Here is a 138,737-nt window from a genome sequence, read left to right as displayed (position 1 = left end):
CCCCTGGCTTCCTCTGCCCTTTCTGGGTCTCCATTAACATAGTCTGAGAGCACTTTCCTCAACTGGACCGTTAAGACCACCAAAACATCCTCTCTCCAGAATTCCTTCAGCTTTCTGTTTGCTGCTCTCTTGCCATCAGGTGTTTAGACCTTGACCCTCACCCTCTTCCCCAGCTGGGGTCACGTTACACACTGTCTCTTCCCCCTGGGCTGGCTCCTCCCCCCACCGCCTGTCTGTCTCCACGGCAGCCGGGCCCCCCCTGCAGGGCTGTGGTTTGAATTTCAGCCCCAGGGTATGGAGTGTGCGTGTTTCTTGTGCGTGTGTATGGTGTGTGTGTGTTTGGGGAGTTGTTGGGGGTGTGTGTATGTTGTGTGTGTGTGTGTATACTAGGAGGGGTGTATGGTGGGTGGGTGGTGTGGTGTGTGGTGTGTGTGTGTGTGTGTGTTGGGGATGTTGGGGGTATGTGCATGTTGGGCGTGTGGCACGTGTTGTGTATGGTGTATGTGTGTGTCTGTGCAGTGTGTGTAGTGTGTATGTGTGTGGTGTGTGTGTAGGTCTGTTGGGGAGGTGTTGGTGTATATATGGGGTGTGTTGTATGGTGTGTCTGTGTGTCTGTGCAGTGTGTGTGGTGTGTGTGTATGTGTGTAGGTCTGTTGGGGGTGTTGGGGGTGCTGTGTGTGTGTGTTTTGTGTGTGTGTATAGGTCTGTTGGGGGGTGTTGGGGGTGTTGTGTTTGTGTGCGTGTGTGTGTGTGTAGGTCTGTTGGGGGTGTTGTGTGTGTGTGCGTGTAAGTCTGTTGGGGGGTGTTGGGGGTGCTGTGTGTGTGTGTGTGCATGCGTGTGTGTAGGTCTGTTGGGGGGTGTTGGGGGTGTTGTGTTTGTGTGCGTGTGTGTGTGTGTAGGTCTGTTGGGGGGTGTTGGAGGTGCTGTGTGTGTATGCGGGTGTGCGTGTGTGTGTAGGTCTGTTGGGGGTGTTCGGGGTGTTGTGTGTGTGTGTGTGTATGTGTAGGTCTGTTGGGGGGTGTTGGGGGTGGTGTGTGTGTGTGCGCGGGTATATGCGTGTGTGTGTGTGTAGGTCTGTTGGGGGGTGTTGGGGGTGTGTGTGCGGGTGTGTGCGCGTGTGCAGGGTGGTTTGGGGTTTGCGCACCAGCTGCTGCGCCTCGCTCCTCCGGCCGACGAACTGCGGATCCGGAACCGGACAGACTTGTCATCTCCCGGGCTGCTCGGCTCGCCAAGGCCTCTCTCGCGGGCCTTCACCCCGTTCGTTTAATCCGCGGGGGAGCCCCGTGAGGCCTTCGGACGTGCGCAGGACCAAACAAGCTTCCAGGTGTCCTGTTGGTCCGGCTCAGAGAAGGCGCCCCGCACCTGGGTGGACACCAGGGGGCGCCATCGCTCCGGAAAGATCAAGGGCTCCCTTGGGACAAAGGCCGCCGAGGCTGGACAGAAGGCAGGCGAGAAAGGCAGGGGCATGGAGGTGCCCTGTGGAGCACGTGCGGATTGGGGCACGGACCCCAGGCTTGAGTGCTCAGCGTGAGATGGGGGCCCCGGCCGAGCCTTGAGTCCTGCGCGCGGAGCCCGGGGAGGGACAACAGGACTCCCTCTCCCGGCTTGGTGCTCAGGTCAGTTGGTCTGTGGGCTCAGTTCGCACGTGCTTCCGGACCCCGGAGGTCCGGTACTGGTGTGAATTCTGAGCGTGCGCAGAGACGCCAGACCGGGCGACCGGCGGCAGCAGCCTCCTGGAGGCACACGGCCCGGAAGAGACTGCTGCAGGACGGCTGCCCCAGCTGCTCAGGATCTACCTCCTTTTCCCGCCGTGAAGTAGGGGTGTGCAAGTTTGTGAGCTCAAGCACCCCAACAGTAAAAACTTGGGTGTTATTTATTTGTGCATTAAATACAAGCACTTCCGTATTCACAAAACTGTAAGAGCCTGGGTGGCTCAGTCGGTTAAGCCTTTGACTCTTGATTTCAGCTCAAGCCATGATCTCACGGTTTGTGAGTTCCAGCCCCATGTGAGGCTCTGCACTGACAGTGCTGAGCCTGCTTGGGATTCTCTCTCTCTCTGCCCCTCACCTGTTCGCTTTCTCTCTAAAATAAATAAACATAATAAATAAATAAATAAATAAATAAATACAATTGTAAGGTTGTGTGTGTGTATAGATATAGATGTAGATATAGATACAAATATAAATATAGATATAGATATAGATATATACACTTTCCTCCCAGGCCCTGTGCTAGGCCCACATTCCCATATACAGTGCACGAGCCCAAAGATTGGACCTAAACTCAAGGAAAAGGTTTATAGATCATTTTTTGAGGCTGGAGATGGGGTGACATCTAGCAGGATGTTTCGAAAGCTATTATCTTGAGATGAGGGGTTTCAGGTGGCTCTTTTTAGTTGCATTTTTTGGTTGTACTTGCGTTGTATGCAACGCAGAGGTAGTGTGCATACGTATGTATCTATGAGTGTATATATATGCGTGTATGTATATGTGTGTACGTATGTGTACGTGTATACACACACACAAATGTTCACAGCAGCGGTATTCATAATAACCAAAAAGTAGAAACGACCTAAATGCCCGTCAGCTGGTGAACGGCTAAGTAAAAATGGCATCTTCATACGTTGGAGTATTATTCATCTGTAAATGAAGCAGTGACTCACGCTAACAGTATAAATGAAGCTGAAAAAATGTCAGGCCAAGTAAAAGAAGCCAGACACAAAAGGTCACGTGTTGGATGGTTCCACTTACATGAAAAGTCCAGAAGGAGCACACCCCTGTAGGAACAGAAGGTACGTTCTGAGTGGTTGGCTAGGGGCTGAAGTGGGAGCGTGAGGGGAAGCAGGGAGTGCCGATCTCTTTTCGGGGCTGGGAAAACCGTCTCAAATTGGTTGTGATGATGGTTCACAGCTCTGAATGTCTGGAAAACCACTGAATTATAAACTTTATTTTTTGAATTGTATACTATAAATGGGTAAAGTGGGCACCTGGTGGCTCAGTCGGTTGAGCGTCCAACTCTTGATCTCGGCTCAGGTCATGATCCCAGGGTTGTGGAATCGAGCCCCACATCAGGTTCCACACTGGGTGTAGAGCCTCTTTGAGATTCTCTCGCTCTCTCCTGTCCCTCTCCCCCACTCACTCTCTCTCTCTCAAAATAAAAAATAAAATAACATAAAAAATGAAATAAATGGGTGAAGTATATGGTATGTGAACTCGATCTCAATAAATTTGTTATTTAAAGAACAATAAAGTGGGGTGCCTGTGTGGCTCGGTCGTCTGAGGGTCCAATTCTTGACTTTGGGTCAAGTCGTGATCTCACAGTTCATGAGTTCAAGCCCCATGTCGGGCTCTGCACTGGGCATAGAGCCTGCTTGGGATTCTCTCTCCCTCTCTCTCTGCACCTCCCCTGCTCATGTATGCTATCTCTCTCGAAATAAGTAAATAAGCTGGGGCACCCAGGTGGGTCAGTTTGTTAAGCATCCAACTTTGGCTCAGGTCATGATCTCACTGTCCGTGAGCCCCGAGTCGGGCTCTGTGCCGACAGCTCAGAGCCTGGAGCCTGTTTCTGATTCTGTGTCTCCCTCTCTCTCTCTCTCTCTCTCTCTGCCCCTCCCCCACTTGTGCTCTGTCTCTCTTGCTCTCAAAAATAAATAGACATAAAAAATTTTTTAATAAATAAATACGCTTTTTAAAAAAGATTCTAAAAAACAAGATTATTTCAAAAGGGAGAAGAATTTCAAGAACCTCAAGAAAGAAAACTCTTATAATAAATCGGGCACTCAGAACGCAGCCCCATGCTTGGCTAGACCGCTGGCAGGAGTGGTGTTTCCTAAGCTGCGCACTGAGCTGGGTGGACCAGCCCAGGTGCCAGGCGGCCTGGCCCCCTTCCCTGGCCCCACCCCCACCAGCTGGGAGGCTTGGACGGTGATAATCTCAGCATCCTCCTCCAGAAAAAGGGAGCAATCCTAGTCGTACCTGGTGGGGTGGCTGCGAGGACGCACGGCCTGATGTCTGGGCCTGGCCAGCGGGAGGGCTATGGTTCCTATGAGACAGCGCACACCCGCTCCGCCTCCTGGGTGCCAGGCTTCCCAGATTGTGAACAAAACCACAATCTCAATGACAGTGATACTCGAATTACCTCGGCCTGCAGCCTCGGGCCACCCCTTCGTAGTCACTCCCAATTTCAGGGAAATCCCAGAGGCACACACTTTCTTCTCTTTTCCTCCAGGCTGACCGTCAATGGCTTCCAAGCCCAAAGGGGACATTGGCCACTGCCACACTGTCAATACCAACCCCCCCCCCCCCCAGAGATGCTGTTCTGCTGGGCACACGTGATCTCCGGGCGCCTGTGTCTAGAGCTGGGGTGGGAGGCAACACGTGTCCCTAAGTGGTGCTGCTGGGCCAAATCCGCGGTCTCCAGGAGCTGCTGCGGGGAGCTGCTCTGGCCTCTGGACCTTGAACTCAATCCACATGCATGGAGGAAGGGCAGAGGTGAAGGGTGGCAGATGACTCCAGGCCATCTCCTCCCTCCTCATCACACTGTGTCTGTCCTTTTCTCTTATCCTTACAGGCCACCCAACACCTCTGCACTCCCCCAAAACTCTTCCTCCTTCAGCCAAGCACAAAGATCTTTGTGTTTGTCAACTTCTACTAATAGATGACCAGAGAGGTCATCAGCTCCCAGGTCCATAAAAGTAATCCCATTTGGGCAGAGCCAGAATGCTCTGTGATGGCAAGTTCTTCCTGGGCAAGCATGGGGCCGTTCTTGTTTTGATGTTCCCAGTATCTAATCGAGTTACTGGCGTGTCCTAGATGCTCCACTGAAGTTTGTGGAAGGCCAAGGGCAAGCTGAAGGCTACTACTCCCTGCAGATTGGAGGTTGGCTAACTCTCACGGGTGAGTCCCCGGGAGTGACTCTGGGGGGCTGCTCACAGAAGGGCCAGGGGCCATGAGCAGGCCACATTCTGTTATCATCAAGTCAAACTGGAGAGGCTGGCCCGGGGGTGCTGGCTTTTGTCCCCTGGGATGGTCTCCGAAACAAAGAGTACTCAGGGCAGCTCTCATCCAAGGAGAGATTCCTCCAGGAAGTGCCCTTTCTCAGCTCTGGGCTTCCTCCCTGCACATCTCTGCTCAAAAGCAACAGAAGTGGCTGTTCAATCTCTGACGCTGCCACCATCAAAGTTTTAAGACTTCCTTTATGACCCTACAAAGCCCATTCTCCCTGGCTTACTGCTTCCATCTGTCCTCTGGCAATGTTCCCACTCCGTGGTCTTTTCCTGTGACGGGAAAGTCTCTCTGACCCTTTGCAGTTAAGACAACCATCTTAGGATATGTGTGGTTAAACAAATATCTTGGCTCCTCTGAGCCCCAGTTTCTTATCTGCAAAGTGGGGATAATATCTAATTCAGAGGCCTCTGGAGAAGATTGGTTTTGCCCTAATAATGTCTTAGCTGTTGGCACAGTTAATACTTAATAAATGGTGAGAAGAACAATAAAATGTGCATAGGCTTCTTTGGCAAAGTGCATCGAATACAGGGGTGAATTTGAAGCTATAGTCTTTCTCTTTTTCTAAGTTTTCATGTACTTACTTTTTTAGTAATTTCTGCACCCCACATGGGGCTCGATCTCATGACACTGAGATCAAGAGCTTCATGCTCTTCCGACTGAGCCAGCCAGGTGCCATGAAGCTATAGTCTTTCCTAGGTTGTAATTATTCCAAGCAAACATGCTTCGCAGAAACAGAATTTTAAAGAAGATACCTGACATCATTCAGGCAGAGGGGTGTTAGTTCATCTAATACAGAAGCAAATGCTATCAACCCTATCTTCCAGGAACATCCTGACCACACCTGGCCAGTCTTCTACTCCCAGCCTGTTCAAGCCACCTGCATCGCATGCTGGACAATCAGCAGAGAATCCTAGTGAGCCTCCACGCTCCCGGTCTCCCTCCCTCTCTTCTCCGTGCGCAAGCCCGAGTAACCAGTCCCACCCCAGGACTTTGCACCTGCCGTTTGCTCAGTCTGGACGGAATACCATGTCCCCAGGTATTCTCATGGGGCATTCGCTTATTCAGATCTCTGCTCAAATGCCAACTGATCATCTTATCGGCAATACCTTTCCACGTTAGTGCCCCACGCACTGGTTACCCTCTTACCCTGCTTTGTTTTGCCTCTGACGTTTATATTACGTGCGTCTTTGTTTAGTGCTTGCCTTTCCCACTAGAATGTAAATTTCATAGGGCAGGATTTTGTCTTGTTTATACCGAAAGTCCAGTGTCTAGACTATAAAACACGGTAAGTGCTCAATAAATATTTGTCAAATGAATAAATCATCATGTTTACAGCCAAGTCCTGGATAACTGCTCGGTTACGAGCAAGTTTAAAAAACACATAAGTTGATGGAAGTGGCTTTTGCCAGTTCTGAAAATACAATCTGTCTTTTAAAATGTACCTCCCATACAAACTACAATGAGCCATTGCCTCCCACCTGTCAGCATGGCTAAAAGCAACAACACACTAGAAACAAGTGTTAGCTAGAATGTGGAGTAAAAGGAATTCTCCTGCGCTGATGGTGGGCGTGCAAACTGGTGCAGCCACTGTGGGAAACAGTATGGAGGGTCCTCAAAAAGTTAAAAATAGAACTACCTTATGATCCAGCAATTGCACTACTGGGTATTTATCCAAAGAATACAAGAACACTAATTCAAAGGGATACATGCACCCCTATGTTTATAGCAGCATTATTTACAATAGCTAAGATATGGAAGCAGCTCATGTCCATCGATAGCTGAAGGGATAAAGGAGATGTGGAACAGGGGCACCTGGGTGGCTCAGTTAGGCGCCCGACTTCGGCTCACATCACGATCTCGGTTTGTGAGTTCGAGCCCCACGTCAGGCTCTGTGCTGACAGCTCAGAGCCTGGAGCCTGTTTCTGATTCTGTGTCTCCCTCTCTCTGTCTCTCCCCCACTCATGCTCTGTCTCTGTCTCTCTCTCTCTCTCTCTCAAAAATAAACAAACATTAGAAACATTTTTTTAAAAAGATGTGGAATATATGTATACATATATGTGAATATTATTCAGCCATAAGAAAGAATGATATCTTGCCATTTGTAATGACATGGATGGAGCTTAGAGAGTATAATGCTAAGTGAAATAAGTCGGTCAGAGAAAAACAAATAACATATGATTTCACTTATATGTGGAATTTAAGACACAAAAAAACAAGCAAAGGAAAAAACTGAGAGAGAGACAAATCAAGAAACGGACTCTTAATTATAGGGAACAAACTGATAGTTATCAGAGGTGAGGGGATGGGGGGTGGGTTAAACGGGTGATGGGGATTAAGGAGTGCCCTTGTAATGAGCACCGGGTGACGTATGGAAGTGTTGAATTACTATATTGTACACTTGAAGCTAATATAACACTGTATATTAACTAACTGGAGTTAAAATAAAAACTGTAAATAAATAAAATGTATCTCCTGTTTAAAAAAAAAAAAACCCTGCAAAGCCCTGTGAACGGGAAGAACAGCCCAGGTGTCTCAAGAAGGTGTCTGAGGGCTTTCCCAAGTACTCAAAGAAACCGCTGGGGTATGGCTTACTCTCAGAAAAGGGAACTCAGGGAGCACCTGGGGGGCTCATTCAGTTGAGTGTCTGACTTCATGATCTCAGGGTTGGAGAGTTCAAGCCCCGTGTTGGGCTCTGTGCTGACAGCTCAGAGCCTGGAGCCTCCTGCTTCGGATTCCGTCTCCCTCTCTCTCTGCCCCTCCCCTGCTTGTGCTCTGTGTCTCTCTCAAAAATAAATAAACATTTTAAAAGTTAAGAAGAAAGAAAGAAAGAAAGAAAGAAAGAAAGAAAGAAAGAAAAAGAAAAGGGAAGTCAGGGCCATGAAGAAGAAAATCAGATGCTCCGGAGACACAGCAGGAAGCCGGATCCACTGAGTCATTCCTGGACCCCTGCCCTCCGGGAAGGCCCTCGGGGCACCACCAAGACCACCTTCCCTGCCTGAAGTGCAGCGTTCTGAAGGTGAGTTCAAAGCCCCTTTGGTGCTAAAGCCACAGCCAAACGTTGTGTTTGAAGGGGGAGTGGAAAGAGAAGCAAATAATTGGGTCTGTAAGTTTCATTTTTTAAAAAATCAATAGAGTGGTGGCTATATTTGTCAAAATTCATTGAACTATCGAACATCTCCAATGAGTGAGCACACTTATATGTAAATTGTACCTCGGTACAGTTGAGTGGAAAATGACCAAAAAAGAGGTAACCAGAAGGAGGGGAGAGACAGGTGACAGCCATGCTCTCAGCCCAGGGGAAGCTGCCCGCGGAGGTAAGAAGTGAGGGCCTGCAGGAGAAGCAAAAGCGGCGAACCGGCCACCGCGCAGCTATACCCTGCTTTTTACAGAATGTAAACTTTTAGGAGGTAATCTTTGTTGCTGACCCTCACGCTTGTACATTTCTTCACGTTCCAGACGAAACACTGTCCAGTAAGTTCTACCACCACCGAAACTCGAAGGGTCTTCAGTTAAGCGAGGATAGAACGACTGTACAATTTGTTCCAAACATGGTAACACTTAAGGTTACCCAATAATGCTCGACTACCTTCAGTCATTCTTTATTAAAAAGAAAAAAAAAAAAAGTCTGGCGGGGTCTTTAATATCCTTGCTAGTTTGGTCTTCAGGAAAGAAAAAGCTGGCAAGGAGGAAACCACAGCCCACTGGTGCCCTCTGGTGGGAAAGTGGGAGGACTGCATGGGATTGCCAAAGTTGGAGGAGCGATGCCCAGACTACAGCTCAGGGGGTCTGCTAAAAGGGGCGGGCTGGGCCCTACCCCCAGTTTCTAAAGGGGAAGGTCCCAGGTGGGTCCTGGGAATGCGCATGTCTAACAAGTTCCCAGGTGCCACTGCCTCTGGGGCTGCTGTTCCCGGGGCCGCACGGAGAATCACTGCGTTAGGTTTGTCTACCCCAACACCTTGCTTTTCTCATACTAGACCGCGAGGAAATTAATTAAAACAAGCATTTTCCTACAACGCAACAGAAGTTTATGGGTGACTTTTTTGTAGGTTCCAAATTTTTGCAGCGGGGTTGTAACTTTTGGATTTGTTTTTAGCAAAACCAAAAGACCTAAGGCACGTCAGTTGTTGGAGAATGGTTACCGCAGTGTCCTTCCAAGAGACATAGGCGAGCCCACTTTTGCAAAGTTGGACTGTGCACTTCAGAGCTTGGGCCCTTCTTTGTCTTTTTAATTGCCTTCCATCAAAGGCCACGCCAGGAGGGTTGTGCCCGGACCCTGCAGTGGGGGCTCCCCAAACACAGGCTTGAGTCAAAGACGAGCCACCTGTCCCTCTAGGCTGGTGCTCTCATCCTCTGCCTGGGGGCTCCAGAGCCCTCTTCTCTTGCCACCCCAGGCCGTTGCTCTCATCTTCTCCCCCTGCTCCTCCAAGAGCTCTTGAGACCTGGGCCTGGCCCCTGCCCTGTTTGTCTGCTAATGGGTCAGGTCTGGGGCTGCAGATGAGGAGACCGTCAGCTCCCTCTGGCTTTGCAGAAAGAACTCCGGACACCTCACGGACCAGGGGAAAAATGGGCTGTGGGAATGGGGTGGGGTTGAAGCAGCATTTCCAATGCCATGGGGACTTTCTCTGCATCAACTTTGTCTCTAAGGGTCGGCCAGTTTCTCTCAGACCTGCTAGAACCATGAGATTGGCAGTTCCCACACCTCTCACCTCCCAGCATTACCATCAGAGACGAACTGGGGGCTTGGGGGGGGGGGCAATCTGAAGGGAAAAATCCCAGGGATGGACCCCATCTGGTCTAGCTGGGGTCAAGGACCCACCTCAGGCCCACTGACCATGGCCAGAGTCCAGGGGTCTTGTGATGCGGGCATCCCATCCCCACGAGGACCACTTGCATTCGGTTGCTGTGGGGCCGGATTCACCCTCCCAGCGGGGGCTGGGCAGACAAAGTGCGTGTCCCAGCAGCTGGGTGGGCCTGGGGTATAATTCCCCCGGCTCCCCAGGGTTGGTGCTTGCCATGGTCAGGCTGCCGTCAGCGGCTGGCTCTCCCTCTGGCTGCGGCAGACATAAGCCATCTGAGCTCTGCACATGGCTGCCTGCCCCTTCCTGCACAGCAGGTGGGGGCGCTTGAGAAGGGCAGTGCCTACTGTTGAGTGCTCCATACCACATGACCAGAGGGAAGGTGCTGGGGGAAAGGGGACCGTCCCCCTGGAGGACGGAGCCACCAGAGGGCCTCAAGGTGGCCAGATGATGGAACTGCCTCCAATCCCCCACCTTCTCCCTGGGAGACCATGGACACTCTCTCTCCTTCCACGGAGACTGGGGAGATAAGGGTCCTGCTCTGGCTGATGCCCAAGAAGTGGGCTTCCTGCTGACAAGGGCCGGGCCCTGACCAGGGTGGGGAAGACCTCTGGGCCTACAGGAGGCTGGTCTGTAAAAGTGCATTCACCCGCCGGGGGCCCTGCCTAGGCTGCACCAGCCCCAGGCTGACACCCTGTTCTCGATCCCAGCAGCGAGCTTTCCTTCCCAGAAGCTTGGGGGTTCCTGCCCCCTCCCCAGACAGAAGCAGTCCTGAGGGTAGAGCACTGGGTGACTTTGCCAAGCAGCCCTGGGCTTGGGGCCCGGCTCTCCCAACCAGCCGAAAGCCTCCCTAAGCACATGGTTCCCGTCCACAGATACCTTGCTGGGGTCCAGTGACCCACAAGACAACCCCCTAGGAGAGCACATCAAGAGGCCAGGGCTGACCTTGCCCACTGCCCACATGCCCCTCATGGGTCCTGGAAAACCCACACTCTCCCCACAGGCCAGGTTGGGCCACTGCTAAGCCTGGCCCCGCCTGTCCCCCAGGTGCCCCGGGTGACTACGAGATCTGCTTGGAAGGGCTCTGGACTTGCCCCAGCGCAGCACCCACGAACTGAAATAACTCACAGGCCCTCACCAAGCCCTGTGTCTCAAATGCCATGGGCTGCTCTTGGAGATGGGTGGTGGTGGTTACAGAGAGTGCCAGACTCTCCCATCATTTCCAGATTTGCTCAGCAACCTAACCATGTCTGGGAGGCAAAGTAATGGCCCCTTAAAGAAGCCCACATCCTAATTCCGGAACCTGGGAGTATTTTGCCTTACGAGGCAAAGGAGACTTTGCAGATGTCATCACACCTCAAGGGTACAGACCTTGAAATGGGGAAATGATTCTGGATTATGTGGTGTGCCCAGTGTCCTCGCAAGGGGCCTTAAAAATGGAGGAGTGAGGGAGACGGGTCCCTCAGAGGGAGACATGAGCACAGAAGAAAAGCACAGAGATGCACTCTGCGGGCTTTGAAGGTAGAAGAAGGGGGTCACGAGTCAAGGAGAATGTGGGCACCTCTAGAAGCTGGAAAAAGTCAGGAAACAGATATTCCCCTGCAGCTTCCAGAAGGGAAGGCTCCCACGCCAACACTTTTGATTTGTTGGTCTTCTTAACCTACCGAACTGTATGGTAAATTTGTGTGGTTTTAAGCCACAAAGTTTCAGTAACTCGTTCCAGCAGCACTAGAAAACTAATATGCCGTGACAGCCTGGCTGCTCAAGAGAGAAAATTTCAGAGCTGCGGCAGGGTTTTTAACTTTTTGTAACAGCTTTGTGGAGATGTAATTCACATATCATGCGATTCTCCATTTGAAGTGCGCAGGTCACCAAAGAATTTTAAGGGTTTGTTGGTGTTGCTGTTGTTGTTGTTGTTTACAACCTCTGAAGTAACCATCATTAACCAACTCCAAGGGGTGCCTGGCTGGCTCAGTCCGTAGAGCACGAAACTGGCCATCTCGGGGTTGTGAGTTCGAGCCCCACGCTAGGTGTAGAGATTAATTAAAAACAAAATCTTTTTTAGAACACACTGACAACATTCCAAGTACATCTCAGGGGCCTGTGCAAAATATTTTGCATCTTATCAGTGGTTATGAAACAAACGACTGATATCAAGTAGCTCATCCTCGTCCGGTTGTGCTTCCTGACGCAGAGGTTCAACGTGAGGTGAGAGGAAGTGAACTTGGTCTTGGCTTACCAGTTGGCAGCAGAAGCCCTCTTGGGAGAGGAGCAGAAAAACGCCTTGACATGTTGGGGGAAAGGCGAGCTTGGAGAACACGGAGGGGACAAACATTCGGTCATCAGGGCTGGCTGAGCTGTTCCGTCGGGGACAAGGAGGGAGAGAATGAAGAGAGAGGGCCAGAGAAGCTGGGGCCAGAGGGCCGGCCATGCCAGCAAAGGAGGAGGAGGGACACTGACACCATCTGCATCAAAGGGTCCGTTTGTAGTTGTTTTTGCTAAGATGGAAATCCTCCTCCTCGTGGGTGGGCATTTGGGGGATGGGAGGATAAAGGACTGAGCCGCACGCTTTGATCCTGGCCTGCAGAGCAGGGTCCATGCTCATCGCTCATCGGTGACTTGGGGAAAGCACTAGGTGCTGCAGAGTCCCATGCAGGACTGCTCAGGGCGCCCAAAGGACCCCAGGGGGCCAAGAGACAACCCCCACCTGACACGGACGTGTCAAGCTCATGTGTACTTGTACATAGGTGGGGAAGAGTTTATCAAGTTCTTGCTGTGTCACACAGCTCTTTGCCTTACTTGAGCCAATAATTAGTGTTCGCTGCAAAAAATGTGGTATCTTGTTTTTTTAAGTTTTATTTATTTATTTTGAGAGAGAAAGAGCATGAGCAGGGGAGGGGCAGAGAGACTGGGAGGGAGAGAGAGAATCCCAAGCAGGCTCTGCGCTGTCAGCACAGACCCGATGTGGGACTCGAACTCATGAAGCCCTGAGATCATGACCTGAGCTGAAATCAGAAGTCAGAGGCTTAACCTACTGAGCCACCCAGGCGCCCCCAAAATACGATGTTTTAAATCAAGAAGTGACCAGCATCCTCCCAGCTCCCCTCCAAGCCCCCATGCTGTGGATGGATGTTGGGGTCCCTGCCCCCTATTATATATTCTCCTCTGTGTGATCCCCGAGACTCTTAAGCGCCAGGTATGATCTGGGCTGACCCCCGCTGTTCAGGGAGTTTGGAAAGCATCTAGTCCTGCAGCAACCTGCGGGCGGCATGACCCGCTGGCTGGATTGGGCACAGAGGGCAGGAACTGAGTCTGCAGTTCTGGGCGCTCTGCTCTTGGTTGAGCCATGAGGCCCCTTCCCCACCCCGCCCCCAGGCAGGCCCCTGTCTGGGGCACATATATGACCACACCCCTGCGGGGGTGGGGTGAGGTGGCCCAGAAGGCCCTGAGTTGTTCTGAGGCCAATCTTCCAGAAGCCCTACAACTAAGGTCCTCTGTTCCTTTCAGGGATTCTCCAAGGGGTTGGTCAGATTTTTTTCTTTTAACCTTTGAAACAGGAGGGCTGATTACAGCCACTTTGCCCAGGTCATTGTCAGGTTCCCTCGTCTGAGATCAGAGCGCTCTTGTCCTGCCCCTCTCTTTAATGTAAACTCAGGCCTGGGGCAGGCATCCTTTCCCATTCTCCTAAGGTGGGCAGGGGCTGCTGTCAATGAATCCACAGAGGTTTTCCTGGCAGCTTCTTAAGAATAAAAGGAACAAAATATAAACTTGGGCTCTAACAGCGTACCCTGACATTCCTATAATTCTAAGTTTAATTTTCAAGCAAAGACAGTAGTTACTCTAAACTGCAATGTGTGTTTATTAAATTATATGCCTGTATGCTATTTGGGTAATTTAAAACATCAGCAGCACAGTCATATATTTTGTACTTAAACTAGGACAAACGATATTTTATCATACATTAAAAATAAATTTAGAATTTCAGCTCTATGCAGTGATTTTTGTCCGTCATGCTCGTCCCTGCATTCCCAGCATCGAGAAAAGTTCCTGTCACATAGTAAGCACTCAATACATATTTGTGGAAGGAGTGAAATAACTAGTTAATTGATCAATTTTTACAGATTTTAAAAATACATTAAAATATCTTTGGTGTTACACCTCACACCTTCATTGCAATGCTAAAGAATAGAATGCAGTCATTTCCACATTCTTTTATAAAATTTTTTTTTCAACGTTTATTTATTTTTGGGACAGAGAGAGACAGAGCATGAACGGGGGAGGGGCAGAGAGACAGGGAGACACAGAATCGGAAACAGGCTCCAGGCTCTGAGCCATCAGCCCAGAGCCTGACGCGGGGCTCGAACTCACGGACCGCGAGATCGTGACCTGGCTGAAGTCGGACGCTTAACCGACTGCGCCACCCAGGCGCCCCTCCACATTCTTTTAAAGATATTTCATCTATCAATCGTGCCTTCCTTTAAGTGTATTTAATGTTTTATTAGAACAAAGGGGCACCTGGATGGCTCAGTAGGTTAAGCATCCGATTTCAGCTCAGGTCATGATCTCATGCTTGGTGAGTTCAAGGCCTGCGTCAGGCTCTTTGCTGACAGCTCAGAGTCTGGAGCCTGCTTCAGATTCTGTGTCTCCCTCTCTCTCTGCTCCTCCCCTGCTCATGCTCTCTCTCTCTCAAAAATAAACATTAGAGGGGCGTCTGGGTGGCTCAGTCAGTTAAGAGTCCGACTTCAGCTCAGGTCACGATCTCGCGGTCCGTGAGTTCGAGCCCCGCGTCGGGCTCTGGGCTGATGGCTCAGAGCCTGGAGCCTGCTTCCGACTCTGTGTCTCCCTCTCTCTCTGCCCCTCCCCCGTTCATGCTCTGTCTCTCTCTGTCTCAAAAGTAAATAAACGTTAAAAAAAATTTTAAAAAAATAAAAATTAAAAAAAATAAACATTAGAAAGGAAGGAAGGAAGAAAGAAAATTGGAGGAGTGCCTGGGTGGCTCAGTCAGTTGAACATCTGACTCTTGATTTCGGCTCAGGTCTTGATCCCAGAGTTGTGGGATCGAGCCCCTGCTTCCTGAGCCTCAGTGTGGAGCCTGCTTAAGATTCTCTCTCCCTTTGCCCCTCTCCCCAGCTTGTGCTCTCTCTCTCTCTAAAAAAAAAAAAAAAAGAAAGAAAGAAAAATGATTAGAGATCCCCATGGCATTACATTTATCTCCCCTGAAATGAAGGCATAATATATTTTCACTAATAACCCTGAAACTTTTGAACTGATGGAAATTCGCGGGGAAAGACCAGAGCAAACCATATTGGCTCCAAGAAACCCATGATGTAATAAAAATTCAGAAAACCACAAGTTAACCCCTGATTTTACCACTTAGTATCTCTGTGACATCAAGAAAGTTCACTAAACCCAGGACTTCTCATTTGCAAAATTAATATAACAGCTCATCCTCTCACTTCATGCAGTTGCCATGAACATCAAATGGAATCACACATGGGAGCATTTTGTAAAACACCACTCAAAATTAAGCGATCCTAAAAAATAGGTATGGGTGCCTGATTACACACACCAAAAATGAGTATCTTAATTTTTAAAAAGTCAATCGGATAAACAAATTTGCTCAGACAGTTGTCATTTGTATTTCCTAAACCCCACTGCTTATATACATAAAGTTATGTAAACATATATATGTATGCATTGGCTTTGATCAGTGCTTAAAGAGAGCTCTCTGACCTTAAGATTATAAAATATTTTGGGGCGCCTGGGTGGCGCAGTCGGTTGGGCATCCGACTTCAGCCAGGTCACGATCTCGCGGTCCGGGAGTTCGAGCCCCGCGTCGGGCTCTGGGCTGATGGCTCAGAGCCTGGAGCCTGTTTCCGATTCTGTGTCTCCCTCTCTCTCTGCCCCTCCCCCGTTCATGCTCTGTCTCTCTCTGTCCCCAAAATAAATAAGCGTTGAAAAAAAAAAATTAAAAAAAAAAAAAAAGATTATAAAATATTTTACCTGTATTTTTCTTTTTTGATAGATTTATTTTTATATTTAATTAACCTATCTGCCATTTATTTCAGCATTTAAGATAAACAGCAGGTAATCTAAATAACTCATTTCCCCCCAATGATGAGCCAGTTGCCTCAAGGCCATTTATTGGCTAACCTGTACTTTCCACACTGATCTTTTTTTTTTTCTTCCAGACTGGTATTAATTGCCTTTTTTTTAAGCTACTAAATTCCCATTTGAACTTGAAGTCAGATCTGGACTCTGTTTTAATCTGTTCATCCGTCTATGTCTATGCCAGCATGACACCATTTTGATTACCATAGGCTCAACAGAGTAGTTAAATATCTGATAGAGGGTAACTCTCAAGACATCACGCTGGGTGAAAGAAGCTGGACACAGAAGAGAACATTGTGGAAGATTCCACGTCGATGAAATCCTAGAACAGGTGAAACGAATCTACCGTGACAGAAAATCAGTGGTTGCCTCCATCAGGCCCAGTGTTGGGCGGGGGACTAGGGAGGGTAACCTTAAAGGGGCATATAGGAACCTTCTGTGGCGATGTTCTATATTTTGACTGGGTTGGTGGTTACAAGAGTACATACATTTGTCAAAACTTATCTAATTGTAACTTAAAATGCATTATATTGTATGTAAATTATACCTCATCTAAAAATTTCTAATAAGGCAAGTTTCCTCGTTTCGTCGCTGTTCCCAAAAATTGCTTTTCTCTGCTTATACAATTATTCTTCCAGATGAATTTTAGAACACCTTTATAAAGTTAAAAAAAATTCATCAGACTTGTGATAGGAATTGTGTCCAACGTATTTATTAATTTGGGGTACAAGTGACATTTCTAGATTAAGACCTTCCATCCACAAAGAGGATGTATCTCTTCATTTGTCCAAGCCTTCTTTGATACACTTTTGTCATTTTGGTAAAGCTTTGTCATGTATGGCACATGTAGGCCATGCACATTTTTATGAAGTTATTTTAGGATATATTTTATATGTGGTTGCTATTGTCAAAGGGTTATTTTAAAAATTGTATTTCCCAACTCATTTCTGACATATGAAAAGGCTCTTGATTTTTATGTATTTACCTTGTTTCTGGATACATTATAGAAGTTTCTCATTGTTTTTTTTAAGTTTATTTATTTATTTTGAGAGAGACAGAGAGACAGCATGAGTGGAGGAGGAGCAGAGAGAGAGGGAGACAGAGAGGATCTCAAGCAGGCTCCACGGTGTCAGTGCAGAGCCCCATGTGGGGCTCAATACCACAAACTATGAGATCATGACCTGAGCCGAGATCAAAAGTCAGACACTTGGGGCACCTACGTGGCTCAGCCAGTCAAGCATCTGACTTCAGATCAGGTCATGATCTCATGGTTTGTGAGTTCAAGCACCCACATTGGGCTCTGTGCTGACAGCTCAGATCCTGGAGCTTCTTCGGATTCTGTGTCTCCCTCTCTGTCTCTCCCCTGCTCACACTCTGTGCCCCTCTCCCCGCCCCCCCCCCCAAAATAAATAAACGTTAAAAAAAAAAAGTAAGTCAGACGCTCAACCGAGCCACCCAGGTGCCCCAGTTTCTTATTCTTTTCATATTCTGTTAAGTTGATTTTATTTTTTAGGTGGATAATCATATCATCTGGACATATGATGGTTTGTCTTTTATTTTCCAATTTATCCTCAACTTTTCTTTTTTAACCAAATTTAATCATCTGAAACATCTAGAGGTTTTGAATAGTTGCTATGATAATGGGCATTTCTGTTTATTCTTGATGTAATGAAAGTGGCTTCTGTTTTTCCTTGGAGTACAGTGTTTGCTGTTGGTTTCTGATAAATACTTTCAACCATGCTAAGGACTCACACTCCTGTTTTTAGAGTTCCCAGCATTTTGGTCAGAAATGGGTGTTGAATTATATCCAGTGTCTTTTCAGCATTTACTTAAGTCAGTGGCTCAATACTGGCTTCACATTAGAATCACCTGGAATCTTTAAAAATACTGTTGTCTGTGTGCCCTCTTGCCTAGATTCTGACTTAATTGGTCCAGAGTGGAGCCTAGGATCAGCATTTTCAGCTCTTCTCGCAATTATTCCATCTATCCACAGGTGAGAACGGTCGATCTAGAGCTTTGCTTCTCAACCTTTATTATTTTTTTTAATGTTTATTTATTTTTGAGAGAGAGATCAGGGGAGGGGCAGAGAGAGAGGGAGACACAGAATCCGAAGCAGGCTCCAGGCTCTGAGCCGTCAGCACAGAGCCCGATGCGGGGTTCGAATCCACGAACCATGAGATCATGACCCGGGCCAAAGTGGGCCGCCCAACCGACTAAGCCACCCAGGCGCCCCCAATTTTTTTTTCCTAATATTTACTTTGATAGAGACAGCATATGCGTGTGAGCAGGGGAGGGGTGGAGAGAAAGAGAGAGAGAGAGAGAAGGAGAGAGAGAAAGAATCTCAAGCAGGCTTCAAGCATCAGGACGGAACATGACATGGGGCTTGATCTCAAGAGCGTGAGATCATGACCTGAAACAAAATGAACAGACATTTAACTGACTGAGCCACCCAGGGACCCCTGCTTCTCATACTTTAATGTGCATAAAAATTGCCAGATAATTGGGGCGCCTGGGTGGCGCAGTCGGTTAAGCGTCCGACTTCAGCCAGGTCACGATCTCGCGGTCCGTGAGTTCGAGCCCCGTGTCGGGCTCTGGGCTGATGGCTCAGAGCCTGGAGCCTGTTTCCGATTCTGTGTCTCCCTCTCTCTCTGCCCCTCCCCCGTTCATGCTCTGTCTCTCTCTGTCCCAAAAATAAATAAAAACGTTGAAAAAAAATGAAAAAAAAATATTAAAAAAAAATTGCCAGATAATCTTGATAAAATGCAGATTGAGATTCAGGAGGTCTGGAACTTGAGATTTTGCGTTTCTTGTACTAAAAGTGGCATCCTTAAACCACCAGCATGGGCATCATCCAGGAGCTTTCTAGAAATGCACACACTCAGCCCATCCCAGACATACCAGATCAGAACCTGCATCTTTAATGGAGCTTCAGGTAAGTCTTGCATGTATTAAAGTTTGAGAGGCACTGAAGATAATTATGTATAAGTTTTTTTTTTTATCCTATTAATGTAATAAACTACAAGACCAAATTTCCCAAAATTTTAACTACTATTGCACTCCTGTGGTAAAACTGGCTTGGTATGCTGATGAATCAGATTTTCTAATATTTTATTTAATATTTTATATCAATATTCAAAAGAGAGATTGATCCGTATTATCTTTTTGTGCTGATTTGTCAGGTTTGGGTATCAGGGGCTGCCTCAAGGGTTATTCTTCCATATTCATGCCTCATTATATGTACTTTTTCTTTGTAAAACTTGCCAGAAGGTTTCATCATTTGTTGATCTTTTCAAGGAATGAGCTTCTTTTTCCCCCCCTTTAATATATGTTGACTTCCCATATATCCCAAAGTCTATTTTTGAGAAATTCTTTTTTAACCCTTTGACACTATTTTATTTTTTTTAATTTATTTTTTAAAGTGTATTTATTTTGAGAGGGAGAGTGTGTGCGTGCAGCGTATGAGAGTGGAGGAGGGACTCAGAGAGGAGGAGAGAGAGAGAGAATCCCAAACAGGCTCCGTGCTGTCAGCACAGAGCCCCACTCGGCACTCAATCTCACAAACCATGAGACCACAACCTGAGCCAAGGTCAAGAGTCGGCCACTTAACCAACCGAGCCACCCAGGTGCCCTCATTTCACGCTATTTTAATTGTTGTAGCTCTGGGCAGTATTTTTGTATCTCTTACCAAGAGATTTTGGTAAATCCATTGAGCATTCTTAAACCTCCCTTTTGTCTCTAACTTGGTCACTCCCTCCAGGAGTCTGGTAGAACGTCAGGAGATGTGACATCACTTCGGAAAGGGTTCACTGTGTACCACTCTGTTGGCTGGCAGATGCTTGCCGTGTAGGTATGTGGGCCTCCAATCTGTCAGGCCCGAAACACATTCACCTTAATAAATGTCTTTACCACATGCTGAGAAGTCCTGAAAAGGAGCCTGGGACTCTGGGACCAACCCAGCCAAGAACACTCTGTTCCTTCTTCCATCTTCATAATGAAACGCTGACTGCTTGCTAAAAGATGCACAATTTATTTTAAATATATGAATAGGATGATTGTTTAAAAAGAGCTCCAGCTGGTTAAATTCAGGCCCCTGCAATAAAACTCCCCTCCGGCACATTCTCTGGCTTTGGGCCCCACGGGCTGCAGGTTCTCTCAACTAAACTGGAGACTGTGGTCTTGCGTGTTCAGGTTTTCCGGTGGTGTATTTGATGTTCTGAGTCAGGGCAGCAGGAACCGCACTGGCTCCAAAGGACTCCCTCCATGATTTCAGTGATCCACTTGTAGACCACTCTTGCCAGTTAGGAAAAATGTCGTTTGGTAAAATATGTTCAGTGAACCATTGGGCAAAAAAACAAAAAAACAAAACAAAAAACAGGTGGCTGCTTTCTTTTGCTGTGATCCGGCAGGTTCTGTCTCTCCCATCCTTTGTGTTCAAAGGACTGACTTCTTGAGGTCCACCTTCCAGGGACGGAAGGGCCTTCCTGAGCTTCAAGCCATCCCAGGTATCAAGTTTACCAGGGCTTTACCAGGCCTTCTTCAGCAGGTTCTCAGGTTCAGTTAACAGACTCAGCCTGGCATCCAAGTCAGTCTTGCCAAAGCCCCAAGGCTGCCTGGTCTCTTCTCTTTGTCTCAGTCACCCTGTGAGGTCTTTTTCCCTTGGCTTCCAACATCCTCTTCTCTGTATCAGGAGGCACCTGGGTCCTGTTAGCATGAGGATGGAAAGTGCCCAGAGGTGGCTTGGGGTGTCACAGGGTTGTCAGGACTGTATGTCAAAGAGTCTAGGTTAGGAGCAGGTAGGGCTGTGCCGACACTACTTCTAACGCAGAGGGAGAGAAGACACAGGATAGGGTACCAGGGTGGGGCACCGGGGTGAGGGAGAGCCAGGGAGAGTGGGGGAGCATCGCTGAGCTCTGTCTCTAATGATCTGTGTTGGGAGAGAGGAGGGATCAATGGTCCTGGGTTGGCTGTCTTCGTGAAATGTAGGACCTAATTAGGTGGAACAGAGGAGTTAGGCATACGAATGTACATGGGGTGCATGTGGAATGGAAGGTTAGTAGAGGGAAGAAGAGGAAGATGGGGTTGAAGTACTGGTTGCAGTTCAGGTGGGAAGAACCTTCAATGCTGAGCCAAGGCGAATGGACTTAATTATCAGGCACTGGGGAACAGGAGTAACTTAAGAAGTCTATTTGGGCAACAGCTTGCAGGATGTCTGGAGCCATGAACTCTGCTCTTCACACTCTGCTTATCCTTGAGCTTGAGAACAATGTATCAGGCAGGTTCCTGATGAGTTGTGCTGGGTAACAAATGAACTCAGAAACCCAAGTGGCTTACAGCAGCAATCAACTATTTCACATTCATAGATCTGCAGGTTGGCTGGAACAGCTCTACTTCAGGCTCTGGGTTCCATTTAGTGTCCCTCCGTGTTTCTCATTCTGGGGCCTATGGCCACCTGAAGTATGTTCTTCCCATGGTGAACAGCAGGAAGTGCAAGAGAGGTGGGTAGCATCACACATGCTCTTTGGAACTGGAATGTCTGTCATTTCTGCTCAGATTCCAATTGAATTATCTGAGCAGGTCCCTTTGCCCAGCCCAACATTCACAGAGCAGAGAAATTCACTTTGCTTACTCCAGTGGAAAGCAACTCAGCATCTCAAAGCAAGAGCATGGATGTGAGATTGGAAACAATGATTTGATTACCACCAACACCAAGTAACTTCTTCAACAACTTTAGCTCCTGGTTCATGAGTGTCCACGTGACATAACAGGAGTGCTGAATAAGGTCTGGGGTCCTGGGCTGTAACCCCAACTCTGCAAAGCATTTAGTATTAAAGACCCTCAGTGTCCCCCTCTTCCACATAAAAGTTTTTTCTGCCTGCTTTTCAAGATCTCCTCCAGCTCCAGCCATCATGAGTCTTCGATGCTCAGATGGTTCCAACTGCCATAAGCATGATGGATTTGCTAGGGGTGGAGACCAGAGGCTGGAGACCATGAGATGAGCATGTAAGAGCGCAGGCCTGGAGTGGAAAGAGGGGAGTGAGTTTGCAAAGTGTCAGCAAAAAGAAGAAAGCTGGGTGTTAAGGAGATTCTGGTGTTGGTAAGCAAGGTTACACATTTGATTCCTGTTCCATGGGCCAGTTTTCCACACTCTGCCTGACAGGTCCAATGATTCCTAACCAGGATTATGTGATATGTGGAAGGTTTGTAGAGAGCAAGCAGGCCCGAGAGATCACTTCTATGCATTCTGAGATGAAGAAGAATCAGAATACAAACATAAGTTCTGTGACCTTTTCATCATTCCACCAACCTTCCATCTAGATTCCAATTCATAGGTCAGGAGCTATTTTGAAACCAATAGTGGCCTTCATACCTCTAATCTGTCAGAGTTGTGAAACTGAACAGCTCTCAGTGGGTGAAATTCAGCAAATGAATGTTGGAGGTCTCTGGTTGCAAACAAGGGAGTCTGTGAGTCTGGACAGAAGGAAGTATGTAGGAAGGCTATCAGATAACTCAGAAGGCTGATGGAAAAGCAAAAGAAACAAGCTCGAAAACAGCAGGGGACAGGGTGGCACTGCACCTGCAATGAGCCAACATTGATTCTTTTCTTTTCTGTCCTGTGTCCCTCTACTTGTCCTTGTATCTCAGAGTCCCAAGAGAGTCTGATGGATGGAGCATAGGTCCTATGACCCAAGGAGTCATGGGCAGTCTGAGTTCTGTGATGGGATATGAAGACCTCTTTGGTTTCCCCAGCAATCAGGTTGAGAACTTTCTGATTTACTGCTTCCCAAAGACTGCACCCAGTGGGACAGGGGTGTTCTCCCCCAAAGAGATCAAGGGAAATGGATATTGGATGGCCATAAACAAGTGCCCATGACAAATGTATGGAAAAGCACTGAAAAATGTACCATTGCAGTGGTAGAAAGACAACAATTCATAGAATTGCTTTCAGCCATGATGTTTGGAGAGGACTAAGACCCACAAGGGGATGCCAGTGTGGATATCCTAAGCCCCAGACCAGGCAATCCCATGGCATTCCTTTCTATGACTTTCTCTGGAATGGCCAAAATTGCTAAGGTTTGTTATCCCAAAAAATGTCATTTAACGCCTCTCCTATCTTCTACTTTACAGTAAAAATAGCTAATATTTACAGGGCAGTTACTATGTGCTGGGCACTCTTCCAATAATTAACATAAATCATCTCATATAATCCCCACAACAATCCTTATTAGGTGATTACTATACTTATCCCCATTTTATAGACGAGAAAACCAAGGCATAGATGCTAGCTCACTAGGCTGGTAAAAATTAGAATCAGGATCTAAACCCGGGTAGTCTTGGTTGGAATCATTTAATCCTTCCATGAACAATCCTTCAAAGAGGATGCCCTGGGTACAAGCTTGCCAGAGGGACTTAGGACAAAGAGAGGTCTTAATCAGGGGAAACTGGGGCTATTTTGCAGGTGCCTGCAACAGGAAGTAATCATGAGGCCCAAGGAGGAGAAAGAGACTGGGTGGGAGAAGGCAGTTCTTAAAATTCATAAAATAAAACACAAGGATGGAAAGCTTTAAAAACCCTGGAGGATTTCTCTGAAGTGTTGAACTGTGTGGAGAGTCGAAATGGCTGCTAATATCCTCGCGTTCCTACTTCTGCTCCTACCTGGCGAGGGACTTGCATTTCCTGCGGGTTCCCGGGATGGTTTCTATTCCATTCCGAACTCGTCTGTCACGCGGACTGGCCCGTGTGTGCAGCCAGGTGTGGAGCCTGAGCACAGCTGGCTCTAATTTGAGGGGCCTTCTGCCATTTGAAGATGACCTCACTCCATTCCCTTGACTTTTTAATATGCAATTCACGCCATTTTTCAAAAATTGGGGTAATGATTTATTGGCTTCTTTTCTTGCATTATCCTGCAGTGTGAGGTTTTTTGTTGCGTGTAAGGGCTTGATAACTGTTCTTGATAGGAGGATTGTAAATGTATCTACTACAGGAGTGATCACTTTATTTCCACCATACTCCCTATATTTTAGTCCTGGCCAAGGAACTCCTTCCCATCATCCTGTGTCTCCCACCTCTACCTTTGACAGGTGAATGTAGAACAAAGGGGTGATGGTTAAGTGGCTTTGGCATGAACAGCTCTGTACCTTGCCTCTGACATTTAGCTGTATGACTCTGGGCAAAACAGGGGACTATACCACATGGTCTATCCCAGCAGCAGCAGGAAATACCCGCTCCCTCGGTCCCTTCTGTCCCTCCTAAGGCAGTGGTACTCTGTACTACCCTGACCACAGCTGATGGGCCAGGGTAGGCATCTGACCTATGAATGTCTGGCATGAAAGGCAAGTGGAAACAAATTAGGCCAATCATATTCCCTTTCAGAAACCTAAATTGGGAGAGGCACCTGGGTGACTCAGTAGGTTGAGCGTCCAACTTGGGCTCAAGTCATGATCTCTAGGTTGGTGAGTTCAAGCCCATGTGGGGGCTCTGTGCTGACAGCTCAGGGCCTGGAGCCCGTTTCGGATTCTGTATCTCCCTCTCTCTGCCTTCCCTGCTCATACTCTGTCTCTCAAAAATGAATGAACATTAAAATAAAAATAAAAAGGAAAAAAAAAGAAACCTAAACTGGGATAAAGAAGCAGCTTTAATCACAGCAGCTGGGTCTCAGTGGGCAGTGGTGAAACCTGGCAGGGAAGCCCCAGATCATCTTTTAATTTCCATTTTTGAAAGAGGGAGAGAGACAGAGCGTGAGTGGGGGAAGGGCAGAGAGAGAGGGAGACACAGAATCGGAAGCAGGCTCCAGGCTCTAAGCTGTCTCTAAGCTACGAGCCTGATGCGGGGCTCGTACTCACAGACCGTGAGACCATGAGCTGAGCTGAAGTTGGATGCTTAACTAACTGAGCCACCCAGGTGCCCCTTAGATCTTTTTTTTTTTTTTAATGTTTAATTTATTTTGGGGAGGGAGCAACAGAGCTCAAGCAGGGGAGGGGTAGAGAGAGAGAGGGAGACACAGAATCCGGAGCAGGCTCCAGGCTCTGAGCTGTCAGCATAGAGCCTCACACGGGGCTTGAACTCACCAACCAGGAGATCATGACCTGAGCTTAAGTTGGACGCTTAACCGACTGAGCCACCCGGGTGCCCCTTAGACCATCTTTTTATCAGATGACAGAATACCTGGTCCTAGAGCTACCTTAAATCCATGGCTCATCTCCAGGGTGCGGGGACACAACGGTCTCTGTGTTAGAATGTTGGGGGGCACCTCTCCGTCTGATTATAAATGAAAACAGGAGGCTGCAGCCATGTTTGCCCGGGAGGGGAGGGGATGGAGGAGGCAGCCCGCTCATGTCGGTGGGGAAAGAAACCTTTACACAGCTCTCCTCCCCTCATGGGGGCTTGTGGGGAAGGGATAAAGAAAATCAGGGAAGAAAGAGACGCCTCTGATAGTTCTTCAGTCCCCTTCCAACATGTGTGCTCAGCAGATACTCTGTTTAGCAGAGTATTATTGGGGTAGGGGCTGCCTGGGGAGGCCCGGACCCCAGTGAGAGAGGAAATTAAACTTCTCGGCATGATGGGGAGGAGGAGTTTGGAGGAGGCACAGAAAAGACCCCCAAAATGGAATCAGGGCGTGTTGGGAGCGCCTCCCCAAATGTCCAGGAGGCTGCAGGCTGTCAAGAGAGGTATACAGGGGAAGTTCCTGATGATGGACACCTAGAAGACTTTTAAGACAATAAAAATATTGCGTCAAACAGTTTGCATTCCTGTGAGGTAAACACCTTTTACCATCCAGCACATTCAGTAAAATAGCACAAAATATCCATTAGGAAAATACCCCAGAAGACAGAGTGCCTGGGGGTTTGTGGATCCCTCAATGAACACCCACTGCTTGAGGCCCTGGGGTGAGCCTCTTGTTTCTACAACCAGAAGAGTCTGCTACAGGACACTTCCTGCAGCAGGTCACAAGGACTGGAGTGTGGGGTGCACGGAGTGCCCAACACGGTGCCGGGCGCGGGGAGGGGTGCAGCCCACAGCATCACACAGAAGCTAATCGGCACCCACCCCCAAGTGCCACTGGGTGGAACACGCAGCAAAGATGGAAACAGAGACAGGACTTCCTGTTGGGCTGACAGCCACAGCCTTGTTGATCCAAGGGCTGAGGGGACACAGGCATTTTTCAGGAGAAAATGAAATGGCCCGGAGGCAGCTTCATCAGGTGATAAATGCCTTGAAGGGACCACAGTATCTCCTGAAAGACAAATGAGCTCTGGATTTTGTGTGGCCCAAGCTTCCCAGTCCCACCAGCCCTCATCACAGGCATGGAAGTAACCTGTGCTACCATGGGGACAACCCCCATTTACTCCCAAGGACCCTCTCCCTTTGCACAGTTCCCTTCGGCCGTTTTCTGGGAGGCCACAAGGGAAGTCACACATGAGCTCCTGGACAACCCCATTCAGCTCCTGCAGGGTGTGTGACGGCCTCCCCACTTGTGCCTACCACCGGCATCTCTCAGCATGGCCGTCGATGCCCCGTACATCTCGAGGGCCCAAAGCTCTGAGCCACTGTTCAGAGCTGAGTGTTGAAGCTCATGCTCTTTGACCTCAGCTCTCAGGACAACTAAGATGAAAGGCTGTCAAGGCAGGGCATAAGGGAGCAAGCTTTCATACTGCTAGTGAGTTTGGTCCAAGGATCACAACATAAACTCATTTCCCTACAAGAGAAACGTACTGTTCACGTATTCGGTCATCGAAAACAAAAACAAAAGCAAACAAACCCCCACGTGTTCCAAGGACTTGGACATTTTCACATTGAACTTGGCATCTCCAATCTAACTTTTGTGAGGGGCACTCTGGGTCTCTTGTAATAATCTGTGTCCTGTCTGGGACACAAACTGTTATCTGTTCACTAGATGATTTCCACCTCATCTGGACTTCACTTCCCAGCCTCCTTTGCAGTTAGGTGTGGCCATGTGACAGTTCAGATCAAAGGAATGTGGGCAGAAGTGACCTGTGCCACTTCCAGGCTGGCCCATGGAAATCTCCCACGTGTGATCCTCTGTGCTCTTCACCCCCCCCCCCCAAGTCAGCTTCATGAGGACAAGCATGGCGACCCTGGAAGTGACATGTTGAAGACAGCAAGGCCATAAGATGGCAGGGTCCTGGGCCCAAGAGTCAGTGCCTAGAGGAGAGCCAGCCTGCCAAGCACAACACCCACTTTGGACTTTCCATCATGTTTGAGCCCCATATATCATGTTTCTTTGTTACAGCAGCTAGCATTCCCTTAAGTAAAGCCAACTGGAAGATCTATGTGACCATTAGGGAAAATGTTGTCCTGTTCTGAAACTTGGAAACTTAGATGTGTTTGTGGTATCTGCTTCCTTTCTTAAAGCTGCACAAACGAACTTGATTTTGTCAAATACTAAAAATCAATATATGGTGCTAAACGCATGGAGAGGAACAGCAAGACCTGCTTCAACAGCTTAGGATAAAAAGGGAGTCATGTCTCTACTGAATTTCTAGTTACATGTCTACAGCTTTTATCAGCAGGAAGTTCAGTATGTCCATCTTGAGGCCTCCCCAACACATATCTGACACCAGGCAGAGAATCACTGCCGTCTTTGCCTCTGATGCTACCACCCACGGTCACTGCTAACAAAGGGTCCCCAAATCTGCAGGATGCTATGGACCGCTGCAGTGATGCCCCTGCTTATCCTGACCCTCGTCTGAGCTCCAAGGCCTCAGTTTGTTTGGGGCATCTTCATGAGCTTGGGACTCTGCCCAAACCGCCATGCCAGCAGGGTGGCTGAGTGGGGGACTGCCAGCCTCAGCCCACACTGTGCACGGAGCAGCACGGCCCTGTCAGCATAGCAACCTTGGCCAGAGTCCGCTAGATGACCCCACGGGCCTGCCTAGCTTCGAATCTCAGGGAGAAGGGGCTCGGGTCTCAGTTCTTTCCTCCCCGGAGGCTCTTGGTTTGCGTGTGCCAGAACTCTGCACGCCAGGGAGGCCAGCACCTGCTAAGCCTGTTCTTCACTGACCCCCACCTGGAGAATGAGAGCCCACTCTCCTTCCATTGCAAAACAAAGGGGCCACCCAGTGACTCTCAACAGATCCAGATCGACTCTAAGATGTCCTTCTGTTTCGGCTTGTTCAAAAAAGCAGCTGGGAGCTTTTTCTTCTCTATTAAAAAAAAAAAATTGCTGCTTATTACATTGAGTTGAAGGGAATAGATGATGAGCCCCTGGGAAGATATTAATTTCTATTTTGTTACAAAAACATCCAAGCAGACTGCTGAGAATCTGATCCCCTCATTTTGCTTGTAAAACATGTTTTATATTAGTTCATGCTTTTTTCCAGAGTATATTAATTTGCATTCACTCCTTCTTAGAATTTGGCTAATGGCTTATTAATTTTTTTAAGACTGTCTATAAAGGAACTTTCCCTTCAAATAACCATAGTATTAAATCCTCTAAAGAACCAGCCCGAAAAGAACTTGTGAGCCCAGCATAGCCAGTCTCCCCGCTCTGTGCCCGCATTTGTCACCTGTGACTGGGGTGACTTCACCCAGCCGGTGGTATCTGATCCCCAAATGCTCTGTCCTGAGGGCAGGCAAAACCAAGAACTTGTCCTTTTCTCACTCAAGATGAAATTCAATTTCTTCTTAAAATTAAAAACAAGATAAGACAGAGGAGAAGGAGGACCCTTAAGCAGTGTAGGACCACATGGATTTATGAAGAAGGGGTGTAAGGCCCACGACAGGGTGCACTTGCCTCAAGTTGTGTGCCTCCCTCTCCCTGGCCGCAGGGTCTGCTGGGCGCTTTCCTGATTTTGAGCATTCTCTATTCCACCCCAAGTACTTCTGATACTGATTAGGGCGAGAACTCCCGTCAGGATCCACGGCCAGTGGGTGGCCACAGGGCTAACTGAACCCCCTTCCCCAAGCCCACTTGCCCCAGGCATCTGATGGGAAGGAAGAGCGGACTGCCTGGAGAAGCCAGGCCCCTTCCTCCATCCTGTCCCACTTTGCCCCACTCTGCAGAAGGGTCATTTCCTTCCACGTGCTATTGATTAAGTTTATCAATTCTCTCTCTTCTTCCTCCATTTTGTTTAAATTTATTACTTCCTTTTTCTCCTTTCTCTTGGTTTGTAACTTAAAGGGAACAAAGTTCATCAGGTATGGACTTGATTTATTGTTTCTCTTTTTTTCTCTCCATAATATAAGCCCTGGGAGCAATAAATCTCCTCTAAGTACTGCATTGGCAGCATCCCAGAAATTGAGATATGTCACTTCCATGGTTTTGTTCTTTAAATATTCTGTAGAGTCCTAAATGTCTTCCCTAACGAAAGGTTTATTTAAGAAAGGATCTGCTCTGCTGAACACAATAAGAAACAGCTGAAAAAGAGGTTCAGCTAGAGGAAGGGAAAGGCAGGAGACAGAATGATCATTTGTTGATAATGTGATTTTATTCCTAAAATTACCAGATGAAAAATTCTTAGGACTAATAATAGTTTACTTAAAGTGAATGGATACCAAATAATTCACAAATCAATTCCTTTCCTCTATACTAATAATCAGAAGGCAAAAGGGTGGGGGAACAGTAAAAGTACATACACTATAGCAACTGTAATAATATACCCTAAAATTAGTTTAACAATAAATGTGCAGAAACTATATAAAAACTGAGAGTTACAAAACAAGAAAGTAAAAATGCATGCCATGTTCATGGTAAAACTCAATGATTTGAATCTTTTCAAGTTGACTGTATAATGTCAATCAAAATATCAATGGAAATTTTTAGGAAAAGTGCCCAAATGATTCTGAAGCACATCTGGAAAACTAAAGAGACACAACTCCCACCAGGTCTCCTCCTGGGGAGGAGGAGGTCTGGGCTGGGAGAGTTGGGCATAAATGGCAGGGGTGGGAGGCAGGTAGGGACAGGGCAGTGGCCACTACCAGGCCTTACAATCCCTGAGCTTTGAAAGTGGTCCCAGTTGTTGACTCCCAGACGTGACTTCAGGCATTTCCCACTGAGGAAGACGCATTTCCAAAAATATTTACTGGGCATCAGGCTGCAAAGGGAGCAAGCATACTCTTGGTGAAATTGGCTGTTTTGTTGTGTAGCGCTCTGACTCTTCTGTTCGTGTTGGAGGGCCATGTATCTTCTAAGAGCCATAAAAAGAAACCTTCAGTGGCAGATAAACTTTAGAGTGTCATTCAGTGACAAAGATAAGGAAGTTTCTCGATGACAATGTTGAAGTATAAGTGGAGTATTATTTGCCCATATAAATTATGGCTAGGCCGGGTTAATTTTTCCAAAGGTTATATATGGATGAGAAAAAGGGTGTTAGCATTTTTATGAGATCATGGAATGTCAGGACTGACTAATGTTTCTGAATAAGTATCTCATGCATGGAACTTAATCCTCTCCCAGCTCCCTCGTAGAGGAAAGCCCAAACGGTCGGACAGCCACCTATGATCTGCCATTCCTGCGTTAGAGCACTTGCTAAAAAACTTACTTTGCAATGTGGAGGCCATGGACTCATTCTTCAGGGCAGAGAATGACTGATCACCACCCTCCTGTCTCTCTGGGATGCTTGACCAGTGAGAAGTGCACATGCCTGTAGCCATACTTATTGATTTCATAGGATCATAGTCACTCTGCAGGCCCCATACCCAGAGGCCCTGCTGTAGAGGTAGATTAATTATAGATTCGTGTTTGATGATACTCCTTGGGGCTTACAATAAGGCTTCTTCCAACTCTCCAAAAATGTGCAAGAAGGGGAGAAAAGATTGCCCTCCAAGAGTGATCAAAAAGAGGCTTGAAGAATACCCAGTTAGGACTCCACCTGACCTATGTCTGACCACCACCCTCCCCCACAGAAAGAATGGCTTATATTTGTGTTGGGCTTCTGTGTGGACATGATTCCCATTCTCTCGGTATATACCTAGGAGTGAAATTGCTGGGTCAAATGGTAACTCTATGTTGAACTTCTTGAGGAACGACCAGACCATTTTCCAAAGTGGCTGCACCATTTTACATTACTACTAGCAATGTATGAGGGCTCCAATTTCTCCACATTCTTACCAACACTGTTTTTTCGGTCTTTTTGATTATAACAATTTTAGTGGGTGTGGAGTGGTATCTCACTGTGGTTTTGATGTGCATTTCCCTGGTAAACGATGTTGAGCATCTTTTCACATGTATTGGCCTTTGTATATCTCTTTGAAAAATATCTATTTGGATCCTTTGCCCATTTTTTCATCGGTGAGAGGCTATTTTCCCCCCTCCTGACACCAGATACATGGTATCTTTCCCAGCTTCACTTCTTCAACTCTCCAGCGCCAACTGGGTGTCCAACAATTAATCCTATTCTAACACTGCCTGGAGTTAGCACCAGACTCCACAGGTTTAAGAGCTCAGTCCCACAAGAGTGCCTCCACTTCAGAAGCCACCTGCAAGTATTAGGTCCCCAGGTTACCTACACGTCTGTCCAACTTGGCTAAAAGTCAGGGGTTCCCACCCATCCCAGGTTCAATAATTTGCTAGGACAACTCATAAAGGTCAGAAAAACTCCAATGAGTCCTGAGCATAGACGCCTCGGTCCTCATGGAGTTGGGCTGTGCCACCCTCCTGACATATGGATGCGTTGGCCTACTCAGAAGCTCTCCAAACCCTGTCATTTAGGGGTTCTCGTGGAGGTTTCATTATGTAGGCATGACGGTGCCATTGGTGATTATCACAATCTCTAGCCCCTCTCCCCTCCCTCGAGGTTGGGGGGTAGGGTTGAAAGTTCCAAGCTTCTAAACAAGGCTTGGACTTTCTGGGAACCAGTCCCTGTCCTAAAGATACCAAGAGGTGGGCCCCTCTTCCAGTTTCCTCCCTTGCTTCCCCCCTTCTCCCTCCTCCCTCTCTCACACACCCCCCCCCTTTGGGCCTCCTTTCTATGACTCCATTTTCTCTGCTGCCACCAGGGGCCAGGGTCTCCTGTGGGGAGCCCAGCCGGTACCCAGGTCTCCCTTCAGGGCTGGGGTGAGCCTCCGGGAGAGCCAGGAGGGGAGAGATAGGAGAGGGTTGGGGCAGAGGGAGCAGCGAGCCCACCGAGTTTGGGGGGGCAGTAATCAGACGGGGGGGGGCAGTAATCAGGCAGGGGGAGGGGAGGAGCAGGGAGGAGACCTCAGGGCCCCCCCCCACAACTATGGAAGAGCAGCTGCTGGGGCCTCCCCCTCCAGGTGGGGGCTGGGGGCGCCTGGGATTGGTGGGTGGGGAGCCTGGGGACCCTGATGAGCCTCCTAGTGGCAGAGACCCTGGTGCGGGGAGGGAGGGGGTCCCGGGAGGTCGAGGGAAGCAAGACATCAGGGACTTTCTGCAGCAGATAATGACCATAACCGACCAGAGCCTGGACGAGGCCCAGGCCAAGAAACACGCCCTCACCTGCCACCACGTGAAGCCTGCTCTTTAGTGTCCTGTGTGGAACCAAGGAGAAAACCGGCCTCGGCATTCGAAGCTCCCAGAGGAGCCGGTGGGCCCACAGTGGATGCGCCCAGACAACATGCTTCTGGCATGGGTGTGGCTGGGCCTGAGAAAGGAGGGGGCTCAGCAGCAGCAGTGTCCCCCTACAACTCCATCCAACACTTGGGCTATGGCAGCAAACCTGCTCAGATCTGCCACATCTGCCATTGGGAGCTGGAGAAACGTGAGCGGCGGGCATGAATCGAGTTCACAACCCCACGTCACGAACCTGCTGAGGGAACAGAGCCGCACTCGGCCTGTGGCACCCAAGGAGATGGAGCACGTGTCATCCATGGAAAGTTCCACGCCATCCAGATGCGACTCAGAGCACCCGTGAGGCTGTCATGGCCCCGCGTTCCTACTTCTTGGATGGATGGCAGAAGAAAAGGCTGCAACTTGAGCACACAGGCTACCGAGGTCTCAGTGAGTATTTCTACTGGCATCTGAGTAACCCAGAGCCTAGTGACGAGGCTGAGGAGGAGCTTGCCAAGAAGTGTGGAGGTGTCTCGGGTCTCCAACTGGTTTGGCAGCAAACGGATTGGGTATGAGAAAAATACTGGAAAGTTCCAAGAGGAGGCCAACACCTATGCTGTCAAGACCCCCACGTCAGTCACCCAGGGGGTCCACAGCCACACCAGCTCCCAGATACCCCCCTCCTCCGCAGGCTCTGGTGGCTCTTTCAATCTCTCAAGATCCAGAGACATGTTTTCCGGGGATGCCTGGGCTCAACGGAGATTTCTACTCTGCTTCCCAGTGGAATCTCTCCAGCACTCAGTGGGGTCAGGGGGCTACAGGGATAACCTTGGGGGAGGCCAGATGTACAGTCCTCAGCAAGTAAGGGCAAACGGTGGCTGGCAGGAGGCTGTAAGCCCATCCTCAGTGATGTCCCCAACAGAGGGACCGGGGAGCATTCACTCTGACACCTCCAACTGATCTTGCCCTCAGGGCCACAGGGGTGGGGGCTCACAAAATGACTTTTGAAGAGGACACAGGCGTCCAGAGGACAAACCCCAGACACAGGAGAAGCACAAGACAGAGAAGGGAGAATGGGGTCATCCCTTCCCCAATCAGACTCTCTCAGTGCTGGGGGTGCTGTGCTACGTGGCAGGGAGAATGGGCTCCCCTAAGGGGAGAGTGGGGTCTGTTGTCTCCTTTTTTCAAGTCTTTTTCTCTTTCTCTCACAAATACCCAGAATCCCATTGTTCAGATCCCTTTCCCTTCTTCCTGTCCCCCAACCCCAAACCATATTCCATTTCTCTCTCCCTCTCTCTCCCTGTCTCTCTCCCCCCCCCCCCCACTCTCCCTCCCCAACCTTATCTGCCTATCTGCTCTGGGATCTGTGGAGAAGCCAGCCCTGCCTGACCAGAGATGCCAAAACTGCAGACACACCTTCTGGACAGAGGACATGGGCCACAAACCCTGTGTCTCCCCACCCCCTACCCCTCCAGATGGCTTTATTACCTCATATGCAGCTCATCTTAAACCAACAGAATCGCTCGTGGACTAGGGGAAAAAAAAGATACCTAGAGGTGGATGAAGAGTCACCCCATTAGAACAAAAGAGGCTCCTGTCACACTTATCACTCAGGAAATCCCAAGGGTTTTAGGAGCTCTGTGCCAGGAACTAAAAACAAGGACCAAATATCTTTCGTGTTATACCACAATTATTTGCCTTTTTGTTATTGAGTTATGAGTTCTGTACACAATCTAGATATCAGTTCCTTATCAGATGTATAATTTCTCCCATTCAGTAGGCTGTCTTTTAACTTTCTTGTTGGTGTCTTTAGCGCAAAAGATTCAATTTTGATGAAGTCCAATTTATCTGTTTTTTGTCTTAGTTTCTTACGCTTTTGGTACCATATCTAAGATGCCATTACCACATCCGAGGTGACAAGATTTATCCTTATTTTCTTCTAAGAATTTTATGGTTTTAGCCCTTATATTTAGGTCTAAGATTCACATGGGGCTAATCTATCTAGTGTGAGACACATACACAACTTCAATTTTTTTGCAGGTGGATATCCAGTTGTCCCAGTGCCGTTTGTTAAAAACCCTATTCTGGGAGAACCCCTCTACTTGCTAGACGGGATGCTGCCTGATTCATGAATCACTTAATAAAGCCAATTAAGATCTTCAAAACAAACCAACGAACACGAACACACACACACACACACACACACACACATACACACACACACACACACACACACACACACACAGCGCCACACTATTCTTTCCCCCATGGATTGTCTTGGCACCCTTGTTAAAAATCAGTTTGACTACAAATGTGAGGTTTATTCCTGGACTCTGAAATCTATTCCATTGATCAATGTGTCTATCTTTGTGCCACTACCACATTGTCTTAATCACGTTTTTTTCTTTCTTTTTTAGTAAATTCTGAAATTATAAAGTCCTCCAAATTTCTTCTTTTTCAAGATATTTTTGGTGTTCTTGGCCTCTTGAGTTCCCTACAAATTTTAGGATCAGTTTGTCAATTTCTGCAAAGCAGCCAGCTGGAATTCTGACAGAGACCACATTGAGTCTATCAATCAATTTGGGGAGTATTACCAGTTTAATAATATTAAGCCTTTTGATTCATAAACATAGGATGTCTTTCCATTTATTTGGGATTTTTAAATTTAACATTTTGCGGCTTTAAGACTGTAAGTTTTACACTTCCATTGTCAAAGTTATTCATTTCATTCCTTTTGGTGTTACTGCAAATGAAAATTTTTTTTTAATGTTTGTTTATTTTTGAGAGAGATAGAGAGACAGAGTGTGAGCAGGTGAGGGGAAAAGAGAGAGGGAGACACAGAATCCGAAGCAAGTTCCAGGCTCTGAGTTGTCAGCACAGAGCCTGACGTGGGGCTCAGACTCACAAACTGTGAGATCATGACCTGAGCTGAAGTCGGAGGCTTAACCAACTGAACCACCCTGAAACTGTTTTCTTAATTTCATTTTTAGATTATGCATTATAAGTATATAGAAATTCAACTGATATTTTATATTAATCTTGTATCCTGCAACCTTGTTGAATTTTTTAGTTCTAATAATTCTTTTTAAAAAACACTGTATACTAAAATGACAGAAGTTAGGAACTCTTCCTCAAACCACTTCATTCCAAAAGTTCAGAGAACTAATCTCACATTAAAAAAAAAAAAAAAAAAAGAGGAACACAAAGTATCAATGTAAAAGTCCCACCCAAAGTATCTGTAAGAAAAAAAAGATAAGCAGAACATCCATACAGACTAGTAAGTGAAACTATACCAAATATTCCAAGTCAAGAAAAAAAACATTACAAAAGTCAGAGTTAGAAAAACTCAGAAGTGAGAGCACAGCACTTAGGATAGATTTAGAAATAAAAGAAACAATAATTTCAGATATGAAGTCTAAATTGGAAGAAATACAAGAGCAAATCAGATGATGCCTCATGAGACATAAAATGTGAAAAGTAGGAATTTTTTAAATCGAAAAAGAAAAGCACACATAAAGGAGTTCAAGAGAAAATGACAAATACTGGAAGTATGCAAAGAAGTCCCTGAAAATGAAACTCATAACAAGGGAACATAATACTAAAAACAATAAAAATTAAATTAAAAATTAAAAATAAAGAGCATGGCAGAGATTTGATATTACATTGCATTAGTCAGGATCCACTTAGAAGAAAGAAACCACAAAGGGGGACACCTGGGTGGCTCAGCCGGTTGGGTGTCTGACTTCAGCTCAGGTCATGATCTCGTGGTTCGTGAGTTTGGGTCCTGAGTTGGGCTCTGTGCTGACAGCTCTGAGCCTGGAGCCTCCTTCGGATTCTGTGTCTCCCTCTCTCTCTGTGCTCCTCCCCTGCTCACACTCTGTCTCTCTCTCTCTCTCTCAAAAATGAATGAACATTAAAAAAAAATTAAAAAAGAAAGAAAAAAGAAATCACAAAGGAATCTGAGTAGGGAAAGTTTTATATAAAGGATTACTAACTGTAACAGGAGGCTGGAATAATGGAGGAATGACCAGTAAAGATTAAAAGGAACTTTAAAGAACATGGAAGTAGTAAAGCCTCTACACCTAGGGCTGAGACAGAGGAACCAAGAAAAGGGCCTCCTTCCTCAGGGTTGGTACCAAGACCCTGGTAGGAGACACAGCTGTGACTCACTGGATGGTGGCCTGAAACCACCCAAGGGGATGCCAAGGGAAGCTTTCCAGGGGTGGCGCCCTGTAATGCTGACCACCAGGCTCTGCTGGAGCTAGCTCCGGGAGCTGCAGACACCGCATGAGCCCGGTGCAAGAGGCACCCTAGAGTCAAGAAGAGAAACCCCTTCCTCCTCCAGTGCCCCTACAGCGCCCTCTACTGACAAAGTCCAACACTGGGCCAAGTCACAAAGGGGAACTAGCTATCCGGTTTAGCTCCATTATTGCAGAGCGGACAGTGAAGATGGCTTTGGAAGCTGAGACACTATAGATTAATAACTGGTGCCTATATATTAAAAAAGAATACAATATGCCTGAGAAAACTGACTCAGAATGAGCAACACCAAGACATATTTTAGTAAATTTACTGGATATTAAGAGGTAGAGGGGATCCTTTAATCATGGAAGTGAAAAAGTGACTCACAAAGGAAAGAAAATTAGAGTATCATCAGACTTTTCAACAGCACTTCTTTGTATGAGAAAAAAAAATGGTGTGACCTATCTAAGGCAAAAGTCTGAGCCAAGGATCTCATATTCAAGAAAACTGACCTTCAAGTATAAAAGGTACGAACTGTAATCAATGTACAAGAACTCAGGGAATATTGTTCCCGTGAGCATTTCCTGAAGAATTTACTAGAGAACAAGCCTCAGACTGCCAAAATTACTAGCTATATCAGCAGAAGAACTAGCAGAGAGCATTAAATACATAATTACTTGTAGAACCAAAACTATATGATATTTAAAAGAGAGGATATGGTATATGAAAGCTATACGCTCTATTGATGTAAATACAGAACAGCTAGGGGTGCCTGGGTGGCTCAGTTGTTTAAGTGACCCGACTCCCGATTTCCTCTCAGGTCATGATCCCAGGGTTGTAGGATCAAGCGCATCAGGCTCCATGCTGAGCATGGAGCCTACTTGGGATCTTTCTCTCTCTGCCCCTTCCCCACTTGCACTCTCTCTCTCTCTCTCTCTCTCTCTCTCTCTCTCTCTCTCTCTCAGAATAAATAAATGAATATTTTATTTAAAAATACAGGGGGGTGCCGGGGTGGCTCAGTTGGTTAAGCGTCCGACTTCAGCTCAGGTCATGATCTCATAGTTTGTGAACTCAAGCCCCATGTTGGGTCTGTGCTGACAGCTCAGAACCTGGAGCCTGCTTTGGATTCTATGTTTCCCTCTCTCTCTGTCCCTCCCACACTTGCACTCCATCTCCCTCCCTCTCTTTCTCTTTCTTTCTCTCAAAAATAATTTAAAAAAATTTTTAATACAGAACAGCTATAAAAATTAGGGTTGAGAACCGTTTTTTCTTTAATATGGAACACTTCACAAATTTTGTATGTCACCCTTGCACAGGGGCCATGCTAATCTTCTCTGTATCATTCCAATTTTAGCATATGTGCTGCAAGAATGAGCACGAGAACTTTCAAACTCTTCTCAGTTATCATTCTGGTGGTAGCAGCATTAGTATTGATATTCCCTGTTGTGTGTGTAATGTAGCCTAAAACAAGTGAGTAATTATGAGCTATTTTAACTATCATCCCCCGTGTCCTAAAAATCAAGATTCTCAGTGTGGAAGAAAGAAGAGACAGCTGTAATTTTTTCAAAGATTAAATAAAAAAAAATCTATAGTCCTGAAACTTAATTGGAAAAACAGTATGAACTTATGACGTTTTCAATCTATCATTTTATCTATATCGAATAGCTCTGTCCATTGAAAAGGCCTGGAAACAAGGACCAATTCATAGCAGCTAGTATCCCTGGAGTCCACACTGTGGTCATAAAATGCCATTTCCCACTGAAAGTCAGAGCTGCATGGAGAAATGACTGACTGCAGGTCAGAAGAGGAAATACAAACGAAGTCTAGAACATCTTGACATAAACGACAGCACACACGCCATCACAGACAGGCTCATGGAGCCCAGGGTAGCGTCAAAAGAACACCGAAGCCAACTCACAAGGGTTCCCACTGGCCAAAGACAGGACAATTTGAGCTTCGAACATAGTACCAATGGCAACAAACTGAAACTCACCAGGTTTATTTAAATCCATGAACTCATAATGATAATGAAAAAGTGAACTGGTCACCTCCAGAGGATAAGGAACCAGTTTATTATTTTGCAAACTGATAAACACAAGGAATAAAGGCATTTATCCTGCCTCTTCTACATGAGCTATACCACTGGGTAACCTCGTGGTAGATGAAAGGAAGCATCTGTTTATAAAGAATTCCAGCAAATAAATGAAAAAGAAATGATGGAATTAAAATATCATCATTTTGTAGTGGTGGCAGCTGTGGTTCTTCTCATTACCTCATGTAAAACACTGGAACAGTCTCATCAACGTTGCCATCATCTGTTTAACTTTCTCAAGGTATTTTCTCAAAGCCTATTTACTTATAAATTGTGTGGAATGACAAAATTACTAAGCAATAAAATGTGAATCATACCACAATGAAAACGATATATGCCACCATTTTGGACCCCCAGGGAATTAAGGATCTAGGGACTGAGCATCCATAGCTATGAACACCACCAAAGGAGAGACAGCCTGACATTATGTGGCCCCTGATGAAGGAACACATCACCACCTAGAGTCTTGCCAGAAGACAGAAGCTGAGTCTGATCAAGCTTCTCAATCCAGCTGACAATGCGTGCGGCACAGGCAAAGGGGAACGGAGCATGCTGAAATGTCCCATGCGTGGGCGGCAAACAAACCCTACACTGTGGGAAATGCTACAGTCAGATGGCCTGGATTCAACAGACAAAATGAAAGGAAAAAGATGAGAGGGGACTCGAAACATGAAAAGGAGGTAAATAAAGATACATTTTTAAAAGTGGGCAAGACAGAGCCATCATTTCCAAAGATGCACACTTGGACGCTAAGACCATAAACATAAGGAAGTGATTACTACAGAAGCCAGGCAGTGGTTACTCCTGGCGGGGGGTATGACTGTGACTTGGACAGGGAACATGAAGGCGTTTCTGGGGTGGCTGCAACATTCCACCTCTTGGGTTACAAAAGCATTTGGGGTGTTTGCCTTATACTTCATGAAGCTCTTTGTTTTGTGTATTTTTCTGTATCTCTATTCCAAAACAAATGTTGTAAGTACAAAGATTTAAAAAGGAATATTAAAAAATTGATGCACGTGTCACATAACACCACGGTACAAAATCGTGCGCTTTGAGAAATGTTGAGCTTTTCCATAAGCTCGGGTAATGAGAGGCACTAAAAGCCACCTTGCCACAGGAAAGTCTCTCTCAAAGATCTCTGTGCCCATCTGGACTGGGTGGACTTCATGGTGGGGGTAGGGAAGAGTACAGCAGGAAAGTGACGTCCGTACTGGACAGCCTGAGCAGCTGTCCAGTGAACGCAGTGTAGATGGGGTGGGGCAGGGAGGGAGGGCTCCCACCTAAATACATCCTAAGCCGTGCCTAGCAGATGCAGCTGAAACCCAAGACCCTGTCTCAACCACAGCATCTCCTAAGCGGCCCCCCGGGCTCCTGCAGACCTGACCAGGCCAGTGGGGACGGCCAGAGATGCCACTACCAGCTTACAATCTTGAGGCACGTGGAGACCCGCAGAACAGGGACTCGGAGGCATGGACCACTATTGTGGTAGAAACCTCCTAGGATATCTGTCCAGCTGTCATCCCCGTTTATGCAAGAACTGCATCCCCATCCCAGTAGACATGCCTGAACTATATGATCCTGTCCTCCCCATCACAGCTGATTTGACCAGAGAGGAACGCCCCGTGCTGGAGGAAGTAGACCCCTGTGGTTTTACTGTCCAGCATTTATTTCCCCTCCCACTCGCAGCAGCACCTCAGTTCTTTTCAGACACCTCCTGTCTCCCATGTGGTCAGGGGATGGGATGATCTTATCTCTAGTTTAAGTTTAAATAAAATATCCCTATATCCAAGTGTTCAAGGAGCAGTTAGGAGTCCAGGCACAAGCCAATCAGTGAATGTCATTCCCTTGGCCCTGTGATTGGTTGAGGGATAGGCACTGAAGCTGGTCCAGTTAGAATGAACCTTATAACTCCTGTAGGAAATGATGAAATCCCCCCAGTCCCTCACTTCTGTGTCACATGCAGTGAGGATGAAAGGTCCAAGACTGCCGCAGCTTCTGTTGATCTTGAGGGAAGGTGCCTGAGAATAAAGCCAGAACTCAAAAGTATGCAGAGCCATGGACATTCCAGAGAAATGGAGCAAGATTTCTGACGGCACTTTGAGCCTCCGGGACCAGTTCAGTCATTCCTCTGGATTTTATTACATGAACCATTATTCCTCCCTTTCTTTTTTTTTTTTTTTTTTTTTTTTTGAGAAAGACAGCATGAGAGTGGGGGAGAGGGAGCATGGGGTAGAGAGAGAGCGGGGGAGACAGAATCTAAGACTCCACACTCAGCACAGAGCTCAACTTGGAGCTCGATCCCACGACCCTGGGGTCATAACCTGAGCTGAAGTCAGGAGTTGGATGCTTGGGGCGCCTGGGTGGCTCAGTTAAGTATCCCACTTCGGCTCAGGTCATGATCTTGCGGTTCGTGAGTTCAAGCCCCGTGTCGGTCTCTGTGCTGACAGCTCAGAGCCTGGAGCCTACTTCGGATTCTGTGTCTCCCTCTTTCTCTGCCCCTTGTCAGATGCTCAATGCCACCCACGCGCAAACTGGCCTGGTTTGCAACAGATTTTCTGCACTTTGTAATGGTGTGTATGTTAGGAATGTTATGGCTGGAAGTAACAGAAAATGCTACTAACATTTGACTTAAACAAATATAGGTAGGGGCGCCTGGGTGGCGCAGTCGGTTAAGCGTCCGACTTCAGCCAGGTCACGATCTCGCGGTCCGGGAGTTCGAGCCCCGCGTCAGGCTCTGGGCTGATGGCTCAGAGCCTGGAGCCTGTTTCCGATTCTGTGTCTCCCTCTCTCTCTGCCCCTCCCCCGTTCATGCTCTGTCTCTCTCTGTCCCAAAAATAAATAAACGTTGAAAAAAAAAAATTAAAAAAAAAAAAAAACAAATATAGGTATACTATTGCACAAAACAAGAAGTCCAAAAGATGGTGTCTAGGACTATTCATATAGCTCAGCAATGCCATGCACACACATGAATGCATGTAAAAGTCATGGCCTCTGAATAAGGCCTGGATTGTACCAATATCAATTTCCTAGTTTAGATACTGTGCTAAAGTTATGGGAGATGCCAGCACTGGGGGCAACTGGGTGAAAGGTACATGGGGTCTCTACTTTTTGCAACTACTTCTACAGCGGTATTTGTAATTATCTCAAAATTAAATGTTTTTCAAAAGAAGACATGTAAGTGCATAGATAATTCTGCGTAAGGTTTCAGGGCTTCCTATCTCCCGGAGGCTCATCTAGCTCCTGGAGCAGCATTCACAAGTCCCCTGCCCTTCATAATCCCACTCTCCACAATCGTCACCAGGCCACCCCTATTATGCTGCTTCAATTTCTCAGTGAGACTAAGAACAAGACAGCTCAAAGAGAGTGCCTGGCATACACGACAGTGTATTCAACTACCTTTCTGGAGGTTGGGGTGGACATCTGTGCACGCGTGTGTGCATATACACACCCTTACTCTGGCAACAACCTGGGACTCACAGTGCCACAATGACAGGAAAAGTGCCTTCCGCCTAAGGGCTCCTGGATGTCTCCTACCAGACAGAATTCATTTACCACTCTGGGACCTACAGTCTTGGCCTTTAAAAGTCATCATCTTGTTCCAAACCCACCCATACACTTTCAGACAAATCATTCACTTTGGATAGGAAAGTAACCATCTTGTCTGTCTAAGGTCCCCCTGAACCCATTGACGCCAACACCCCCAGGACCCAGGATCTGACTGTCAAAAATAACACTGTTAAGGTTCAGGTTTCAACACCATGTCTTCAGCACCCTGGTGCACTGCTGCACTCTGCTGGTGACTTCTAGGTAGTACTTAGAAATCCTAAAAAAGCAATGGCCCCAGTGGAGAAATGAAATAAGGGACAAGAACAAGAAAGTCACAAAAGAAGAAATGCAATGGGATAATCAGCATATAAAAAATATTTACCTTCACTGGTAATTAAAGAAATTCAAACTATAACGTCAAAGAGATACTATTCCCCCTTAATCAGATTGGCTATAATGGAAAACAATGGCAAGGTCTAGTGCTGTTCGGGGCTTGTCCCACGAGGCACACACAGGAAGTCCTCAACACCAGCAGGGCACCCTCTGAAACCACCAGGGCTCGGGCACCCTGGCACCCTGTGGTGAAGCTCTGGCTCGCACAGCTGGACATAAGTAAGTCAGCAAGGCCTTTTGGGGGAGTTTGGTTCTATGTACCAATGACCTTAAAAATTCCAACTACTCTCTCAAACATTTCACCTCTAGGAATTTCTCCTAAAGAAGTCATCAGACAATTGAGTGAAGAAATTATAACCAGAGGAGCCAGTCTTCATATTGCCATGTTCTCAGACAAGATGCCCTCATTCTTCTCCCAGAAGTGAACCAGGCAACCATTTCAAATTTAAACACTGCTCACCCAACCCACCCCCCCCCACACACACACAAAACTAGAACCAAGCCTGTGGTTCCTTTGAAGCCGACCCCCAAGAGGCTGTTGCGTGAAACCTTTCCCCACACTCACAGTAATGGGGCCGGTTTTTACCTCTTTTACTCCTTTACTGTCTATCTCTGCACGAGAACAAAAGCTCTGTGAAGTCAGATGTATCCTCTGGTTCCTTCACAGCTCTCAGAACGTGCCTGACACACTATAGACAAACAATACTTGTCAAATGAATGAATCTACAGGCATCAGGCACGGTCTGGAAGCAAGACGGTGAATAAAGGGGACTCGCTGCTCTTTAACAATGGCAAGTGCCACCCACGCTGGAATTGTGTTGAGTTTAGGGAATTCTTTTCTTTAACAGAGATCTAGGAAGGCAGTTCTACAGACCTGCTGAGAGCAGAGACCGCACCATTTTCTAGCTGTATGACCTCAGGTCGTGTCACCTCTCTGACCTTCAGTTTCATCATCTTAATAAAAAGACAATGATGCATGCTTCAAAAAGTTAATGTCAGAATTGAATTATGTGATCCATGCAAAGTGCCAAACCAAGTGCCCTGAACAGAAAAGTTATTCAATAAATGTTATTTGTTAGTAGTCTTCCTTACTGCTGAGAATTTGTATTTTTCCTTGAGAGATGCGGAGAGAACAGCCAAGAAGATCGAGGCCTCAGCACTGTACTCAGGTAGGCAAGGCCAAGTTCTCTGCAGAGGGGTGAAGAAAAAGAGGGGATCATTGAATGTCCGAGGAAGAGGTCCCCAAGGAGAGCATTACCACGCGGATGAAGGCAGGCTAGGAGTTCCGTGGGGTAGGAGGGAGCTGAGGCCCAAGGGAGCCAAATCAGCATGGAGGAACTGACCCAGGCGGATATGAGACAACACCCCACCACCCCGAAATGCTAGGTGAAGGGGACAATCGTCAAAGACAAAGGGCTAGTATCTGTTACATGCCTATAAAACTCTACATGAATAGGGAGATTTTTCACATAAATACTGCATGACCAATTGTCCAATGGCTATACAAATTGATGCGTTTACATCATGGACAAAACTAGGGCCTAGCACTATTCTTGGTGGTATCTCTTCCAATTAGCTAATGCTGAGTAACAAGCCACTCCCCAGCCAGAAGCCTAAACAATAGCAGCATTTACAGACAGTACTCGATATATGATAATTCAACTTATGATTCTTTTGATTTTACAATGGTGCAAAAACAATACACTCTCGGTGGAAGCCATATTCCAAATTTTTGATTTGGATCTTTACCCACGGCTAGTGATGTGCACTATGATCCTCTCATAATGCTGAGTGGCGGCAGAGAGCTGCAGGTCCCAGTCAGCCACCCAATCAGAAGAGCTAAGGGGCGCCTGGGTGGCTCAGTTGGTTGGGTGACCAACTTCAGCTCAGGTCATGATCTCATGGTCTGTGGGTTCGAGCCCCCTATCAGACTCTGTGCTGACAGCTCAGAGCCTGGAGCCTGCTTCGGATTCTGTGTCTCCCTCTGTCTCTGCCCTTCCCCACCCCTTGTGTTCGGTCTATCAAAAATAAACAAACATTAAAAAAAATTAAAAAAAAAAAAAAAAGAAGAGCCAACAACTGATATATACAACCATTATGTTTGTCATTTTCACTACAGTATTTAATGAATTACATGACATAGTCAACACTTTATTATAAAATAGGCTTTGTGTCAGATGACTTTGCCCAACTACAGTTAACGTGAGTGTTCTGAGCACGTTCAAGGTACACTAGGCTAAGCTATGATGTTTGGTAGGTTAGGTTTTTTTTTTTTAATGTTTGTTTTTGAGAGAGAGAGAGACAGAGTGTGAGCAGGGGAGGAACACAGAGTGAGGGAGACACAGAATCCGAAGCAGGCTCCAGGCTCTGAGCTGTCAGCACACAGCCCGATACGGGGCTCGAACTCACCAACTGTGAGATCATGACCTGAGCCGATGTCGGACATTGAACCGACTGAGCCACCCAGGCGCCCCAGTAGGTCAGGTGTTTTAAATGAATTTTCAATTTATATTTTCAACTTACAATGGGTTTATCAGGACATAACCTCAATGTAAGTCAAGAAAGATCTGTACCGTGTTTTCCTCACCAGTCTGCCATCTGTGAGGGCTTGGCAGGGAGAGCCGGTCTCTGCTCCAGTTGACACGAGCCTCGAAAGTTAGGCACTGGAATTACCTGAAGACTTGCTCATTCCTAGGTAGCACCTGTACTATGCAGATGCCTTGGAGTCTCGCTCTCTCCCTTCTTCCCTCCCTCCTCCTGCCCCTGCCCCTAGGGGTGATCTCCCAGCAGGGCAGCATCAGCAAAGCCAAGGATTCCAAGGCATGCATCCCAAGAAAGAGCTAGGGGGAAGCTGTATTGCCTTTTCTCATCTAGCCTCAAAAGACACTCGGCCATCACTTCTGCCACAGTCTATTCAACAGCAATGTGTCACTGAGACGGACCCATTTTCAAGAGGAGGAAAATCAGGCTCCACCTTTCGTGGGAGGAGTAGCAAAGACTTTGTAGACATACTTTAAAACCACCACAACATGGAAAGATGTTTACAACACATTAAGAGAAAACAAATTACAGAAGAACAGGAACAGCCTGGGAGAGCAAGAGCCCCTTTGCCGTCTATGTACACCCAGTCCTGGGGCCTGAAGCTGACCTCCCCCAGCCTCCCAGAGGTACAGCCACGCCTTAATTTCAGGTGCCGTCTGAGTGTCAGGTCTGGATATATAAATCCCAGCTCTGCCACATGGGAACTCAGAGCTCTTTCCTCAGTAGTAAAACCAGAGTAAAACCAGTAGAACCAGAGTAGTAAAACCAGTAGTGCTCACCTTACAGTTCCTGTGAGGATCCAGTGAGCTACCCGTGAGGAGCGCTCACCTCAGCACCCAGAACACAGGCGCCAGCTGCCCCACCTGGACAAGCCTAGACTGACGCAGGCCTGTGCGCTGGGAGCCAAGATCCTGCTGAACGTTTTGGGGCAGCGACAGGATGCCATTCTACGTTCCACTAGCTCCCCGTGACAGTGCAGCGTGCCTCCACCTTCCGGGGCTCCAGGTAACCACAGCAGCCGCCTCCACCCACACCTGCCCGAGACCGTGCCTCTGCCAGTTCCTGTGGCACAAGCACCGTGAGCTGGGGAAGGCCTCTCTCTGAGCCCCACGGAGGCATGAGAAGGGAGCACAGCCCCTGCTCCGAAGAAGCTCGTGGTCTAGTTGGGGGGGGGGGGGGAGGGACAAATCAATCACAAAGGACTATAATGCAGGAAATAGGTGGGAACACCAAAAAAGGAGTAGGGTACCAAATGGTGCAACTGGGGATTACCCCTGGCAATGGGAGCTTTCGTGGATGAGCGTTTGCCAGGTGGAGAGGGGCAGGGGAGGGAGGAAACCCAGACAGAGCAAACAGCACAAAGGTAAAGAGGTCCAACGGTGCAGACGGGCATGGCGCTTTCTGAGCCACAGAAGTTCAGGAAGACTGGAACATACTGGGTGAGGAGGGGAGGGACACGTGACAGGGTCTGGGTCCACAGCGTGAGGGGGCTTCTCAAGACCAGACAGAAACTTGGACTTTATGGAGGGGATGCCATGTAGTCTGCAACAGGGACTACTTACTTGAAAGATGACGAGGGAGGTGGCGAGAGGCTGCACTGATGGCAGGAGAAACTGCTGCCACAAACAGGGAAGGATGGAGAGGCTGAAATTTATGTTCTCCCCAAATCTGTGTTGAAGCCCTAACCCTAATGTGACTGTACTCAGGGATAGACTTTAAAGAGGTAATTAAGGTTAAATGAAGTCATAAAAGTGGGGCCCTAATCCAATATGACTCGTGTCCTTATAAGAAGAGACAGAGACAACAGGGATATACAATGCACAGAGGAGAGGCCACATGAGGCCACAGTGAGAAGGGGCCCATCTGCAAGCTGAGGAGAGAGGCCTCAGGAGACGCCAAGTTTGCCAACACCTCGATCTTCGACTTCCAGCCTCCAGAACTGTGAGGGAATACATTTCTGTTCTTTTAGCCCCCGGTCTGTGGCATTCTGTTATGTCAGCCCTACAAAATAGTACACTTGGCAAATGGTAGGCACCATTTATGGCCTACCTGAGTAGAGCCGGAAAACAGCACGTACAGATGCCCACTTGGCCGCTGACCACACAGGTTGGCAGAACGAGTGGAAGTAGATTGGGGTGTTAGGCAATAGACATGGAACCATGGGAATGAGTCACAGAACTGATGGAGAACGTACAGAAGTAAAATAAGAAGGCCACCATGGAACCCTAGCAAACGCCTACAACTAAAACCAAAGGAAGAGATGCCCTTGAAAAACATTTAGAACAGGCAGGAAAACACAAGACAAATCTAGAGACAGGCCATGAACACTAAGAGAACACTTAAATAAGTGAGCTCAACAGTGTCAACTGTAACATAGAGATGAAGGCAGATAAAGACTGAAGTGATCAGGGAGCTGGAGATCAATGGTCTCCTTGACAAGAAATTCATCAGCAGGTGGTTCGCAGTAGGCATCACGTGGCAAACAAATGTAGGTGTGAGGAAGGAAGTAGAGACAGGGTAGGCAACTCTCCAGCCTGACTGTCAAATAGAAAAAAGGTGGTGGCTGGGGACATCAGGTTCAGGGAGAGTCTCTGAAAGTATACAATTCCTCATCACACACAGCCATTAAGATGAAAGGCGACAGAGGCAGAAAACTCCAGGGACAAGAGAGGCGGATCGATACAGCACAGGTGGACGAATTACACTCACATGGAAGGAGGGCCATCCTTTCCACTGCGGTAAGAACAAAGGATGTAAGGCTGGAAGGTGGGGAGACCCTAGTGTTTTCTTTCCACTACAAAGCCGGAAAATACAGTCACCCGCTGATAGTGACGGGTGATGGAACAAGCTGCTTCAAGAGAATGGTGAAACTCGAACAGCTGTAGGCCATGAGCGTGTGCTGCCTAAGGACAGATGCTGGGATGGCCCAACAGCTCTGAGGACTCAGTTACATTTAGAAACAATCGTGCAGTGGCACCACCTTGCAGTTGTGGGACTTCTCCAGCAGCAATAGGAGGTGCTACATGAGTTCTCAATCTCTTCAGATTTTCCTGTGTTTCTCTGCCCGTGCTAAGATTTCTTCAGGGGCATCCCTCTCTTCCTTTAGTTTTTTTTTTTTTTAACATTTTTAAAAGTTCTTAATTTATTATTTATTTTTGAGAAAGACAGCATATGTGAGCAGGGGCAGGGCAGAGAGAGAGGGAGAATCTCAAGCAGACTCCGTGCTGTCAGTGCAGAGACCAATGTGGGTAGGGCTCGAATTCACGGAAACCGTGAGATCATGACCTGAGCCAAAATCAAGAGCTGGACGCTTAAATGACTGAGCCACCTGGGAGCCCCTCTCTCTTCCTTTAGAGTCTAGCTGGGGGTGTTGCTAGGGTTCTGTGGTGACCTTCTTATTTACTTACATACCCTCTCCATAAGTCCTATGATTCACTCCCATGGCTCCATCCCAGTTCTTATGACTCGATAGTCTGGGAAGGTAACTAGATGAATGCATAGTGGGGTCTGGTTAGGGAAAAGCAGTATAAAGACAGGCATAAATGACCCCAAGAAGAGTTAGGCTGCACCCTATCTTTCCTTTCCCCATCACTTACCTCCTTGTGGGTTTCAACCTTAACTAAGAACAGTTCTTATCCCTAAAAGACCCAACATTCCCTTTTGATAATAAACAGTTACCACCCACCTTTACTGTCCTGAGGTCAAGTCATACACAACCTGCCTAACAAACATAAAGTTTAAAAGATCCTTTTTAAGGTCCCCAGGATAACGTAAAGGAGACGCAAAGTTAAATTTCTAGTAAAAAAAATAGATTTCAATCTGTAAATCTCAAGCATAACTACAAGAAAAGACTTAATGAAGTAGTCAGATGCTCATAGCTGTATACAGAATCCCCAGGAAGATACCGGTATAATCACAGAATGACCAAAGTATGCTATGCTCAAAATTCAAAATACATGAGTATGCGACAGTCCTTCAGGTCCAGTAAAAATCAATCAATTTTCAAAAAAATGTTTGAAATCTCAGGCTGTTAGAATACGACTCTAATTCTAACAACCAGAAGGTGGTTTGGTTTCCAGCAACCAGCACATCAGAGAAGACAGCAAATACGTCGTACATCACAAGCTGTTGATCATCTTAGTTCTTTGGTCATCACCCCATTTTCTAAGGCTCAGAAGCACAGGGTGAAAAAGAAATCTACCACCAGTGGTGGTCATCTCAGACTTACAACATATGAACAGCCTATACTGGGGGCTTTGACCACCTCCCTACTGCTTCCCAAGTAGGAACCAGAATGTGTCTCGTTTGGACAGTAAAGACCAGAGGACTTCAGGAAGCAAACAGCTGAGGCTTAAAGAAGGTGGTTAGAGGCACTGCTGCCAAGCTGATTCCACTTAATGCTGCAGCGTCTCCGGCCTAAGATGTTGCCCTGTTGATGACGACACTCCTTCTAACACCATACGTTAAAACCTTCTGGTTATTTCAGTCCGAAGCCCAAGCCTTCACAGCATGGCAAGTGGGAAACCCAACGGAGCAGTGAACATCCTAGCTCTTCCCACCATGCCTGAAGACCCACCACCATTCTCCCTGTGTCCTTGCAAAGTGGCTAAGTGGGTTTGGGAAGCAGAGGCTGTGGTGTGTGGGGTGTCACTTAAAACAAGATGAGCCCTCGGAGGAACAAGGAGGACAAGGATGCCAAGGGTCTGTCTAGGGAGCAGACAAATTTTAGTACATGTGCCGCTGACACAAGCACTGGGGAGCAGACGCTAAATTGGAATGTACCAGAGAGAAGATGGCGGGATGTACGACTCAGATCTAGGAGTCTGTCTGCCACTTACATCAGGGTACTTCGAGTCTCTGAGTCGCCATTTTCTCATATGGAAAGTGAGGATGACTGTGGTAATACTTACTTACTTACCCTTTACCGGCAGGAGGAGACTGAGCGGAAAGTATTCAATGGCTTATTGTACATGGAGACACTTTACAGAGCACTTGACAAATGTGTTCTAAGTGCTGCCGTTACCATCTTTAAGTAAGCAAACAGCAGACTTGTGAAGATGAACCTAGAGCTCCTTAGGGCCCTGGGGCAAACATTTCACACAAGTCAAGCCAGCTTCCTGGTCTACTTGCCAGTGGGAAAGATAAGGATGAAAGACCACCTGCCAAGAGCAATGTGCCTGTTTCAGGTCGAAAGAATATCTGTAAAAACCTAAGAGGCTGGAAGTTGTTTCTGAGAAATAGATAATGTTTCCAAAGATTTCCTCAAAATGTGTTCCACTAGCTATTACCAAGAATTTGGAGAGATCAACGTGGGAATAGGTTTCCTCACTCAGGCCTCTTCTGAGACCTTAAAAATGAATTTCCAGTGTGGATGTGGGATAGAGGATGTGCCGTATTTATTTAATAACAGAACCCCTTTTCCACAGAGCATCTGTCAGGGGTTTCATGGAACATACTTTGAGAATTAAACTCTCCAGTCGGGCACAAGGTTAGATGGGCACACAGACCAGCTGAAAAGGGAAACGAGAATACTTCGCTGACATTCAATCCAACAGTCAACACCTGCTGGACAGTTTGGAAAAAGGAGAAACCCATTTTTTCACCATGGTACTGAAACAGTGTCACATTTTCCCTGAACCACCCTAATTCCAGACCCTCAAGATCCACCAGCCATGCAACCCCGCACTCCACAGTCACATACGTTCAATCTACACTTTTATTTTTTGTTCTAAAATGTGCTTTTACTCTCAATGAACTTGAGTAAGTCAGTCCAGGACCACCACCTCCCCTTTAAAAACAACAACAACAACTACAACACACGCACACATACACACATGCCACCCTCCAACCAGGTGAAAAATCCCCGGCGATTAGTCTGTAACAAATATTGACACGAAGGGGAAAAAAAGCATGTTGAAGTGTATTAGAATCAGAACCTGTACAAAAAAAAAAAAAAAAATTAAAATATAACCTGAAACAGTCAAGTTCAGAAAGGCCAGTCAAGTCCTTTTCTCTTGCCAGGAGAATGCCGTCATCAGAGGGCCCTGGGTCATCAGCCAAGGAGGGGCAGAAAGAGAGAAACAGAAGCAGCAACAGGTCCTTCACCAGACAGAGGGGCCTGGGCACTGCCATCCCCAGCACGGACACAGCCGGGAGGGATTAAAGATCTCGGGAGGGGAAGTGTCGGCGGACAGTCCCGGGCGGCAGCTGGGGCCTTCGCACCGAAAACCAGTCTGAGTGGTCAGGGGCAGCAGGAAGCGCGGCCAGCAGAGAACACCAACCCGGAAGAAACTTCTGCCACCCAGCAGACCCACAGCGCCCTCCACTGGTGCTCAGATTCCAGAGGTTAGTGCTCCCAATGGATGAGAGATTGGAGCTGGGCTTAAGAGGCTGAAAACCCGCAGGTTTAGTAAACATAGCCCAGCATCACATCCCTCCGTGGCCTGATCGGAGCTGCCAACAAGGGATAAGGCAGGAGAGGGGAAACAAAGCATTTGATACCTGGCTAGAGATCACCTGCACCAGTGTGGGAACTGTGGTACATGGGCTGGAGAAGGCACACCCCCCTCCTCACGCAGAGGGGGGCCTCCTCCGCAGTCATCCCTGTGGGCCGGCTAAAGCTGCCTCCGGCTTATGACCAGCCTGACAAAATGACATGGAGCAAAAGAAAAACTGGGAGGGAGACAAGCCCTTACACAGAGACGAGAACCTCCTGGAGGAAAGCTGGGCAGTGTCTGACCCTGTTGGGATGGCATCAGTGGAGCCCCTGAGTCTGAAGGAACTGGGGGAGGAGGGAGTGGGTGAGGGAAGGATTAACGGTTCTTCTGGAACGGTACCAACAGGGTGGGAGGCGCTGGTGAGGGGACGGGCAGGTCTGGAACTCACTGAAGGTAGAGAGGGGAGGAAATAGGCCCTTGGTGTCCCCTCCCCACCTGACCCAGGCCTGGTGAGTGCCAGCTGCCCCAGCCGGCCCTAGTGGCGGCTGGAGACCAGACCTTTCACTTTGGACATCTTCTTGGTGGGCTGCCTCTGCTCAGCGTGAGGGGGACACTCCCGTTCAGCCAACTGCTGCTCCATCTCCTGAGCCGAGGAGGAGGCGGTGGCTTTGAGTGTCTTCTTAATGTTGGTAACCTGGAGGGAGACACAGGATTAAGGTGCTCAGCCTCTAAGTGCCAGAAACTCACTGAAACCTGTTCTCGCTGTACTGGGGGCCACCCAGGGAAGAAACCAGAATCCTCTGCAAGAAAATCTGAGATTATCTTCAGAAACCCAGATGAGGAGAAACAAGCAGGGGCCACTCATAGAAGATACGAGGAAATGAATCACGCAAAAAAAGGAACTAACGCTTTCTTGGTTGAAAAGAGGGAATACGGGGCGCCTGGGCAGCTCAGTCAGTTAAGCATCCGACTCTTGATTTTGGCTCAGGTCATGATCATGCGGACAGCATGGAGCCTGCTTGGGATTCTCTCTCTCCTGTCTTTCTGCCCCTCCCCCTGCTCGCTGCTCGCTCTCTCCAAATGAACAAACTTAAAAAAGAGAGAACGAGAGAGGATAAGCCAGTGGAAGTGGACCATCTGACAAAGAGGTACAACACACCAGGTTAAAACGGCCTTAGAAACAAAAAGGAGGTCCCAAGAATCCAATAGTCAGCTCACCACTGGCTCATGTATGAAACTAAAAATACTTTCATAGGAACTTTGGGAATACAGCTCCATGAGCCTTCTGGAATAAACAACTAGTGGATGAAATTTAGCCAACCAAGTGACAAATGACGAAAACACAGCAAAAGGACTGACAGACAAGATTACGCTAGGTTTCAGCATACCTTTCTTCACTTAACAAAGGAGGGCTCAAAAATATTTAAGTAACTTCTGAACATTTTCCACATCGGAATACATGTCCTTGGTAACATCTGCGTATTGTTATTACCAATGTGCTACAATTTTTAAATTAGTTCCCAGTTTGCTTTGCACTTAGGTATAGCGCTGCTATGAACAGTCTCCTATGTTTACCTGTTCGTACTTGTGTGACCAGCTTTGGAGGGCATATTCCTAGAAGTGAGCTTTCCAGATCAAAGGGTTGGCACATTTTACATTTTAACAACTATCGTTATCTTGTGGAAACTGATTGCACCACCCTGTACTTCTACCAACTGTGTCCTCCTGTGTCTGTTTATATACACATTCCCCAACAGCTGTTCTGAAAGATCTTTTATGGGGCGCCTGGGTGGCTTGGTCGGTTAAGCGTCCGACTTCGGCTCAGGTCATGATCTCATGGTCTGTGAGTTCGAGCCCCGCGTCAGGCTCTGTGCTGACAGCTCAGAGCCTGGAGCCTGTTTCAGATCCTGTGTCTCCCTCTCTCTCTGCCCCTCCCCTGTTCGTGCTCTGTCTCTATCTGTCTCAAAATAAATAAACGTTAAAAAAAAATAAAAAGATCTTTTATGCTTTTGCCCTTCAGCCAGATGAGAGGAATAAAAATGGAGGAAAAAGCATTGGAAGGAAGAAGAGAAAGTAAAGATGTTTCCCCAGTTTGACGGCCCCCATGTTTTCTGGAAGCAGGCCTGGCTTGCTATAAAGAAGGGAATTGTCGGGGTCAAAAGTTCTCAGCAGTTAGACTACCAGGAGCTGGAATAAGAGGCAGTTCAACCCAAGAAACGAAACAACGCTGTGACTGAGGCCAACACCAGGCTCTTGCAGATCTATCATCTGCAGAATGAGCCTTGACTAGATTAAAGCTCATCATTTATTTTGGTTTTGTTGTTGTTTTGTGATGAAGGAACAGCCACGCCCTAAACTGATGTCACCTTGATCAACATTATAACCTTTCTGAAAGGAGGGTGAACAGAGGGCTGTGGGCTGGGACACTGAAGACACAGGGCAGCCTAAGTCAAGTGTGGCTTCGTCCTGTGTCCAGTCAGTCCAAGACATGCCATCTCGAACCCCAGGCGGCACACCTCCCAGGGCGTCACTGCCTGCTTTGGGATCTCTTGTTCAGGGAGAGTTACTTGGGGATAGAGTAGAGAAGAATCTGAAGCAAATGGATGGCCTGCCACTTTTATCTTGTAAAAGAGATATTTAGGTTTTGCTTGTTTTATTTCAAGGCGTATTTTGGCTGCCAAGGTAGGTCCACCAATTAAACCTGTTGTGGCCGTGTGGAACAATCAGGACAAGTCCACTTCCTCTTTCACAGAGCCACCCTTCAAGTGATGGCAAACATCCCAATGACTTGTCTTTTTTGGCCTAAATGTCCCTGGCCCCTTCCAATTTTCTTTGAGTAGCTAGTTGGCAGGCCATCACATCTCATTTACCAGATGACCTAGAGTTTGTCAAGCCCTACAAACCATGGGCCTCAGAAACTTTCAAATGGGACTGTACCCGCTAACAAGACTACAGCCTAACTCCATCAGAGACCTTAAATATTCAAGCCAAAGGAGGGAGAAGAGCCTCCTGGGGGAGGGAAACTTTTGGCTGTGGGGCAAAGGTGGACGAGAGGAAGCAGAGTCACAGCTGGGAAGGTCAAAGATGAGGAGAGCGGGGAGTGGTGAGAATGAGCCTCCAGGAGGAAGCAGGGGGGGGGGGGGCACCCTGTACTCTGGCAGCCGCCAGACTCAAGATCCATCACTAACTTAACCCCCTGGGATTCTCTACAGAATGGAAAGCAGCTTACTTTGCCCAGTTACGGTTTATCACCTACATGCCTGGAACACAGCCTATTTTGTGAATGTAGCAAGAGCTATACGCTGACATTCCACAGAACATCAGACATAAGCACATTCAAATGTAAAGAAAGATACATTCCAAAATCAAATATAAATGAAAAGGGTGTTTCGTGTTGTTTCACTAATCATTACCTCCCCTCCAGATTGTTGGCTGCGAGATAAGGAAATAGCTCACAATGTTAATGTTCTATCTCCCCCAGGTATGCTGGAATTGTAACCAATATGTATCACTTCTGTGAAAGGCAGAAAGGAGAGAAGATTCCTAAGCAGTTTATGATGGGACTGACTTCATTAATAGGGAAGGCTCTCAAAACTAATATTCACCAGAAAAAAGCTGATGTTATAAGATTTGGGGGGAAAAAAACATCAAGTTTTTCCCTCTGAGAACAAGCAATCTAATTTAAGGACAAATAAAAGATCAACTTAGTTGAAAAAAATGCCAAAAAGAAGTTGGGTTAAGGGTAACAGAAGCATAAGTACAAGCAGAATATGACAGAATTACACATTCATTCTAATAGATTTGTTTTCAAGTCAACAAACTGGGATGCCTGGGTGGCTCAGCGTCCGACTTTTGATTTCGGCTCAGGTCATGATCTCATGGCTCCTGGGATTGAGCCCTATCGGGCTCTGCACTGACAGCATGGAGCCTGCTTGGGATTCTCTCTCTCCCTCTCTCTGTCCCTCCTCTGCTCATTCTTGGATGTGCATGCTCGCTCCCTCTCTCTCTCAAAATAAAAACAAACAAACAAACAAAAAACAGCTAGCCTTCCATGTGCCTTAAACTGGGGAATGATCAGTAAGTATCCTACACAGATTATGCATTTACTGAATGGAAAACTGACAAGGCTCTGGGTTTTGACCACGTTCCTTCTCTCCTCATACTGGTCTGTTCCAGGTTTTCTAAAAGACTGTTAAGTCAGTAGACTGTTTTAATTGGTGGTGGAAGTGGCCTTGGTATTTTTCTCAAATTTCTTTCTCTCAAAATTTAATTAAATTATCACCGCCACCTGGTGGCAGCATCATGCTCTGCCAGCAGGAGTAACCTCAGCTGTGGTTTTCCAACAAATCCATGTGCGAAGGTCCTTTTTTTTTTTTAATGTTTATTTATCTTGAGACAAAAACAGAGAACATGAGTGGGAGAGAGCAGGGGGGAGAGGGGGGAGAATCCCAAGCAGGCTCCATGCTGCCAGTGCACATCCTGATGCGGGCTACATCTTTGCAAACCGTAAGATCGTAACCTGAGCCGGAATCAAGAGCCAGACGATTCACCTACCTAGCCACCCAGGCCCCCTCTCTTTTTTGTTTTAATATCTGTAACTTAAGGAACCCACACTGTTCTCAAGTATTGGTCATGGCCCAACATTAGTCAGTGCCTTCTTTCATCAGATGCCATTTGTCACAGAAATAAACTTGAACCACTCAAAATTCTAAAATTAATATTCATTTTTGCCAGTGACCACACTCCAAGCCCACCACCTACCACACTATGAGCAACAGTCTGGGCACAATGGGGCAGCCAGCTACTAACCAGGTTACAATATGGTTTGCTTCACACAGGCACCCCAAGTCAGGTGGGCACGGTTCACCTCCAAACCTCATGTTTCCACGCTTTGATTTACAGAGAAGTATCAAGGATAGGAGAGAGTGCTCAGCCCTTCCTACTTTGCTGAGACATCAATCTCAGCTCAGAGAAGAAGGTCACCATATTTAAGAGGGGAATTATACAGATTAGAGAAACAGCAGGCTTTCTATCCTAATTGTATATGTTGTTGGTAGTGCTAAATTAAATGTAGTTCATACTTCTATGGCTAGAAGTAGGGTTAAAAATTAATGTACTGAACCAATTCACAGACTTGGTAGTATGTACCTACAAGCATGTAGGGGGCTGTGTGTATCCAAAATAAATTTGTTCTAGTTCATGAAAAGTCTAGTTCAGCAGTCCACCGACACACAGGGTGTACCAGAAATATTCAGTACAACAAACATTTCAGCACCTACTACGGGTCAGGCATGTGACAAAGAGATGGTCTTACATAGACAAGAGAGGTTTTATTTTCAAGGAATACATATAACAGAGTAAGGGAAATCTTCAAATTCCACGAGTCCCCCTTTGAAACCTGACTGAGACTGGGTGGCTCAGTTGGTTAAGCATTCGACTTCGGCTCAGGTTCATGATCTCACACTTTGTGGGTTCAAGCCCCATGTCAGGCTCTGCACTGACAGTACACAGCTTGCTTGGGATTCTCTCCCTCTCCTTCTCTCTCTGCCCCTCACCCACTCACACTTTCTCTCTCTCAAAATAAATAAATAAACTTAAATAAAAAAAAAAAAGGAGCGCCTGGGGGGGGGGGGTGCTCAGTCAGTTAAGGGTCCGACTTCTGCTCAGGTCATGATCTCACAGTCCTATGAGTTCGAGACCCACATCATGCTATGTGCTAACAGCTCAGAGCCTGGATCCTACTTCGATCTGTGTCTCCCTCTCTCTCTGCCCCTCCTCTGTCTATGCTCTCTCTCTCTCTCTCTCTCAAAAATAATGAAAGAAAAGAAAAGAAAAAAAAAGAAAAGAAAGAAAGAAAAGAAAAGAAAGAAAAGAAAGAAAGAAAGAAAGAAAGAAAGAAAGAAAGAAAAAGCACATCTACATATTTCTTATGTTTCTTAAGGTATAACTCTGGGTCCCATTCCGCCATACTCTTGGCCACCTGATTTATAAAACCCATTAATAACATTAACACTTCAAGCTCCATCGCACTAGAAAAGGACTTTCAATGCTAAAATTTTTCTTATGGGCTCCAAATTCTGAGGTCTCCCTACAGGTGTCCCGGCCACAGGCACACAAACTCCCATTAATCCAAAGGCTAGAGCCTATGTCTTTCGGACAGGTTAAAAGTGTCTGGAACAACCAGTGTCACTAAAACCACAATCACACACTTTTAACTTCACTTGTTTTTCACCTGCCAAATGTTTTCCCTTTCTTCCTTTTTCAATATGAAATCTATCATGCATGTCAAAAGGTTATCACACGTATAGTTTAAAGAATAAAATGGACGCTGTGAGCCTATCACACGGCTTTAAGAAGCAGAACAGAACCAGGGCCTTGAAGCTCCATGCGCCCCTGCCCCCTGCCCCCCTCCTCCATCCCGCCAGCTAACCACCATCCTCTCACCCATCTCGAAGACCTATCCCCAAACTCGTTTCTTTTACTCCACAGCTGCAGAATGCATGTGTACTGCGGAAGGACAGCATTCTCCACTCTCCAAGCCTGCTCACCCTCTGGTAACCAGGAATCAGAAAGGAGACAGACAGCATCAAAAGCAGGGACCATGTCATACTCATCTCTACCCCACTAGCCCAGTGCCTATCTGTTGGTGACTGTTTCACCTACGCCAAGAATCGCAAGATGAAGGAGCAAACGGATACCCTGGAGCAAGTAACAAATGTTCTCTTCCTTACCTCGGCTTCTACCTGCTGCTGAGTTCGGCTGTGGTTCTCCTTGTACTGGTTGGCTCTCAGAACTTGCTGCTCGATGCCCAGCAGAACTGCTTCGCAGCCATCACACCTACAAAGGAGATAATGGGCTCTGAGCCACAGAAAGGTCTGGGAGCTCTCCACCAGCCTCCAAAATCTCCCTCCCTAACCCCTTATGGGGACTTCCTTTAACACCCTGTCTGCCAAGGAGGGCTCTTGTGCTTCACTCCTTCCAAGACCAGTGTTTCTGAATACGAAACAACAGGGCACCTGGAGACAAACACGGAGGATGTGGGATGGTTTCCTAGAACACAGCTTGAATTCAACCTTTGTCTCCAAAGGGAAAGGTTTACAGAATGTGCCCTTAAAGAGATTAGGACAGCCCTTACAGGTAGAAACAGATTCACCGCTTTTCTCAAAGGAAATAATGATTTTCTAAAAGCCTCCCATTTTAAAGATGGCCCCTCTCCTCAGAAGTTTGTTACTTCCTAATTGCCATCCCCCTTATTTCAGTTCCCCAACTTTTTATTTTGAAAATGTTAAAACCTAAAAAAAAAAAGTTGAAGAACAGTACAATACCCATTTACCCTCTACCTAAAAGTCAACAGGTGCAAACATTCCGCCATATTTGGGGTACTGTTCTACCTAACAATTTTGTTTTAAATCTAACTCAGCGCTTTAACATAAGCTTTAAGAACCTGGACTGGCAGGGGCACCTGGGTGGCTCAGTCGGTTAAGCGTCCGACTTCGGCTCAGGTCATGATCTCGCGGTCTGTGGGTTCGAGCCCCGTGTCGGGCTCTGTGCTGACAGCTCAGAGCCTGGAGCCTGTTTCAGATTCTATGTCTCCCTCTTCCTCTGACCCTCCCCTGTTCATGCTCTCTCTCTCTCTCTGTGTCTCAAAAATAAATAGAATGTTAAAAAAATAAATAAATAAAAAAAAAAGAACCTGGACTGGCAAACATCTTGGGATGGGGTTAGGATGGCACCTCTAGGTGGAAACACAGTGAAGCCAGACTATGGATGTGAGAACGGTGTCAGCCATCTCAAAGATGGAGTAAGAGCCAACACCGGTAGGGCTAGAGGCCTGGATTGTACTCCAGCTAGAGCACTTCCACACAAGGGGCGTTTTCTAAGTTTTTTTTTCCCCATTTACTCTGATTGAAGACTTTTACAGTATTTTGAAAGTTCCTGCCTGTGTCAGGAAGGTGTTTGGGGTCATACCTGGGACAGAACCTGGGGTAAAGGGTGGACAACACATACCCTGGAGTCCAATAGTAGCTGAAGGAGGGAAACTTGGGGGCTCTGAATGTGGGGTGGGGGTGGGAAGTCAAAGCTGAGCCATTCATGCCTGGAAGTTTCAGTCTGTTTTAAAGAAGACAATTCAGGGGTGCCTGGATGGCTCAGTCGGTAAGCATCCAACTTCAGCTCAGGTCACGATCTCACAGTTCATGAGTTCGAGCCCCATGTTAGGCTCTGTGCTGACAGTGTGGAGCCTGGAGCCTGCTTCGGATTCTGTGTCTTCCTCTCTCTCTGACCCTCTCTGGCTCGTGCTCTGTCTCTGTCTCTCTCTCTCTCATAAATAAATAAACATTAAAAAAAAATTTTTTTTTTTAATGAACAAAAAATAAAAAATAAAGAGGACAATTTCCCTACCCCTGCACAAAGCTTGAGTGCTCTGCTTCATGATCTCCAACAACACCACGTGCCTGCTTGGGGACATGCTCTCCTGACCTCCAACTACGCCCTAATCCTGCCCTCCTTCAAACTCAGCTAGAACCTCTTCTCAACTCGTCCCATGTAGTTTTGTAAGCTCCAAATCATTTCAATAACTCCATAACAAATCCTTCTAGAACATGCAAAGCTATTGCAAACATCAAATCCTATTAACATAGAGAACATGCAAAAACAAAATAAAATACAGAACATGCAAATGCCCCCCTTCTTTTTACATACCAGAAGTTATCAAACAGTCTATGTGTACATCTTGTGTTCCAACTTAGAATAACCCTATTCCTTGTCTTCATGATCCCTCACAATGTTTTGCCAACACTAGCCCAAGGTTACTGATGCTGAACATGGGTTCTCTTATCCAAGGAACCTGAACAACACTAACTTCCTGAGCTTCATCAAGCTCAGAGGCTGAGTTTGCAAAGCACTGGATCCACGTCAGAAGCCAGGTCTCAGAGGCTCCAGCTGCCAAGACTACCATTCAATAGTCCCCCACTGCACAGGACAACCAAGGCCCTAGGAGGCCTGCAGTGACTCCTGCTGCCACACAGCTTTAGTCACAAATGCAGCCCAACCCCCTGGCTTACTGTCCCAAGGCTCCAGCTCCCAGGCGGCCCCAGCTGACACTGGAAGACATTTCGCCAAGCAGAGGCACGAATGGCACACCCCTGCTTCTTTCAGCCTCACCATTCATGCAAGGTCTTGACAATATTATTGATATCCTTCTTTCGGATGTCCCGGCCAATGCAAAAATCCACTTCCAGCAGCTGGTTTCTCGGTCCAGCTTGCCCTGGATGATGTCAGTATAGACAGCCTCAATGATGAGGTCTTCCAGTTCCCGGAGATTCCGCATCTCCAGGTCCTTCAGCAGCACGGAGTAGGGGATACACTGTAGATAAAGCCATGTGATATTTACAAAAACTGCTGACAAGCACTAAAGAAAATGCAGGTGTACACCTGCCTCGGGGCTTTGGGAAATGCAGTCTGGTTGTAATTATTAACATCTATGGCAATAAGACATGGATAAACTGAGCGTGAGACCTATAGGATCCAAACAAGCCCCAGAGCCTCTAGGAATGCATTCTCCTAGATTCTCTACCCCTGGACTTCACCCCGACTTTAGCTTCATGTTGTGAAGCACTCTTAGAAAGGTCCAAGACAAGAAAGGGAAATATCGGTGGGTGCCACTCTGCCACCTTCTGGAAGCTTGCAGACTTGACATAAAATGCCAGATCATCAAAAAACTCCAAACAATTTCAGACACTGGAGAGAACTGGCTGCCTGCCCAGGAAAGCACAAGCAAAAAACATTTGCAAGCTAACATATCCACCTACAGGTAGCCAGTGGGTACTACATCTGTTTTCTCAGACTTGCACCAATGTCAGTGCCCCAACAACAGTCCCTTACTGGGGTACACCAACATCTTGCCTTTCTCCAAGACAACTGTGTATCTAAATATCCACTTTTGTGGACACATCACTACTAGTATGGAAATTAACACAGCAATCAAATCTGCAAAATCAGACAGGAGGAAGAGGTATATAAAAAAGAGAGTAACAGCAACCACTGCTAGGGAGATTTTTAATAACTAAAGGTATAGATGGGTTTATAATGACAGGTTGCAGAAATAGGAAAAAAAAGTTACTCCTAAAATTTGCTACACTTGGGAAGTCCATGATCAGGACAAAAAGAAAGATCAGGTCCTCATTTCCTAACAAAACAGCCATCCACCGAAATGCCAGGCTGAGAATCAGAAATTTGTGACTAGACCAGGGAAAATGATCTCAGCAACTGAAATGGCAATGCAAGAACAAATCTACATCTCAAGCTCAATCACAAAGGGGAAATGTAAAGGGCAAACCTCTTCTGATGGCAAAACACTACAAAAACTTTGACAGTTATGCCAAGGTTGGGCAGAGAGCCAAATCAACTATAAATTAATGGAATCTGGATCTTCTTTGTTAACGGCTATGAGAAGCTGGCTGCAAGGCCTTTTCTAAATTGAGTGGGGCAGAGACCTCAGAGAGATGATGAAGTAGTTTTCTTACAGAAAGTTAGGGTCTAAAGATAGCATAAAACGCAAAAATCCCAGCTTAGTATAATTAACCTGACAATCCCCAGAAGAAGGCCACATATTAAAAACCTAGTCTCAAGCAAGTCCAACAAAGCCAGTTTTTCCTCCAGCCACTGGCACAATTCCTGTGCACTGAGCAACAGATGGAAGTGGTTAACCTGCCTTGAGATGTCCTGCTGTTTGAAAAACCACGTCTCCCTTTAGTACAGCAAAATGCTCACACGGAGTGAGTCACCACAGCATGCCAGAACTGAGACCCACTGATTCACCATGTCTCCTGGGCATACTTTTCCTGAATGAAACGGTGAGTAGTTGTCTAATTGTTATCTTTTCTTCTTTTGTCCTTGCCAAGAAAATTTTATGCATTTATGACATGACTACTGTGCACAGCTGGCAGCTCGCACACTGATGCCAGTGCGACACCCGCCTAAGCGTGAGGAGCAAGACAGGAAGGAGTTCAGGACTGTACCTTCATTCTCGACGCCAAGCTCACGATGGTAAGGTGCTTCTCAGCTTGTTCTGCTGAGCTGTGCTCAATTCTGGCAGGCTCTCCTTGTTGGCTGCTCAGGTCCCACCACCACAAAAATCAAGACACAAAATAAAATTAGAATTTCTTTACCGAACAAGCTTACCAACTCCCCACATGAAATCTACTATTGATTCACTGCATGACTCTGCACTTATTCATGAGACAAAGTTCCACGAGCACCTCCGTCGTCTTTGAAAGACCATGTGCTCCTGAAAAAGCCAGGCATGAATGCACAAAATTGACAGGACAATCATCTTAATCTACCTGTGCCCTTTGTGACATTCAACCAAGCTCAACATGTCTTCACTGGGAATCTGTTATGCGCAATGCACTGTCCTAAGTGATTCAGAGACGTCAAGGATAAATTAGATGGGCTTTGTCAGGGCTGCTGCACTATACAACCCCAGGGATAATAACCACCAGACTCGTGCAACTCAATGGCCTTGGACTTGTCCTCGGTCTTACAATCAAGTATTTCAACAGCTACAAGTCCAAGACAGAAATACTAGAAGAAAGGTACAAACCACCAGAAGAGAACCAGAGAGTGAGGAGGAGGAGGAGAGGCAGAAAGGGAGAGAGAGGGAGGCAAGGGAGAAAAGGAAAGAAACAGAAAGGAAGAGAGCAAGTGAGTACAATCACATTGAGGAGGTACAGGAAAGGAAAACAGATGGAATTTGAGATGAGCTCTGAAGACTGGGAAAAATTTTAGTAATAACAATAATAATAATAACAGCAGCAAAGGCAGCAGCAAAGACCATGTGTACACACACACATGCAGTTAATCCTTCACAACGACCTCGCAAGATAGATCCCAAATGCCTTCAATTCCTTATCTGTAATCCTGGATTCCAAAAAGGTGAATCCAAACTGATTTTTTTTCTTGAGCATGGTGCTGAAATTCATCTGGTGGCAATTCCTGACCTGAATTGATGCAGGCTTTTAATCCTACTTGTTGTAAGTATCCATTTGTTTAGCTGAAAAACTGAATGTGTTTTGACTACAGGTGCTGTCCACGTCTTGAAGCGTGTTACATAAAAAGGTATATGTGTATCATATTACCTCTTTAGAGTCCCCAAAATTCTAAATTCTGAAATCTAGCCCAAGGAGTGCATGTTCAATTGGATTTTTCCCCAATCTTTCAAATTATTAGTAATCCAATCTAATTTTACCCCAAGTTGAGATAAAAATATTGACTAGAAGGCGCCCAAGACATCATCCTTGCCCTCTTTCCCTCTCCCTCCCCCAACTTCCCATTCCTGCTCACCAGTGCACCTCACAAGTCCACAAAGCTTCAGCCCTGAAATTCCTTGGAAACCAAATAGAGTGACATAAGTAAGAAAAGTCTTTGGAAGATCTTAACCAACTCACCTATGTAATCTGGGTATGTTCCATAGGCAAACAGGTTCAGCAACTGCAAATATGCAGCATTAGCTCCTTCTGCAAGCTGAGGAAGAAAAAAAAAAAGTTCACAGACGTCTACCAGTCACTGCAGGGTTCAAGCAAAGGGTGATGATCGTGTGCCTCAGTTGACTGTTTCACTAGATGGTCCCTGAGGTTCCTTCCAACTCTGATTCTTTGGAAAAAAATAAAATTTAATTTTAAATTTAATTCTTCTCTCTTAGCAATACATGTTTTACGCACTGCACAGCATGCCCAAGTAACTACTTCTGTCTGTCCATCTCTCTCTCCCTCTCTCCACATACACACCACACACACACACACACACACACACACACACACACAGTAGTTAGTGCTGGAAGCAGTGCAGGTTTTCTCAGGATTTCCTTGCCATTAAAACAAAGAGTGGAGCAGCCTTGTCTACATACCAGGTTGGCGGGTACAACACTAGCCACTATCAGTCCAACCTGAACAAGGTGTAGGGCAGGTTCCGAGGTTCGGGACCACACAAGTAGAAGGAGCGCTAGGAAAGATTAGCACAGCATAAAATGTAACACAAGAGCCCAGGCGGGACAGGAAACCACAATATCAGGCAGCTTCAAATAAAAACGTTCACTAAAATTACTTATTCCTCACTAAATGGCAAAGAGTCATCTGTGGAAGTAAAACAGAGATACTAATCTGTCTGGAACTGCTCTGCTCTGTTGTTGGTTAACTGGGTGTTTCTTTTACTTACAAATGTGTACCTGTTACTCCATAAACTCCATATACCAAACTCCATAAAGTAGTACCCAAGGAGTATTCTGTGGACACTGACAGTAATACTACTTAATTTGACCTATCTTTTTATCGGGACACCTGGGTGGCTCAGTCAGTTAAGTGTCCGACGTTGGCTCAGGTCATGATCTCTCAGTTCTTGAGTTCAAGCCCCGCGTCGGGCTCTGTACTGATGACAGCTCAGAACCTGAAGCCTGCTTCAGATTCTGTGTCTCCATTCTCTCTGTTCCTCCCCAACTTGCTCTCTCTCTCAAAAATAAACATTAAAAAAAATTAAAAAGAAAATAAACTATCTTTTTATTTTATTTTATTTTATTTTATAAGTTTATTTTGAGAGAGAAAGTGCGAGCAGGGGAGGAAGAGAGACAGGGAGAGAAAGAATCCCAAGCAGGCTCCACACTGTCAGCACAGAGCCTGATGTGGGGCTCAAACTCACAAAACCGTGAGATCATGACCTGAGCTGAAATCAAGAGTCGGTCGCCTAACCAACTGAGCCACTAAGGCGCCCCTAACCATCTTTAAAAAAAAAAAAAAAGTTCCAAGAACTACATCCATAATTTCAGATCACTGAAAAACTATTAGTGTTCCCAGCTCACATACAGAAAAACAAACAACAAAAAACCAAAACTGTGGGGAGATAGAGGTGATTTGCTCAGCACCCGCATGAGAACTCTCACATCCTAATAACCTAGTCTACCCTATCAGGGTTATCAAGAACCTCTTGAGGTCCTGAATCAGAGGAGGAAGAGGTCATCAAACCTAGCCCCTACTTTTCAGACAGATGATTACAAAACTAACCCTAAAAGACTATTTTCTCTAGAGTAGATACCCCAAAACTGCTCCCACTGGCCTAAATCAATGTCTTTCTCACTTTAATTTCCATCCATCTCCTCTTAGCCAATCTTCCTTAGTTACGAAACCACCACTTGACGTATTCATTTAGGCTTTTCATGAACCTGAAGGAACATATTACCCCTTTGTCATCTCTTCTGTTGAAAAAATGATGAGCTATCAAACCATAAAAAGACACGGAAATTTAAGTGCATATCACTAAGTAAAAGAAGCCAATCTGAAACAGCTACATACTGTATGATTTCAACTCTATGACATTCTGGAAAAGTCAAAACTAGGAAGACAGTAGAAAGATCAATGGTTGCCAGGAATTAAGAGGGGAGGGAGGGATGAAGAGGCAGAAAAAGAGGATTTTTAGGGCAGAGAAATTACGCTGCATGACACTGTAACGGTGGACACATGTCATTACACATTTCTCCAAATCCACAGAATGTACAACATCAAAAGTGAACCCTAGGGGCGCCTGGGTGGCGCAGTCGGTTAAGCGTCCGACTTCAGCCAGGTCACGATCTCGCGGTCCGTGAGTTCGAGCCCCGCGTCAGGCTCTGGGCTGATGGCTCAGAGCCTGGAGCCTGCTTCCGATTCTGTGTCTCCCTCTCTCTCTGCCCCTCCCCCGTTCATGCTCTGTCTGTCTCTGTCCCAAAATAAATAAATGTTGAAAAAAAAAAATTTTTTTTTAAAAAGTGAACCCTAATGTAAACTACGGTGTTTGGTGATAATGTGTCACTATAGGTTCCACACTGGCTGGGGATATTGGTAATGGAGGAAGCTATGCATGTATGAGGGCAGGGATATATTGAAAATCTCTATACTTTCCTCTCAATTTTGTTGTGAATCTAAAACTGCTCTAAAAATAAAATCTATTAAAAAAAAAAAAAACAACCTAGCTTTAAAAATTTTTCTTCACAGGATTCCTTTTACATCACTGGTAAATTAAAATTTGACTATAAGCCAACTGTGTGTCAAGCTATATATTAAGTGCTAAGGAAACAATGAGGAGCACAAGACCTTACCCTTACTGAGTTCATAGTCCAGCAAGCAAGGCTGACATTAAATAAAATTCAATTCACAATTAAAAAATAAAAGCGGCTCTTTCGGTCTCCGGCTGCCATAGGGAGACAAGATGATGCAGGTCCATACATCAGCAATGGACAGCCATGGGGAACCGCTCCAGTTTCCTAATCAAGAGGAACAGCAGATGTGCGGCAGTGAGTCCCCACTGACGGCCCACACCTCTCCTACGAGGGGCTGATTCACCACAAGGCTGTGGACACGGAGCCAGCAACTGCCAGCCAAGGTGTCCTAGTGGTCATGAAGTGAAGAACCAGTCGGCAAGAACCCGCTACCTCCTATATGTGGACCACCATCGACAAGAATGCCGCCCTCAGCAGCATGGTGCACACAGCAAGGCGCATGCAATCACAAGAACGAGCACCACACAGATCTGTGTACGGCGGCCATCCGTAGAGCCAGTGGCCGTCCACAGAGCCAGTGGCCATTGGCAGCGCCAACACCATCCTAGGCAGCCAGAGGGAAGTTGTGATGGTGAAGAGCAAGCTCACAGCTCACCCGCCCTCCAAGAGCTTCTGAGCACAACCCCCAAAGTAATAAAGATGTCACCAGACTTTTCAATCAATTAGTCAACACAAAATTATCAATCAATAAATGTAAAAGTATCCAAAGTGAGAAGCAGAGATTGAAAAGTATAGGTTGCTTCACAACTCTTTGTTCTACCTGGTCATTCTTCACCAGTCTTCTCATTTTTTTTTTTAATTTTTTTTTCAACGTTTATTTATTTTTGGGACAGAGAGAGACAGAGCATGAACGGGGGAGGGGCAGAGAGAGAGGGAGACACAGAATCGGAAACAGGCTCCAGGCTCTGAGCCATCAGCCCAGAGCCCGACGCGGGGCTCGAACTCACGGACCGCGAGATCGTGACCTGGCTGAAGTCGGACGCCCAACCGACTGCGCCACCCAGGCACCCCACCAGTCTTCTCATTTTTAAGGCACAACAACCAAAATTAGACACCCAAAGTTTTAAGGACAACAATCAAAAAAAAAAAAGTAAACAAAGCAAAAAGGACTACTTCCCAGCTTTTCATACTTTTTTAACATACCAACTTAGCATAACATTGTCCTTTTCATCAGGACAATATATTCCTTCTACAATATATTCCTTCTTCATGCCCAGCTCATTCAACAGCAACCATCTTCTGCTACGTATGTACCTGACCAATCTTTGTCTATATTTGCCCTAGAGGTTTTTGATCCCTGCAAATGCCTGAAACAACCTGTTAAATATCAGCCGGTGCTTATACTCTACTTTTCTTATTTATCAGGTTCAAATGGATTTTTCCCCTACCTTTCAAATTATTAGTAACCCAATCTAATTTTACCCCAAGTTGAGATGAAAATATTGACCAGAAGGAGCTCAAGACATCATCCTTGCTCTCCTTTCCTCCCCATCCCCCAAATTCCCATCTCTCCCTCAACAGTGCACCTCACAGGTCCACAGAGCTTCAGCCCCGAAATTCCTTGGAAACCTGGAGGATCACAGGAAGGTTTAGATCAAAGAAGACAGAGAAATTGTTTGGAAACTGCTCTTACCTCCTGCACATTGGCCAGCTCCAGCAGTTCTCCAAAGACATACACTCCAGGAGCCTCCAAGACTTGGCTTATGAGAGCAGTGAGGGCTGAGCCACTGGTACCTTTGGCTAGTAAAATAAACTGTTCTAGGAGGTTACTTGATGGTTTCTGTTCACCTGCCATTCTCTGGCCTTGAGATCTGTCCAAAAGAAAAGTGTTTCAGTCATTCTTCCTTCTCCTTTGCAAAGTCTACGCTTATTTAATGCCAGATCAGACATCAGTAATACTTTAATTTTATAGTATTCAAAAAGAGGGGCGCCTGGGTGGCTCAGTCGGTTCAGTGTCCAACTGCGGCTCAGGTCATGATCTCATGATTTGTAGGTTCGAGCCCCGCATTGGGCTCTGTGCTGACAGCTAGGAGCCTAGAGCCTGCTTCAGATTCTGTGTCTCCCTCTCTCTCTGCCCCTCCCCCACTTGCACTGTGTGTGTGTGTGTGTGTGTGTGTGTGTGTCTCAAAAATAATAACTAAAAATTCAAAAAGAAAAACAGCTCCTGAGTCCATATGCTACAGCCACTTTGTGAGATGGACAGGGTTCCACCTAGAGTTAATGGGATTTTGTCCTTGCTCAAAGGTTTGAAACACGTTTAGGAAAAACCACTTCATCCCCATCTGGCCCTCTCCCAACAGCAAGCAGCACCTTCTAAGCCCTTAAACCTGACCAGACCCAAAGAAACACACAGGAGTTTCTCAGGAGCTGTTTTATCCACCTCACTTACAGACTCTAGTTAAGAGAGAATCTGGCCCGTACACAGAGGCAGCAGATGTAAGCAAAAGCAATCAGTTACAGCTTTCAGTGTATCAATGGAATCCCACCTACAGCCAGATACAAATGAGGAAAGCCACAAAAAGCAGACAAGACCTCTCATTAAGTCAAAGAAGTCATTTAAGCATAGAAAAAGGGGGGAAATCATATTGAAAGATAAGCAACATATTCAAACTCAGAAAATACATGCTGTGTAAGTCCATAAGGAAAATCCCTCTATTTGACTTCCCACTGCCATATGATTTTACCAAATATGACTTCAGAATTTGTACAAAATCTCAAGAAAAAGGTTTGAGAAAACAATGAAGATACTGTACTGCAATCCTGAAGATATCAGGGGACGGCCCCTCAATTGTACAATCCAATTACATGCAGGGTGTATGTGAACACACACTGCATACCTACACTGCAGGAGTCCTGCATAAGAAAAGACTACCCCTCCAAGAACGACACATTTTGGGGGTACTAAGACAAAAAGAGAACAATTCCAAGAACTGTTTGGTGCAAGAGAAACTAAGTTTTCCTGTGGAGGCAGGCATAGAGAGCAGCGGCCCTTTCAGAGTAGGAGAGAAACAATGATGTCGCCTCACTTAGGGTTACGTAAGAACGTCTCGTCGGAAACAGAAAAAGTGAAGTGCTGAGGGAATAAAGTTGCTGAGGAGAAAAGAGGAAAGAGGAGAGGGATGGGTAGGGTGGGAGAAGGCGGGAGAGAGGTGATGGTTAGGAGAGTAAAGAAAGAAAACCTCCCCTCCAAGCGGACACGTGTGGAGTCTGAATGGAAAGGCCTGGGGTGGAGAGGGAGTGGAGAAAAGACATAAACTTCAGTCCCTCAAAAAAATTCCGGCCTAAGGCGCAAAGCCCGTAGGGGCAAAGAGGTAAGAAGACGCAGAGTCGCTTTTTTGTGAAGTGGGAGGGGCGGAGGAGGAGGGGAGATGAATTCGCGTCGTGGGGGGCGCTATTTTGATAGACAGCAGAGGGGCAAAGAGGCAGCCTGTGGGGGTGGGGAAGCGAGAGCAGCCGCGGGTTAGGAACTGAGGGTCGCAGGCTGGGGTGGACTTCAAGGCGGACGGCGTGCTCCAGGCAGGGCCGCGGGTGCGGAGTGAGGGCCGCGGGCGCGCTCCCCGGGGCGGGGCCGGAGCGGTGTGGCCGCGGGCTTTCCTGAGGGCTGGCGCTAAGCCAGACGGCTGGGCAAGGCTGGCGCGCCGGGCTCCGCCCTCTCGCCAGCCCTACCTACCCTCGCCACCTCTCCGTCCTCTCGGTCGCTGGCTCGGCCTCCCGGCGCCTGTCCGCAGGTTGTCAAGCGTCCATGATCGGCCCGGCGTCCGACGCTTTTCTGCTCCTCCGACCCGTTGCCCTTGCGGCTCCCCCGGAAGCCTCCTGCCGCTGCACTCGAGTTCCGCCCACACTAGGTTCCCCCCGCGGCGTAGGCGGCCTCAGCTCTCCCGTGCGGCCTGGGTCTGGGCGAGACCGTCAGAGGCGGGTCGTAGCCCAGGAACCGGGTGGAGAGGATCCGAGGAGCGCAGCCTAGGACAGTACTGGGGCCCAAACCGTCGCCATCACCATCCTGGGCCCGAAATTCCCTCTTTGGCCGGGCTACCACTCAGGAGCTCCCTACGGCGACTGCGGCTACCCAGGGGTACAAAGACCTATTAAGTCTAACAACAGCTACCGCTGATTGTGCCAGGCGCGTACATTGTCTTGTTGAATTATCAAAACTCTATGGCCTGTAGCAGTAATCCGATTTTTCAGATGAGTTAACAAAGCTTAAAAATCCAAAAGCCAGTAAGTAGCAAAGGTTGCTTTGGAACCCAGCTTCGGAAGCCAATGACCATATTCGTGACCTCTTCAGAATAGTTTTAAAATAAGCAAGAGACGGGTTGAGCCAACAATGGTTCTGTGAGCAAATGACAGAGGTTGCGTTGCATTTGGTACTCAGCAACTCTCCCGAAGATGGCTAAGGGATGCTAGGCAGCTGAACACTTAAGCTGGTTCCTTTAAAGCGTATACCACAGACTTTCGAGACTTGAAGAGCCCTGTTTGCCTTTGGTGAAATAGAGTGCAGAAATCAGACAGATGCAAAGGAACCTAGCACCAACTCACTGATCTATTCAAAAGATGTCTTGTTCTAATTTCTATGTTCTGGAAGATTTATATAAAGAGAAACAGGTTCTTGCCCTCAAACGGCTTCAATGTGGGGCGCCTGGCTGGCTCAGTAGGTACAGCATGTGACACTCAATGTCTGGTGGTGAGTTCAAGTCCCACGTTGGGCATGAAGCCTACTTATAAAAAAAAAAAATTCAATGTGTTATGAGTATGCTAGGGAAGAGAAAGGCATCTTCCAGGCAAAAGGCAAAAAAAAAAATTATTTTAAGGCAAAAAGTTGGCAGACCATAGTCACAGAGGTTTGCTCTGTGTAGCATACACTAATGCAGAAAAGAACACGGAGTGTCTGGAACCCAAGGTTCAGGGGTGAGAAATGAGGGCTCCAGACCCGGAGTCAGGTCATCAAGGGTCTTCTAAACCATATGCAAGGCACTATACCCAGCAAAAACCTTAATACAGCGAAGTTCCTACCTGGGGAGCCCACAGCCCCTGAGACAGACAGACCTGTCTGGCTATGACAAACAGTTGCCATAGGCACCCTAGTGATACAGATAAGGCTCTCCTGCCTCTGCTCTGGGAACAGGTGATTTGAGGCAGGGTTCTAGAGGAGATGAGGCTTGAGTTGAGCATGGAAAAATGAGCAAGAAAATCACAAAAAGGGTAAGCCATGGAAAGGAGTTTTTTTTTTCTTAAGGGCACTGGGGAACTATTTAGGAGTTTTAACCTGTGAAGTGTGAATGATTGCCACTTTAGAATGATCACACACTAGCTGCTATAGGAATGGATTGGCTATGCAAAGAGCTGGAGGCCAGGAAACTCTTGAGGGGATACAGTCTAGATAAAGATTGTGAGGTCTTGAACAAAGGCAGTGGCAGTTGGGCGTGAAAAAGAAGGGATGTTGTTGGAGACATTTAGACCATAGAATCTATTGGACTGGGTGACCAGCTGAATGCAGGTATAGGGGAGGAGGATATTACCCAGGATTCTGGCTGAGTAGGCCAGACAGAGCTGTCTTGGAGGTGTTGTTAAGTGAATAGGGCTGCAGAAAGAAGAGGCAAATTTGGCAGTGGAAGGAAAACAACTAAGTTCTGTTTGAGTTCATAAATATTCTGGCAGTGCCTCCACTTCCTCCAGAATAATGTCCAGACTCCAAGACTGCAGTGAAAGCCCTTCTCAGTATGCTTCCCTCAACATTTCCAGCTTTGTCTCACCCCACCTTCCTACAGCCCAAACTCCAGGCCTTCCCATGCCCATCACAAGAGGTGTACCTTCCCTCTGACACCAGGGTCTATGCTGAAACTTGCTCTCTCTCTTTTTTAAAAAAGTTTTATTTATTTATTTTGAAAGAGAGAGAGCGCGAGCGAGAGCGAGCAGGGGCAGAGAAAGAGGGAGGGAGAGAATCCCAAGCAGGCTCTGCCCTGCCAGCGTGCCCAGATGCCCCAGCTCTCTCTTCTTTTTTGCAATGCTCTTCCTTCATATTTGCCTGTTAAAATCCTACCAACCCTGGCGTGCCTCGGTGGCTCAGTCAGTTAGGCGTCTGACTCTTGACTTTAGTTCAGGTCATGATGTCACCACTGTGGGATCGAGCCCAGCATCGGGCTCTGTGCTGACAGCGTGGAGCCTGCCTGGGATTCTCTCTCTTTCCCTCTTTCTCTGTCCCTCTCCAGCTCACACGCATGCTCTGTCACTCGCTCACGTTCTCTCAAAATAAGTAAATAAACATTAAAAAAATCCTACCAACCCTGTAGGCAAAGATTTCTTAAACTCAATGCAAAAGGCACTAGTCATAAAAGAAACACTGAACTATTGCACTCCATTAAGAATTGCTGTTTACCAAAGACACCAGTGTGAAACTGAAAAGGCAAGCCACAGACTTGGAAAAGATATTTGCAAAGCCTGTATCAGACCAAGAACTCCATACCCAAACTTTATAAAGAACTACAAATAAATAAGAAGACAAAAAGCCCAAACTAAAGAGTGGGCAAAAGACTTGAACAAGCACTTCACAAAAGAGACATTCAAATGGTCAAAAGCAAATTAAAAGGTGTTCAACACCAGAGACCATGTAAAAAAACTATAAGAGACCACATTTAGCCAAAAGCTAAAATTAGAAAGACTGACAAGACCCTGTTTTGACAAGGATGAAAGACAACTAGAATTTTTTACATTGCTGGTGAAGGCAAAATGATACAAACCCTTAGGAAAACTGGCAATATCTAATGTTGCTGATCATATGCATACTGTACAAGCCAGCTACTCCTCTCCTAGAAATGAGTGCAGTCTACAAAAAGGAAACCTATAAGAATGAGCATTGCAGCTTTGTTAATAAAAGCCAAAAACTGATAGCTGACAACCTAAATACCCATCAACAGAATGGATAAATATTGCTACATACATACAATGGAATACTAGTAAGCAATTTTTAAAAAAGGCTACTGTTACATATAACATGGATGAATCTCACAAAAATAACTGCTGAACAAAAAATGCCACTTACTCTACATACTAAATGATTACATTTAAATGAAATTCAAGACAAAACTAATTTGTGGTAATAGAAGTCAGAAGAGTGGTTTTGGGGGTGGGAGGATGCAGTGCTGATTGCGGAGGGGCACAAGGGTGTTAGAAATCTTGATTTGGGGGATGGTGTATACATATGCAAAACCTGTGCCCTTCCTGCATATGCCATACCTCATTAACAACAACAAAAAAATTCAAGAGTAAGTTTTTCAGCAGAAAAAAAATCCACCCGTCCTTCAAATTCAAATGCCACCTCCTCCATCAAGTCTTGCCAGCTAGAATTAATCTTTCCACAGAACCTCTGTGGCATTCCGATGACCTTTCCCTTAAGACATTTATTGAAGCCCATCTTAAATCTCAGCAGAGTCTCCTTTTTTTCCTAACTAGATGGTTATCTTCCTTGTGGCAGTGACAATGCCTTTCACTCTTTACCGGAAACCTGAAAAGGCTTTTTGTTGAATTACATGGAAGGAAAAATTGGGTGGGTGAAAAGGGGACAGGAAGAGGAAGGAAGGCCTAGGAAAAGAGATAGGAGATCTCTAAGGAAACCTTAGCTTACAGTACAATTTTACCTAGTTCCTGAACTGAAATCACATTAAATGTCACCTTGAGCAATAAAGAACAAATCAAAACACCAAGTCCTTCCTAGACTGAAGATAAACATCACACTCCTTCACTTGCAGGAAATTCACCAAATAAATGCTTACTTAACCTCTGGGTATTTCAACCTGGATGGGGAAACTTCACCAAGCAGAATAATAATCACATAGCCATGCTGCTAAAAATATCGCCACCTTAGTGTGGTGTAAACAGCCCAGACTGCGGATCAGGAGACTTAGGGCCGAATTCTAACTCTATCCCAACTTGCTGTAGCCGGTGGACAATCTCTGAGCCTCTCTGGGCCTCAGTTTCCTCACATGTAAAACGACACGGGTTGGATTGGCAAATTTTCTTAATATCCCTTCCGGTATGGATATTCTGAGTATACAATCGATATCTCGCCCAGTCCAACGCAGTAGCACACCAGAAACCCCTGAAAAACAAGTAAAAAGCGCCCCAGACCAGCAAACAAGCACAATTTGAAGGAGTCATTTTGTTACATTATCTTCCATGGTTTAATCAGTGTTTTTGTTTGTTGTTTGCAGTCTTACCATGATTTGCAGGAGATTTCTGAGTTCCATGTAAACAGATGTTACCTCTCTGTGGGCTGTCATCTTCTTCTGAGAGTTAACGGGGTCTTCCCGCCTAGTTTCAAGTCTCCGAATTCAGAAACCCCCAAGGCAGAGGACGGTTTATGAATTTGCGCACACTGCGCGGCACACTGGAGTCTAAGTTACAGAGGAACGGGGTGCAGGGAATGCTGGGATTTGTAGTCCCTGGGCCTCTTTGTTGCGTGATGGGATCTGTGGTCCCCCGAGCACTCTCTCCGGAATGCTGGGAATGTAGTCTCTTTCGCATCGCCCAGTGCAACCTGCTGTCATCCCAGAACCTTAGTGTGCCCAGCGGCGGGAGCGGGCCCCTCGAGTCTCTGCAGATTTGAAGCCAAACCCTCCGCTGGGGCAAAGTCTAGGCAACAAGACCTAAGGAACGATTTGTCCTACGGGACTTCCCGGGGAGGGCCCTTCCCACTGACGCTCGTCGTCCCCCCCCCCCTCCGCGAGCCGCTGAGTATTTCTATTGGCTGTCAGGTTTGCCAGTCGGCGAGGCGGGCTTTCCATGGCTTCGGGGCGGGCACTCCGAGGCTAGGGGGAAGGAGAAGAGATCAGGAGCGGGAGCTGAGGGGAGGGAGAGGCCGGTCCGGGTCTGGCCGCTGCCGCTGCTCGCCCGAGGTCTCCAGGCCGGGCTGCGGCTCCGTCCTCGGCTCCTGGGCACCGTCTGCGAGGCTCCGCCGGGCCAGCGTGGGAGAGCCGCGGGCGGCGGCCGCCGCATCATGTCAGCCAAGGACGAGCGGGCAGGGAGATCCTGAGGGGCTTTCAAACTGTATCCGCCAGGGAGGCGTGCGGGGGGCCGGGAGGACTTGGGAGGCGGTCGCTCTCTGAGAGAGACTGGCGGGGGGCGAGGGTCGAGCCAGGTGGACACCGGACGGGAGTGCGGCGGGAGGCGAGGGAAAGAACGGCTCCATGCCCCCGGCGGGACCGGGCGCTGGAGGCGGGGCAAGGGGCGTTCTGAGGGAGGAAGGGGACGTTGACGCGAGCCCCGGGGGCTTGGAGGCGGAGGAGACCCGGAATTGGGCTGGGAGAAGCGCGGAGCGTCGGACACGGGTGTCGGGGAGGCCAGCTTGGCTCCGAGCTTCGGCCCGCACCCAGAGGCCGGGAAGGGTGCGGCCCGCAGGGGAGGGCCGTGGGGGCGCGGTGGGTTGGCCTCGGAGCCCAGCAGCCCATTTGGCGGGAAGCACCGGGGGAGCAGGAAAAAGTGACTTGGAGCGAGTGACCTTGTGTGGGACAAATGCAATGCTTGTGTGAAACTCTCTCGGGTTCCCCCATCCCATCCCATCCCACCCCCGCCCTTGTTTCCACAACTTCTCTGCCTCACTTATGGCTCCTTCCAGGACTGGAGCCGAGGAAGGTGGGGAAAGAGAAGTCCGGGATCGACCTTATCTTAATTCTGGCTTGGCCTTCTGAGGCATTGGATGGTGGCTGCTGCTTTCTCAGCTTTTCACTTTTCTGTCCAGCGAAATGAGGACCCTAAACTTGTGCGTGAGATGCCTTCAGGTGTTTGGGTTTTGCACTGGGACTCCTGGCAAAGGTGTCTGCTGGGTCGCGTCGGTGTGGTTAACGCGTAGACAGGTGGAGCTGTCCAGCAATTATTTGATTACGTTGGGGACACGGTAGGGATTTAGCAGGATGTAGAATCATTGCCTCGGGCCTGTTGTGGTGCCGCTTGTGCAGCCTCTCTCCTTCACGTAGTGAGGAAGCCTCGTGTTTTAACGGAGTGTTGGTGGGTAACCGTATGATGCGGATGAAAAAATGCAATCCCGTACATTCCAATTTCACATTTTCCTGCTGACCTTAATCTCTTTTTTACATCCTGTGCCTACAATATGGAACATTCTTAAATTCCTCTCTCAGCGAAATTGTAGTCGTCCCTTTAGGTCTCCTCCCTAACAGATTTGGCGGAGACTGTTCTCTGAGCCGCCTGTGTGTTTTCACAATGCCCACTTCAGCCCTGCAGATTTTAATTGCTTTGTCACAGTCAGAAACCAACTTGGTAGTAAATGTGAGAACAAGAAATGCAAAAAGTTGCAGGATGTTTTGGATGTACAAATGAGAAGTTTCACATGGAAACGACCTGCTGTGCTTCCTTTGAAAAAACAGAGGGCATCATCACCTATGCGTACTGCCATGTGTTGTAAACTTTCATACTTTTACCGTGGTGAAGTTTAGTAACAGCCTCTTTATAGCTTCATGCACCTTTCCTTGTTTCTCTTCATAATGGCACCTAGAAGTAAATAGGGATGGCTGACGTGTTAGAAGAACTCTGACACAGATTTATTTTTCCCTTAAGGAATTTGTATGTTACTTAACAGGTATGCTGTCGACAGTAAAGCCAGAGACTGTGCAGAATTGGGAAATTCAGAAGCAACGTTTTTATCCGATAGGAATTAATGTATTGCCGGAAAACAAGAAAGAATTTTTTAAATGGCTTTCAGACAAAGCAGAAGGGGAAAGTTTAACTTCTCACCTCATTCTGGGCTCTTGCAGCTGTGAGAAAGAGGCCTAAGGGACAAATAGGGAAGAGAGTAGAAAGAAGAACCTGCGACAGCCCACTAGGAGGGCAGGTGAATTAATCAGTTCAATGATGACGCTAGTGTGTCAAGAAACAGGCTTTCAGAGAAGGTTTGACCTGAGCTGATTAAATCTCAAGGGAAGCAGCCACATAAAAAAGTTAGCATAGAACCAATAAGATGCCATCGTCTGGTACCCTTTGTTGACATCTGAGGATTAAGAGAGAAAAGGAAAAGAGTTCTATATTGCTAGTACCTTCGAGGAAAAAAACCAATGTTTTTAGTAAACAAACTACCTGTTGCCCACCTTTTATGGGTAAATTGTTTTTCTAACTTTCCTTGTATCTGTTTCTGTAACAGTTTTTTCTACAAAAGAAAGTGCCGAGATATTCTCCTACTGACCGTGTTGACAATACTCATTTTTCACATTGACTATGTCTTTTTATTTTTGCCAATTTAGACAAATGAAAATCTTGTTTTAATTTGTATTTCCCTGGGTACCTAGATCCCTGGACAGGCAATATAGCATGGTGCTTAAGAGTGATTCCGAACTGTAGAGCTATATGCTGTTGCGTTGGAATCCCAGCCTTGCACTCTTGGTTGTGTGTCCCTGAGCAACTCCTTAACCTCTGCCTCAATTTCCTCATCTGTAATCAGGGATAAAAATAGTACTTATCTCATAGGATTGTTGTGAAGATTGAATGAGTTGATAGCTAAAGCATTTAAAAAAACACCTGATCCCTAGTAAGCATTATGTATTAGCTATTGTTAGAGAAGTTGCAAAATCTTCTGTTTGGGAATTTCTTTTCTGTGAATTGCTTGTTAATTTCCCTTTGCCCATTTTACTTTTGAATTTTTTACTTTTCTTATTGGTTTATAGGTGTTTTTATTTTAAAATTTTATTTTTTTCAACGTTTTTATTTATTTTTGGGACAGAGAGAGACAGAGCATGAACGGGGGAGGGCAGAGAGAGAGGGAGACACAGAATCGGAAACAGGCTCCAGGCTCTGAGCCATCAGCCCAGAGCCCTACGCGGGGCTCGAACTCACGGACCGCGAGATCGTGACCTGGCTGAAGTCGGACGCTTACCGACTGCGCCACCCAGGCGCCCTAGGTGTTTTTATTTTAATATCAATCATTTGCCTGTTCTGTATATTGCAACTATTTTTTATCAATGTATTGCTCATCTCCTTTTTTGTTTAAACAAATTTTAAATTATCATTTCAAATTCATCAATATTTTGCACATGGCTTTTGCATTTTGTATCTAAGAAGACTTTCCTGACCTTGGGCTAGTCACTCAACTCTCATTTTGCATCCAATTTTTTAAATATTCAAAACTGATAAAAATCATACAGATTAAGTGACTTGTTATAACTAAACAGACAGATAAAACAAGACCTTCCTTATCCCAAGATTAATTAAATACTCTTTATTTTCATCTTTTTTTTAATGTTTAGCTCTTTAATCCACCTGGAATGTATTTACACAGATGATATGTGGTAGAACTCTAAGTTCTTGTGCAGTTTTAAAATAGATTTAGGGGAGCGCCTGGGTGGCTGTGCATAGAGCCCACTTAAAAAAATATTTAGTGGGGGGTGCCTGGGTGGCTTAGTCGGTTTAAGCATCCGACTTCGGCTCAGATCATGATCTCACAGTTCGTGGGTTCGAGCCCCATGTGGGGCTCTGTGCTGACAGCTCAGAGCCTGGAGCCTGCTTCTGAATCTGTGTCTGCCTCTCTCTCTCTGCCCCTCCCCTGCTTACGCTCTGTCTCTGTCTTTCAAAAATAATTTTTAAAAACTGTAAAAAAAAAAAAAAAAAGAAAGAAAAGAAATATTTAGGGGCACCTGGCTGGCTCAGTTGATGGAGCATGCAACTCTTAATCTTGGGATTATGAGTTGAGCCCCACATTGAGTGCAGAGATTACTTAATATATATATATCTTTACAAAGTAAATAAAATGGTATTTAAATTTTCTATTACAAACTCCAGCCACCTAGAAATGACCTTTATTGATAATTTAATACAGCCTTCCAATGTAGCTAATGTAATGTATTTGCTTTTATAAAAATAGAATCACAAGCATTATTTTGTAACTTACTTTTTCACTTAATAAATTTACCATGTTCGTAATTTCCAAAGATAATTACTTTTAATTGCTTTCCATGACATAAACGTATCACAGTCCTCTTATACTAGTTTTCTAGGGTAGTCTGTGTAATGCACTGTTCTACCTATTCAAACTGCTCCTCCTCAAAATAAATATAATTGATCCTTGAACAACATGGGTTTGAACTATATGAGCTCACTTATGCGACAATTTTTTCAATAACTACAGTATACAGTATTGTAAATGTATTTTCCTTATTTTTTTGCATTTTCTCTTACAATTTTCCTTTTTTTTAAATTTTTTTTTAATGTTTGTTTATTCTTGAGAGAGAGACAGACAGAGCTTAAGTGGGGGATGGGCAGAGAGCAAGAGAGACAAACACACACACACACACACACACACACACACACACACAGAATCCAAAGCAGGCTCCAGGCTCTAGGCTCTGAGCTGTCAGCATAGAGCCCAATGCGGGGCTGTAACTCACCAACTGTGAGATCATGACCTGAGCCGAAGTCAGATCCTTAATTGACTGAGCCACCCAGGGGCCCCTCTTATGACTTTCTTTTTTTTTGTTAAATTTTTTTAGTGTTTATTTATTTTTGAGGGAGGGGAGGGGCAGAGAAAGAATGAGAGACAGAATCCAAAGCAGGCTCTAGGCTCTGAGCTGTCAGCAAAGAGCCCTATGCGGGGCTTGAACTCACAGACCTCGAGATCATGACCTGAGTGGAAGTCAGACAGTTAACTGACTGAGCCACCCAGGCACCTCTCTTACAATTTTCTTAATAACTTTTTTTCCTCTTGCCTTACTTTATTGTAAGAATATGGTATATTTTCATATATATAAGAATGGGTATACAGTGTATATGCTGTGTGTGTGTATATATATATATATATATATATGAGTATATACCATATTCTTATATGTATATAAGAATATATGCCATATTATTATATATATGTGTATATATATATGTATATATATAAACATATGAAGCACGCACTGACTGTTTATGTTGTTAGTAAGGCTTCTAGCCAACAATAGACTATTAATAAGTTTTGAAGGGTCAAAACTTATATACAGATTTTTGACCGTGAGGAGAATTGATGCCTCAACCCCTGCATTGCTCAAGAATCAACTGTACAACTTTATTAATATCAAGAAACTGACAGACTACCATAAGAAAAATTATGCTTTTATGATTTTATTATTTTTACTCCATCTGGAATTTGCTTTGGTCTAAGGTATGAAGTAGTAATTTAACTTTTTCTTTGAAGATTAGCTAATCATTCCTATTTACTTATATTCCAGAAGTTAATATAATATCTAGAATATAAATGACTGCCTCCAAATCAAGAAGATATTTAACTGAAAATGGACAAAGGCTATGAACAGTTCACAGAAGAAAAATAGCCAATGAATAAATTAAGAGATTCAACCTTAATAACTCAACAAACTATCCCTTTTTCCCAATTAATTGACAAAAATTTAAAAGGTTGTCAATAGGGGTGCCTATCTGGCTCAGTTGGTGGAGCCTGTGACTCTTGATTTTGGGGTCATGAGTTCAAGCCCCACATTGGAGTATTTTTAATAAATAAAAAAATTTTTTTTAATGTTTATTTATTTTTGAGACAGAGAGACAGAGCGTGAGCAGGGAAGGACAGAGAGAGAGAGAGAGACACAGAATCCAAAGCAAGCTCCAGGCTCTGAGCTGTCTGCAGAGAGCTCGACGTGAGGCTTGAACTCCCAAACCATGAGATCATGACCTGAGCCAAAGTCAGACATTTAACCGACTAAGCCACCCAGGGGGCCCTATTAATTTTTTTAATGTTTATTTATTTTTGAGGAGAGTGAGAGAAAGAGAGACAGAGAGACAGAGCATGAGTGGGGGAGGGGCAGAGAGAGAGGGAGGGAGACACAGAGTCCAAGCAGTCTCCAGGCTCTGAGCTGTCAGCACAGAGCCTGACGCAGGGCTCAAACCCACAATCCATGAGATCATGATCTGAGATGAAGTTGAATGCTTAACCAACTGACCTCCCAGGTGCCCCCTCAAGGCCCCACATTGGGCACGGAGTGTACAATAAATAAATAAATAAATAAATAAATAAATAAATAAAGATCAATTGATAATATTCAGTATTGGCAACTCTTGATGGAAAGGGACTTCATTTGCTTCATTTGCTGTGTGTGTATAGCTTTTATGGAGAATAATTGAGACCTACAAAAGTTTACACATAACTGAAGCAGAGCATAGAGCAGTGGTTAAGAGTGTGGACTCTGGGTTCAGACTTAATGCCTCCACTATTGTTACCCTAGACAGAGCATTCAAACTCGGAACCTCGGTATCCATTTAATTTCCTCAGAGGGTTGTTATGAGCCTTAAATGAGACTGCACATATAAAGTACTTAGTACAGGGGCGCCTGGGTGGCGCAGTCGGTTAAGCGTCCGACTTCAGCCAGGTCACGATCTCGCGGTCCGTGAGTTCGAGCCCCGCATCGGGCTCTGGGCTGATGGCTCAGAGCCTGGAGCCTGTTTCCGATTCTGTGTCTCCCTCTCTCTCTGCCCCTCCCCCGTTCATGCTCTGTCTCTCTCTGTCCCAAAAATAAATAAACATTGAAAAAAAAAAATTTAAAGTACTTAGTACAGTTCCTGGCACATAGTAATAAGTGTTAACTGTGTTATTTGTTTTATTAATAATTACTAACATTATGATAATAACCATGATGTTAGTATTACTGGAAAGCCATATTTTTTTCCTGAGATAAACCAATGCCTTCATGCTGTTATTCTCCATATTGAGAAACCATAATATTTCTGTTTTGCCTCTTTGAAGAAATGATTTAGTTAATAAGCAAATATGTATGCCTAGTGTTTCCTTTTTTTCTAGGAACTAATTACATTTCAATGTATGACAACAGAAAAAGAGCTAGTTTGGCTCAGAAGGTTTCTGAAAGTATTTTTCACTTGTGTTTTTGCATTTCCTGTCCATAGTTTGGTCCTGGATCCCCCATATCCTCTTTCTCATAGCACCTTGATCTTTGACTTTACTTCCAGTCAAAAATAGTTGGCTTTAGATCTTTTGTTCACTTAGATTTCCTTATTAAAAATAGTTGACTGGGGCACCTGGGTGGCTCAGTTGGTTAAGCATCCAACTCTTGATTTCAGCTCAGGTCTTGATCTCAGGGTCATGAGTTCAAGCCCCACGTTGGGCTCCATGCTGGGCATAGAGCCTACTTTATTTTTTTTATATATATATATGAAATTTATTGACAAATTGGTTTCCATACAACACCCAGTGCTCATCCCAAAAGGTGCCCTCCTCAATACCCATCACCCACCCTCCCCTCCCTCCCACCCCCCATCAACCCTCAGTTTGTTCTCAGTTTTTAACATTCTCTTATGCTTTGGCTCTCTCCCACTCTAACCTCTTTTTTTTTTTTTTCCTTCCCCTCCCCCATGGGTTCCTGTTAAGTTTCTCAGGATCCACATAAGAGTGAAACCATATGGAATCTGTCCTTCTCTGTATGGCTTATTTCACTTAGCATTACACTCTCCAGTTCCATCCACGTTGCTACAAAAGGCCATATTTCATTTTTTCTCATTGCCACATAGTATTCCATTGTGTATATATACCACAATTTCTTTATCCATTCATCAGTTGATGGACATTTAGGCTCTTTCCATAATTTGGCTATAGAGCCTACTTTAAAAAAAAAAAATAGTAGACCGTCAAACTTTTCTTGAATATCAGTATTCCCTAATAGATGCCTTTGCCAAGTGTTAAAAATGAGTTTGTGGTTTATGCTTTTCTAAAATACAGTTTTGTTTGTCAACTGAAGCTCTGGGAAAGCAACCAAAACATAGCATTCATATAGCCAGTGAACACTGTGGATCACACATTGTCTAGTCATAAATTTCAAGTAGATTGTGATTGATAGTATGTTTTCCAGGATCCTCAAGCATGGACTCTGAGAAGTTATTATTATCCTGAATGGATTAAATGAATATAATGTCCTATTGATCATGTTACTTAGAATTTTAAAATGGGTATTCCTACTTTCACATTTTGGGGAAGATTTTGGAATATAATTAGATATTTATAGTCTTCTTCAGACCTTCTAAATTTCTTTCAGGATTCTATATATGGTTTATAGTGAAAATTATAGTAACTTCTGGAGAAATGGAACAGAACATGGTAAGACTCCCATGAAAAATTCTAGCTGTATTGTCAATGTATTTGATAAAGGGCTAGCAACAGTGCTGAGGTTTGGCAGCCCTAAGTTCTTATTAAATTTGACCTCACTTTTGGCTCACAAGCCTTCCTTGTCAGCATTCTGCATCCTCAAATCCCCATGACAGAGGAGAACTTGACTTCTGAATGTATGGACTTGTCCCTATTCCTGAGCTTTAGCATCATAGGAAGGTAGTTTAAAGGCCAGTCATTGCTTGAATACTTAAAATTTAATTTTTAAGATTTTTAAGAGCAGTGTTCTTTATTTGCTTTTGACCTGCTGATAATTTTGGAACTGAGAGGAAAAGCAAATCTATTTTCTTACAGTCCCATGTCCATAAAGATCACAGTGATTGGCAAAGAAGGTAATAGTCCCACACGTGAGGAATTTGTTTGGTCTACAATGAGGGGGTCATGGTTAAGTGGTGCTGTCCCAGAGGAGAGGCACTAGAAACATGTCATACATACAATGATCTGAGAAGTGGGAAGGTTTGACCTAAACATGAAAAATGAGGCAAAGGATGTGAGTGTTCTCTTCTGAAGCTTAAGATACTGTTCCAAAGAGAAGTAAACATGTTCTATGTGACTCTCAGAGAAGTATGAGACTCAAGGGTAGACATTATAGGGGACAAGGTTTACTTAGCCCAGTTTCTAACAATTAGAATTACCTTGAGGGGAAAAAGAAAAAGAAAAAAATACACACACACACACACACACACACACACACACACACATATTTTCCAGAAAGTATTTTCAGCAGCACATGGGTGCTCCTGTCCATCAAGAGTATTGCAGCAGGAGATTATACATGCATCAGAGAAGGTGTTAGAGTAGATGGTCTCCAGAAGGACTCAAATCCTTTTCCAATACCGCATTTCTTTGATTTGGTGACAGTCATTCTTAATTAACAAGCATTCTTTTCAGCAAGTATTTCTATTCAGATATATGCTACACCTAAAATAGGCAAAACATTTTTTTGTAATTTGATATAATTAAACAAGATATCATTTCCATTTTATTTTTCAGACCACTCTTCCTAGATACTCAGTATTGATGAAGTATTCTGTTCAGTGCATTGTGGATCCACTGATTCAGAGTCATGGAGAGCAATTATTGTCTCTGAATTTAGATGCGGCCTACAGAACTAAACAAAATAGCTCTAATATAAATAACACTTTAACTATGACAAGAAGAAAAGGGGTGGCCTAATAATATCTGACCTTCCTATAGTCTTTTTCAATTTTTCAAAGTACTTTGATATATTATTACATTATGACAACAATTCTATACATTACTATCCCCACTTTATAGATGGGAAATTAAAGATTGATGAGGTTATCACTGAGATAAAGGCAGAACCTTAATTTAAACATTGCTTTATCTTTGTATAAACTGGTTTTTTCTACAGTGTACCATGATGTCTCTCTAGAGAAATTTTTTCTGTATTAATGATTTTGAGTTTAAAAACTTGCCTCAGTGTTTAAGTTACAGATTTATTTTTCACTTGAAAATCATTCTTTTCTATTGTGGTCTTCTTTGTTTTTCCTCAACTCTCAGTTACAGAGAGTAAGGTGTAGCTTGGGATTAGAGTTACTTGAAAAGGACATCTTCCAGAAAGTTTTAAGCAGCATGTATTAGTCTATTAGAGCTGCTATAACAAAATACCATAGACTAGGTAGCTTAAACAATGGACATTTATTTCTCAACAGTTCGGTGGCTGGAAAGTCCAAGATAAGATACTATCTCATTTGGTTTCTAGAGGGGTCTCTGCTCCTGGCTTGCAGATGGCCACCTTCTCCCTGTGTCCTCACATGGTGGCAAGAGAGTGGATGGGCAGATTGTAGGAGAGCACAACTATACCATATGTGGCACTGCTACCTGGGTGACAGTTCTACTTGGAAAGGGTGGTTCATAGACAGGTTGTTGCTAAATGAAAGGTTTTTTAAGAGAGACTAAATCTGAGAATCTAACCCGGCCACTTTTATGGAATAAGAAATAAGGAATTTAACTCTAAGCCTTTGCTTTTGAGCCATCTTCTGTGGAAAGAGCAAAAGCAGAGGAGCTCTGGCCTTAGGCTGCCACTTAACTGGCCATTCATTCGGACACTTGTTAGCAGGATCTATAAGTGCCATGTAAACTGTTAACCGAATGCAAAATGATAAACCAGTTTTCATATCCAAAGAAGTTGTATAAGGGAGAGAGGAAGGGACAGTAACAGGCAGAACACAATGTGATAAGTGCCTAGTAGCATAAAGTGCTGTGGAATCTCAGAGGAAGAATGGCTGCTGCTGGAGGTGTTGTGGAGGACTTCAGAATTGTCATTTGAATAGGATCTTGAAAGATGAGTAGGTGTTGAGCAGTTTAATTTTGAAGACATTGGAGAGTAACAGGAAGAAAAATGATGATGTGAAAAATTCAGAAAGAGAGTGTTTCAGCGGGGATTTGGGATCAAGAAGGAGGAGGAATGAGGGTTAAAAACAAGTCCTTGGAATTGCTGGAAACTATTCATTCACTGAATGAATATTTGAGACTCTACTGAACATCTGATGATCCCTTATGATCATTGGTGATCCTTTTGACAGTACCTGATATTTGGGGAAACAAATTAACTATAATCCGCCAAGATTTGAAAATGGATAATAGATGAGGAAATAAAGTCACCAAGCATAGATTACTCTTTTTTTTTTTAAGTTTATTTATTTTGAGAGAGAGTGTGTGAGCAGGGGAGGGGCAGAGAGAGAAAGGGAGAAAGAGAGAATCCTAAGCAGGCTTTGTGCTGTCAGCACAGAGCCCAACACAGGACTCGAACTGACAAACCTTGAGATCATGACCTGAGCTGAAATCAAGAGTCAGACGCTTAACCAACTGAGCCACCCAAGCGCCCCAAGAATAAATTACTTTATAAAGAATCTGGTGACCTAGGAAAGCAGAGATTAGAGAAGTGGCTTTAAGAGCCTGGGTGGCTCAGTTGGTTAAATGTCCAGCTCTTGATTTTGGCTCAGGTCCCGATCCCAGGGTCATGAGATCAAGCCCCGTTTTGGGCTCCATGTTCAGCATGGGATTCTCTCTCCCTCTCCCTCTCCCTCCTCGTCTCCCTCCCCCTCCCCCTCCCCCTCTCCCTCTCCTTTCCCTCTTCCTCCCCCTGCCCCTCTCCCCTGCTCAAGCACACTCTTTCTCTTTCTCTAAAATAAATAAATGAATGATGGGTGGCTCAGTCAGTTAGGTGTCTGACTCTTGATCTTGGCTCAGGTCATGACCTCATGGTTTCATGAGATGGAGCCCCCTGTCAGGCTCTTTGCTGTTGTCCGCAGAGCCTGCTTGGGATCTCTCTCTCTCCCTCTCTTCCTCTCCCTAATCCCTCCCTCCCCCTTCCCCTCTCCTCCATTGCCCATGAGTGCTTTCTCTCTGTCAAGATAAACATTTTTTAAAAAATTTTATATGAAGTTTTATTTTTTTTTTCAACGTTTATTTATTTTTGGGACAGAGAGAGACAGAGCATGAACGGGGGAGGGGCAGAGAGAGAGGGAGACACAGAATCAGAAACAGGCTCCAGGCTCCGAGCCATCAGCCCAGAGCCCGACGCGGGGCTCGAACTCACGGACCGCGAGATCGTGACCTGGCTGAAGTCGGACGCTTAACCGACTGCGCCACCCAGGCGCCCCCATTTTTTAAAAAATTTTAAATGAATAGCTGAATGAATGAGAAGTAGCTTTAGTAGATAGATCTTTATTAAAGAATGGAGGGGTGGAGTGCCTAGGTGGCTTAGTCAGTTAAGTGTCCAACTTCGGCTCAGGTCATGATCTTATGGTTCATGAGTTCCAGCCTCTTTTAGAGCTCTGTGCTGACAGCTCAGAGCCTGGAGCCTGCTTCGGATTCTGTGTCTCCCTCTCTCTCTGCCCCTCCCCTGCTAGCGCGCGCTCTCTCTCTCTCTCTCTCTCTCACTCTCTATCTCTTTAAAAAATAAATAAACCTTAAAAAAAAAAAAAAAAGGAGGGGCACTTGGGTAGCTCAGTCAGTTAAGCTTCCAACTTCAGCTCAGGTCGTGATCTCACCATTCGTGAATTTGAGCCCCGCATCAGGCTCTGGGCTGACAGCTTGGAGCCTGCTTCAAATTCTGTGTTTCCCCCTCTCTCTCTCTGCCCCTCCTCCACTGACACTCTGTCTCTGTCTCAAAAATAAACATTAAAAAAATTTTTTTAAATAAATAAAGTATGGAAATCACTATGGTGCCTGACTGGCTCAGTTGGTACAATATGAAACTCTTGATCTCAGGGCATTGAGTTTAAGCCCCACATTGGGCATAAAGATTACTTAGTTAAAAAAAAATGGAAATCACTTATTTAAGCTATCTAACCTTGTGCAAGTTGCTTAACATCTATAAAACAAGGAAAATGCTTTGTCTGCTTTACAGAGATGTTAGGAAATTTGAGTGAAATAATACATGTCTACTCACTTTAAAAACCATAGCTCTACAAATGCATTATGCTTACTATAGCATTGTTTCAATTATTTATTTTTGCTTTGAAGTTCAGGGTTGCTTTCTCTTTTGTAAATGTGTAGGTTTCATGTTTCAGGGTATTAATAAAAAGCCAGAGTCTTAGTGATTCTTTTTTACTCCAGCTTAGAAATCTGAAGCTTTGTTTTCACAGGTCTGGGAGGTAGTGAGTATTAGAGTGATAGCAAAGGAAGCCTTCTACATGACACTTATGTCCTATTTGAAAACCAAAATCATCTTTGCTTTTGCTTTTCTTTTTTTAAGAGGATTATAACTTGAAGAGGGTACCTGGCTGGCTCAGTCTATGGAGCATATAACTCTTGATCTCAGGATTGTGAGTTCTAGCCCCACGTTGGGTGTAGAGATTACTTTAAAAAATAAAATCTTTAGAGGTACCTGGGTGGCTCAGTCCATTAAGTGTCTGACTTCGGTTCAGGTCATGATCTTGGGGTTTGTGAATTGAAGCCCTACATCGGGCTCTCTGCTATCAGTGCAAAGCCTGCTTCCAATCCTCTGTCTCCCTCTCTCTGTCTGCCCCTACCCCTCTCTCTCTCAAAACTAAATAAAACATTTTAAATAAAGTAAAATCTTAAAAAAAAAAAAGAGGGTTATAACTTGAGGAAGTTGATTTCCCTCTCAATACTAGCATTTTTTAAAATCTAGGTAAAATTCACAGATCTCTGAATGTGGCTTTTGGTTAGATTCAAAGCAATATCCCTCTGCCTCCAAATAGTATATAAGAAATAGTGGCTGATACTTTCAGGAACATATCCTTGGGAAAGGACCTTGTATTATCTCTTCTTCAATCAGGAGGTTCTGGGAAGCAAATAAAAACGCAAAGTGGATCTCTAAGAATCTCTAGGGCTATGTCTATTCTAGCTTGTTTCTGACCAGTTTTAGGCACATAACTGCACACATCAGTAGAGTAATTGACCTGTTAGAAGAAAAAGGGTTTGTTTCATTTGACTTTGCTAGTGAGAAGACTGTGTTATATTTCAAATAGTGATCTTTTTCTCATTACTAAATTACTTGCCTCCACTGTTTCCCAGACCAGTTTGAATTTTGATTGTATGCTTTCCAAACACAGCGCCTTTGCCAGGGCTAGAGTATTATTTCACAGGGATATCATCACCACTGATTACAGTGCTGCATATTATGTTTCAAGGATACTGAAACCTGGTTTCTCAGGGATCCATTTATATTTTCTCACCTTGTCCCCCACAAACAGGAAAAAATGCCACAGGGAAAATCACTGGGAAATTTTGGGGCAGAGAAAGATGTGTAAATGTCTGTGAATTAGAATTGGTTCTTATAAATGTAAGGATATGTACAGATTGCTCTGTGTAACCAGTGCTAGTGCAGAAAAAGCCTACAAGAAGGGCTTTGAAAGAAGTGATATTTAAGAATTATTGAAGGTTCGGGGCGCCTGGATAGCTCAGTCAGTAAAGTGTCCAACTTCGGCTCAGGTCGTGAATTTGCAGTTCATTAGTTCGAACCCAGCTTTGGGTTCTGTGCTGACAGCTCAGAGCCTGGAGACTACTCCAGATCCTTTGTCTCCCTTTCTCCCTGTGCCCTTCCCTCACTCATGCTCTGTCTCTCTCTGCCTCTCAAAAATGAAAAAACGTTAAAAAAAAAAAAAAAAAAAGAATTAACAAAGGTTTGGGGCACCTGGCCCACTCAGTCAGTAGAGCACGCAACTCTGGACCTCAGGGTTGTGATTTCAAGCCCCATGTTGGGTGTAGAGATAAATAAATAAATAAATAAATAAATAAATAAATAAATAAATAAATAAATAAATAAATAAATAAATTTAAAAAAGTAAAAGAATGAAGGTGGGGACAAGAAAAGGAAATGAGTTCAGAAAGTGAGCATGGAGAGAGTTTGAGTGGGGAGAGATCATAAAGGCAGAGTGTTAAAAGCAAGCACGAAGAAGAAAGAAAAAGAAAAAGCCACAACCCAAAACTAGGAAAGCAGAGCAAAGAAAGGCATTCCTATGATGAAAATGCTTAGGATACCACCAAATAGAAACTCCCTTTGTTTATTTCTGGTCATTGCAGCTGCTTCCAGCCCAGAGAAATGAGAAGAGAGAGGTTTTTCTTCATGCCTGTGACCTTGGTGTTGAAGCTTTGCCTCCTTTTGCTCTGGCCTGCCATTGTAGACATTAGCATATATCAGTATGTGCTGAGTCAGGCACTTTGCCTGGAAATTCTACTTACCTTGAAATTCCTCAAACTATAGGTAATGAACCACATGCCCATATATAATTTACAGATACTCTGCCAAGTCATGAATTCAACTTCAAGTAGAATGGGTTTTTAAATTCTAATGTGTTTTTACCTGCAATTTGGCTGCCTGACTTAGCTGTTCTCCTTAGGGAGAAGGGGGGTTTTTTGGTTAGTTGGTTTGCTTCTTGTTTTTGCCGAGCTCCAGTTCTAAGTAGTCCTTTCGACAGCCTTCTGAATCCTCAGTGAGCAGTTCTCCATGTTTGGCTCCTGGATACTCTTCACTGAGCCTTGCTTTCTGGTCGCTCAGCCTGAGAGAGAGAATTGTAGTCAACCCCTCTGACTTGCTCTCTGATACTCATTGTGGTTCAACACATATTTGAGTGCCAATTATGGGCTGAGCACTGAGAAGGGGTAAATAATATTGTGCCAGTGGAATTTAGCTTGCATTCTGGTAAGTACTGTGATGCAGGTGTAAACAAGTATACAGGTGCAGTGAGAAGGGATCAAATAGCCTTGCCTCAGGGTGTATCAGGGACCACAGTTAGAGAGGAAGCTGGCGTAGCACTGTGGCTTTAAGGAGCATGCTGGGAGTGGGATGCATGTTGTAGGCGGAGTAGAGCAGCATGTGCTAAGCGCTGAAGCACAAGGATATACCATCTTTGGGAGATGTAGCAACTAAACATGGCTGGAGGATAGGGTGCATCTGGGGGCTCAAGAATGGAATGAAAGGCAGAGACCAGACTCAGTGTCTTTCTTCCCCCAACAAACCTTAATTTACCCTCTTAACTTCATTATCCCAGGGTTATAGCACTTTATTATACCTGCTACCCTCTGAGTTCTTGTTCTTTATCAAATTGTCCTTTCTACTTGACACTACCTTCCTATCTCACCCCTCTCTGTTGTTCTTTTAACCTACTATTAACTCCTAACCCTTTAAAAAGAAAATCGGGCGGCTGGGTGGTTCAGTCAGTTGACTTGGCTCAGGTCATGATCTTGGAGTTTGTGAGTTCAAGCCCTGCATCAGGCTTGCTGCTGTCAGCACAGAGCCTGCTTCAGATCCTTTGTCCCCCTCTCTGTCTGCTCCACCCCCGCTCATACTTTCTCTCTCTCTCTCTCTCAAAAATGAATAAACATTAAAAAAATAGTTTCAAAAAAAAATCAACATTCCCCAACCCTGTTTTTTACAAAACCTGAACTTTATATGCCCCTTGGAAAGGTTTATGTCTGAAAATGGAAGGACTTTTTTTTATTGGACATTGACATAGGATTATACTGAGACCATGTCAGGACCAGAGGTCTTATCTTTGTATCTAGAACAGTCCTTAAACTATTACTGGTAAAAATCCAGGCTTTTACTTCTAACCCTTCACAGACCAATATTTTCATAAAATAAATAAAAATGAGTTATTAGAAAAATGACATACAAAATAAAAGCTGAAAAATTTTATTAGAATCAACAAATTACTCTGCTTAATGGTTTTAAAGTTTTTAATTTTTTTTTTTTTTTTTTTTTCAACGTTTATTTATTTTTGGGACAGAGAGAGACAGAGCACGAACGGGGGAGGGGCAGAGAGAGAGGGAGACACAGAATCGGAAACAGGCTCCAGGCTCTGAGCCATCAGCCCAGAGCCCGACGCGGGGCTCGAACTCACAGACCGCGAGATCGTGACCTGGCTGAAGTCGGACGCTTAACCGACTGCGCCACCCAGGCGCCCCGCTTTTAAAGTTTTTAAACATTTAACCTTGCCACAGACTGGTAACAGACCATTCACAAACCAGCTTCACTGGTCTGTGGATCACATTTTCGGCAGCACCGCTGTAGAATCCTCAATACAGCTTGTGGGTACACAGTAGGACCTCAGTGCATGTTTTGATTTGTAATGAGATGGCTACATGATTACAGTAGAAAAGAGAAAATAGCAGTAGCAGCTCTCCTTGGAGGGTTGGGGGAAATGATAAAGGGAGAAAGAATGCTGCATGTTACTCTCCATATAAAACAAACTCTTTCTCATCACTCTCTCTGAACATTGTCGTTCCTTTGTTTCTGTAGCAAGAAGAAACATATTAGTAAGTCACTTGTGTAGATTTCTGAGAAATAATAGTTTGATCTTGCCGATTATGCAAAACTTAACTCAGTGTTTGCAGATGTCAACCCATGTCTCTGAACTAGCTCTCATGAGCAAGCCTTCAGTTGGCTAGGATTGATTTCAAATACTAACCCCTGCTCTTTGAATCAAAGCATTATTTCTCCATTTTGTAATATGGACCATACTGCCAAATGCTTTCCCTGCCTCAGATTTTCGCTTCCTTTGGTATCTTCTGAATAGGGTAAGAAGTCTTTTTTTTCTTTCTTTCTTTTTTTTTTTTTTTTAAAGTACACCAGGCATGGAGCCCAATGTGGGGCTTGAACTCATGAATGACTCTGAGAGCAGACTGGAGCTGAGATCAGGCATGGGATGCATAACCGGCTGAGCCACCCACGCACCCCAAAAGTTCTTTTTATCAAAAACTTTGTAACAAATTAGCCTTCAATGTCAATTAACATAATTTTAGCTTGCTTACAACACTGCAAATTCTCAATTCTTAAAAGCCAATTGTAAGGTCTTGAATCCCCTTCAAATAACAGGGATTCATGGTAGCATTCAGAAGATAGAAAAGCAGGTCTGTTTTTTAATATTCAGACATTAGGCTGCTTTTGAAGGATATTGTTATTTTGAAATATTCAAACTCAATATTTGAATGTAACTTACAACAGGGGAGTTTTATTATCATAAGTAGAATTTTGTATCCATCATGGATCAGTACAGCATCAATAACTCAATACATCATCCTCATTCTCTGCTAAACATACCCCAGGAGAACATTGTTAGCAGACCAAAAAGATCACTTCCATGGCATATTTGGGGATCTGGCTGCCTTTCGCACCCTCTTATCAATTCCCTCAGCTCTTCCAGCTCTGGATACCTGTCCTCACAAAAAAATACCTAGGACCCTGCAGCTGCCTGAAGCCACTGTCTTTCTAAGAGTATATAGTGTAGACATATCTCTGAATGCTAGCTATGTTATTTACTAGCTGTGGGTTGCTTAGAAAGGTATTTAACTTTTGAGAGCACCACTGTTTCATGTGAATGTGAGTATTAAATAAGATTGGAATATTTAAAAGAAAAAGAGCTCTTCCTACTGTGCTTGAGATATATATATATTGAATGTAGGTATTCAAATATTAGTTCTTTTACCCTGCCTCATCTTTCTTTGAGTACTAGCTTTAAGCAATGAATGTAGCCAGCTGCCAGATAAGGCTGGAGGCACTGTTTACCTTTTCCCTGGCCTTATACTGTCAGCAATTACTAAGTTAAACAAGACTGTTAGGAAGCCAGCTCTGAGAAATGCAAAAGAGTTAGGACTTCGTCCGCATTAGTAATGAAGCACTGATTAAGAATCGTTGTCTTTGAGACATCTGGTTGGCTCAGTGGGAAGAACATGTGACTCTTGATCTCTGGGTGGTGAGTTTGAGCCCTACTTTGGGTGTAGAGATTACTTAAATAAGTAAAACTTAAAAATAAAAAGAACTCTTAACCTTTTTAGCCATCCTTAGGCTAATGCAGTGAGTGAGGTTTTCCTTACCCTTGGAAGACTTTATAGAAACTCAGAAGAGAGACCAGAACCTTAATCTTAGACTGATCTGTTTTCCCAATCTTAACTAGGCCACACGCCTTAGCATTTGAACGTGGAAGAGACCAACCCTCAACTGGTGCTAGATCTGTTACTTGGACATTGTGGCTTTATCAATTTTATATAGTTTGATGTGGTTCGATAATTTCCAAAAAGTTTGACTAAGCTAGAATATGGTGTCTCTAGTCACACAAAGTGTCCTTTTTGTAAATATATTTTTTACCCGTCAAAGATATATAAAAGATCAAGAATCGGGGACCCCAGGGGTGCTTGGGTGGCTTAGCCTGTTGAGCTTCCTGACTCTTGATTTCAGCTAAGGTCATGATCCCAGGGTCATGGGATTGGGCCTTGCATCAGGCTCTGCACTGAACATGGAGCCTGCTTAAGATTCTCTCTCTTTCCCCCTGCCCCTCTCCCCCACTCACGTTCGCTCTCCCTTAAAAAAAAAAAAAGAGAGAGAGAGAATCAGGGACCCCAAGAGTAAATGAATTCTGACCTGGGGAAAACACTAGCAAGCATAATCCGAGCTGGCATTCTATGATACCAAAGACAGCTGTATCCCGCAGTGTTTCGAACTGCCTTTCTAGCCTCTGGTCCTGGAAGGACTGCTTACCCTGTACCATGAGCTTAAGGATCATGACTTACTCATCTTCTGTCCCCCTGTCTTACATATAGTCTCTCCCTGATACAAACTGGGCATGCAGGATAGCTGATCTTGTCATAAATGTTAAGAATATAGACATTAAATCAGGTGGTCAAAAACTAACTTTACTGCCTACTGGCTTGCTGACCTTTGAGCAAGGTACTTGCCATCCCTAAACCATAGATTCCTCATTCATATACCAACTCTAATAATCAATGCCTATTTCATAGCATTGTGAGGATTGATTTAGATATGGATAAGGCACTTAGCCCCATATCTGGCACTCAGTAAATGTTAGCCTATGTCATTATACAATAAATAAGTGCTGAATGTAAAGATCAGCGGTACTGTTATGATTGTCTATGTTTCTGCCAAAGATCCTTACACTTAAGAAGTGTGTAACATGAATTATCTGGCAACAGAATTCTTTCCATTTCTTAGTAAAATCTTCCCCTTTCATTTCTTCTGTTCATTTAAACAGAAATTTACTTAGAAATGGCCCCCTTTAGGGGCACCTGGGTGGCTCAGTCATTTAAGCATCTGACTTCAGCTCAGGTCATGATCTCACGGTTCATGAGTTCGAGCCCCATGTCGGATTCTGTGCTGCCAGATCAGAGCCTAGAGCCTGCTTTGGATTCTGTGTCTCCCTCTCTCTCTGCTCCTCACCTACTCACATTCTGTCTCTCTCAAAAATAAATAGACATTACAAAAAAATGGCCCATTTAATAAGGAATGTCTCATAAAGTATACTGATTCTTATAACTGCTCCAGGTAATCTTATATGAAAGTTTTCATATTTTATTGTTTTTAAAATTACTTTGGAAAAAATAACAGCATGGGGTAGTGACATGAATATTTTTATATTAAGTATTTATTAACTTTGTCATGCTAAAAAAAATATCCTAAACATTTCCAATTTCCATGGGAAAGTCCTCAGGGAGAAGAAATTTTTCCCTTTTTTTTTTTTAATACCCCTAGTGACGTTTAGAAATTCAAACGGTATTGTGGAGAAGCCGCAAAGAGACCCCACGTTTGAGTTTCTTGATGTTCTTTCTGTGCACAAAGAGAAACATTTGGGCAGATAGTCCACTGTTTGTTGTTGGTTCCCAAAGTACTGCCAAGGGAGACTTAATACTCTTGGGGTCTCTTCTTAGGCTCCCAGGAGGGAGTTGATGGAAGACGGTTTTAATCTACACCACCTTCAGTTTATTAGCTGTAGTGGTTCCCAAACATGTTTTTGGCAGAGAAATGAACTCTGCAGGTCTCCTTGCAGTGTTTCTCTGTCCCTTTCTAGCACTGCAGCCAAGGGTTTTATTTTTTCCATAACAATTTTTTAGACATTTGATCTTTTTTTCTCACTGCCCACCTCTCTTCTTCCCCCTGCTTGTTTGTCCTCCTTTGTGCACACAAAATAGATAAGCTTCAATGACTGGTTTTCCTCTGAAAAATGTATTATTGCGAACTTTTTTCCAGTTCTCTAAAATCTTAACTTCCTAGAAACATCTTTTAACAAACGGCGTCAGTTCCTTGTTCATCCCCTGTTGATCACCACTCCCTGTCTTATGGTGTAAAAATGGGCTTCAGGGGCTACAAGTTGTTCTTTCCATTCTTAAAAGAAAGGTTCTTTCCCAGAACCCTAAATCTCTAAGTATAGTCCCTGAGCCAGTAGTCTTGGCATAACCTGAGAGCTAGTTAGCAAAGCAGCATCTCAGGTCCTACCCAGACCTACTGAACTGGAATGTATATTTTAACAAGGTCCCCAGAGGATTTGTATGCACATGCCAGTTTAAGAAAGCACTGCTATCAACCATGATGTGTTCAAAGCAGGGGAAACTGTCATGTAGTTCTCAACTCTGGCTGTTCAGTGGAATCACCTGAGGAACTTTGAAAAATACCAATACCTGGACTCCATCTCCAGAAATTCTTTATTTTCTTAATTTTTTAAATGTTGATTTTAGAGAGAGAGAGAGCGCGAGTGAGCGTGAGGGGGGAGGCACAGAGAGGGAGGGAGACGCAGAATCTGAAACAGGCTCCAGGCTCCAAGCTGTCAGCACAGAGCCTGACACAGGACCCGAACTCAAAAGCTGTGAGATCCCTGAGGCAAAGTCAGATGCTTAACCAACTGAACCACCCAGGCACCTCAGTCCATCTCCAGAAATTCTGATTTAATTGGTCTGGGAAAGGTCCCATTGGGAGTTTTAAATGTTCCCCAGGTCAATTCTAATATGTATCCAAGGTTGAGAACCACTGTTGTACATGAATCTTATAATTTGTCCTAGATTTTTAGAATAGCGTGTATATGTAAATCAATGCAAAACTAATGAATAAAAAAAAAAGCAAAAAAACCTATATTTTTTAAAGTCACATCTATTGGGAGGAAGTATATATGCATAGAAAAAATATTGGAAATACGTACACCAAAATATTAAACAGTAATCTCTGGGTTGTAAGATTTATACCTTTCTTATTTTTTGTCTTATATTTTTCGAACTTTTTAAAAAAAATTTTTATTAATGTTTATTTTTGAGAGAGAGACAGAGCATGAGCAGGGAAGGGGCAGAGAGAGAGGGAGACACAGAATCCGAAGCAGGCTCCGGGCTCTGAGCTGCCAGCACAGAGCCTGACGTGGGGCTCAAACTCACGAACCGCAAGATCGTGACCTGAGTCAAAGTCGGATGCTTAACCAACTGAGCCACCCAGGCGCCCCTAATTTATTTTTGAAAGAGCATGCACAAGCAGGGGAGGGGCAGAGAGAGAGAGAGGGAGGCAGAGGATCCAAAGCAGGCTCTGTGCTGAGAGCAGAGAGCCCGATGCAGGGCTCAAACTCAAGAACTGTGAGATCATGACCTGAGCCGAAGTCTGACTTAACCAACTGAGCCACCCAGGTGCCCCATCTGTTTTGTTTCTTAAATTCCACGTGATTGGAATCATATGGTATTTGTCTTTTTCTGACTGACTTATTTCACTTAGCACAGTATACTCCAGCTCCATCCACATTGTTGCAAATGGCAAGATTTCACTCCTATTAATGGCTGAGTAATATTCCAGTGTGTGTGTGTGTGTGTGTGTGTGTGTGTGTGTGTACGTACGTACATACATACCACATCCTTATCCATTCATCAGCCAATGGACATTTGGGCTCTTTCCATAGTTTGGCTATTGTTGATAATGCTGCTATAAACATCAGGGTACACGTACCCCTGCAAATCTGTATTTTTGTATCTTTTGGGTAAATACCTAGTAGTGCTATTGCTGGATCATAGGGTGGTTCTGTTTTAACTTTTTGAGGAACCTCCATACTGCTTTCTAAGTGGCTGCATAGTTTGCATTCCCACCAACAGTGCAAGAGGGCTCCCCTTTCTCTGCATTCCCGCCAACATTTGTTGTCTCTTGTGTTAATTTTAGCCATTCTGACAGGTGGCTCTTATCGTGGTTTTAATTTGTACTTCCCTGATGATGAGTGATGTTTAGCATCTTTTCATGTGTTAACCATCTAGATGTCTTCTTTGGAAAAACGTCTGTTCATGTCTTCTGCCCATTTCTTCACTGGATTCTTTGCTTTGGGTGTTGAGTTTGATAAGTTCTTTATAGATTTTGGATACTAACCCTTTATCAGATATGTCATTTGCAAATATCTTCTGCCATTCTGTAGGCTGCATTTTAGTTTTGTTGAGCTCTGAAACCCAATAAATAGAACTTGACTTTACTCTTGCAGAATATGCTGCTCCCAGGGAATTCTTAATGATGTTTGGATTGCAACCTGTGTGTCCTATTGGAGGGAATTATATTTCTAAACTTCCTTTTTAGGTTAGTTGGAATTGTGCTTCAGGACAATATCTCTTATAGTTTGAATTTCCTGTTTATTAATATGTACTTTATGATATGGAAAGCTGGCAAATTCTTAGAGCAACATCTTGAAACCTCAGTGGTGTGGAATTGGCCAAGCTATGTAATCAAAGAAAGTCAAGTACATCCTCTTTCCCAAACCTTAGGAATAAAAACTGGTTTTACAACTTCAAAACAATGATCTACCTCTCAAACTGTTCTGTCCTTAACCCAGTCAAGTTGTATCATATGGGAAGAGAATAATTTTGCTGGTGGTCTCTGCAAGAAAGGAGACACAGTCTGCATTTGGGGAAACTTTCAAAGATGCGCAGTAGCTTGCACTGCAGGAGAAAAGCTCTATTTGGTATCTTCTTTACCTTATAACCTTTTCTCTACCAAAATCTGTATATGAAACGTTCAGAAATGTGCAGTTTTGGAAAAATAGGCTTAATATTTATTCACAGAATTGAAGTTCTGACTAATAGAGCTTTTAAACTTAGCATTTCTTCTGAAGAGAAAGATTCCCAAGCACTTCATAACCTAAAGACTTCAGGAGCTGTACCTGTTGACTGAGGTCATGACATGATGTATATTCTTTAAAGTACTTAATGTTTGGTCTGAGTTTTACCCTTAACCTGAGATGGTAGCACACTATCAACCTTGGCTATCTTATCTGAATATGCAAATCAGGAAGAGACAAGATAGCACAGGGACAGGGTATAACACTGTATCGCAAGGTGATACAGGTTAGCGAGTGTGTGTTCAGCTTTGGAGTCATGTTTTAGACACTGATATTTATCTTATCTAACAAGACTTGATCACAAGTAAGCTGAAGATGGTACTTTGTACAAGCTTCCCTTATAGACAGTCCTTCTCACATGGCACTGTAATTATTATTTTACTTGGTGGTTTTCCCTTCCTGGAGGAGAAGCTCCAGGGAATATGTACAGGTATTATGTATTATTAATCATAGTATATCCTGGCCCTGAGCCCGACACTTATAAATCTTCAGTAAATGTTAGACAATTGGAATGTCCAATTCAGCCTTGTTATAATCCAAAACCCTCTGATCGTATTCAAATCTGAGTTAGCTTTGGGCACCTGGGTGGCTCAGTCGGTTAAGCATCTGACTTTGGCTCAGGTCATGATCTCGTGGTCTGTGAGTTTGAGCCCCACGTCAGGCTCTGTGCTGACAGCTCAGAGCCTAGAGCCTGCTTCAGAGTCTGTGTCTCCCTCTCTCTCTCTGCCCCTTCACCTCTCATGCTCGGTCTCTAAAAAATAAATAAATGTTAAACAAATTTTTTTTTTTAATCTGGGTTAGCTTTATTTTTTATTTTTTCACCAGTTATGCCAGTGAGTGATTAACAACTGTAAAGTTGATGACTATTCTGGACATTCTGGAAGCAAATAATTATGAAACCTTTTATCTAAAATTACGTCAATATTGGGGCTTTGGGGGCACCTATCTGGCTCAGTCGGGGGAGCATGCAACTCTTGATCTTAGGGTTGTGGGTTGAAGCCCTATGTTGGGTGTAGAGATTACTTAAAATCTTTATTTAGAAAAAAACTTTTTTTAATGTTTATTTTTAAGAGAGAGAGAGACAGAGTGCAAGCAGGGGAGGGGCAGAGAGAGAGGGAGACAGAATCTGAAGCAGGCTGCAGGCTCCGAGCTGTCAGCACAGAATCTGACGTAGGGCTCGAACTCACTGACCACGAGATCACAGCCTAAGCTGAAGTCAGACACTTAACTGACTGAGCCACTGAGGCGCCCCTAAAATAAGATCTTCCCCCAAAATTGGGGAATTTAAATTTTAGACCACATTTGTGTCCAGAATGAACATGTGTTGGAGTATGTGTGTATAGTGCACTGTCCTCATAGTGCTTTACCTCTTAAATAAGATGAAAACACAAAGAAAATGATTTCTGTGGCTACTGATGTTAATATATTAGGTAAATTGAATGTTTGATATTTGGATGCCTAGCAAAGTTATTGCCTGAGAGCATTATTTTGACCTCTTAAGCATTAGTATCTGTGGTAGTCAGCTTGGGATTTGTTCAGCCTGATAGTTTTTTATTTTTATTTTTAAGAAATGAAATATATATGATTGAGATTAGAATATATATTATACTGTATTTTTAACTGTGTTTTAGTATATACCAAATTACTATTTATACTGAGTTCTAAATATTGTATGTAAGAGAAAATTCATCAAGAAAAACCTGTAGTAAAATAAAGGAATATTCTTGGGGCACCTGGCTGACTTAGTCAGTAGAGCATCCGACTCTTGATCTTGGGGTTGTGAATTTGAGCCCCACATTGGGTATAGAGATCACTTAAATAAAGTTTAAAAATAAAGGAATATTCTGTACAAAAGAGCATTTCTTCATAAGCTTAAAAGGTGGCTTAGTAGAGGTAAGACCTGGGTTCTAATGTAGTTCTACCTCTCACTAGCTATGAGGCTTTGAGTCTGTTAATGTCTCTGAGGCTGTTTTTTAATCTTTATTAATTTTTTTTTGAGAGAGAGAGAGTGCATGCCCATATGCGCACAAGTTGGGGAGGGGCAGAGGGAGAGGGAGAGAGAGAATCCCAAGCTCCCCACTGTTAGTGCAGAGCCTGATGCAGGACTCCAACTCAAGAACCGTGAGATCATGACCTGAGCTGAAACCAAGAGTTGGACACTTAACCAACTGAGTGACCCAGGCACCCCTGTATTTTAATCTTTAATATGGGAATGATACCTACTTTAAGAGGGTCAGCTGAGAAAATATGTTTAAAAATGATTTATAAACTTTAAGGTGCTATACAAATGAATGATGGGTTTCATTAATGGCCTTAGGTTTGATAAACCAATTCTGTATCTTTTTATTATTGCATAATCATAATAAATGTAGTAAAACAATGGTTTGGAAAACATTTGGTTGGAAGGTTTTCTTGGTCATAAAAAATAATTACCACTAAGCTTTTTGTATATCTACAGAGTCTATATGCAGACTAGACTTTTTTTTTTTTTTTTTTTTTTTTTTTTTTTTTTTTTTTTTTGGGACAGAGAGAGACAGAGCATGAACAGGGGAGGGGCAGAGAGAGAGGGAGACACAGAATCGGAAACAGGCTCCAGGCTCTGAGCCATCAGCCCAGAGCCCGACGCGGGGCTCGAACTCACGGACCGCGAGATCGTGACCTGGCTGAAGTCGGACGCTTTAACCGACTGCGCCACCCAGGCGCCCCTAGACTCTTTTTTGTAATTTATACAATAATACTGCAAAGAAAGGTGGAACAGGTTATGTTAGACTCTCCCTAGTTTTTCTTTTAATATTTTTCCAGTTTCATCACAATATAATCAACATGTTTTTTCTTTTTCTTTTTTTTTTCCAGAACAAATCCAGACCAAGAATATGTTCTTTATTCTAGACCCTTTCCATTCCTATAGATCCCTTTTTCACATGCTTACCAAGTGTCTCTCTGTTCTTTATTGGATTTTTGCTTTTGAAACATTTTATGACCCTTTTATTAATTTTGAAAGTCTTTTTTTTTAATATTTCTGTAATTTTTTTAAAAAATAATTATATGTTGTTGATGAACATTTGGGTTGTTTCCACTTTTTTGATTATTATCTATAATGCTGCTATGAACATTCACATACGAGTTTTTGTGTGAACGTATGTTTTTATCTCCCTTGGGCATATACCAAGGAGTGGAATAGCTGGGCCATATGGTAACTCCATGTTTAACTTTTTGAAGAACGCCAGGTTCTTTTCCAAAGCGGGTGCCCCATTTTACATTTCCAGCAGTAGTGGATAAGGGTTCTAATTTCACTACATCCTCATCAACACTTATGTCTTTTTGATAATATCCCTCCTAGAGGGTATAAAATGGTATCTCTTTGTGGTTATAATTTGCCTTTCCCTAATAACTAATGATGTTCAGCTTCTTTTTATGTGTTTATTGGCCATCTTTGGAGAAATGTCCAGATTCTTGCTCACTTTTTAATTGGGTTATTTGTCTTATTATCGAGTTATAAGAATTCTTTATATATTCTGGATACAATTTCCTTGTCAGATCTATGATTTGCAAATATTTTCTCCCATTCTGTGGATTGTCTTTCTACTTTCTTGATAGTATCCTTTGAAGCTTAAAAGTTTTTAATTTTGAATAAGTCCAATTGGTGGGATTTTTTTTTTTTTTGGTCACTTATGTTTTTTTTATCATATTTAAGAAGACTATGCCTAACTCTAGATCACAAAGAGTTACTCCTGTATTTTTTCTAACAGATTCATAATTTTTAACTCTTACATATGGATCTGTGATCCATTTTGAGTTCATTTTTATGTATGGGAGAGTTGGGAATCCAGTTTGTTTTTGCATGTAGGTATCTGTGGTCTCAGCACCATTTGTTGAAGACTCTTCTCCCATTGAATTATCTTGGCAACCTTAGCAAAAATCAATTGACCATATATGTGAGGTTTATCTGTGTATTCTCAATTCCATTCCATTGATCTATATGTCTGTCATTATGCCAGTACCACACTATCTTGATTACTGTAGCTTATAGTGAGTTTTGAAATCAGGAAATCTGAGTTGCCCAACTTTGTTCTCTTTCTTGGGATTGATTGGCTGCTATGAGACCCTTGATTTCTATATGATTTTAGTATCAGTTTGTAAATTTTCGTAAAAAAAAAAAAATCCACCTGGGATTTTGATAAGGATTACGCTGAATCTGTAGATAAATTTGGGAAGTATTGCCATTTTAACAGTATTAATTTGTGCCATCTATGTAATTCTTTTTTGATCTACAGGAGAGAATAACAAAAAGCATCATGGAAGAAGTTCTTGCTCTCCTTCCACAAGTAAAAAGCCTCCAGGGAGAATCCAACAAGTGGATGGATAAAGAAAAAAACCCCTCAGAACCCTATTAGTCATCCATCTTTCCCAGTTTCCTAGCTCAGGAAGTTATATAACACTAAGCCTTGGAGAATCCACACCTAGGGTTTCCATAGGCTGACAGTGGGCCTCTCCCCTACTGATGGGGATGTATATTTTGCTCCTTCTGACCTCTAAAGTATCCTAAGTGATCAGACACAGTAGAGCAGGGGAGACATGTTTGTTTCCTAAGTAGATGAACCCGTTGGTTTTGTCTCCTTCAGAACTTTCACTTTCCTGAACATGAGAAGATTGCTTTTCATTGTTGCCATTTTGTCTTATGGCTGTTAGTTTCTTTTGCTTGTCTTTTTGGAGGAGTTCTTTAAACTTTATCAACCAAAACATTTTGGGAGTTAGCAAGATAAAATTTGCAGGTTTAGCTTAGACGCCATGCTTCTTCACTCTATAAACTGTAGGCTTCTAAAGAAGCAATGTGTAATGATTCCATTGGAAATCAGTTTGTAAACCTAAATACAATATCAGTTAATGGCTCATTTTTATGTTCCTTCAGTTCTTCCCCCCCCCCCCCCCCCGCCCTGCCAAATTCTACTTGTATGTAGTTGCACTCTCATGTAATATATCAGAGTAAAGAATACACAGTGGTAGGGTTTGTCCTTCCCACGCCCTTGAGGGTTTTGTCTTTCTTACTCTTAAGACTCACACTCTTTTAAATGTTACCTTTGGGAAAATTTGGCCTCTTCTGTGCTCAGGAGGCTTGGCTCTTTGTATTAAGAGCCTCTTTTTTATCCTCAAAAAACTAAAGGAGGATAAAGGATGCCTTTTGCTGATGGAAACCTGGTTTTTGTTCTTGATCCCTGATGGCATGATTTCTGACTCTGGAAATGATCTTCCTCTCTTCTAACAAAACATGGTGCTTCTAGTATATTCTCTGTCTGAAAGTCAAAGGGTAACAAGCAGTCCCTGGAGGAAAGCATGGACTCTGACTGTTTGCTGAGTGATGTTGAAGCCAGATCTAGTGACAGTGCTCAGTTCTCCCTGGGGAAATCTCTAGGTAAGGGAAGAATGACAGAACTGGCTCATTAGGACTGCCCAGTGATCATTTGTAGAAATCCTAGGCAATTTTTATCTTAAAAAGAAGTCAATCAAAAAAAATCACTTGCGTCTTTATCCCACTGTTTGCTAGCTGTTTAATATTGGGTAAGGTTTTAATATCTCCAAAACTTCATTGTCCCATCCAGAAAGTGAAGTAATAGAGGTAACGATACCTAAATCATGGGGTTTTGTATCTGTAAAGCCCCTAATGCATGGCTTGGCACACCGACTGTTAATGAGATGAAGTCTATAGTATAGGAAACAAGACCTAAGTATAAAAAGTTTAAGTGGGAGATAAAATAACAATGCACACAAGCTATTACCAGCTAGTGAAACAGACTTGACACTCAGAGAAAAGAGTGTATTTGGACAATAATATTAATACTGATCTAGTGAGTACTTACTATGTTCTAGGCATTTAATTCTCATCAAATCTTCAGAAAAATCATGTAAGTACATATTACATTTTGGCTGGCAGAGCCATGGTTACAACCTTGGCTGTGAGACTCCACACCTGTGCTTTAACCACATGTACACTGATGGTAAGAGAGGGAATGGAACCAAATATGAGAGAATGCTAGAATATGGAGAAGTAAAAGGGAAAGAAAAGAGGATTTCAGGTGCAGTGTCGGGCATAGGAAGACATAGAAAAGGTTTCAGGGGGTGGTGTCACATATAGAGATAGGTCAGTGATTGAACCAGTAGACTGGAGCAGATATTTTTTGAGGCAAACTGGAGGCATCTCAGAGTTAAGGGTGTTGGATGAGGGCTGTGTTTATACTTGATCCAGTGACTGTAGAAAGCACTGAAAGGTTTTGAAGCAGAGAGAAGGCAGGATCCAAGTGAAATTTTAGAAACAATAGTCTGGCAGTAGTGTGCAGATTGGGTTGAAAAAACGTGCAAATGCATTTCAATGGGAGAAATAGCAGGGCTTGGTGACTGACTACAAAGGAAGGTCAGGAGGTCGTGAAGGTCAGTGCCCAAAGAGACAGAGCCCTCAGGCAATTTTGACACCAAAATAGCTTTGTCAAATTTGGAAACCTTGAGAATAGGCTATAAATGTCTCCCTGACTCTCATTCCTGTAAACTTCCTGTACTTCCAAAATGCAGGCTCCTCCGGGCCTCAGCCCCTTGTGGTGGCCTCATCCTTTTGCTTATACTCCACCCATTTCTCTCCAACAGCACCCTGTCTGAATGCCCTTTTCCATTCTAAACAAAACCCTTCCCTCCTGGGGCTCTTCACAGAGTCCTCCCTCCCATTCCTGCCTCCTTGACCCTGCCTCCCTGACACCTGACCCTTCCCCAGGAGGCCACGTCCTTGGGAGGGCTAGGGAGGACAGCTCTTCCCCACCCACTGAGGGCCAGGCTCAGGGTGCCAGTTTGACAGGTGAAAATTTGCATTTCCCCCATGTTTTGCCTAATGTTCTTTTGAAACATTATTTTTTTTCTTGTATAAATGCTCCTTGTATAGTAAAGACCCTGTCCCTTTGCTTGTCATAATACAAATATTTTTCTAGTTTTTCATTTGACTTGATTTATGATGGCTTTGAGGTGTAGAAGGTGTTCTGTTATTACTTTCAGAAATACTTTCAGAACTAAATTTAATTAATTCAGGGAATACACAAATATATTTAACTTGTAAAAACTTAACAACAATTTGATAAACTTGTCTCTTTTTGTCTGTATGTACCCAACCCTAGTCCTCTTTCCTTTCTACTGAAACCACTCAGGTTCTAAACTTTTTCTGTGGAATCATATATATTTTGTTTTGTTTTGTTTTTTTTATGATTCTTCTTTTGTTTTTCTGCTCAGGGAGGCCTTCTTTATCCTTAGTTCATATAAAATATTCACCTCTATTTTCTTTATATCTAACTCTTGAGGCCACTTGGGTTAAGGGATCCCCTGCTTTTCAAAAGTTCGTGTTTGGCCACTTTACTTTTATGAAAGACCTACATCAGTACTTGTTTTCACTAACTGAAAGAAATCCAAAGAGAATCTTCACTTCTATGGAAAAAGGTAAAAAGCAACAATAGCGTTGAGCGTTTGTCCAGCCGTGAGCCATTATGGAAGCAGTACACCCCCCGAGCTGCGAGCACAGCACCATCCAGCTCCTACCCTGGAAACTACACCCACCATAGCTTTGAACTGTGTCTGTGAGAATCTGTGCTTTATCTGGATTTACTTTGCGCATCTGTTGGCAAGATGTGTTCTACGGTATCAGAAAAGCCTAAGAGAGATGGTTTTATAGGTGTAGAAACACTCAGAACTTTTTCCACATAAACTCTAATTACTTCTTTACTTTTTGCCATTTCGGCTTACGAAAGGTTTTATAGGAACGCTGTACTTTTGGATAATGGGGAAAACTTGTCTATTACAGTAAGCAGTGTGAGATAATTAACTGTTTTTTCACTGATATGGAATTTAGCATATATAAAAGTCAGTATATGCTAGGGCCACAGCTAAGTTTTTTGGTATATCAATCTGCCTATTTTTATGCTAGTACCACACTAATTGTAGTTTGGAAAAGTATACTTTAGTGTACTTCCCGCCACTACCACCTACGCGTTCTACATTACCTTTTTTCCCCCCATTCTTAAGGTTTGTGGAGGGCCTTCCTGTTAGCCTCCTTCTTTACCAACCCTTTCCAAAACCCTCCTCTCTAAAGTAAAATCCGTTTTCTCTCTTGAATTCCTTGTTTGTTTGTTTTTCAAGTAGGCTCCGTGCCAACGTGGGGCTTGTACTCACGACCCTGAGATTGAGTCCAGTTCTCTACTGACTGAGCCAGCCAGCTGCCCCATTGAATTCCTTAAGTTTTAGAAAGTTTCCTTATTTTTCTAGCTACCCTGGTTCCAAACCACCACCAGCTGTTTACAACTATTAACTTTTCTTAATTTTTCTCCCACCCTGAAACCTCTAATTGTCAGGCAGAGAAATGAACCCCAGTCAAAGGAGGACAAAAAAACAAAACAAAACAAAACCCTCCTCCCAGCCTTTTCCATAGTTTCCCTTTAATTTCACTTGGACTATACTCCTGGCCTCTCTTTGCCTTTTTTCCCTATTGAAATTTTTGTTCTACTACTGGAATATCATTTGCTCTGATATTACTAAGGAATAAAAAAACTAAGTGATAAGGTTTAAAACATAAGTAAAGTAAAACAACAATGGGGTATTGAAGGCCATAAAGAAAGGCACAGCTGTAAAGTCTTGAATGTTTTAGAAACTAGCAATGTGGGTGTACATGTGGGTGTCTTTGTTAATTTTTTTATTTTTAAGCTTCATTTTGAAATAATTTTAGCTTACAAGAAGTTGTAAAAATAGTACAGTGAATTCCCATAAGCCCTTTATCCAGTATCCCTCAATGATAACATCTTACATAGCCATAGTATATTATCAAAACCAGGAACTGGACAGTGGTAGAATACCATTAACTGCTGTTTTACCTAGATAACAGACATTCTAGAATTACCCTGAGAGTTCACTTGGCAAATAACCATGCAAAACAGTCATGGAACCGGCAGCTTTTCAAGTATCTTATTTACATTCAGGTTTGGTGATGTACATCAAAAGAAGTGAGAAGTTGAACAAAGAAGCAAAGGGTAATAATTGGACTTTGTTGTCAAAGCCAGCTCTTCAGAATTTCCTCCTGATCCTCCTCTGACAGACATTTCCATGTTCCCCAAGTAGCCAACCAGAAGTTTCATGGAATAGCAGATTACTCGTCCTGTTTGGTATGTTCTGTCTCCAGCTCTATCCTGTTTCCAGGGGAGGAGCCAGGAGTCAAGTTAGGCAGGGGAGGGAATCCATAGCCTCTGCTGTTGTTACAAGTCAAAAGCAAACCCTGTAGCCCTCCCCTGTGGCTTCTGACTGAGACAAAGGAAAATAATATGACAGGAACAAGTTGACAATGGCTGCATCTGCCAGCAGTTACTAATATAGCCTAGATGTCAGGTTCTTTTGGTCACACAAAGTTTGTGCTGCCTTGGATGTTTCCCATAGATAGTTTGGTCTTCGCCCTTGCTTGAGGCAATATTGGAAGTGTATGCTTATCATAGAGTGTCATCGGTATATATGACAGTGCTACATTTCAGGTTCTTTGGGGGAAAAAAAAACAACTAACTTTATGAAGGCATCAAAGGAAATTTGTTTTTTTGGTTTTTTTTTTGAGAGGTCCTGTGTGTCAAGGAAAGGTATATTACAGTGGTATGACAAATTAAGGTCTGGCTTTTTAGGGGACTCAGTATCTGCAATGTGATTAGATAACTCATTTGGTACTTTTAATTTTTTTTTTTTTTTTAAGTAGGTTCTACGCCCAGTGTGGAGCCCAAAACAAAGCCTGACACAGGGCCCGAACTCAACACTTTGAGATCAAGACCTGAGCTGAGATCAAGAGTCAGGCACTTAACTGATTGAACCACCCAGCAGTCCCCATTTGGTACTTTTAAAACAGAGCTTTTTAAATTGCTTAATTTACAAAAACAAAAACAAACTTCATTTTCACTGTTTCTTTTTTCTTTTCCCACCAACTGTTTTTAATGTCTTAGGGGTTTTGGGTTGTTTTGTTTTTGTTTTTGTCCTTGTTTTTAAGAAAGAGAACATGGGAGGGGCAGAGAGAGAGGGAGACAGAGGATCCAAAGCAGGCTCTGTGCTGAAAGTTGCAGAGCTCAACGTGGGGCTCCAACCCACGAACTGTGAGATCATGCCCTGAGCCGAGGGAGATGCTTAATCAACTGAGCCACCCAAGCACCCCTCCCACCAACTGTTTTAAGTTGCTAAAATTCGCCTGTATAAAAAAGCATTCTTTCTGTGTTCCTCTTTTTTTTTTTTAATGTTTTTATTTATCTTTGAGAGGGAGAAAGACAGTGCATGAGTGGGGGAAGGGCAGAGAGAGAGAGAGACACACACACACACACACAGAATCCGAAGCAGGCTCCAGGCTGCGAGCTATCAGCACAGAGACCGACGAGGGGCTTAAACTCCTGAACCACGAGATCATGACCTGAACCAAAGTCCGACACTTAACTGCCTGAGCTACCCAGGCAGCCCTCTGTGTTCTCATATTAAGGCATCTCACAGGCTCTTAGATGCGGTATCTTTTTCTACTTAAAAGTGTGCATTCACATGACCAGCGAGCAGACGTACCTGTTTATTTTTAAAAGCTAACAAATCTCCTGTGATCCTTGATTTTGGCTCAGGTCATGAGCTAACTAACAGTTGTGAGATAGAGCCTCTCATCAGGCTCCTGTGCTGAGCATGGAGCCTACTTAAGATTCTCTCTTCTCCCTCTGTCCCTACCTGCCTCCCCCCTTGCAACCATGCACATGAACTTGTGTGTGTGTCTCTCTCAATTAAAAAAAAACAAAAAACAAAAACAAAAAAAAAAACCTTTAAAAATAAATAAATAAAAGCTAACAAATCTCCAAAAATAGTATGGAAATCTAAAAAGACTGTTATTTATTTAGAACAGTACCCATTTTAAAAAGATCCCTTTGTTGTGTGTCAACTATACTTCAATAATAAAAAAATTGTAAGTAAATAAAAATACAAAAAAATTTTCAGCGTAAAATCCTGTGGAATATTTATGTCAGCAAAATTCAAGGACTTCCAAATGGATGTGCCTATTATTTGAAAGTGAATTGAAGACATTTATAAGATAAAGATTGTGTGTTTATGATTTCTACACTTAATGGGAAAAATCATTCTAAATGAGATTTATTCATTAAAAGCATTTAAGACCAAAATAATGACTTATTTGTGCTTGTTCCAGATTTATGCTAGTAGAGGGGTACCTTGGTGGCTCAGTTGGCTAAGCGTGTACCTCTTGGTTTCAGCTCAGCTCATGACCTCAGGGTTTGTGAGATGGCGTCCCCATGTCCCTGCTGTCAGCACACGGCTGCTTGGGATTCTTGCTCTCTCCCTCTCTCTTTGCCCCTCCCCTGCTCATACGCACGTTCATGGCTTGCTCTCTCTCTCTCAAAATAAATAAATAAACTTTAACAAAAAAATATTTATGCTAGTTGAGCTAGTGATCTTTGTTTTTCTGGCGTAGCTTTAGGAATGTGCCCCTGTTTTGACTTTGGTAGTATCTTTAAGAGATTTCATTTTCCAAAGTTTATAATTCTAAACTGTCCTTAAAATGACAGGAAAGGATTATTTCTAGAATCTGATTATTTTTTAAATAGACTAAAAATAAGAACTGTACAACAACTCTAAGATACCTGTTAATAAGTGCCATAAGAAGGAGATCATTTGGACTTTACAAAGTAGAATAAAAATAAAATACTGATTGGGGCACCTGGATGGCTCGGCCTGTTAAGCGTCCAGCTTGGCTTTGGCGCAGGTTATGATCTCATGGTTTGTGGGTTTGGTCCCCAAGTGGGCCTCTGGGCTGACGGTGTGGAACCTGCTTGGGATTCTGTCTGCCCCTCCCCCACTCGTGCTTTCTCTCTCTCTCTCTCTCTCTCTCTCTCTCAAAATAAATAATAAACTTAAAAAATAATAATAATTAAGGGTGCCTAAGTGGCTCAGTTAAGAGTCCAATTCCGGCTCAGGCCATGATCTTGCAGTTTGTCAGTTCAAGCCCCGCGTTCAGCTCTCTCTGTCAGCACACAGCCCACTTCAGATCCTCTGTCCCCACTCTCTCTGCCCCTACCCAACTCGTTCTCTCTCTCTCTTTCTCTCTCTGTCTCTCAAAAATAAATATTTAGGGGCGCCTGGGTGGCTCATTTGGTTAAGCGTCCAACTTCGGCTCAGGTCATGATCTCACACTTCTTGAGTTCAAGCCCACATCCTGCTCTCTGCTGTCAACACAGGACTGGATCCTCAGTCCCCTTCTCTCTCTGCCCCTCCCCTACTTGTTCTCCCTCCCTCCCTCCCTCCCTCTCTCTCTCTCTCAAAATAAATAAATTTAAAAAACTAAAATTAAAAAAATTTTTAATACCGATTAAGAAATCAGTCCCCTTTTTGCCTTAATTCAAACATAATTCTAAAATGAAAAGCTTTCATTAAAAAAATAAAATAAAAATGAATAAAATGAAAGGCTTTCCTAAGAAAATGTACCCTGGAAAAAACTGATACTGACTATTCTTATACAGAGTGCCCTAAACCTAATAATCTAAAAATAGTTTCTCTATCATTTGTCCTTCCTAGCCATATTATCCAAAAGAAAAATAAAATCTTTGGTAAGTACCTTCGTACACCAGAAAGTTACTGATTGACGTAGCTAAATGCCAGAAACTCATAGTCAAAGATTTCCCTGCTTTTGCTGTCAGCTCAACGAGAGGAAACACCTCTGCCCTCAAGAAGCACCTGGTCAAATTAGGGAGACAGTAACTAGTACACAAAACCCCCACTGAAAGCACTATGAGTGTTGAGAAGTGTAAAAGGGAGCAAGTACTAGAAAATCACAGAGGAAGAGAAGAAACAGGCACTGAGGAGGGGCCATTTGGCAAGTAGAAGCTGATTTTTAAGTGTTGATTAGTTCAGAGATGTAGAATTATAATGTCTTAGCTGGGAAGTACATGTATATGGCCTGATAATTCTGCCCTTCTCTTTAGAGAGGCTGCACACCTGTGCCTTCAGTGAAGTGACACCAGTGACTCCAGAGTTGACATGGTAGAAGGTGCACAGGGTAATCTGATCAAATTCAGTGGACCCTGCTGGACTCTTCTCCTTCCAAAAGAAGTTGGTGTATATTAGACTGATTAGGAACCCAGACCCAAATCATCATTAAAAAGAAAATGAAAGAGAAATTTAAGTGACCTAATGTTAAGAAAGGACTAAAAGCTATATTTTAGGGGGGCACCTGGGTGGCTCAGTCGGTTGAGAGTCTTACTCTTGATTTCAGCTCAGGTCGTGGTACCAGTTTGAGCCCTGCATTGGGCTCCATGCTAAGCATGGAGTCTGCTTGGGATTCTCTTTCTCTCCCTCTGTCCCTCTCCCCCACTTGCACTCACTCTGTCTCTCTAAAATAAAAAAAATAAAAAACAAGAACTTTATTTTTTTTTTATTAATTTTTTTTTAAAGTTTATTTAAAGAGAGAGAGCATGTGTGGAGGTGTGGGGAGGTGTGCAGACAGAGAGGGAGAGATAATCCAAGCAGGCTCCGCACTATAAGTGCGAGGAGCCCAGTGCGGGGCTTGACCTCACCAACCTGTAAGATCATGACCTGAGCCAAAATCAAGAGCCTGATGCTTAACTGACTGAGCCACCCAGGCACCCCTCAAAAAACAAGAACTTTAAACACTAAGACGTTAGGACTTTACTCAGTGAAAATCTTTTGAAAGTTTTTGAAGGGGAAGTAATGATATGATTCAGCTTGGATTTTAGGAGCGTTACTCTAGTCACTGTGTATTCGATTATAAAGGCTAGATGAGTGGTACTTCAACTTTACTGCACATAAAAATTGCTTTTTACAATGGCACTCCCAGGGCGCCTGGGCAGCTCAGTCAGAAGAGCATGTGGCTCTTGATCTCTTGTGAGTTCAAGCCCCACATTGGGCATAGAGATTACATACAAACATACATACATACATACATACATACATACATACATACATTTTTAAATGAGCATTCCCAGACCTCACTTGGGGAGACTCTAATTAACTAGGTTTGAGATGAAGCCCTAGAAACAGCATTTTTAACAAGATCATCAAACTATGCTTTGAGAAACAATGGACTAGAGATTGAAGGAGATAAGTTAGTTGAAAGGCTATTGTATCAACAATAGGGACATGTGGGTGGCTCAGTCAGTTGAACTTGCGACTTTCAACTTAGGTCATGATCTCAAGGTTCATGGGTTTGAGCCCCACATCAGGCTCTGTGCTGTCAGCTCAGAGCCTGCTTCAGATTCTGTGTCTCCCTCTCTCTGTCCCTCCCCGGCTCGCACTCTGTCTGTCTCTCTCAAAAATAAACAAACATTGGGGCGCCTGGGTGGCGTAGTCGGTTAAGCGTCCGACTTCAGCCAGGTCACGATCTCGCGGTCCGTGAGTTCAAGCCCCGTGTCAGGCTCTGGGCTGATGGCTCAGAGCCTGGAGCCTGTTTCCGATTCTGTGTCTCCCTCTCTCTCTGCCCCTCCCCCGTTCATGCTCTGTCTCTCTCTGTCCCAAAAATAAATAAACATTGAAAAAAAAAATTAAAAAAATAAATAAATAAATAAACAAACATTAAAACAATTGTTAAAAAAATAAGAGAAAAAATACCTTAAGACAACTAGCTAAACTACAAGTGCCAACACTGGGGGGAAATCATTCTTCTCTAGTCCTTTTTCTCAAAGAAATCTACTTAAGTCTCTATTTTAGTTAATACATATCAATCCTGATTTCTATGTGAAATTGGGTAAAGTAGAAAATCAGGACTTAAAGTTAGGTTTTATTGGAAATGCTAAAACTAGGGAGCATCCCTACCTTTAAATTGTTTTATGGTTAAGAAAACTCAAACCCCTCAAATGCAGTTTTTCTCTCTATATCTGATATGTAGAATATAAGTTTTTACAAACATAAAAGTAGAATTAGGTCTTATGTGTACTCGGAACAGATGAAGGGATGCAGATTAATATATGAGCAACACAAAGGACTGCAGCATATTTTCTGGGAATTAGAAGATTTTGAGTGAATAAAACCAAAGTCAAATATTCATACAACTAAGTTTTTGGTGACTTTTCCCTTATATAGAGTATCTAAGATAATATGTTCCTTTCTTTTTTCTTTTCTTTTTTTTTGTGGGAGAGAGCCCAAGCAGGGGAGTGGGGGTAGAGGGAGAGAGAAAAAATCCCAAGCATGCTTCATGCTCAGTTCAGAACCCTACATGGGGCTTGATCCCACCACCCTGGAATTATGACCCAAGCTGACATCAAGAATCAGATGCTCAACCTACTGAGCCACCCTGGTGCCCCAAGATAATATGTGCTTTTATTAGAGAATTTGAAATAGCTTGTAAAAAGTTACTTCATCAGGTTTTTTTGCTTTTTCCAGTCCTGAATAATAATGATATAATAATGTCCAACATTTGCATCATGTTTTACAATGTATAAACCATTTTTGTAGGCATTTCATATAATGCTGCAATAACCTTAAGGCTTTGGTATTATCTGTGGTTTATAAACTAAAACTCTTGTAAGTTAAAAGACTTATCTAAGATCACAGCTATTATGCAATAGAAACAACTCCAACCCAGGTGTTTTGCTCCAAACCAATTTTTATTTTCCCCTCTCTCAGCCTTGCCTTATGACTATATGCTAATATATCCTGTGGTCTCTCTCTTCCTCCCACAGCCCAAATGAATCCCTGAGACTTATAAGTGAGCTTTTTTTTTTTTTAATTTTTTTATGTTTGTTTATTTTTGAGAGAGCACATGCATGCTTACACAAGTGAGCAAGGGAGGGGCAGAGGGAGGGAGACAGAGGTTCCAAAGCAGGCTACACACTGACAGCAGAGAGCCCAACATGGGGTTCAAACTCATGAACCTGAGCCGAAGTCAGATGCTCAACCTGCTGAGCCACCCAGGCACCTGTATAGATGAGCATCTTAACTAAATATTCTTAAGCAGATTGCTTAGTGTTGAAATATTTTCATGTTGGGAGATAAAAATTTAGGGATCAGAGCACAGTCATTTGATAATAAACAAATGGCCTGATATAAATAAATAATTGAATCAAAAATGGGAGGGGTGACTCAGTCAGCTAAGTGACTCAGTCTCAGCTCAGGTCTTCGTCTCAGGGTCATGAGTTCAAGCCCCACGTTGGGCTCCACGATGGGTGTGAAGCCTACTCTAAAAAATAGAAGAGACCAATCTCTACTGCAAAATTCCAGATAACTCATATAGTTATTCTTACCTCAAGGAGATGGAGAACTCCCCACTCATTAGTTTGGGCTGCATATAGTGACTTCCTTCCAAGAATACAACGTGGAAAGGAGGGGAAAAGTATATTTACAGTGGAGAAATGACAAGCACCACCTCAGCCAGGTGATCAAGATCAACATCAACAGTAATAAGTCACGTGGATAGTACGTAGCCATGATGTGATGGGATGAAGATAGCATTTTACCTCAGTGGTCTTCCTCCTGAAAACCCACAACTCCAGCCTCATCAGGAGAAAAACATCAGACAAACCCTGATTGACAGACACCCAGAAAATACCTGACCAGTACTAAACACTGTCAAGGTCATCAAAAACAAAGGAAGTCTGAGAAACTCTCATAGCCCAGAGGAGCTTCAGGAGACATGACAACTAAATGTAATGTGGGATCCTGGACCAGATCCTGGGACAGAAAAAGGACATTAGATTAAAACTAAGGAAATCTGAACAAACTGTAGACTTTAGTTACTGATAATGTATCCATATTAGCTCATTAGTTGTGGCAAATCTGTCTCTAATAGGGGAACTAGGTGCGGGGGTATATGAGAACGGTGCTATTTTATAACCTTTCTGTAAATCTAAAACAGTTTACTTCTTAAAAAGAGCTAGAACAGAATAACACTTGATAAACCAGTTCCCTTCCTGGTGAATTGTTAGGAATTGAAATGATATAGATCTTCCATCCCTAGATTAGTAATCAGGATCTGAGTTAATATCATTAGAGAGTTATCTCAGTATCACTGGGAATTATCCAGCTTGAGTATGAGTTGTTTTGAAGGGCATGAATAAATAAGTTTTTTGGCCATATATATAGAGGAAATCCACAAAATTAGTAGAATAATGCCCAAATATAAGGTGACCGTGAATATAAGGCAATCTTTTACCATTCCAATGAAAAAATATTTTTTAAAGTGATGTGAGTGGAATAGACAAATATATATTTTACTTCTCGAACACCATAAACTTATAAAATAATGTATAGATATAAAAATATTGTGCTTTATATGTCTGTCACTTTTTATGAAACCGTATTGCCCAAATTTTTTACATGCAACTTTGATGTCAATACCTGGCACATAGGAGGTTGTTAATAAGTACTTAGCGAATGAATGATAGTTTGAGGGGCACCTTGGTGGCTCATTGAAGCATCCAACTTCTGACTTCGGCTCAGGTCATGATCTCATGGTTTGTGAGATGGAGCCCCAAGTAGGGCTCCACGCTGACAGCACAGAGCCTTCTTGGGACTCTCTCTTTCCCATTCTCTCTGTCCTGCTTATGTGCTCGCTTGCTCTCGCTCTCTCTCTCTCTCTCAAAATAAATAAAAAGGGGGGGATGCGTGGGTGGCTCAGTCGTTTGGGCGTCTGATTTCGGCTCAGGTCATGATCTCACAGTTCGTGAGTTCGAGCCCCGCGTCGGGTTCTATGCGGACAGCTTGGAGCCTGCTTCGGATTCTGTCTCCCTCTCTCTCTCCCTGCCCCTCCCCGGCTTACACTCTCTTTCTTTCTAAAAAATAAACACTAAAAAAAAAAAAAAGAAAGAAAGAAGAAGAAGAATAGTTTGAAATCAGATATATGGAGAGACCTGGATCAGTCTGTGCAGATCCTTTGAAGGCCTTTGACCAGGAAGGTAATACAGCAAAGGTGAAGTGGTACTCAGTCTCCTCTCAGGGGAAATGGAGATAGCACAAACTGCTCAGGGGAAGCCAGGTTGTGGTCAGGGTTGGCACGGGGGCACAGAAGGAGCCCCAACTTAGGAGGCAGCAAATCTAGATTCAGAGATCACTGTAGACTGACTGAGTGGTCCCAAGAGTGTGGGGGTGTGAAGAGTAAGGGCAAGAGCACTCAGGTGACATCGTGAGCAGAAGACACTAGCGTGTTGAAGAAAGGAGACTTATGGCTGGAACATAGTAACTGGGGAACTTGCAAACCATGGAAAGGACTTGCGTTTTGTTTTTTTTTTTTGTTTTTTTTTTTCAATGTTTATTTATTTTTGGGACAGAGAGAGACAGAGCATGAACGGGGGAGGGGCAGAGTGAGAGGGAGACACAGAATCGGAAACAGGCTCCAGGCTCCGAGCCATCAGCCCGGAGCCTGACGCGGGGCTCGAACTCACGGACCGCGAGATCGTGACCTGGCTGAAGTCGGACGCTTAACCGACTGCGCCACCCAGGCGCCCCAAAAGTTTTAGCATTTATTTATTTTTTGAGAGGCAGAGAGAGACAGTATGAGCAGGGAAAGGACAGAGAGAAAGGGAGACACAGAATCCAAAGCAGGGTCCAGGCTCTGAGCTGTCAGTACAGAACCTGATGCGGGGCTCGAACTCACAGTGAGATCGTGACCTGAGCCGAAGTCAGGCACTTAACCGACTGAGCCACCCAGATGCCCCAGCGTTTTGTTTTTAAGTGCAAAGGAAAACAAGGGATTGCCATCTAATTCACAGTTTTTAAGAAACTGCCTTCTGTGAGGAGTATGGATTGAAAGAGGAGGCAAGAATGGAAGCAAGGAAAACCATCAGGAGACTAGGTAGGAGATGATAAAGAATTTGTAACAACACTCTGTTCACTAAATGCCCGGGCACTGTTCTAAGCACCTTACATGAACCAACTCATTTAAGTGTGCTGTCCAGTTAGCACCCTCTTTCATTCTCAAAAGTACAAGTTTGGATGACAAATTACAGGAAACTATGAATCAGCCAATTAACATTTTCAGGGAGGCAGTCTTCCTACCCATCAATTTCAAATCATTCTATGAAAGCCACTAACCAAGACAACTCTACAATACACGATTCAAGCAGGAAAAACTAGAATCTCATCTCTGAACTTCTTCCTTATTGTTCCCATCTGTTCTGGGCCTGTCTCTTGGTTATCAGTTACATGTGGGCATTTCTATTTGTCTCTTTCTCAGTATCTTTTTTCTTTCACTCCATCTGTTGTGTATGCCTCTCTGTGTGTTTACGTGTTCTATGTTTCTTTCCTCTTTCCCCTTTTTGCCTTCCCCATTCCTCCTCTCTCCTTCTCCCCCTCCCCTAATCTCCCTCTTGTCTCTCCTCTCAATTGGCCAGTGAGGTACTGCCATGTATCTGTTCTGTTTAATATGTAAAAATTGAGGTTGACCATTTCCATTTAAAACTAAGCAAGAGCCAGTACTCATTCCAAAATGCTTCTAGATGATCGTCACTAAATATTTTAAATTCTTTTATCCCAGTTCCTTCATTCACATCTCGAGGAAATTTACCTAGTACCTCATTCACCTGACTAGTTTCTTCCAGCCCCCAAGCCTTCACTTCCCACTCCACCACCACCTCCCTGGCTGTCTTCTCTACCTCAGGTCTGTCCTCAGCTCCCGCACTGGATCGAAATCATACCAGGTCACAGCTATTTAAAACATAAGAGGACTTATGTAACCTTCTGTGTTGAGCCAAGTGACTCTCACTCTTCCATGTTTATCTTAGTTTATACTTCCTTTTTTACCTTTCCTAAAAGGCTGGACACTTTACCATCTATTGATTTTTTTTTTTTTTTTTTCTGGAGCTTATTGTTTCCAGGCCGAAGCTTATTTTTAAGATGCTCTTACATATGAGAGTGCTACTTTTGTCTGCCTGGTTCCAAATAAGCTACCAGGAACAGCTCTCTGAGAGAGGCTTCCCATAGTAAAGGAGTGTTCCTTTGTGCTCATCTTGGGTATAAATCACCTGGGAGCTTTTAAATGAGAAAAGACCTGGCTGACCCAGAAGGTGGTATTTATAAATAGTCCTCCAGCCCCCCTCCTTAAAGCCTGTCTGCCTAATCCTCTCCTCTCTCAAGATTGGAAGTGACTTGACCTTTGAGTCTTAAAACTCAGGCTCTTTTTCTCTGAAAAATCTAGTTAGCAAAAAGCTGTTAAAAATGTTTTCAGCCAAATGATCAGCCATCAAAGCTTGCCTTTCATTTCCAGCATTTTTAGCCAAATATGCTGCTTCTTTTGAGGACCATCTTTTCTCATTGTTATTATTTTAAGATACCTACCTTAATAATTTTTATTTCTGGGGCACCTGGGTGGCTCAGTCCGTTGAGCTTCCGACTTCAGCTCAGGTCATGATCTCGCTCTTCATGAGTTCAGGCCCCGCATCAGGCTCTGCTCTCAGTTCAGATTCTGTCTCTCTCTCTCTCTCTCTCTCTGCCCCTCCCCAACTTGTGCTCTCTGTCTTTCAAAAGTAGATCAACATTAAATAATAATAATAATTTTTATTTCTTTTTGCTATTGGGCTGTTATGGATTTGTATTTTTATGATTTATAAAGCTGTTCCCAAATGGCTGCGTCTCTGCCATGAATTAAAGAGTATTCCTTTGTACCTCTGACTTACAGAATTTGGAGGGGTTCTAAGCAGCCTCCACCCAACATCACTGGATGGAACTCTGTATGTATTTCTCTCATTTTGTGTTACTTATTGAGGGTAAAGTCTTACAGGTTTTCTTAGGATTATAAAATGAAGCACATGACATAGACACTGATAGGTTTCCAGACTAAGGTACATGTAGGAAATGCCTAGTTGTTGAACTAGCCAAAATATTTTTTTAATCTATTTCCCAAAAAGATAATTAAAGTTCTTAAATTGATTATTTATAAAGAGAAGAGGTGCTTATGTTAGGGAGATAAGCCGTATATTTTTAGCAGCTTATTTCCCTTGCTATAAAATGGAGGAAGCTTAAATTCACTATCCACTAATTACCGGAGAGAACACTCATTTTCTTTCTATCCTCTAATAGACTGAAGAGTAAGTTCTGGTGCCAGGCTTTTCTTTGCTGACCTGGGCAAGCAGCAATAATGCTTTTTCTGAAAACTGCTAGGTCTAATCTAGCTGTTGCTTTATGAAGGGAGCCCCTTTTCCCAGGCTTTTCTTGCAGTAGTTTTGCTAGAAAGCTCCACTTGTGTGTGAGCCTGAAACTTGAAGAATAATTTTAGTATTGTTGTTTAATTTAAGAAAATCTGGTGTCCAACGTAGCTATATTGGTACACGTGTCTATCTGAAGAGAAAGAATGAAAAGCATGTATAGGATAGGTTAAATGAGTACCGTGTCTTCTGAAAACCTTGGGCTTAAATGTCTAAGGCAGCTCTGTTTAGATCTGAGCTCAAGAGTGGACCTACTGGACAGAGCGATAGTATACATTGTTTCATTTCTCCAGTTGGGGAAGCTTTCTTTTAATATATGGAGACCCCAGAATACATAAGTGTATTTGTAGTAATTGGAATTTTAATACATGATCTAGGGGCATCTGGCTGGCTCAGTTAGTAGACCATTCGACTCTTGATCTTGGGATGGTGAGGTCAAGCCCCACATTGGGTATAGGACCTACTTAAAAAAAACAACAACAACAAAGTGATCTAATAAGTATGTATACTTTTGACTCGCTTTTGAATTTAGTTGTTTTAAAAAAAAAAGTGGAATTTCAGGGATGCCTGGATGGCTCTGTCAGTTAAGCATCCGACTCTTGGTTTTGGCTCAGGTCATGAACTCAGGGTCCCTGAGATCTAGCCCTGTATTGAACTTAGTGCTGACAGCACAGAGCCTACTTGGGACTCTCTCTCTGCCCTTCCTCCCCACCCCCACTCTCTCTCACTGTCCTCTCCAAATAAACATATAAACATTAAAAATAAAGTGGAGTTTCAAAATATGAAGCAGGGAAGAGAACACCACATAGGTGTATAAGAGCAGCAGTATCTGATGATACAATGAGCATACAAGGAGACGTGGTTAGGATTGCACACACCGAGAGGAGAGTAGCACAGCAGTGGTAGGTTCATGTGGGAGGGTGGGGATATAGTGCACAAGCAAATGGAGGGCCCCGGAGGCTTGGGTACCCCTCACATTCAAGGCACTCTACTGGATAACCTTGGCTACCTTTTGTGACTTTTCTCTTACCGCAGCAAAACCTAGAAAGAATCTCTCCAGAGGGTTAAATGTACCATGACGTGCATAGTGATGCTAACCAGCTGTGCCGCTTGGGGTTCAACACCGCAAGCTGCCCAAACAGTGGGAAAGGCCAAAGGCTCCCTGGGGTTTCAGAACTGACTGGCAGTCGGACCAGAACCTGCAGCAACAGCCACACTGCAGGAAAGGTTGGCTTAGCACCGCCTGCTGCCCCGTTCTGAAGAACGGCCGCCTTTTCCTCAAGCCCTTGTGTGACTGGGCCTTCGAACTGGTGCCCAGGCGTCCAAGCCTAGGCCATGTGCTTGCCTCCCGCCGTTCCAGGCTCCCGAGAGAAGGATTTGGGTCTGCTAGTTACGGTACCGCCGAGCAGTGGCTGTCTCCCACGAGGGCATGGAGGCTGCAGGGTGCTGTCGGGAAGAGGGTTTGGTTGCTAGACGGCAGAAAGAGAAAACACAAGACATGCAAACCAAACCGTATCACCTGTATTTATCTGAAGCTCAGTCTCTTTACAAATATGAACGATTTTTCTCAGACTTAGCCTCTATGGATAGATAATATTAATTTTCTTTTTCTGTAATTATTTGTCCATTGTTAAAAAAACAACACCTCAGGACTATGTTCGTAAGTTTAGTCCATCTGTGTCACAGTTGTGTGTGTGCATTGCTCAGTGTCCTAGTTCTACCTGGTTTTGCATGATGAGCAGAGTTCTGTGCCCTCTGACTCCTGTTTTCTACTCCCCAGAGAAAACTGTTTTCAATTTCTGGCTGATTTATTTGGTATTTGTCTTCATATTTCTGAGTTGCACACCGTGGCTATGTCTTAATGTTTCCATTTTAGACATTGTTTATCAACTTCCCACTCTGGAAAATGAGTTTTACTCTTTCCCAGCACTTCTGCCTGAGCACACATACATGCTCTCCTTCCCCCATCCTCGTGGGATAGCGGTATTGGGTCCACAGCCTGTGTCTTTATTATTATGACTATGTGAACATTTTTGCGATGAAGCCGTGTAGTCAACTATAACTACTCTTTTCTTCCAATACTACCTTTGGTTTTTCCCTGGTGATAATTACTGTCTTGGTTTTGTATTTATTTGCTTAGATTTTCTGTGCTTCTCACAAATTTAACCTCCAAATCTCCCCTAATTGTAGGAATCTTCCCATATAAACACATTAGATATTCAATGAATTTCTTAATCTCTCCCTAGGCATTCTTTTTTTTTTTTTTTACACGTATATTTATTTTTGAGAGGGGAGAGTCAGAGCATGAGTGGGGGAGGGGCAGAGAGAGAGGGAGACATAGAATCTGAAGTAGGCTCCAGTCTCCGAGCTGTCAGCACAGAGCCCAACGCAGGGCTTGAACCCATGAACCATGAGATCATGACCTGAGCCAAAGTCAGATGCTTTACCGACTGAGCCACCCAGGCACCCCTCTCCCTAAGCATTCTGACCTGTTCTTATCTGGACCCTTGACCAGTTGCCCTCCAGACCCACTAAGGAGCTGTTGTTCTGGGGTCTCTTTCACAATCATTTGAGGACCTTCACCTGTATCTTGTTTCAGATCCCTTGCTTCCTGGATTCAATATTGTTCTCTTCCTTAGTCTTCACCTGTTACTTTGAAATAGCAGATTACCATTAGTTTCTTGAGAAAGTAAATCTTTTTTTAGTTCCAGGAATTTCCCTGAGAATTTTAAAGTCACTGCTTCATTTTTTTTTTCTCTATCCCTCAGAGTCCCTGTTGAAAAGTGTAATTCATTCTGATTCTTTTTTTCCCATTCTGATTCTGACCTTTTATGTGACAGCTTGTTTTCCCTCTGAAAGCTTCTCTCTAACATTGATGTTCTGCAGATTCCCTCTGATGACTTGGGCACTTGCTGGACCCTTTCAATCTGGGACATTTTTGTGAATTAACTCATTCATGACTTTCTCTCCTTGGTCTTTCTCTTCTGTCTTTCTTGAACTGCTGTTATTTAGATGTTGGACCTCTTAGACTGATACCCAGTTTTTGTATCTTTACTCTCCTGTGTTCTATCATTGTGGCTTTTTATTTTTCTTTCTGAAAGAGTTCCTCAACTTTGTCTTCCAACCCTTACATTGAGTTGTTTGGTTCTGCTATCAAAATGTGTATTTTTCTGGGGCGCCTGGGTGGCTTGAAGTTGAAGTCAGACACTTCAACTCAGGTCATGATCTTGTGGTTTGTGAATTCAAGCTCCATGCCGAGCTCTCTGCTGTCAGTGCAGAGCCCGCTCCGGATCCTCTTTCTCCCTCTCTTTGCCCTTCCCCCACTCATGCTTTCTCTCTGTCTCTCTCAAAAAGAAACATTTTTAAATGTGAATGAATAAACAAAATGTTTTTTTCTAACATTATTTCTAACATTTTTCTGAATGTTCTTTTTTTCATTGCTATTTATTACTGACTCATTTATTGTATGATGAACAATACAGAAACTAGAAAATATAATTACTTGAAGGCATTTTATGACAAAAAGAGATTGTCAGTCGACTAGCCTCAAAATTTGTAAGCTTGGGGTGCCTGGGTAGCTCAGTTGGTTAAGGGTCTGGCTCTGTTTCGGCTCAGGTCATGATCTCACGGTTCGTGAGTTCTAGCCTGTGCTTGGGATTCTCTCTCTCTCTCTCCATCCCTCCAGTGCTCTCTCTCGCTCGCTCTCTTTCAAAATAAATAAATTTAAAAAAAAATTGTAAGCTTGAGCCAGAGAAAATCACCTAAAATATACAAAATTCTATTGTATATAATTTTTAGCGACCGTAAGGGTTATGTTATCTCTGGCTGTTTTGTTTGTTTTTAATGTATCTTTTTAAAAGTTTGTATCTTCCTGTATATTCTCTTTGTTCCTCTGAGTTGCTTTTTTCTCCCTATTTTGGTCTATCTTTCATAGTAAATGCTTTCCTCAATTTCTGGTGATCCTTGGCTATTTTCTGATATTTAAGAGCAGGCCACTAAACAGGTGCGTGAGAGCTCTGGACTTGTGAGTAAAACTTACAGGCTGTGAGCCTCACTGTGGGCTGCCACGGGTGGTCTGCATGTGTACTGGTATACCTGTCTTACCTTTTTCTTTAGGTCTGTTTATTTATTTATTGAGACCACACAAGCAGGGGAGAAGGGCAGGGAGAGAAGGTGCAGAGAGAGAACGAATCTCGAGCAAGTTCTACGCTTAGTCCCACCATCCCAGGATTGTGACCTGAGCTGAAATCAAGAGTCAGACCCTTAACTGACTGAGCCACTCAGGCACCCCTCTTTAGGTCTTTTATCTTGGCTGGTCTGATTCTGTTGGAAATTTTCTAACTTTGCACTATTTATTTTCTACCACTTTCTTGCAATTTCTAGGTGTATATGGTCTTTGGTTCTTATGTTGTAGATAAAAATATCTCCACTGGGTCTCTGCTAAAATCTTTCTTTAGATGTCCTTTAGACCCTCCTGTACTCTTATTTGCTTCCATGGCACTTAGCAGATAGGCCAACTTGCTAAACAGTAAACAGGAGTCAGTAGGAACAGATCTGAGAGCTAGAACACATCTAGATTACAAAGTAAGAGTCACTTTCAGTGCATTATTTTTCCTTAGTATATTTGATCAGAAATTGGATGAACCTCCGGGATGCTGAGACAGGGAAGATACTATGGCAAGGAACAGAAGACCTGTCGGTCCCCGGTGTGGAGCATGAAGGTACTCTCCAACCCTTTATCTGCACAGGGCTCTCATGTTTCGGGAGCAGGGCCCAAGCATCAGGGAGCTGAATTAATGCAGACCCTAATGGGGGCCAAGCCCCTGCAGGCACAGCACATGTTGTTGAACTTCCTAGTTCCTTTCCTATCGTTCTTTCTCTCACTTCCCAAAGTCCACTTTGTGCTGAAATTTTAGCATCAGAACATACCTAAAGATACAAACTAAGATCTCAACTTTGTTTTGTTTTTTTTTTTTTTCCAAAAGAAAATTTGCCTTTTTATCCCCCTGAAATAAAAGAAAAACTAAGGGGTTAAAACTAACAAAACACAGTAGAGAAGGTGCCTGTTCAGCCCACTTCCTGATGACAGCAGCTAGGGAAGGCCCTTAGATGCACTATATCTTGTGTTTCTTGATGATCTTTCAGTCAGATGCACTTGACCAATTGGGGACCTCTGCCTAAATTAAAAAGTATAATTCTGTTACCAAGGCATCCTCTGAAATTTAACATAGATAATGTGTTCTCTAAATCAGCTCTAAAAAGCTCCCAGAAACTTGAAGCACCATAGTATGTGATTTTCGTTGAGGGTGGCTTCAATATTTCTTTTTCTTTACCAGCCCGTGTTCCCAAGAAAATCCTCAAGTGCAAGGCAGTGTCTCGAGAATTGAACTTCTCTTCAGCAGAGCAAATGGAAAAATTCCGCCTGGAGCAAAAAGTTTACTTCAAAGGGCAATGCCTAGAAGGTATTCTGTGGCCTTTGTGCCTAGAAGCCACACTTAGGGTGACAGGGAAAAAAAGGCAAGATCCAGGGAACTAAAGCACTGCTTTGGTAACATTCATTTTGCAACTCAATTTGTGATAGGATTCCTACACCCTGCGAGACTGGGGGCCCCCAGCAAAAAGAAACAAAAACAAAGCTGATGACAAGGGGCACTGAGCCCAACAAAAGGGTTTCTGACCCTGGTGGGCCTGGGGTTGGTGTCTACTTTGTCACTGGTGAATTGTAACGAGGTCACGAGGAAGCAGCCGATTGGGGCCTGGTACAGTGCTCTCCATACAGTCTCAGGCAGATCTGACTGGCAACGCCACTCTGCACTGATTTTCTAACCATGGACTGTAAGAGTGCACGTATGTGTGTTAGAGCTGAAATTCCAAGTAGAAGGCCTATTCTGTCCTTCTCTTTATCATTTACATATTGCCTACTTCTAAGAAAGCCTTGCTTATGCTGTATCTGCCCACTGGTCCTAGTGCTTTAGACCCTGGAGCATAGGCAGCAAGCCTCTGGTGGGTTCAGAGGACAGCCTGAGGGGGCTTCCATGTCCTTTCTTATGGCTCTGGCTCCAGAGGTTTCTGACGGCTGCATTTATGGTTCTTGGGGTAAGAAGAGGCTCGCTCCAAAGGGGGGTGGACAAAGAGTCCTGAGACTGTCTGGGACGCCCACTCACCCGCTTTTCCTTCTTCCTTCAGAATGGTTCTTCGAGTTTGGCTTTGTGATCCCTAACTCCACAAACACCTGGCAGTCCCTGATAGAGGCAGCGCCCGAGTCCCAGATGATGCCTGCCAGCGTGCTAACGTGAGTGAGCAGACCACAGGGATTGTGGAGTGTGTCTAGAAGCAGGCGTTCCAGGCAGTGGGGGGACTGGTCAGCAGGCAACCTAGGTTGAAAATAAGGGTAAAGAGTATCCAGAGATATTCAGATTTACAGGTTACTGACTTCTGTCATATGAAAAAGATAGTGTGATCAAATGGAAAAAATATACAACTTTAGATTAGACTAAACAACTTTAGATTTAGACTAAATTCCTGATTAACCCTGACTAGCTGTGCAATCTTGGACAATACCTCTGGCCTTATTTTTCTCCTCTCTAAACATAGAATTAATAATTCTGTCTCACAGAGGTGTAGTCAGGACAAAATGAGATGATATGGAAGGACACTGGCGTGTGCTACATATTAAATCTATGCTACTTTGCTCACTTTCCTGACTACCAAACGTCTGATACTCTGTACGTTTCTTGAATAGCCTTTAATGGAGTCTGTCAAAGGTCTAATTTTGTTTTAGAGGATAATCTTTGGTTACAGTTTTTCAGAGACTAGCTTACCATTTTTAATAGCTATGCTTCCTGCTCAAAGAATAATTAGTTTGTCCTTTGTCCAAAACAACTGTCAGTAACAACCCAATTACCATTCTCTCTTGGAAAAAGGTATTAGTCTTTCAAAGGTTTTAGTAATACTGTGTTGTAGTGGGTTATTCACACAGATAATCGTGTAATATTGGATTGTCCCTTTAAACAGATCCTTGATGAAAGCCACACTGAATATAGAGGTTGTTTATAAGTCCTTAATAGATTTTTAATTACAATAGTAGGTGTTTTTATATTCTATTAGCCATTTAAATCTTGAGTTTCTTATGTACCTACTTTATAATTAATTACCAGCAAAAATGTATCTGCTGGCTATTAATTACCCTGGAAAAGTACAGGGTAGTATATAGAAGGGCGTTTTTTATATTTTATTAGCCTTCATTTGACTCCTCCTTGACCAGGCCCAATTTTTTTCAGGTACTAAAACCAGTAAGTATATGATGACATATCTAGGTTATTTCAGTCATATTTTACTTTTTGGAACCTAAAATCAGTTCCTCTGTTGCCCTTAACTTGGTTCAAGAGTGCTTTGGTTTGGAAACACTGAGATACCCACCAAGAAAAATGAAATTCCACTCTGTGCAGCGATACAGGTGTATCATTTGGGGTTCTTTGGCTGCAAGCCGTAGAAACTGACTCCAGCTAATAGGACAGAGCTGAAAGGTGTGGGGTGTCCTGAGACCTGGGCAGCTCAAAAGATGCAGATGGCAGGAATCCGTGGATGATTTCCTTCAGGAGCAGCCATAGGAAGTATCCTGCTCTAGGGAGAGAGTCTGACTGGCCCAAATTATGTCCTATGCCCACCTCTTTGCCAGGTGAAGCGGGGGCTACTTGACTGACACAGACTGGAGATGGTGTGGGTCCCCAAAAGAAGAGCAGAGTGCTGTTACCCAAAGTGATGAGAACAGATGCAGGAAAGGCCAACCCTCAGCTGTCCACCAGAGTAGGTGTTGTAGGGAAAGATACCACCCCTGAGGCCTGCAGGTTTCCAGGTGTATCAAAAAGTCAGTTATTTAAAAAAAAAAAAAAAAAAAAAAAGGTCACATTTTATAAGCACCCCTGTGTGCAAAGTCCTCTACTAAGGGCTTTATATATATCGAGGACTAAGATATGCTCTCTCTTCTGTTTTCTGAACTTGCAGAAAGTTAAATGTCACATTAGACTTCTAACCCCATTTAGACATAGATTTTAGTGTCCCCAAGCCAAGGTTCTAGGTGGGTGCATGTCCTTGAGCCCAGCAGACCCAAACTGAAACCACTTGGTGAGAATGAAATCTGTTGCCTAACACATTCACTCTTTTGCCCTCTTTTCTTACTTATAGTGGGAATGTTATCATAGAGACAAAGTTTTTTGACGACGATCTTCTTGTAAGCACATCCAGAGTGAGACTTTTCTACGTTTGAGAGAAGAATGTGTGTGCATTTCAAGAATTTGGGGTTTGGGGGGGAAAGGAGGAAACTGTTTACTTTTTTCCTCCACACATTTGGTTTTTGACACTTTCACCCCTAATTCCCTCTATGGCAAAACCCACCTGCAGCCACCAGGGGACCAGTTCTGTGTAGGTAACCAGATGGCTGTTTCCTCCCAAGCTGCCATCTTCCACTGACCAGACTAAACTCCCAACCCCAGACCAGGGTAGAAGGCGAGCCTTGAGTCCTTCCCACGGTGACACAGGGACAAACGCTTACCACGAGAGTGGATGCTCTTCCCACCCCCTCCCTGCCTCCTCCTTGGGCCCTGCAGGCAACACATCTTCCTTTGGCCCCTGGTTTTGGAAAAATTCATATTCCTGACTTATGTTTAGTTTTTTTCCTACCATTTCTATTTCATACATTCTCATACGCCTAACTTGTAAAATAGACTGATATTATTATTACATAATGAATTAAAACATATGAATTAAAATATTCCTACAGTCTTTAGCATGGCACTGCTTTCATCTCTACTTTTTCTGGAACATGAACTCGGCCCCATGATGGGAAGAAAGACATTTATCAGACCATAGGATCACCACTATGTTTTACTCCAGAGATCGACTCATAGATCTTGCGGTTCCTGTTGCTTCAGTTGCTGCTTTCCAAGAATGTTACAACGTACCCAGACAAGACCCATGACCTTAACATTTGTCTTTTAGACGTGATATTTAGTGGTTCTCTTCCAGAACATAGATACGCCCGTTGTTTGTTTGTTGTTAACTTTTTTCATACCTTGATGATGTACATTTGTTCAAGAGATTTCCTTGGCAGAGTAGGGACTCTTATATTCCTAAGTGAGAGAACAGAGGTTACAAAATGGAGAAAAAAAATCTCCTTCGAGTCATGTGGAGAACGATGGGAATGCATCTGGGATGGGGTGGGTGCTGGGAGGCCTCAAAACCCAGTCAAATGGTGGTGTGACCGGTGTGGTGTGGGAGAGAGCGATCATATCTGCAGTGCCTGCAAGTCCGACATGAGAGAGAGAAGGGATCTTTTTTAGGAACTTACCTCTGACCTCCCAGTAGCTTTCACTATCCTTTATAAAATACCAACAATTAAAAGTTTTGCGGTTCCCACAGTAGTAAGGTCTGAGGCCAGAGGGGAGGAGACTACACCAAAAGATGGGCCCTCTGTGGTGTAGCCCCTGCTCCCAGATTCCTCCTCTCCTTCTGTCTGTTGCCGAAGCGTCTGTTTGCATCTGTGGATGGGGAGAGAAGTACATTTTTAGTATACTATTGCCCTGTTTCAGTGGTAATTCTATTCTTCACATTAGGGCTGTTGTCTTCAAAAGCCAATTTTTAAATTCCAAGGTTGGATTAAAACAACAACAACAAAGTTCAAATGAGTCCAGGTTTCCTTTTACTTTCTGGAAATACCATCTCTTTTCTCAGAGTGAGAGCTCGTCTCCTTTCCTTTTCCTAAACTGCATCTGCTCCCCATCAAGGAAGGCTCTCAGGGGACTGGACACCTCCCAGTGGAGAAAAGACCATCCCAGGGAAGCTTCTCCACCTGCTTAGAGCCTCCTTCACTGTCAGGGACACACTTCTTTGCCAGCTGCTCTTAAAAAAATAGTTACAGCCCAGTCCTCCTTAGACTCTCACCATCTCCTCAGGCAACAGCGCATATGCTCAGGCAATGTGGATCATCTTATCGTGAAACAACTAAGGCCAAAAAAGGGTGTACTCCAGGGACAGTGTGATAGAGGGACCGTGCAGGAGGGACCGGAGCAGGCCCAGAGGGGGGCTGCAGCTGTGGTGGACTAGGACAAGGGGGGAGGAGCACGGGCAGCGGGGAGCACAAGCAGAAGGAGAGGACAGAGCTGCGGGGACGAGGCCCTTGTAGGTTAAAGTCCGCCTTGGTAGAGTGGGTGCAGATCCGAATGCCTGCAGAGCTGGGCCGTCCGTGGATACATCGAAGGCCACAGAACGTTATGAAAGAGAGCATACAGCCCAGGCATAGCACAGCGTACAGCCACTCGTTCTCCAACGTTTACAAGTACCTGCCAGAGACTCTGATTGAGTAGGCGCGGGGCCTAGAAATCCACCTGCTAAAACACCCCAGGTGATTCTGATGCAGGCGGTCTGTGGACCATACTTTGAGAAGTACTGGTGGAGACATTGAGGAAAAGTTAGAGAAGTAAATAGGTACAGCCACACAGGTGGCTGTAAGATAAACTAAAGTCTCCGGGCAGCATGCTTGATGAACAAAGGGTGCTCCCAGTTCGGACTTGTGCAGGCAGAGGGTAAGCACTCAGACGCTGCGGGCAATCAAGAGGACCTGAAGAGTCTGTGTAGGTAGGGGAGGAGAAGACAGATGACCTTGGAGAAAGATGTGGGAGAACTTAGAAGACCCTTTCAAACATAGATTTCTATGTAGAAAACTCTGGTTGAGGTTTGCTGCGTTCCTTGCCGGTGTTTTTGGACTTCTGTGGTGGGCGTGTGGTGAAGCACTGAGTCTGGCCCCAGTTGGGCAAAAGCAGGGGTTGCAGGCAGTCAAGGCTACCAAAGGCCACATTAGGTCACACTTATACTCTTACTATACATGTGTGTGTGAGGCACAGGCCTGCCTTTCACGTGCCTCTAGTAGAGGGACGTAACGAGTAGAAGTGCCTGCCATAGGGAAGCACGGGTGAATTTAAAGGAAGAAGAGATCGGGGCGCCTGGCTGGCTCAGTCGGAAGAGCGTGCAACTCCTGATCTCGAGGTTGTGAGTTTGAGCCCCTTAAAAAAAATACAACTTTAGGGGCGCCTGGGTGGCTCAGTCGGTTGGGCGTCCGACTTCGGCTCGGGTCATGATCTCGCGGTCCGTGAGTGTGAGCCCCGCTTTGGGCTCTGTGCTGACAGCTCAGAGCCTGGAGACTGCTTCGGATTCTGTGTCTCCCTCTCTCTCTCTGACCCTCTCCCATTCATGCTCTCTCTCTGTCTCAAAAATAAATAAACGTTAAAAAAAATTTTTTTAAATACAACTTTAAAAGAAATGAAGGAGAGATAAAAAAATAAATGAATAAGATGAAAATTTAAAAAGGAAGAAGAGATGACACACAATTCAGAAAAATCAGCAAAGCCCTCTTCTCTGAGTCCTTCAGTTCTTAACCTCAAAATGTATTCAAGTCACCCTAAAAACCAAGTTTTTAAAAATAACGTTTTCCTTCAGTCCTGCTGCATCCTTCTCTTTCTCTGCAGATGCAAACTCCTTGGAGTTGACTCCACTCCTTCTTTCCACTCCCTGCCTCTCATTCACTCCTCAGCCACTGCTGTCGGTCTCTGGCCCGGGCCTCCTCTCCTCCAGTGCATACTGGAACGCCACTGATCCACTGCCCCCTTCTGGTCCTTCCTGTTCTGTCTCCTGCCTTTAATCCTTTTGACATCCGGAGATTCTTCTGGATTCAGGGAGCCCCTTTTCTGGGAGTTCAGCTCCTTTCAGACTCTTCATTTGCTTCCAACCACCTTGTCCCTAAAATGTTTGTTAGTGGATTTTTTTCTTTTCTTTTCCTTTCCTTTCTTTTCTTTTCTTTTCTCTTGTTTTCTTTCTTTCTTTTTTAGCTCTTGAATATCGAGAATATACGATATGCAAACCCTTTAAGCATTATACATTCACTCCACGCATATGTATCGAGCACTTTTTATATACCAACCACTGTTCTAAATGGTGGAGGTACTTGCTGGACAAGACTAGGGAAGTCCCTACCATTAGATTCTAATGAGAGGAGACAGGAAGCAAATAATTTCAGATAGTGATCAATGCTCTGAAGAAACAGGACAGCGCAATGGCAGCATCAGTCTGGTGTGAAAAGGAACAGAAGACAGCGTTCAGCTTTTGACCACCACAACAGGCTGGATGAGTCCCCAGCAAGCCAACAGCCTTTGACAGCCAGGCTTTTACTCGAAAAGATGTGTTAAGTCCCCTAAACACTCAACAAAGCAAGGACCCGGTATGGTACCCACGATTCTCTAATTTACTACAAGGGACTCCTCCTTGTGAGAGGCATGAACCGGCCCCATGCATCCTGATGCAGGGTGGAGAGGAGAACTGAGGAGAAAACGGGCCACAGAGGTCCCTGCTTTCCTTCACCACCACCCCCCAGGCTCGGGTGGGACTGGCAGGCAGAAACATCTGCCCAGGTCAGGGAAGGAGGAGAACTTCAGAGCTGATGACCACTCCCCGGAGGTTAGTGGGGAGAATGGGCCGCCCCACAATTCAGACCAGCCTGTTGACCAGCTTCACAGACATCTTTTCCAGCCCTGCTCCCCGTGCTGTGGTTCCTACAACCACCTGGGGCCTGTGGGGCCAACTGCATCGCCTCCCCTTCTGATTTATCCTTCGCGTCACGGCCAAAAAGAGCCCCAAAATGTGCGTCTGGTTGCCAATCCCTCTGTATTGAATGGCTTATTTTTAGAATTTCTTGCTGGTGAGCAGGCAATTGTTTTGGCAGCTTTCAAAATACACTGTTAAAATAGTCCTCACAGTGAAGACATAATCTGCTTAGCAGTTTTTTTGGTGCTTTTATTGGGTCTGAAACGAGCATCTTTGGCTGTAGTTTTGAATAAAACAGAGGGGTGAAGTGGAATGGAGTGAAAAGTAGAGATTTGGTTCCCAAACTGTGCACCGAGGCACCCCAGGGCACTTCAGCAAATCCACAAGGGTGCCAAAGGATATTTTAATTTTCAAAGGAAATGCAACAATTTGGGACATATGTTGTACACTGGTCACTATGAACTCAAGGCGGTTCGGTTTCAACATCACATTACACCACGCTACATTCTTTTTGAGGAGGTATCTTTAAGAAACCGAGTTTTGGGAAGTTTGGGTGATAAGTAAGCACCCCTTAAAAATCAATGTGAATAGGAAATGAGGGTGGTTGTGTCCAATCTGATTCCAAAGTTTGAGAAGCTGTGCGGTGCTCAGCAGGCACATAGCCCATCAGTAAGTCATTGTGATTACAAATAAAATAAAAATATTTTTTCTCGCAATTTATGTGGCTTTTCTTTTTCCCAGATAATATGACAGCTACTAACTAGGTTAGGATATAAATATTTAATATACTACATAATAAAGAGAAGTGTTGTTTATTTTGGTTTAGTTGCATTATGAAAAAACTACTGAGACACTAAGGATGCTGTGAACAGAGAAAGTTTAAGGACTTTCTAGTAAGCCCTTAGGTGTTCTGTTGTTGTTGTTTTCAGATTTATTTTCGAGTAATTTCCACACCCAGTGTGAGGCTCAGACTCACCACTCTGAGATCAAAGAGTCACATTCTCTACCAACAGCCAGCCGGGTGCCCTAAGCCTTTAGTTTAACGTATGCTTTTCAGGGAGCTCAGTGGGTTAAGCGTCTGACTTCCACTCAGGTCATGATCTCGCAGTTCGTGAGTTCCAGCCCCATGTCGGGCTCTGTGCTGACAGCTCAGAGCCTGGAGCCTGCTTCAGATTCTGTGTCTCCCTCTCTCTCTGCTCCTCCCCTGATCATGTTCTGTCTCTGTCTCTCTCACACAAAAATAAATAAACATTAAGGAAAAAAAAATCTCTAAAAAAATATGTCTTTCAGGAGCACCTGGCTGGCTCAGTCGGTAGAGTATGCAACTCTTGATCTTGGGGTCATTAGTCTGAGCCCAACATCAGGTGTAGAGATTACTTAAAATAAAATGAAATCCACCTTTCAGATGGCAAGAAACACATGCACATAAAACCTTCAATGGCAGCTAGCAAAACTGGGTATTGACCACCCCCTCCCCACCCCATCTCCCGAACTCAGACAGCTCTTGGTTCCATGGAATGCTTTTGAATTCTTGTACTTATTAGAGGAAATGTTTTCAAGGGAAAAGAAGGCATTTATTCAAATTTCTTAGAGTGGCTTTTTAAGTGACTTGATTTATTCAAATCATCCTCCAAATAGCTCTTCTCAATTATAAGAGGATAAGCAAGATTATTATCACATGAATGTTTTATGTATAATTATTATTTTCATCTGGGGCTAACATATGTGTATTAAAGCCATACAATATGGTATTTGAATATTTTATGGTGCACAGGGAACCCCTATGTCGTCAGGGGTTCTATTTACAGAACTTGGAATTTCATTCCACTTTTTTATGTTGTTCGAGATTGATAATGGTCATTTCTTTTCTTTTTTTTTTTTTTTTTTTTTTAATTTTTTTTTTTTTTTTTTTTTTTTTTTTTCAACGTTTATTTATTTTTGGGACAGAGAGAGACAGAGCATGAATGGGGGAGGGGCAGAGAGAGAGGGAGACACAGAATCTGAAACAGGCTCCAGGCTCTGAGCTGTCAGCACAGAGCCCGACGCGGGGCTCGAACTCACATACCGCGAGATCGTGACCTGGCTGAAGTCGGACGCTTAACCGACTGCGCCACCCAGGCGCCCCCGGTCATTTCTTTTCTTTCGTGGTATATTATTGGCCGTATATATACTGTTTACTCAGGGCTCAGCCCTTGGTCAGGATTGGGATCCAAATCCCTTCTTCCGGCAGATTGTCGAATTGTTACCCTCTTTTAATTGGCTTGTATTCAGCAATGATCAGCAATACATTTGGTACAATTAGGTTAAGGTTTTTCTTGAGGGGTTTACATCTACTTAAAAGTAGACGCTTTATTTATTTTGAGAGAGTGCACGAGCACACGTGCATGTGAGTGGGGGAGGGGCAGAGAGTGAGGGAGAGAGAGAATCCCAAGCAGGCCCTGCATTGCCAGTGCAAGTCCAACGTGGGGCTGGAACCCACGAACCGGGAGATGGTGACCTGAGCCAAAAGCAAGAGTCGGAGGCCTAACCGACTGAACCACCCAGGCACCCCAAAAGTAGACACCTTATATGATATTCAGGTGGTTTTATGGCCACAGTGATCCTCAAACATTTCCAGGCTCAGATGATATCATTCTGGCACAGAATTCTGAGACCTCACTGTGGATTTGGTGGCGTTTTGAAGAAGACACACAATCATTTGCTGAAAAAAACCTTGCCCCTGCCCACAGGCACCTCCTTGGCCTCCTTGCAGAGGCAAGTGGCCACTGGGAGTGCCACATCTAAAAAATGTCATGGCATTACAGGAGACGAACCGTTTATAACTTTTTTTTAATGTTTATTTATTTTTGAGAGAGAGAGAGACAGAGCATGAGTGGGGGGAGGGGCAGAGAGAGCGGGAGACACAGAATCCAAAACAGGCTTCAGGCTCTGAGCTGTCAGCACAGAGCCCCACACGGGGCTCGAATTCTGGAATGGCGAGATCATGACCTAGGCCAAAGCCAGACACTTAACCAACTGAGCCATCCAGGCGCCCCACAAGAGACTACCATTTAAAAGCTAAGTCATTGTGATTTTGGCAAGCCCCTGAGCAGACCAGGAAAATAATATAAAGCCCGCCTACCTAATAATGGGACTCATTTAATGCCAAGGTCTTTAAAATGCATCCAGGGGCGCCTGGGTGGCTCAGTCGGTTAAGCGTCCGACTTCGGCTCAGGTCACTATCTCGTGTTTCATGAGCCCAAGCCCCGCATCGGGCTCTGTGCTGACAGCTCAGAGCCTGGAGCCTGCTTCGGATTCTGTGTCTCCCCCTCTCTCTGCCCCTCCCCTGCTTGTGCTCTCTCTGTCTCTCAAAAAATGAGTAAATGTTAAAAAAAATTTTTTTAATAAATCAATAAAATGAAATGCGTCCAGACCACACTGTCTCCAAGGAAAGAAATGAGCATCTCCTGGAGAGAGATATTTACTGAGAGGTTGACCAGTAGAGAGGCCAGCGGCCCCTCCAAGCCGGCTAGGGACAATGTTGACAAAGGGATCGGAATTGTAGAATCCACTGTCACCTCCCCCCTGGTGCTGGAACCCATCCAGCCTCAGTATCTTCAAGACTAGATGTCTGCCCATCATCAGTCTCCAACAGGCCACAGCCCCCAGCTCTAGTGGGACATTGTGGGGAGATTGGTGAGAAGGACCCAGAGAATACCTGTGGGAAGTGGTAGCAATTTTCCTAGGGTACAGAATGGAGTTGCAGATGAATTCCTAAGACAAAAGAATATGTACACATTTTTTTTTTTAATTTGATATACAGGGGCAAATGCTTTCCAGAAAGATTTGTACCACTTTCCACTTTTTGCTCCACCCAAACCTACTGATACCAACCACCTCTTGGGCTGTGTTGACAAGGGTCACAGGGCCCCAGACTACCGGCAGCTGAGAGAGCCTGCATGAGGCCCATGCAGGGTTCTGTGAGCCAGACTATGGAACCAGCTCCCAAAGGAATCCTTTCCTATCATCTGTTTAGTTCAGCAAACATTCCCTGAGCCCTGGTGGGGGTCCTTGTACAAGGTCAGCTTTTTCTGGACACTAATGTCCTTCAATATGTTAATAGGCTTTCTATTAAAAAAAAAAAAATCCAGGTCGAATTTGGAATGAGCTGCACATGTGAAATTTTCCTCTTAGAGACTCCATTGTATATTAAAGACCCAGTGAGACCCTGTTCTGCAGAAAGAAAACCCTTCAACCTTGCTTACCTCAGCACTTTGGCAAACTGGATGGATCTCACCTCTCAGGCACAACTTGGAGCAGAGAAACTGGGAGGTGCCAGGCTGCATGAAGACGGGGGGGGGGGCTCTCCCCTTATTCAGAAGTCGCACAGCGACTGAGTCCAGTGAGACTGTGTTTGGCTGTGAGGCATAGGTGGGAAGACCGTAAGTTCAGTGAGTTGCTGGGAGGCCAGAGGACCAGAGAGCACCGACGGCTGGAGAAGAGGGAAAGGGCAACTCCAAGCAGTGGAATTAAGGTGGGGAGCTTGGGTGGCTGGGCCTTGCCCCCACCCCCAACCCAGCTGGGAATGAGTCAAGCGGTACTCCGATCCTACTGAGAGATGAACCATGAGCATCGTGGTATCTTCTGAGGTTGACTCACCTCCCTCTGCTCCCCCTCAACCTAGAAAACACACCAGGAAAGCAATGCCCACACCTCTTCGTTCCTCCCTCCTCAAGCTGTCTTTGTTGTTCATGGAGGCCTGGTTGGCTTTGGAGATTGGAGCCTGGAGCCCCCTATTCTCCTGTCTGCTAATATGACTCAGTTACAGACGACGGAAAACCCAACCTTAACCAGCCTAAAGTAGGAGGAAATTTACAGATTTGCGTAACTGAACAGTCCAGAGATTGGTACGGCATTTAGGCACAGCTCAACCTAGAGACTCAAGCAATGTCATCAGAACTTAGAGTTCCTCTGGGCACCCGGGTGGCTCAGTCGGTTGAGCATCTGACTTTGGATCAGGTCATGATCTCGTGGTTTGTGAGTTCTGTGAGTTCGAGTCCCACATCAGTCTGTCAGCACAGAGCCCGCTTCGGGATCCTCTATCACCTTCTGTCTCCACTTCCCCCACTTGCGCTGTCCCAAAAATAAATATAAAAAAAAAAAAAATAGAACTTAGAGTTCCTCTGCCTCTTGGCTCAACTCTGCTTCTATCAGTATGGGCTGTAGTCTCCATCGATCTAAGTTCAAGGCTTACCTCCCAGGTCCAAGTTTCTTCCCTTTTCAACACCTCAATAAAAAAATCCCAGATTTTGAGTACCTGGCTGACTGAGCTGGTGGAGTACGTGACTCTTGATCTCAGAGTCATGAATTCAAGCCCCCTGTTGGGCTAGAGCTTACTTAAAAAACAAACAAACAATCCCAGGGTGCCTGGGTGGCTCAGTCAGCTAAGTGTCTGACTTCGGCACAGGTCATGATCTCACGGTTTGTGAGTTCAAGCCCCACATCGGCTCACTGCTGTCAGCACAGAGCATGGTTCGGATCCTCTGTCCTCCTCTCTCTGTCCCTCCCCTACTTGTGCGCTCTCTCTCTCTCTCTCTCAAAAATAAACATTTAGGGGCACCTGGGTGGCTCAGTCGGTTGGGCGTCCGACTTTGGCTCAGGTCATGATCTTGCGGTCCGTGAGTTTGAGCCCCATGACGGGCTCTGGGCTGATGGCTCGGAGCCCTGAGCCTGCTTCCGATTCTGTGTCTCCCTCTCTCTCTGCCCCTCCCCCGTTCATGCTC

At 44.4% G+C, this 138,737-nt stretch overlaps 2 protein-coding genes, 1 non-coding gene and 1 pseudogene across 5 annotated transcripts; 2 read left to right on the top strand and 2 right to left on the bottom strand.

Annotated features, from left to right (window-relative positions):
• The first annotated feature begins 32,060 nt into the window (after positions 1 to 32,060).
• On the top strand, positions 32,061 to 33,339 carry LOC115521641 (annotated as a pseudogene).
• A 4,552-nt stretch (positions 33,340 to 37,891) lies between these two features.
• Positions 37,892 to 37,999, bottom strand: LOC115522518. The gene has a single exon (XR_003971424.1). It is a non-coding gene; the product is annotated as a U6 spliceosomal RNA (small nuclear RNA).
• Positions 38,000 to 51,091: 13,092 nt separating this feature from the next.
• On the bottom strand, positions 51,092 to 72,559 carry COPS7B (COP9 signalosome subunit 7B). The gene is given in 9 exon segments (XM_032594536.1): positions 51,092 to 52,324; positions 58,362 to 58,467; positions 60,793 to 60,883; positions 60,886 to 60,994; positions 62,649 to 62,687; positions 62,690 to 62,739; positions 64,077 to 64,152; positions 68,343 to 68,520; positions 70,380 to 72,559. Coding segments are annotated over 8 exon segments (792 nt in total). The 5' UTR covers positions 68,505 to 68,520; positions 70,380 to 72,559; the 3' UTR covers positions 51,092 to 52,165.
• Positions 72,560 to 75,524: 2,965 nt separating this feature from the next.
• Positions 75,525 to 130,067, top strand: PDE6D (phosphodiesterase 6D). Of its 3 annotated transcripts, none has more exons than XM_032594535.1 (5): positions 75,525 to 75,748; positions 125,017 to 125,105; positions 125,721 to 125,846; positions 126,571 to 126,676; positions 129,164 to 130,067. In XM_032594535.1, exons 2-5 carry the CDS (start codon positions 125,024 to 125,026, stop codon positions 129,168 to 129,170), a joined length of 321 nt encoding a protein of 106 aa, XP_032450426.1. In that variant the 5' UTR covers positions 75,525 to 75,748; positions 125,017 to 125,023; the 3' UTR covers positions 129,171 to 130,067. The 3 variants fall into 3 exon arrangements, with proteins under 3 accessions (XP_032450426.1, XP_030180605.1, XP_032450425.1); XM_030324745.1 differs by lacking the exon at positions 129,164 to 130,067 and adding an exon at positions 128,569 to 129,160 and having other exon boundaries at positions 75,528 to 75,748; XM_032594534.1 differs by lacking the exons at positions 75,525 to 75,748; positions 129,164 to 130,067 and adding exons at positions 107,778 to 108,393; positions 128,569 to 129,160 and having other exon boundaries at positions 125,004 to 125,105.
• The last annotated feature ends 8,670 nt before the right edge of the window (positions 130,068 to 138,737 follow it).

The sequence above is a fragment of the Lynx canadensis genome, chromosome C1 (genome assembly GCF_007474595.2).
Source record: "Lynx canadensis isolate LIC74 chromosome C1, mLynCan4.pri.v2, whole genome shotgun sequence".
NCBI classification, from domain to species: Eukaryota; Metazoa; Chordata; class Mammalia; order Carnivora; family Felidae; genus Lynx; species Lynx canadensis.
This window is presented reverse-complemented; position numbering and strand designations above follow the sequence as displayed.

Bases quoted from the DNA above. Each gene is read 5' to 3' on its own strand.
- PDE6D (XM_030324745.1), top strand. From the start codon at position 125,024: ATGAACCTCCGGGATGCTGAGACAGGGAAGATACTATGGCAAGGAACA. The intron at 125,847-126,570 runs GTATTCTGTGGC...TTCTTCCTTCAG, and splicing joins CAAAGGGCAATGCCTAGAAG to AATGGTTCTTCGAGTTTGGC. The intron at 126,677-128,568 runs GTGAGTGAGCAG...TCTTACTTATAG, and splicing joins ATGCCTGCCAGCGTGCTAAC to TGGGAATGTTATCATAGAGA.